Consider the following 139,541-nt stretch of genomic DNA (forward strand, 5'->3'; position numbering starts at 1 on the left):
TGCTTCAATGGTGCTCTATGAAGCTTATAACAATAAATTATATAAAAAGAAAAAGTATGTGATATTTCTGCCTTATTTGAATCTCATGTTCACTTGTGTCCCAAGGTTGAGATTTCAAATCATATCATATCTCAACAAAAATGAATTACATTGTAAACACCACTGAATGTGGAGGTAATAAATATTATGCCAGTATTTGGCACAGACACAGAATACATTTACACAGCCCTGTCATATATACAGAGTACATGTATCATAACCTCGCATAAGTCTACAAATCATACAAGTCGATGTAATAATAAAACCCTGATTTTCTGCTTGTTTCTCATGAAAATCTGTTTGCAAGTTACTATTCACAAGTCAACAATTTTCCTATGTAGACACAATCTCTTGTTCACTACTGGAGAAATCCTGTGTTATTGTCTCTTAAAGAATAACAATGAAATACATGATAAGACTGATTAATCATTAGCAAATTGTGTTTTAAATCTCTGGTGTCAACCTACACCCATGAATGAACATGTTGCATGCAGATACTCCATGTGTGTGATTGTGTCAGTGTGAGTGTGTGTGTGTGTGTGTGTGTGTGTGTGTGTGTGTGTCAGTGTGTGTGTGTGTGTGTGTGTGTGTGTGATTGTGTCAGTGTGTGTGTGTGTGTATGTGTGTGTGTGCGTGTGTGATTGTGTCAGTGTGTGTGTCTCATGCTCCTGGACATGGTCAGAGAAAAGTAAGTCGCACCAAAACTCATTGGTTTCTTTAATACGAGTGTGTTGTCTTTTTTTTTTTTTTTTTTTTTTTTTGACAAGCATGCATGAATTTTCCATGCATTTCCACAATGTACATGTATACTGTATTTCTACCTTATAATGCAAATTTGGTACACGGAATGCATTTTTATCTTGGCATCTCTAAAAACAATTACTGTACCCAAGGTAACCTTGATGCAATCCAAAGAATCTGTTGCCAAATGAGTATCTTTTGGGTAATCGTTCAGTTTAATGAGTCACTAAAATGTAATTTCAATACTCTCACAACACCCTCACACAATACTCTCATAAGAAGGAAAGAATGAAAACACGATAAAATTGCTAAATTCTGAATGTGTCTAATACTTTATCGGGTCTTGACGTTGTCGGTCTGTTTTCCCTCGACGAACAGGAAAAAAGCACAGCAACATTGATGTCAGTTTGAATCCAAGTCAAATAACACACTCCCAGATTGATGTTTTTCCCTTTCTCCAGTTCAACATATTGGTATGACTATGATATTAGAAGAGGATGTCAATGTGGCTGATCATATATTTCAGCCTGTGAATACATGAATTGATTCAAAAGATTTGTGGCTGAACTTGCCCTTCTGTTTATTCCAAGTCGTATCATTCTACTGTCATAATGACTTATGTGTTTATCAATAATAGTAGACTTGCTAAGGGGGTAAACGCTGCATTTTTTAGTACAAATGTCCTACTTGGCACAGATGTTCCCTAGGGCAAATGAAAAATTTTCAGGTAAAGAGACAATCTGTATCTATGCAAATAAGCCTTAATTTGCATAATTTATGCAAAAATACATATAAAAATGATCAAAAAATATATGTGCATTCAGCAGAAATACCTAATTTGGTAGAAGTATTCTGTAGAGTATTTGGGAACATTCCTGCAAAAATTTATTTCATACCTATGTAAATTAACATAAAATTTTGCATAATCATGCAAGTTATTTGAATTTCTAATCTATTAAACACTAGATCTCAAAGTACAAAGTTTGAACCTGGGATGGATGTTCCTTGGGTCAAAAGCAAATGATTCATCAAATGAGACAAACTGTCTCTATGCAAACAACCTGTTATTTGCAAAATATGCATATTAATACCTATACATAGATAATCAGAACGAACAAAAAGCAATCATGTGACAATGTCTTAAATCGGTTGAATTTGATATCCTCAAGGCTAATAGAATAAGACAATATTCTCTCAACAACACTCTTCTGTTGCTTGAATTGTTTCCATATCATTTAATTAACCCAGGCATTTTATGCATAAATTATGTAAATAAGTATACAAGACGTAAAGTTTCGAAACATATTGATCTTTAAAATCATTTTACTATCAATATTCCCTCATTGCATAAATACTTTGCAGGTTGGGAAAAATAGCACTCGATAGTGACACTCTTTAGATATGATTATAACTATAAATATAACAGTAGGTCCTACATAGGAATAGCACTGATGTCATGAAAATCGGAACAATATTGCTTACAAAAGGAACTTTTTTTTTCCTTCAAACAGTACACAACTGAGGTCATGGTCAGAAAATGATTACGAAATAACCCTAGCATAGTGAAAGTGTGAATTCTGATTTCAATTATATTTTGCAGGCAACCCAGCGAATAAGAGGCTTTTTGCATCAAACTGATTATAAACTTGTGCAAACTATGTGGATGCAAGGGTATCTGCACACAAGCTTGAGTTAGAAACAAAGTTTGTTTCTGGAAAAAAAAAAATCCCTCTGGCCTCAGTACACTACGAGCTGCTATGGCATGGAAACTGTTCTAGGAAATTTATCTGTATGCAACAATTGTCATGTGAACAATATAGGAGATGTTATACTTTAAGTCAAATAATCTTAGTCTCTGACTTAAAATCAGTCAATTTCAACAATAAATCAAAGGAAAATAATGATGTTCATAACCATAAAAGAGTATATTAGATGGCCTCTACAATTACTAGGATGTGATTTATCAAGAGATTGTCACATGCTACTGTTTGCAAGGATCGTAAATGTCATATTCTTCCTGGTTGTGATTGTTTCCCCTTGGGATAATGTAACTCCCTGGCGGTCCTACAAATATTATATTCCACCACATACCAGCTAATACCTGTATAGATGATCATGACCTACATGATCTTGAAGCTTTTGAAAAAAAAAATAATTATGTTAACTGGTTTTGTGTTAAGACGTCAGAGATTAAAAAAAAAATACAGTTAAAAGTGTAAAAGGTAAGAATGTCAGAGGTTATTGCGTGCATCAAGATTAACTGTCATGCGACCCATATACTAAATGCAATGACAGTGATGACTAGACTATGTCACTTAATGCCATGTCCTTTCCTACTTATCAAGAGGAAATAAAAACACTTTAGGGGGAGGGCTTAACATTTTTTCGATAATCAACAAGGGAATCACTGTCAGGTAGAACATGCACAAATATGTACTAAGTTTCATGATACCTTGATTCACTAGGAAAAGTGAAATATAGCACTTTCATTAGAGCTTTGAGCTTTTGCCAGGAAAATTCCCTGAGAATCTCCACTAGGTATAGCTAATACATGTATATCAAGTTTCATGAAAAATCCTACAAGCGTTGCATAAATATGAGGGAAATAGTGAAATTTTAAGGGCCCAAATGACCTTGATCTTTGACCCCTGACTTTTGACAAATGACCCCTAAATCCCTAGAATATTCCTGCCAGTACCAAGTTCCAAAGATACCTTGAACCATTTGCGAGATACGGAGAAAAAAAGTGAAATTTTAACATTTTCACCTGACCTTTGACCTTTGATCTCTTGATCTAAAACTCTCTGGAGAATCTTACTTTGGTAGTATGTATGCAGTCACTAAGTTTCAAGAAATTACCTTCAGACATTGCATAGATATGGGGGAAATAATGAAATTTTGAGCATTTACCCTGAACTTTTTGACCTTTGACCTCTTTGCCGATTTTACTTAAAACCTGCTTAATTAATTGCCCCATCATACGTCAGCTTTGGACCAAGTTTGGTGAAATTTGCTTAATCCAGTCTGAGTTATCTCATAAACTGATACAATTTGTTAAGTCGACCTTGACCACTGACATCTGGTACATTCGGGTATTAATATGCGTAATATGCTAATTAGGTGGTATTTGCATAGAGAAATAGCGTTTTGATATTACAAACCATTTCCTTTTGACTAAAGGATATGCATACTACTTTGGTAGTTTTATCATAAAATGCAGTTCTTAGACTGTGAGGAAAAACTTAAAAAAATAATGTTTTTAATTTACTTTCTTTAGTAATTATGTAAATCAGGTGGTAATGATAGTTCAATTATTCAAATTCTTTTCTCATTTTGTATCATAGAGTGTTTACAACGGGTAAGATATATCTATAGGAAGAGATTTAAGGGGGTTTTAATTGTTTACAAATCAATTTGCATCTAACTTGCATAATTATGCAAATCTTATGTTTATTTACATAGGTATGCAATAAATCTTTACAGGAATTGTTTCCACATACTCTATAGAATGCTTCTACCAAATTAGGTATTTCTACTGGATGCACATATATTTCTTAATAATTTTTATATGTGTGTTGCATAAATTATGCAAATTAAGGCTCATTTGCATAGATACAGATTGTCTCTTTAGATGAAAATTTTTCATTTGCCCTAGTGAACATCTGTGCCAAGTAAGACATTTGTACTATAAAATGCAGCGATCGCCCCTTTTTTCGCCCTTAGCAAGCCTACTATAACCAAAGGTAACTGAAGGGTAAGAGCGTATGTGTGAAAGTTGTGCACTATTAGACATTTGTCAGAAGTCAACAGATTCTCTCCAGTCCCATGTACAATATGTATGTCAACTTACACGAGGTTTACTCTATGTGAAAAATAACACTGAAACAGCAAACCATTTTTCTCTCTTCCAAGGTGCATGTACATGTATATGCTTGGGTAGACTTGCCCATAAAAGCACAAGAAATGATCCGGCAAATAATCATAATGGTGATACGTAATTGTGATGATGTTTTAGATGATACTGTAAAACATGATTTATTCGCGGCACAAAATTTTCGTGAATTGGAGCCGACGGCCTCTTTCGTGGCATGAAATTTTCGCGAATTGCCACTGGCGTTCAATGCATATAGTGTAGACAAGAAATTTTGCGTGCATTTTAATGTCGCTAATCTTGGCGTTCGCGAAATTCGCGAAATTAAAATGCATGCGAACATTCCTCGTTTTACAGTACTAAGGGCAATAAGGATGATTAACAATTTGAACTTACTAAGCTACTAAAACAAATATACATCAGTTGAAAAATGTGCACTTGAAATCGAGTTTGTAAAAAACTGTCAGACTAAAACCCAAGTCCATAACAATCACAAATTGACACCATCAATATTTTTCTCTTTTTTTTATTGAACCCATGAAGTGCATTTTCTCTTGTTTATTCTTAGAGTCTACACAGCATCATCATTGAACTCATACATACTTAAGAAAAGAGTTAAAGGAGAAAGAAACAAAAAAGAACAAAATTCGGTTTTTTTTTTCTTTTTGGTTGCACTACAATAAATGGAAAGCATCATAAAAAAATCATTTGAAGATAATATCACACCACACCATAAACACTCATCAGCTCTCTTTTGATTTACTTGATCTTCATGTAATAGATGACAACCAAAAATATTGATATACAATCATACATGTACACATAACTGGATCATTATATATGAATAGTGTACAACCTTGTCAGACATACACAGACAGAGAGATAGTTATGATACACCTGGATTGAGACAGCTCTGGAGACACAGTGTGCGGCACTGCTCACATATTTCATGTCATCACATGCAAATGTCCATCATTCATGAATCAAATGTTTATGCTATCAGGGATATATTTTTAGATCGCTTTCATTTTCATCCTCTATTCACATCTTACTTATTTTCCATTTTAACAAATTGAACTCAGGCACACACAAAATCAAGAAAATAATAAATAGAATAATACAACCAAAACCAAACATGTCCGCTAGCCAAAACTTTAACGTAGTTGCAAATATTCTCAAGTAATTTAGACATGGTCAGTAATTTTTCTGACCATTCTCTCCATTAAGTATTCTTTGTGTCAGAGAGCAATGACATAAGCTGGCACTGTACAGTTAACTTTAATACGTGAGACTGGTCTCCATGAAAACACTGTCATAATGTCTAACTCTTGCACAACCATACACAATACATGTCTACAAGAACTCTGATTCATTGCATGGCATGAGTCTTAATTAATAGGCTACTGTGTGTAGTGTCCGACTGCAATATTGTCTCTATTACGCAGTATACCATAGCTCACTTGCGAACATGCAATAACAACATATGCATGAATATTGGTTAGTTTGGTACTCCATAGATACTGAAACCTACTCAGGAAATTTAGAAAGAAGTTGAGAGCTCATCTGTGATGTGCAAAATAAACGCTCAGAGTTACATACTGTAAAACAAGCTAACAATGCATTAGATGTAAACCAGAGCTAGAATCTCTCCTTATTCAAATCAAAAGACAAGGCAGTACATAGCTCCCACAGAATGGTGCCTGACCTTTAATCACCTTGTTGCTCACAAGAACAATTCTTAGTGACTGAGATTTCTCTCAGATTCTTCATTCGTGTGACATCTTTGCCTTTACTATAAAATCAACTCTACTCATGGACATAGGTGAAGGCCAGTAAATTTGTAGCCAAATTCTACTTAAATCTTGAGTCTTGTCTCAAGACTACAATGTAATTTGACAACTGGAATAAAATGTGGCCATATCAATTCTCCTCCATACAGGAACATGCTTGTTTGTTAATCAAGTATTCAGACTCATATTCACCTCACATCATTAGCACTTCCATGTCAGCAGTGTCCACAACATGTTAGCACAATTTTTTGTCTCTTTTCATCATTACTTTGCCTGAAAATATAAATGTTGGCTCTTGCTATCTATAACCAGCATTGCTCATTTACAATTTGCAGACAATATTCCAATCGAATTCAATGTGAGGAACCAGCCAAGGAGTTAAGCAATAAAGATCATCTTGAACCTTGCAAGATCCTAGCAAACTATGTAAATGTATAATGTCAATATACCTTCGCAATAAAGGCTCCATCTGAGCGCGCTTAAGAAAAGTCATGTCTGTATCAAACACACATGAAAGAAGATACATAGACATGCGTGTGTAAAGCATAGTGAGTTACAACATATGGCACATCAGAGGGTAAACTTATACACACTGTGTAATAATCCAAGCCACTTTGGGCAGGTGTGTATTCTTAAACTGTTCAGAGAGAGAGTGGCATATAGAATTATACTCAAATGAAAATAACATTAAAAGTGAACAGAAGTGAAAAGACTGGTGCATGTCTATAATTTCAAACAATCCAATCTTCATGAATTGTACAAATGGCAACACCTTGACAGTGACCTTTGGAAACGAAAGTCTTTACTTTACCAGAGATTGTGCACACCAGACACCTCTAGGTATTCAAGCTACATCTAATATTATCTGATGCCAGATGAACTGAAACCTGCAATATGCTGACTAAAGTCATTTTCTTCAAAGGATCAAATAAAGTCGCAGAGATGCTGCAATCATGATTGCATTACAGAAAGATCCTCATCAAGCTTCATTTGGGTTTCTACATCAACAAAATATATCTAAAGGATAAAAAGTATTGAAGTGAAACATTTCAAAGGAATGAATTATTGTCACCTTTGCCTTCTATTCCTTACAAACAGGTGCATTTATAAGGTAAAGAAAAGTGGAGAATTTGCTGAATTTTCCTCTCAAAAATATCGAAATAAATCTTAAGTATAACAAGTTTTGCCATCAAATTTACAACTCTAATACCATGAAGGAATTTAATACCATGAACAAAGATACATCTGTAGACCTGAAATGAAACATAACTCATTTGCCACACATAGGATGCACACCTTACTTTCTCTCCAGCAGTGTACAATGATCCTTTGCTCAGTTTCTGTTGACTCCTGATATTCTGAACTATCAACAAACCTGGGAATACATACATCACATTCAAGGTCACAGAAATAGAGTTTACCGGTATTTCACATTCAGAGTAAATCAAAAACCTATCCATGGTGTGCAATGGTCACAAATGGCTTCTGTACTGTATATAGCTTCAACTTGCCTCTTGCTGGAGGCTTTTGACACCACACAGAAAGTGTGACAAAACTCCACACTACACATTAGATAACTTAACATGTGTAGCATATATGGCTTTCACTTGCTTGAGTAGGCATATATTTTCAGTGTAGACTACAATATTTGTGATCAGGTATGCCTGTAGAAAATTCTCTGCAACGTCTGACGAAGACTAAATACACCATGTTTAATGCGAAGTGCAGCTCCAGCCATCAGACTGTAACACTTACCTCTTAGTACAATTTTCTCCAGTTTCAGGACCCCTTTGGCAAAATGAAAATATTCACATGGAGTACACAGACAAGCAACATTACCCAGAGCACATTACTCACCATCCAGAAGGCTTCTTCCTCTACTGACACGTTTTCATCTCTCTCTGGTAGTGAAGGAGTACCTGGATTCAGAATTAGGACCTTCAGAATCCTGACTCTCAGGTTGACACACTCTAGCCATGTCACTTTCATACCTCTTCCAATAGCACTCTAACATGTTCATTTGTTCCTGGTAGGATTATGGAAAGCTGCCGACACCTCTTTGTTTCCAATGTCACATCATCTCTTCTGTATTCCTTCAAATTTTCTGTCATCTGTACAGTCATATTTTTGAGAATATATTTGCACTGTGCTCTAAAAGTATAACATCTTCATCTCAATGAGTGTGCCACCTATTCATACAGTACCTTGAGAAGAGTCAAACCTGGTCCTATCATACACACGGTATCAAATGAGGTCACACAGTGTCCTTTTACACCTATTCCCACTGACTTCCATTGTTATTTTAGATACAGGTAAAGACTTGATACACAGCTGGTATACAACTGTTTTAGCAAGAGTCTCAAGTATGTATCATCCACCAATCAGAAGTGTGTGTATGGACACGCCCACTTGAAGCAGCCAATCACAGTGGGATGGCTTCTGTCACTCCTATCACACACTGCTTGCCATTAACTTCACAAGCCATTCCTGCTCTAGCCCATTTCATCATTCAGTGAGTAATAGTGCATGATTCAATACTTGCTATTTCTGTATACTGTAGCATAACGGGCTTATGCATGGCATATCTGATATTCTGTTCAGTTGTGATATAGCCAGATTTATCTTTATTTGCCATCCAATGCTATTATTACCTTAGCTATAAGACTTTACAATACATACACTACCTATGCGAGAGTCACCACTCAGTAAATATTCTTTGACACAATCAAGGAGTCTATCTTGAACAAGCTTCAGAGTGTACAAACTAGTAAGTTACATGTTTTAAGTTTTACGTACATCTGAAATAGACTCCTGTGTATGGTGCTCAGCTGACAACTGTCAGATTCTACAGTATGCAAAACTTACATCTTTTCACCTTCTCTTTAATACATATCCTATCTATTTTATGAAACATTGTCCTATAAATATATCTTTGAGAATGGGGGTAAAGGATGAGAGAGAGGAGGGTGTAGGTGGGGCCTTTGTTATGATAAATGGAAGGACTGCTGCCCCTCTCTGATGGCTGTCGATAGCTTAGCCATCATCACATCTTTGGTGCTATAGTCAGGGAGCTTCAGGTAATTGACACAGGTCATCACCGACGGCAGAAATTTGTCCGGGTTCTCTGACCCCTCAAACATCTTGCGCACGATGGTCAGCGGAGGGTTTAGGGAGCGGAAACCTTTAAAATCAAGAACACATGGAGGGAAATCTGATTAGAATAAGAATTATCACATTCTAAATAAAATTATAACACTGAGCAGTGCAAAGCTTATATAGACATTCGATATTTAGAGTCTTAAGCAAATGGAATAAAGATGGAATAAAGATGCAAAAGTGATATTCTCATGTTCAACACACTGCTCTTTTATTTGTTCTTTTGTGTGTAGTGGCAATTCCTTTGACTTACTGGGGGACTCTTAGAGATACTATCAAACAGTACTCCAAACTTTTGATTTAAAAATGTAGACTTTTACATAATAAACCTAGAATTAGTGCATGGATAATTGTACCATAATTATTTGAAAGCTTTTAAATGTGTTGCTAGGTATGGACTGACCTCCAACAGGCAGCTTGGGACTTCCTGTCACAAACTGGAGGAATTCTCTCTGCTGGCTGTCGTCATAGGAAGCCATAATCTCAAACAGCAGCTTGACGGCTCGACTGAAAACGTGACAGATGTGTAAGGAGACAAGTTAGAGTAAGCGATCACACATTAACTTACTTTCAACATTTTAAATGTAACATACGGAATACAGTGGACTCCTGTTACCAAAGTCTTCAGGACCGGCAGTTTTCTTTTGTTTTATCGAAATTTTGCTATAACTGGACAAATACACAATAAAAAACATAGCGCAGATATTGTTGCAGCCTGAATTTTCACTTCATTGTAACAGGAATTTCTTTATAATTGGGTTTGTTATAACAGGAGTGCACTGTACAGCTAATGTTTTTATCATCACTTGTAGACATGAGTGGCAATTCAATTAAGAATTGTTTCACAATCTATATGGAAAGCTGGTCACGTTCATGACATTACACACATTTCCCAAATAAGGTTTCCTAATAATGAAGACAGCTCAAACTCATAGCCACCATGGCAGCAGTGAGCTGTTTGAAGTTTTTGCTCAACTGTCATGACCATCTGCAAAAATCATCTTACCGGACCACGCCCAAAAAATTACTTGCGCGAAAATTTGCACTTTTACTGCATTACACAGTGACAGAGAATAGGGTATTACACTTTCTCTGCTTTAAGGAAAGACAAATATTTCTGCTGGCACAGAACAAGGCAAATACAGAGAAAAGGAAAGATAGAGGCGAGACTCACCTGTCGTGTGTGTAGCCATGGTCAGGCCTACAGCACTCCAACAGTGTCTTAATATCCCATGGTTCTATGCTGTTACCACAGAACAGCTGATCCAACTGTGTGGGAGAAAAGGCTTTGTCAGTCACAAGTCTTGAAAGCAATAAGACCCCATGCCGTCAATCCCTCGTTTGAGGCGAGACCCCACTTCAACGAAGCTAACTGGGGTGCTATACCCCCCTAACTATTCTTCGTTTAAGAGTTGGGAGTCGAAGTATTTGTCCATTGCAAATTAACTTTCTGCTCAGGCGTGACAAACCTGGAGGCCAAGCCAGGGTTTAATGACTACAGCAGCTGTCGTATTACGTAAGAGCATGATAAGGATATCTGCCTGTGGCACACCATTCAAAGTGAACTCAATTTTCTCTATCCTTTCTAAAGTTTTCAATTTTATGTTCTATTGAGAAATTCTATGGTCATCCATTTTACATTTCGAACGAAAAAAATTGACCCGTAAATAACGAAAATACAGGAATAAGAAGGAGAGCATTGCCAGTTTGCCGGTGCTGCTCACTGTTGGGGATAAAGTACAAGCCGTGAATGAGTTGGGGAGGTGGGCTGCAGTACAGGCATGCTCTGTCTGCATACGCTGAATGTCTACACTCACACACACACACACGTACACACACACGCACCATGGAGCTACATAGCCCATGCCAAAACCAAACAATCTCCTTCTCTCGTGGTGCCCCCCCCCCCTCCCCCCCTCGTGGCGCAGAGGCGATGACTGATGCTTAGATAAGGCCAGGGTCAAAAAACAGATGTTTTATATCTTTGGTTTTTAAGTCATTGATTGCCAAGATATACACTGGCATTATTTACGGGGGTGTAGCCTCTTCAAACGTGAGATTTGCGTCATGCAACATTCACATGACTCAATAGTGTATGCATTTGTGACATCCCATTGTCAGTGATTAACCCGTTGAAGAAGAGTCCACAGTATACTCAAGCAGGCATCTATGGGAAAAGTGTGTTTGAGCAAAATCAGCCCATCCTCAACTGGTTAAGTAACTCCAGCTGTCTGTCAGAATGTATGGCATGCATCTAAATATACTTCACTTGTCAGAATTATTAGCTGACTGCTTGTCAGGCATTACATACTCCCAGCAATGGTCTATCCATACAATTTAATTTTACATTTCCTAAATTGTACTGCTTTATTCACTTTTGGGCATCTACATTCTTGTTAACTAAAGCACTAGACATTTCTCAACTGCACACAATGGAAGTCATTTCAATTAAAATATACATGAAAGATAAAAGGTGGTGTTATGAAAAAGTGATACTGCAAGGTAATTGGAAACTTTACAATCATATGGAAATATCTGAACAGCATACACAGCACTACTTGATGCATTCATGAGTCCTGTTATAGGGGTATTTTAGTAATACTACTAGTCTTTTAAACACGTAGGGTCATACATTTTCCAGAAAGCTGGAACAGTGGTCTTTGTAACAATGGCTGCTGTCCATACACACATCAGAGCTTTAGGCATATTATTGAAAATGTACTTTCCTCTTGGAACGATGTTGGTGAACTCTCCTGGTTGTAAACTAGACATGAATCTCTGAACACTTACCTCCTCAGCATAGAAGCTTTGTAGATGGGAGAGAGGAAAGACAGACTGGAAACCATCCTTGAGGGCCTCAAACTGACGAGACACACCCTCAACCAAAGTCCAGTGAACTACAAGCTGTTCAGACATAAACGTAACACAAATTTTACAGTCTAATGAATGATGTAGTGGCACTCTATTACAAGCAAATCTCACTTTAAAATGAATTAGCTTCAGGTGGCATACATCACGACAAAGCATTTGAAAAGTATCCAACTGCTGCACAATCCCCACATTTGCATTGGGACTGGTATTTTCCAATTTCATCTTTCTCAGACAGGTACAAGCTATTTTCCAGCTAATCCTTAACCAACATATATCTTTAATCTTTGAAGGTTTGCTTGAGTTGTCTGGACTTTCCACACAATAAAACGCAAACCTATGCTCATGTTTATATACACACACACAACTTCTCAACCTACTAATATGATGTTCTGAATTAAGTGCTGTTTCTGCTTTATCACACAATGGATCAATGAAGCTTTAAATGCTCAATTTCTGTTCAAAGCCCTACAAGTTTTCTATAACGACTAAGGTTGAAGTTTTCAGATGTCTGGTGAACCTATGTGGGTCCAATGTGGACGCAGACAGTCTAATGACTGCCACAAGTTTACTATGAGAAAGAAGCCATTTTCAGACCTCTAAAGGTCAGATGAGAAAGGACACTGACCACAGGGTATGACTGACCACAGGATGTGACTGACCTTGAGATAGTCATCCAGGTTGTGGATGGTGACACTGATGTCCTTGCCTCCTTTCTTGAGTTCAATGTTAGGGTAGCCAGGGAGGGTGAAATCCAGGCCTAGCTCTTCCACAGGGCTACCATCAATACTCAGACTCTCTAGGGCCAGCTGAAGACTAGCTGGAGTCTGGTCACAACAGATTTAATCAAATTTAATAGATCTCAGTCAGTCTATAGAACAATCTTTGCAATCAGACCAAATCAAAGTAGATCTTAGGGGTTTAGGTCAAATACTCTGACTTTTATTTCCATGCCAACATTAGCAATAATTTTTCTAGCTACAGTACAATCATCTAATATTTGTACAGAAATCACGGCCGAGTAATGGGTGGCATGGAAATTTCTCACACACTTTCCAATGGGTTATATTCAGCAAGTTGAAGGTACATATTTTGAAGAAAATCATGTCTCTTGATGGATTCATCTGGAGTCTTAGCAGCACTACACATTGTCATAAAAAAGCACAGAAATTTAGACGTTTCTTTTCATGTACCATTTCTACTGTAATGTGGCAATGATCTATGAGCAAACAAGTGAGAATGGCAATCAATATTTCAGCCTTGAGTAAATCCTTTCTTTCCTCCTCCCTCTTGTCCCTTGGATCTCCCCCTCAAAACCTCCACTTTCATATCCCTTCCATTTACTTCCATTAATACTATCATAACCACTACCACTACCACCAACACTACCCCTACCACCATCACCACTACTACTACCATCACCATCACCATCACCACCCTTCCTACTACCACCACCACCACCACCACCACCACAACTACCACTATCACTACCACCACCACCATCACTACCACTACCACAATCACTACTACCACCACCATCACTACCACTACCACTCCCACAATCACTACTACCACCACCATCACTACCACTACCACTACCATTATCACTACCAGTGCTCCTATTTTTTTCTACCTGTGAGGTGTCCTCTATAAGTCTCTTCTTCTGCTGCCCAAGCTCTTCTAGCTGCTGGAAGGAACGAGCCAGGGTACGGTCAATGAATTGAAGGTCAGATGAGGTCAGACTGGACTCTTGACCAAGGAGCCACTTGTAGAAAGGTAGGCTGAGAGGAATGTCAATCTGGGGAGAAAATGACCGGAGAACTTTGGTAGACAATGAACACGGGACATTACTCACATGTTGGTAAATAAAAACAAAAATTGGCGAAACTTTTACTTGCCCAAATTAATGAAATTCTTACACTGCGTTGTCAAGTTGCAAAAATTTCATTAATTTGAATAGATATGCTGTACCAACTGCATGCTGAGGGGATTGGAACCAGCACTGGCTGTCGGGCTGTAGCTTTGGTGGTCTAGTGAATAAGACGCCTGTCCGCTTATCAGGAGGTCGTAGGCTTGGATCCTACCGAAGTATGCACACCCATGATTTTTTATAAGGGCTACCACTGAACACTGATTAATTTGGCGCTTATTTACATCATTGCAGGGAAATTTGTCAATCAATTGCTATCATTAAATGCATCTAACATTAGATCAGGATCCACAGCTCAATGAAAGTGATTGTAAACAGAATATCTTCAACAATCAGCATCAACTTCCATGCTACATTTGTCTAGAGGCGGGCTTCGTGACAACTTGCATGGCAGATTTATGGAAATAAGAGTAAGACAAATTATACCTAATCGGAAGGTTAAGAGAATAAAGAATTCTATGATGCCAAATTCAATGTTGGCTGACTTAGGAGATTTTCTTGTGACATGTTTCAGTAAAGAAAGAGGAAAATAACTGAAAGCACAAACCATCCTGGAATCCATGAGAGCCTTAGCGATGAAGCGTCCCATGAAAGTGAATTTAGCCTTCACTTTGGCCACCAGTGAGGCTCTGGCATTACGGCCCAGTGGGGATGGGAAGAGACCATGAGGAGAATGGATGTACTTCACACCAGCTTGTTTGCCTGATGGACAAAACACACCAATACAGTCAACAAACAAGTCTTTCTGTTCTTGATCTATCAAAATAGACAAACAAAACATTTATTCAATTGAAAACAAAAGGATGCTGGATCTCCTGATAAGATAAAAGATCTGTACTTCAATGATGTCATTATTTCAGAAGAGCAGCACTTGCAATCAAATTTATCACATAATAAATAACAGTGACTGCCTCACAATAACAGTGGCTGTATCACACTATTCCAACTGCTACAGTGAGTACTTGGGCTACTGTTACTAAGCAGTTGACTTTGAACATGCTTTTCACTTGTTTGCTATCAAGAAACCTTATTAGGTTCAGAAACATGACCATAAAGATGCTCAGGAAAGGATCTTTTGCCTAATTTTTTCTCATATTATACAATTGGTCACCTTTGGGGTCTGGAAGTAAGACTGATTCTCCCCTCCATAGCTCCAGATCAGCTCTCTGAAGTTCTCTGGACACAAGGGCATAGAACTCTAGAGTGGGTCCAAGACCAGTCCCAACCTGTGGTTACAAGAATCAAGTGTCACAAGCAGATAAAACATAAAGACATAATACAGACAACAGCTCTGTAGGGAAAATACATTTTGTGCTTTAATGCAAAGGTGTTCTCATTATATGACTAAATTACACTGTACTACAGTGGCGTGTCTTACTAAGTGTAGGCTTTAAAGAAAATATCAAAGACACAACTCTACCACATAAAATTAACCCAGATTGAAATTAAACCTTTTATCATAATGGGGTAAACTAATCTCTTATTAATCTCTATCATAGCACAGATACAGAAGTATCTGTTTTCAATCACTCCTACACACTGGTATTGTTACATCACCGAACACATACACTGTGTGACAAATCACTGCCATACAGGAGTAGGCAGGAAAGTCAAGACCCCTGCTGTGTCCTAGGGGGACATGATATGACTTACCTCATCCTCATACTGTATTTCTAGCACTGCTCTAGAGTTTGCCAAGTCTTCCATCACTGACTCTGCCTGACGAAGTAGATCTCCTCGAGACACACTTCTCTGCAAAGTCAAGATGAAACACAAGAAATGGTTACAACATTCAGTTCACATGGGAACAACCCTTCTTTGTCATGTGAATATTTTACATATCAATGTACATTTAATATATTCATGCATCATTTTACGTATCAATGTATCCGTGTATTAAACAAACAAGATAAAATCTGGTGTCAAACAGATGATGGCAAATCACAACACGAACATGTCAACTAAAAGAATTCCTTGTCCCTGAATTCTTTACACACTTCCCTTATCAATATATCACAGAAATCATCCATGAATTATATGAGGCAATACATATCAGTTACAATGCAAACATTATAGATACAACTTAGAAAATTGATAAACTTTCTGGGTTTTTATTCCATTTTCCACATAGAGTCATATATCCTTCAAAAATTTACCATAACACATAGTCTGAATTGAGGAAGGACATATTATGAAGACACAAGAAAACCAAAGTATTTTTATCAATCCCTCCGGGAGAACAAATGTTTGAAATGCTTTATCTTGACTGAGGACAGACAGATATTGAAACTGTTTAAGACACATTTTTAAGACAACAACACAGAAGTACATAAAGTACTGTCACCATCAATACTTAGGGAACAATTTTCCTGGTATCGCATCGTAATTTGCTATGCACTTTTACACCACTGCTACACAAATTATCTCTTGTGCTGCAGTTTTCTTCCATAGAAGTGTACAGAATACCATTTGAAATATTGTTCATCAGCTGAAATTGCTAATCAAATTTGAGTTGGAAAATTATTCCCTGAATAGCCATACTTACTTTCCTCCTGTCCAATCTTGGGGCAACTCGCTCACTGTTTTCTGAGGTGGACATCTCAGGGTTATTGTCCTGCAGACGCTGCATAGCTCGGTCCCGGTCAAAGGCCGTGGTGTAGAAGAGCAGCTGACGGGTGTCAAATGGCAACAGGAAAGGGCTGGAAGATGAAGAGAGAATCAAGGTTATTATTACCTCAAGATCACATAGTTTGGGTTTAAACTTACCTCTTCAATACTAACTCAAATACTAACAATACAACTGACCTTTCCAACAACATGCCATAATTCAGATATAAAAACTGGCTCACTGGGTATCAGATGTAATAAAAATACACCCATAATGATTGTTCATAAAAAGCTGTGACTTTTCACCATGATTCTAAGAGGATGGTAATGTTGCGGTGAACTGAGATTCAACTGCATTTGTTTATGTATGATGCCATGCAAAGATCAACCGTGCATTAAAATTCTGGAAATCACACAGAATGTGATAAGTTAGATGTCATTATTCACAACTGTTGCAAAGATGAGCCTGAAGTAATGTTTAGACAGGGCTCGACCTTACCAGTGGCCTGGTGGCCAAGTGGTCCAGGGCTACTAAAAATGAGTGTCGGGTCACCAAATTTATCTTTTGGTGGTCCGATTGGGCAACTACGATTCAAAATTGATTGTTACTTTTGCTTTTATTTTGGGCCACTACATATCTTTTTCGGGCAACGTAAATTTCAGATGTAAAGATTTTAGCGGCCTTAATGGGCCACCAAACAAAAAAGTTAGTGTCGAGCCCTGGTATACATAGTAGATAAATAAAGCAAACAAGTGCAAGTGCACACTGTGCCCTTGATGGCAGAGAGAGTTAAGACTCACCAGGCTTGTGCCACAGCATTAAGCCAGGATGGCAGGTTACCAGTCATGATCACCAGAGGGTCCTGTAGCTGACGGTTTGCCTTAGCTGTCAGCTTACTGTTGACAAACTCACTGCTACTAATGGCTTGCTGTGGGAACACACCCTGTAGATACAATCAAAAGACATCATTAGCTTTATCCCAGGGATGTGTAATCAGTGTCAATCAATCAGCTGTGTTCACACCAATACAACACATTCCTGTAGTCACACCAGCTGTATTAACACCAATGCTAAGTATTCTATTTGAGTGAAATCACTACATCAGGCATACACAACTGTGGACTAACATTCTAGAAAATGTTCACATCACACAAAAACAATACAATCCTCTCATTCATACAAGAGACTGCAAAAAAAGTTCAGATAGTTGCACAGATAAAACTAAAATGATGCTTTGGCAACTTTAGTGTAAAACTGTTCAGTTTATGCTAGCACTTGAAAAAATGTCAAAAGTCAATGAACAACTACTGGAGGGCACAATGACTTATCTGTAAAACTACAATATGTAGGAATGTAGGTATATAGACCTTTGTATGAGGATCAGCGCTGCCAAGATCTTAGGTAAAACAGAACGCCAGTTACAAAGCCAAATACAATCATGAACTGTCAAAGATTCCTCCAAGGGTACAGGTATAGATGATGCAGGATTGAGGTACTCACATCATAGACATTATTCCAGTGTCTGCTGAGTCCATAGAGAACCCTGAGTAAGGTAATGGCCTCACAGGAGGGGTCGTCAATGGGAACGGATCCCGGCAGGTTGCCTTGGAGATACTTTGTTAGCTCCTTCTGGGTAGATGGGCATGTACCATCTGGGTAGAAAGGGAAGAAGTTTGGTTTAGTTTGTACTCATGCAGAAGAGAATGTCATTAATTGTCAATACTGGCACTGGTTAGCATGAAAGATGCTGACAGGATCACCATCAAACATCATGTTGGTATATTCAGGGTGTTTGTTTGTTGGTTTGTTTTTTTTTTTATTTCAATATCAGTCAAACAGACAAATCAAGCTTGAGATGAAGTCCAGTCACCTGACTAAAGTGGGTGCTAGACAGTTAACTGGTTCATGTTAGATGGCTTACTGTCTTCAAACAAAGTCTACAACATTTGAATGTTTCACTCCAATACTTCCTGACATGTCTCTTCTATGCAGCAATGTGAATTCACAGCATCTCACTCTGTGGGACAAACAATCTCCAAGCCATTTTAATTCTTTAGCAGTATATCTGCAGTATGACAATGTGCTGGTCACTGACTGGACACTGGCTAGATCTGGCTTGAGGTGATCCTACTATAAACTGGCTGAACATTGGACTATTGGTTGCTTAACAGGACAGAAGCTTTAAGGGTATGAAAGCACACGGACAGGGACAGACTGTGACATCACATACACCTCACAGCTTCACTCACCAATCCACACTATGACATCATACATACCTCACAGCTTCACTCACCAATCCGCTATGACATCATACACACCTCACAGCCACATTCACCAATCCAGACTATGACATCATACACACCTCACAGCTTCACTCACCAATCCATTATGACATCATACACACTTCACAGCATCATTCACCAATCCACTATGACATCACACACCTCACAGCTTTACTCCCCAATCCACTATGACATCACACACCTCACAGTTTCACTTGCCAATCCATTATGACATGTTTGTGAGGTTAACCTTGATAAGCAACTTTGCTTTTGTTATCCCCATCCACTTTCTTGTATTTATACAGCCTTTTGTGATGATTATACAAGTGTATGTATGTACATATGAGTTGTCATGTAAATGCAGCATTGTATTGTTTGTTTCTATTTTGAATTACAGTCCTATTTTGTTTGTATTTTACCTGATTGTGGAAAATTGAATAAATTGAAACTGAAATCACACACATCTCACAGCTCCATTCACCAATTCACTATGACATCACATAACAAACACCTAACATCTTCACTCACCAATCCCCTATGACATCACACACCTCACAGCTTCACTCGCCAATCCAATATGACATCACACACACTTCACAGCTTCACATGACATCACATACACTTCGCAGCTTCACTCACCAATCCACTATGACATAACACACACTTCACAGCTACACTCACCAATCCACTATGACATCACACACACTTCACAGCTACACTCACCAATCCACTATGACATCACACACACTTCACAGCTACACTCACCAATCCACTATGACATCACACACACTTCACAGCTACACTCACCAATCCACTATGACATCACACACACTTCACAGCTTCACATGACATCACACACACTTCACAGCTACACTCACCAATCCACTATGACATCACACACACTTCACAGCTACACTCACCAATCCACTATGACATCACACACACCTCACAGCTTCACTCACCAATCCACTATGACATCACACACCTCACAGCTTCACTCACCAATCCACAATTCATCATGCTTCCTCCCTTTGGACGATGATTTGGAAGATGAACTTCCTGCTTTGCCTTTCCGAGAGCTGCTGGCTCCACTGCTAGTGCTGCTGGACGTTGCTGCCCGCTGAGTGGACGTTGAACCAGACTCAGGCACTGGCCGATACCTGATACACAGTACATTCACAGCATCAACACTGGTATGAATTCTTCCTTTCTTGAAAATTGTTTTTCTAAACATTTTTCTGCTATCTGGCAGATATAAAAGTCTCATGTGGTACATGAAAAAAAAAAAATGCAAAACCACAACGTATAATTGCTTTGCATTCATGATTCATATGCTTATTAATATGATATTCAACATCAATTGACATTAGATCTCTGCAGATGAAATCAACTGACAGTGACCACAAGGTCTCACTCAGTGTCAAGATAACCACCATGCCTAGAGTCACTCACCAGATGGTATGTGTCTTGATCCAGATCCCAGCCCTCCCCAGTGGATTACTCTCATCGTCCGTATCTCTGTCATCATCGGTGGATCCAGCCGAGTTGCCACCAAACTGCTTGATTGCCTGGTACACAGTCATGCTGTATGGCAGAACCTGTTCCCCTATCAGGAACTGGAGCTTGTGTTTGATGTTGGTGTTGGAACTTGAAAAGGCAGTAGCCTGAAGGCACAGGGTGAGTGAAGGGGAAAGACAGAGAGATGATATATCTGTATCCTTGAATTCTTAGTTGTCTTCATCTTTGTATGTCTATGTCCAGTCAACTCTATTTTGAAACCACCTGTCTACATCAACCACTCTGGAGCAAGTGCTAAATTCTTTGACAAAGGAAGATAATTCATGTAAATGGCTACCGATCCGTCAAAATTACGCTTCTACTGATCACAGAGACCATTAAAACCAGCCTTCCAGGTTTGGCTGTGCGTCATCTCATTGGGTGTCTTGAGTTAGCTCATAGGATAGCTTTTGCATGTTTTTGATTCCGTTGAATCAGGACATTAACTACTGGAACATGTGGCGTGCAAAAATATTCGCATGCTTTTATTTTCATGCTAGCTTCTGGTTGCGCAAATGCGGAAACTTCCTTTTTTACAGTACATCACAACAACAATAAACTTTGAATCAAACTTCTGAAAATATCCTTACAACCTCCAGGAATTCTATATACAATGTGCAACAGCAAACTACAGATCTTGAAAGAGGTTCATCTCATTGGTAACTCTCCATGAGAAGCAAACTTTCTCTGTTCATAAGCAGGTTTTTTGTTTTCTTCTTCATCTTCTTTATTTTTTTTTCTCTTTTTTTTTTGGCTTCGTCAGAGCCTACTGTTTTTTGCAGGCTTTGTCACACTGGCCAGTCTGACAAAGCTTGCAAAGCCAACAGTAGGCAAAAGCTCACAAAGGTAAAACCAACCTCTAATTGCAAACTAAAAAAACTTTGCTTCTTATCTCAAACCATAGGCTGATACCCAGTATATCCATTAAAGTTTTCTTTATTATAAAAATGTCTATCACTTTAATCACTAATCAATTCTCAAGGGACAACTTTATGAAATTCTACTATATGTGCTTTATGAAATTGTACTATAGACAAGTACTGGATAAATACATAGGCACATAAACTCAAAAGAGTTGCGGTGATCAACTTTCATCACAAATCCAGTATTATTCAGATTTAACTGAAATCCAAAAGGGGATTGATAAAAGGAATGTTACTCACCACTGACTCATCAATTTCATCATCAGAGGCATCATCATCACTATCTTCATCATCCTGAAATAAAGAGTAAGAAAAATTCACAGATAATCACACTTATCCACACAGATAATCATTAATACTCCTGTCATCTTCTTCTCACTGTATTAATGAAAGAGTGGTTTCTCTGTTAGTTTAAAATGCATCATGATTAAATCACAAACCATGATAAAGACTTTTGCTTCACAACAATACACCCCATAGTAGCTTAGTAAATTTTTGGTGTTTATTTTTCCTTTTTCTTCTTTTCCTTTCTTTTCATTTTTTTTTTAAAAATAAGACAAACCGCACAAACTTGGAACAGTGGCACACTTGATAGGCAGATGACATGACCTACATCTTGCTATAGCTTCAAAGGAGCTGCGATTGGGATTACTGCAATAATCATCAGTTGAAGTAACAAGTGATAAGGGTAGCTGTAGTGATTGGGAAAGATACCATGGGAGTAGTGGCAGATGAGGTGGTAGTGTTGGTAGAATCAGGAGAGGTTCTATTCTCATTGGCAGTCGAAAGGACTTAATGGATCTGCAGCACAAAGACTGACCTGTCGCACACGGCCATAGTTCCTGACCATCAGATAACGCTCAATGGCTTGGACAAGAGCCAGGGGGTCAATCTTGACTGGACCTCCACGCCACTGGCGCAGGTTGGTGCAGGCAGGGTGGCGCTGAAGCTGGCACTTCAGCTGGTGGGTGTTGAAGAACTTCAGGGCCTGAGAGCCTCGGGTCCCGGATGACCCACTGGCCCCTGGGAGGTCATGAACTTTGACCGGAAACTGCTCCAAGTGGTTGATGCAGCCATTGACCTTGGCAATAAGAGCCTGGAAGGGTGGAGCCTTGGGTATCTCTAGGGTGGTGAAGGGAGGACTGCCAGGTGCCTGGTAACACACAGAAAACCATGGATGAACAATTTTTCATTCCTAACAACATGTCCATGAAACTCAAGTCAACAGACAGATCAAGAATATCAAGGTCCTCTTATAATGTGCAAGACTAACACTTGGTAACATTTAAGCCTACACAGACATTAGAATATGACACAAATCTTATATCATTACAAAATCAAATCTACATAACCACAGTGAATATCTTTTAAATCAGCTTTAAAAACACATGTCACTCAAAGTGAAACATGATACAACATACATGTACAATCACTTAGACTCCCATTAGCTCCATGTGATAAGATTGGGATAACTCTTCAAAATACACAACCAACCACTCTACACTCTACAGCCAACACCTCTCTGGACTGACAACTGGACACAAGTTACCAAACTTAGTTCTACCATTCTTTATTCAGTGGGTGATCAGATTGCTACAGCATTAACTAACATGAAAATAAACGCATAAGTCAGTGACCAAGGGTCATCATGGAAGGTTCAATAAATCATATTAAATAAATCAAATCAAAGTGGACAAAGGTCTAGCAGCCAGTGGCTCTTCAAGGTGGAGAGCAAACTGATTTCCGTCCAGTAAAACTCTACAACACAATTATGGCTTACAGTTTTACTACTCTGCGTCGTAGTAGAGGAAGAAACTTAGTTCTGGATCATTGTTAAAGATCACTACGAGATCTACAATTACAACAATGTATAATACATGCAACTGATTTCTGCTGTAAGTGTTTTTATGTTCCATGAAACAGACCCTGGACCCGGTATCCTGAGAGGCAAGTGACTGTGACTTACAGGACACTCCAGGAACACATGGAGGAACCGCTGGAGCCGGAGATCCCTCAGTAAGGCATTCTGGCTGCCACTGCTGGTCAGGTAGGCAAGGAGTTTGTGCACCAGTCCACTGTGTAGGATCTCAAAGGCTGAGATGTCCGAAGTGGTCAGTATACGAGCGATGCTCTCCAACATGGCCAAGCCTTCATCTCTCTGCAGGGAAAACAGGTCAGGTTGATGGCTTATTGTTAGAGCATATGAGCATTCACTGAGCCAACTTTAGATGCCTTATATTCTACAATTACTCTGATTTTTTAATACTGAAAAGATGGATGGCTATTCACTTTGTGACATTATCATGTAAATTACAGCTACAAATATACAGAACATCAAAATTCCACTTTGTTTCCTTTATTCTAACCAAAGTTTATGAGACAACATTGTATCAAATAATTTACATGGTGGTGTCCTACTGTGATTATAAGAACAGTGGCAAAGCAATTCTAATTTGTACAAGTTAAGTGACTGTTGCTAAGATGGTTAAAATGCCTTACAAGGGTATCAATCGTACTAAAGAGTCTTCATGTCACTCCAAACATGTCTTAAAATGTCTACATATGACAACATTTGAGACCACACCACTTCTATCTGCCTATGAATTAAAACTGTTCTTTTGTTGCGTTATCCAAATTCCTCTGGGCTATGCCACACCTTTACGGTTGATGTAGCATACTATTTTTAATATTGGATTCTGATCATATATTGAATAGTCCCAACATATCCATGATTTTCTAGAGTTGAATTTACACAATGGATAATCCCACAGGAAGTTGCCAAATATACAGAACTTGTGGTGAAAATTTCAGTACAGGAAAACAATGTTGAATAAACAATCATCTGACTGTTTGCTTTACTACAAAATAGAAAGCTACACATATTTCTTTCGATGTAATATATCTTGACATTAGACTACTGAGTCTAAGGATTGTAGTGCTAAACACTTCTGAGAGAGTACCTTCAGTGTGAGGTTGTCAGCATCAGTGCAGAGCTGGTTGAGCAGTGTGAGGGCAGGGTGGGCCTCTCCCTGATTGTCTGTCTGCCCAAAGTACTGACTGATAAACTGAGAGGCTGCAAACCACATAATGAAAAATGGAGTGTTTCTCACTGGTAATGGCAGAAATCAAGAGCATGATTCATGATGCAGAGCACAAGTCATTTCATGCGCAAACATTGATAACACACACACACATGTCACTCCAATCTCATAGGCTAACTCATAAATATCGTATGAAAGATGATGACCTCTAAGAATGGCCATTTTCTTTTCATATTGCTGCTCTATAAAAGAAAAAAAGCACATTCAAAAGGAAATATCCCATTAACACCCAAACTTAAAACTGATTTTGGTGTATTTAGTAACGCTTTTAGTAATACTCAGTAAAGTATATCCTTATGACGTCGGGAATAGCCTAGTCCAAACCAATGACATGCTCTTTTGTGCAAGAGTATGAAGTGTTATACAGCTAACTCATAAAATCACAAGACAGACTAAAACCCTTAGGAATGGTCATTTCATATCATATTGCTTCTCCATAAAAAACAAAAAAACAGAAAGACACATCATGCTAAAACTTCACCTCAATATTGAATTTGGTGCATTTAGTAATGTCTTCAGTAATACTCAGTAAAAGTTAACTTCAACTCAATACTGACTTTGGTGCATTTAGTAATGTTTTCAGTAATACTCAGTAAAGTATGCCCTATGACCTGCAGAGGAGCCTAGTAGTCCAAGCCAATGACAGTGTGTTGAGGAGCCTCACCTTGCTGTTTGATCCATGCTCTGACTTTCTCCTTCTGTGAGCCACTCGTATCCCTCTGGACTCCCATCAAACTCTCACTGTGACCCAGGATGCGATCCGAGGCGTAGGCCATGGCCCCAGCTCCGCCCCTCTGCATCCCCATCTCGCGCCCCGAGGCAGGGTGCAGGTGGTGGTGGTGGTGATGGTGATGGTGGTGGTCGGATCCTAGGGATGTATTGCTGGCAGCCGTGGCGTTGGCTGATGCTCCGGCACTGGATGCCCCCCTGCCCCATCTAGACAGATTTAGGCTCGCTAGGAAGGAGGAACGGGAGGAGGATGTGGCTCCACTCACCATTTTCCCTTCAAGATGAAATTTAAGCCCGCCATGAAACACTTGATGTCTTTACTTAGACACGCCATGTAAATAGTCACAAAACGGCCTTCAATATCAACATGCAAGCTGTAAATAATGCTTCATTGGTATACAGTTATCATATATTACAAAATGATATAAAATAATAAATCATATATTACAAATAAACATTTACAATATTTTACAACATAATCAAATAAACAGTCATCATAAAACAGTCAATGAGAACAATACTATTACTTTTGGAAGGCCTTACATTGCCTAATATAAAAGGCAACATGAATCTCTCTGCGCATCTCTCAACAAAGACTAAATCTATATATGTAGAATTTACTACTTCAGAGAAGTAGAAGAAGGTTACTAACTAACTGAGAACTTTGGTTACAAGAAAGCAGTAGATAGCTAAGCATTATCCTCCACCTTCAATGAATTCACCAAATACCAAACTCACCTGTAGATCCCTTGCCCTTGCTGACACCAGTCCTGCCTCCACCGCTGCCCCCTACGGGTCTGGAGGAGGGAGGCATGGGTACAGACACAGCACTCAGGCGACCTGGAGGGGTGTCCATGACCTCATAGTGGTGACCATGACTCCCTGGAGACGGCACATCATCGCTGCTAGTGTAGCGATTGCTCTTTCTGCCCGCACCACGCTTTGTGGCCCGCTTCAATTTGAGAGCATCACTCAGCCGTCTGCATGTGGAAGAGGGAGTGCTTTAGCTTACGTACAGCTTTTAAGAAGCATTAAGAATACTGCAAAACTTTGCTTTCAATCATAGTTGCACCAACGATGACAAAATGTGATATGTGCGAAAGAAAGGTTTAGACAAGGATGCCTTAGAACACATAGTTCAGACACAAAATTATTAGTAATACACCTAATGATGCTTAAAAAATGGAGATTTACTATTCGTTTTTACAACTGGAATTTTTGAGAATTTAGAAGGAGGACAAATGCACATTAACTTTGTTCTACTTGTAGGATTTCAATTTTAACACAAAGTAAAGTTACAAAAAAAAAGAATTATCTGCAAGTATCTAAGTCAGCTGCCATCACTCTGTGAGCAACAATAATATCTTTTTAAAATAGGACCTCAAAGTCAATACAGAACAATATGTGTTAGCCCTGTTCTGAATCGACAGCTGCTTTTCTCTGTTTATCCCACCATGCATTAAAGGATGGCCGTGGACACCATGTGGAGAGGACATGCCCCTTACCCCTGTGGCACTCCATCGGAGTCAAGCCCCACATTGATGTTGACCGTATCCCGTGGCGATGGTGTGTGGGTGGATGAAGCTGACGACGAAGCTGACGACGCCGATGATGCAGATGAAGCTGACGATGCAGAGGTTGGTGTGGAGGAGGATGGGTCAGAGACAGTCTTGGAGGAGGGAAATTTCTCCTTGGTTGGTGGAGACTGGTCAGCCACAATGGTGGCCTCAGCTAGGTTCTTGACCTGATGCATGACACCTGAGAAGTGGATACACAGACATCACGACAGGCCACATCAAACACTACATCTCAACACTGACTAGCTGGAACACAACATTCAATTCAAATTCAATCATATCGGTATTCTTGTAACTCAAGTTGCTTCTCTGAAATACAAACTCTGGCCAGGCAATTAAACCTAGTCATGCTATTAAACCTGGTAATGCTATTAAATCTAGTCATGCTATTAAACCTGGTAATGCTATTAAACCTAGTCATGCTATGAAAGCTACCATACATGTGTACCTTGATCAAGCTACTTTATTAACACTTGGTTAATACCATAAAAATCTTCAAACAATTATGTATGTCATCAACTCCATTGTAACAAACTGACAGTCTCACACATTGTGAATGAAGTATATCATATTTATTATTGGTCAGAGTCGCGATAATTTTAGCAATCCGTGATCAGAAAGCATGCCAGCAAGTTGGTAGACAGGTGAGCAGTAAGGGTGTATCAATCACATATCAACAAGGGCCATCATGGGCTTAATGCATTTACATGCTTTAAGACATTGTATCAGGCACAATGTAATTTTTATTACTCTGTACTCCATTACAACTAACTCCTTGTCCACCTTACAACAAAGTAAAAATTCAGGTCCAAAAATCATCATCTTTTTATCTTCATATACTGTACTGTTGAGCTATAACTTTTGATATAACAAACAAAATTTGCCAGTCAAAAGGACTTTATTATAACGAGAGTCGCCTGTATTGTTATTTCTATCAAAGATTGGCTGTGAGAGACAGGGTCTCACCTTCCCGGCGGAAGTAGATGTGGAAGATGTCTGGTAGTTTCTGCATGAGAATCTCAGCCATTTGTAGAGCACCAACAACAACCTTCAAGTCCTGTGATGACAGCATCGCAGCTATGTGGCTACAGGTGTCAGTCAAGAGAAAAGCATTCATGATGGTCACTCTTTGTACCTACAAAATGTCAAAGGCCATTTTCTGGATCTCTTATTCAGCAATGATTATGACACTACAATAATTGGTCTTTGACTCAAAGAGTTCAAGCCATTCAACAAAGAAACTCAACTAACTCTTTATTACCTACAATAAGATCAAGGGTCACAGAGCAAACACAAATGGACTTTTCACATTAATACACAAGTTTGCATGATCTTCACTTTTTCCTCTATCAAAATTTTACAAGCAATTCTACAAAAAAGTTTGGACTCGCCTAACAGAAATGAATACATGGTAGAAACTTTCCAAAGCTCTCGGAGACTGAGATTACTCAATTCATTGTATAGCTCAGTGCACCTAGCTGACAATGAATACTTTATTATCTGTCAGCCCTGGGGTGATTAGTCTGTGTCAAATAAATCAAATCTATCAAATCAATTATCACATAAATTCATTCCTGATGAGTTTTGATTATCAAGCCTGTGTCTCTTTCAGAGACTCCAATCCCAAGCACCTTCTGATCTGGAGATTCTCCCGCCTGAAACCCCTAGCAAACGGGAGACTCCAACTTGATGTGAGCGAAGCGCGAAGTTCCTTGCTGCCATGGTCCAACTCTAGGGTTCTACATGTTATCTTGTGCTATCTAAGGCTTATTTTTCTACATAAGATGAAACTAAGTAAAAAATCATTTCAAGCGGGAGAAATTAAATCTCAAGCCAGAGAACAGGAGATTTTGCAAAAATGGGCTTTCAGCGGGAGATTTCCCGTCGAGAGAGGGAGAGTTGGAGTCTCTGCTCTTTTTGTATCAATTACAGCAATGTGCGGTTCTATCACATGTTTACTTGACTTGATGTCATCAAGTAAACAAACACACACAAGGCAAACACTCTAACCCAAACTAATTATTATGCATACAATCCACTTCTTACCTTGAGACAGCGTGATTTTTCAGCATATCCTTCAAGAGGTCTGGGGTCCCAAAGAAAACCATTCTCAGGAGAGCTTTTAGACATTTGTGTCGGACAGCTGGTCCAGCCTAAAGAACATAAACATACATAAAAAGAGCACTTCTGAATATGAGAGAGAAAATTTATGGAGGACTTTGACCTCACAACATTTAAATCTATTCTGAAAACATACTTATTCAAACCTTACTTATCCTTAATTTTCTCTAAATTTTTTGTTTCGTTCCTCTTTTACTGTGAATCATGTCATGTGTAGTTGATTATTTGTATTGATGCACTATGAATGTGGGAAAGCAGACGTGTGTAATATACAAGTAACCTCCATTATTATCATCACTATTATCATTAACATAGGATCCTGCACTCAAGTTTACGTAGGGAGACATCTCTTTGTTTATAATGTGGTCCTTACCGAGGAGCTATAGACTTCATAGAGTACAGCAAAGAGAGCTTTAATGAAGGCTGCTGATTGGTCACCATCTTCCTTCATGAAGACAGCTCGAGGGTCTTCCTTGGGTGCTGCTGATGTGGATGCTGGAGGTATGGGATTAGGAGAGAAGAACAAAAACATTAAATGTTTGCTGTATATAAAGGAGACTACAGCATCTAAAATTACATGTATAGTGTAACTTGAAAGGAAAGTGTTTTCAGATACTGTATACGCCCAATATTTCCACAGCTTTTATTTTCATGAATTTCACAAGGCAGGTGCTATTCGCAAATTTAAAAACACATGAAAATATTGACTCTGATCCCAACATTAATGTAACATGCATAATAATAATAATAATAATAATAATAATAGTCAGTTCTTAGAAACGCATAATACCATACAAATAGTCTCTATGCGTGTACAAAATAATGAAACCAAATCTTATCACATATTTCTCTAATTCAAACATGTAATCAACAATTGTCAAAAAGGTGAGTTTTTAACACAGATTTGAATTTATCAAAATCTGTAATGCATCTAACACTGAGAGGGAGATTATTCCATAATGAGGGTGCCATGCATGCATACATTTCTCTGTTCGGTACCGTACTCTACGATCGTGAATTTAACCACTTGCGAAATCATTGGGTAGTCCTCATTCACTCGCTAAATATATGGCATAGACAGTAATCATCCCACCTCTTGAATCATAAAAAAGTCTTCTTTTTTCTGCATCATAGTTCCTTTCTCTCAATGAGGTTACCATTTGAACACAGGGAAGTGACTATCACACTGAAGTCAATTGTAGTTTGCTTTGTTTTGATTTGTTTTTTTCATCCACTCAAAAAACTGGTAGTATGCATCACACCATTTCAAAGATGAGTTGAATGACATAGCACCTCACACCACAAAGACACACAATCAGAAATAATCTCTCACTTGTTGAGTGGCCAGCACCAGCAGCAGGATTGGGTCGCCTTTGGACGGGTCTGGCGGTGCCCGTGTCTTCATTGATCTGCTGCATGGCGTTGAAGTCGATGGTATAAGTACGCCCCATGGTGGACAGAGTCACCTCGTCCTCACCTGCTTGATGTGCTGCCTGTATCACACAAAACAGTTTATCACAAGTCAAGCAAAAGTTTGATTAAATCTTATGTCTTTCATGTGAATAATCCATTTCATTTGACAAGATTTTCATAATCTGTATATAAAAACATCACATTCTTTTTTATAGAAAGGGAAGCATATCGTCTTAACAGCATTACAATTATACTGGCTCTCCTATCAGGACAAATATGAAAGTTGTTCTGTACTTTTATTTCTTTCTATTGTGTGCTCTGTATAATCTGAACAATCTTTGATTACTGCATATAGTGAACAATTCTTCTCTTTTCACCTTTTCTTAGACTTTTACTTGAACATTCTCGAGTAGAGATATCACAGAACAGATATAACAGATGACAGCCACATTTAAATACTTACCTCTGCATAAGCCATTACTGATACATGTATAACAAGATGAATATGCATGTAATTATTTGCACTAAAGCATTAATTCAATGTCTCCAACTTTTCTCCGTCAGATATTGACAAAATTCTTCCACCAGGTTCCATATGATATATTTCTCATTATCACAGATGGGCCTTAAAGACTGAAGTTATAAGACAAGAGTACAGAGATGGCTTGCCTCTATTATCCTGTTATCAATGCGAGTGTAAGGATGCCACATTCCCCTGTCATCTCTCCACTGCCAGAGGGCAGGCTCCGTCATCTGGCTCGGAGCCTTCTTGAGGAAGGCATCGACAGAGAAGAGACCGTCCCGAGGCAGTCTGGGCAGGAGTTCTCTGTAAGGAGAGCACACAGGGAAAGATATGAGAACAGTTCTGTCTATGGGTGCATCCGAGTGCTCTCTTAACCCATTGAGGATGAGTCCCGAGTATACTCGGGCAGGTGTCTATGGGAAACGCGTGCTGTAGCAAAATCAGCCCATCCTCAACGGGTTAAAGGGAACTGAACCGTACCGTACCCATGCCAGAGGAGTACTGGAATGCTCCTAAAGTGTACCTTACCTTAATGAACTGAGCCAAAAGTGGACCAGTTCCCACTGTGCTCAAAACAGGCACCAAAAGCGTACCAAAAGTTTGGGTGTGAAGAATGCACATATTATGCAGATATGTCATAATGGCAAGAGTTCATTCTCTTTGTTCGGGACAGCTGTAAGTAGTTCAAGCGCGCCAAATGTGTGACCCCCTCTAAAAAAACAAATCATGAGGTACGTTTTCTCAACAGAGCACTCGACCGCTCAAAAGCTGGCACAGTACAGTATGGTATGCTTTGGTTCGCTTTAGAGCATTCCAGCCCACCCTATAGTAGCATTACACAAACTTTCTCAAAGCCTACATTCTTTCAGATCGAAGTAATTGTAATACCTGTAGACATCAATCTTGCTTGTAAACTTCAACAACAGAATCCCCTCTTTCCTAGTAAATAAACCCCAATTAGTCATGCCAAGTCTAGAGAATCTAAAAGTCAGATAATCTAAAGTTCCATTACAGTCATTGTACAAGCATCACCTATGAATGCATCATTTCCTAGAGTAAATGTAGGCATGATGCATACTGTATACGCCATATATTTTGCGAGTCTAAATTTTTGCAAATCGGGAATTCCTGACAATTTCGCGAGTGGTTGAATTCACGATCGTGGAGTCCTGTACTGAACGGAGAAATGTACACGCGTACGTCACATTCACATCGAGATCAGAGTCAACATTTTTGTGTGTCTTTAATTTCGCGAGTGGCACCCAACTCGCGAAATTCGTGAAAATAAAAACCTCACGAAATATTTGGTGTATACAGTAGTTAGCACATTGTAAAGAGGAATAATCAAGGAAGAAAAGTATACGACAAAGGAACGAATAAAATTGCAATCTCAAAATAGGATGAGATGCAAGCAAAAGTGTCCAACATGATCAACCTATATCATAACAAGCTGTAGAGACTAAGGTGAAGCTGAGTATGGTTTTGGTCTTCTGCACTTACCCAATCAAAGATGTAATCTCATAGAGTTCCTGTGGGCTCCTTGGTACAAGCTGTGGAAAACAAGTACCCAACACTTTATTACTGAAGAAGAGTTCTGTACTGGACTACATATATGATCTGTCTAAATTTGTAACCTCCTGAAGGAAATAACCATGTACAGACACATTGTGTCATACCAAAGTAACATGTCATTATGACCAAAAGTAATGAAAAAAAAACCACTTAGCTTTTCCTGTTTGGAGAGATTTTTAGCTAAATCAATACTAACGTTTGGACAAGATCCACTGAAACTTAAGGTTGCCATTAGTTAGGAGTCATGGAGTTGTTTCTCTTCAGACTTGCCACTGATCAAACTTAACCTAAGCAGTTCTACATTACCCTTGGCACTTCATTTGTTGCTGTTTTTTTTCTGAAGAACAGAACACACACACACACACACACACACACACACGCACACATTATTAATTTTTTTTCTTCATTTACAATTCACAGAACTTACCAACTAGAGATATCAATGATATAAGGGAAGTATGTATCATAGCAAGACTCTCTGTCACATGTAATATACTGTAAAAGTGGATATTTTCACGCGACTAATTTTTTGCGCTTGGCCGGGTAAGAGGAGTTTTGCTTGTTTTTAATTCCGTGGAATCAAGACATCAACTACTGGAACATATGGCAAGCAAAAACGTGTGCTTTTATTTTCACATCAGTTTCAGGTTGCGCGAAATGCGCAAAAAAAAATCAACACCGTGAAAATTTCACCTTTTACAGTACTGGAAATCATGTAGGTGACTGTCCTATGCAGGGCAGCTGTCACACTCAGACAATACACAATACTCTCTAATGATGGGTTACCTCGATGTCCTGGGTGGCTGAATCTGATGTTCCAATCAAGAGGTAGCTTATCGTTTCGGCAATATCTGAATGAAACAAAAAAGAGAGAGAAAAATAAATGTATATAATATAGGATATCACACTTCACTCTTGCTGTGATTTCTAGTGAGTTGGTCGACATGTTTTTGTGTGCTATGTGTAAATCTGTACTTGATCTGCTATGTACAAATCTTTTCTTTCGAGCTGTACCAATATGAAAACAAAGAGCTCATGCCACGATGAAATATTATGTAAAATCATATCCTGACTAAACTACTTTGTCTACGGCTTTTGTCAAAATTTAGCAGGCTGTAGTGCAAAAAGAAGTGATTGACCCTTGCTGTGCAATCCTTTCCCTTCCAGAGACTTCAGGAATACAAGTCTTTTAGCTATGATTATCAACATTCATCCAGACATGAGAAACTCTTGTTCGACGGTCTACAATTAAAGGGAGATTTAGCACCATCATCTAGCACCATCAATGAAAATTATGAATGTCATATACACTTATACAGCTTCATATCAAAGCTACGTACTATTATGGTATCTAATAACATCACTGTATCATCTTTCTAGTGGCAGAAAGTGATCACTCTGCTTGGCTAAAGAAACTCACTCTGTTTGAGCAGTCCCACGGCCAGCTCAGGACAGTTCGCACACATGAGGGAGAGCATTCTGATGACCATGATGAACGTTCCTGTGCTGACAACCGGTGGAGTGACCACAAGCTGTGAAGAAATGGTCAAACCAAAACAAAACTTTTGACTTACAGGGTTTTCCAATTACCTACATCCACATATGTCGTAAAATTCTTTCTTATGGTCCCTCGTAAGCCTGTTACCAACATACATCCAGGCTTTTACACACATGACTGACTTACCAAGCAATCAGCATTCTTCAGGACCTAAACAATTTGACACTCTCATCTTGAGATAAATTCATATATCAGCTCTCACACACCATGATGATACTGGTAAGGCAATAAACTAGAATCAGTACATACAAGTACTTCCTATTCATTGGCATTTGTATCCTGCTCATTATCACTCTCCTTGTAAGGGAATCAGCCTCTAAAGGTCTCATATGGCCTTTTCTAATTTCCTCACATGCTATGCATGTATGTTTTTTGTCTCTTTCTTCTGTTTTCCCAGTAAATGTGATGTGCAGTATGTGTATGTGAATATGTGTATTCTTTTGGGCATGTGGAATAAATTGATTAAATTGAATTGAATTGAACTGAATTGAATTGAATTGAATTGAACTGAACTGAAATCACTACCACATGCTTCTAGAAGACAAAGGAAGGCATCACCATTGAAACAATCATACCTTTACCTTTATGGGTGAATACTTTTTGGAGGTAAATCACCAATTTGAGTATTAAAAGGACATAAACTGTGTATACAGTCAATATATCTTGCATCCCAATGCATGTCAACGAGGCTGTTGGCGTGTCCAAAAATATACAGAGAGATTAAGGTCAGAATATTCAAGGTGGAGAATTATCAACATGTACAATAAATCCTGAATACAAGTAATATAACAAATTCTGCGTATTTTGAATGAAAGTGAATAAAGAGTCTCTCCACAGATAACACATTCAAGGCATTTCATGATACAATGTTGTACTGTTTAGTGTCAGTGATCACACTCTACCTACCAGTTGCTGGAGGTTGGTCAGAAGGCCGTGTTCAGCCATCTGTAGCAATAGCTTCTCATCATTCTGATAGTTGTCCACAAGACGGGCAAAGCAGAGGCAGCAGCTCTCAACCGACTTTTTGTCCTACGGATAAAATCAGATGGGAACTTAACCTCAGACACACAATGTACGTCACACAGAACTTTACCTCACATGCAAATTGTACACTAAACAAAACTTTGCATAGGAGAACAATATATATTCATACAAAAAGATGTCAGGGACTTTACTGAAAGGAATCATTTTACAGATGGAAACATGAAATCAGACACACTATGTTTATGAATACAAACTTTCATTCAAAGTTAAAGTTAAAGTTGAAATTTGAGAAGAACATGTCCAAAAGTCTAATTTTGAGAAGTATTTCACACCAGATGGAAACTTGATATCACACCAAACACAAGATACAAAGCATAAGATCAACAACAACAAAAAAGAATGGAAGGCAAAACGACACTTGAAATAAGAGAGAAATTTTGTAACTGAAGGAAAATTGAAATCATACTGAGACGTGACAGCAGACACTAATGACATGAGATAAACTTAAGACAGACCCCAGACTTTAGAATTTGATGTCATGGAGTATAGAAAAACCTGACTTTCTACAGGCGCACAGCCTTAGACAGAAACATGCCATCAGACAGAACTTGAACATTATGCAAAACCTTGATTTTAAACAGTTATAGGTGTGGGCCTGAGGAGATTGGCCTGAAACTTAATGATGAGCAAACACATGATAAGTCTGTCATGTCCCTTTTCAAACTGAAGTTTGAGTGTCTGAACAAAGGCATTGAAGTAATACTCCAAAAGTAAAACTGATGACTTTTTATGCACAAAAATAAGGCAGAGATATGGTTACAGTCTTCTGAAGTCAATTATATATAAAACAAAAAGAAGATATTGCATTATGGTAAAAATTACAAAATTAACAAAGAGGTTAATATGTTGCTTTAAACTGAACATATCACAAAACTCCTAGGTCAGTTTGCCCTGGATTAGGAGAAAGATGAGAGGACTTACTTGGTGCTGCAGTCTGCCAGCCAGGAGGGGTAGGGAGTTTGCCACCAGGTGAAACTCATCAGGCCCAATGCTCTGGCAGCAATTAGCTGCCACTGCCAGAGCATTTCGCTGGGCTGTTATTGAAAAGAACTCTATGTAGAGAAGACATGCTGATAGACCTCCCTACAAAGGTAAGCGAAAAGGAGATAGAGAGAGTGAGAGAGACCAAAAAAGGAGAATAGATAAGAGATATGAGGAGTAACACATCCTTTGTCACTTAGGAAATCATCAAAAATGAGAACAAAAGAAAATTTAGGATTAGTCACAAAAGCTACATGTTAGGATATGTCATGTCACAATTTCATTTGTAGACCTACTACTTGCCTGCTAGAAAGGCAATTTACATTTCAAAAGAATTAAAGCACAGGGAGGCAATAAAAACATTCCACTCTCTAAAATTTACTGTCAGCATTATATTCCTGATGATCTGGTAAGTAGACTTTAAAAAAAATAATGATAGTAATAAATAAATAAAAAACAAGGAAAAGTAGAAATTACGCGGTGCGTAACATATGTCCCCGCCGGAAGTAGCATTTTGTAACAAAATGTGCAATATAGGTCAAAAAATCAAGGTCAAAGGTCAAAGAAGTCAAAGGTCAAAATTCTGTGTAGAAGTTTTGAAGCCCTCACCTAGTGCCATCACATAAAGCAAACGGAATCGAAATCGGGTTAGAAATGGCGAAGGAGTAGCATTTTGTAGCCAATGTACAATATGGGTCAAAAATCAAGGTCAAAGGTCAAAGAAGACAAAGGTCAAAATTCTGTGTAGAAGTTTTGAAGCCCTCACCTAGTGCTATCACATAAAGCAAACGGAATCGAAATCGGGTTAGAAATGGCGAAGGAGTAGCATTCTGTAGCAAAATGCACAATATAGGTCAAAAATCAAGGTCAAAGGTCATAGAAGTCAAAGGTCAAAATTCTGTGTAGAAGTTTTGAAGCCCTCAACTACAACTGTAGTGCCATCATATAAAGCAAACAGAATTGAAATCAGGTTAAAAATGGCGAAGGAGTAGCATTTCGTAGCAAAATGTGCAATATAGGTCAAAAATCAAGGTCAAAGGTCAAAGAAGTCAAAGGTCAAAATTCTGTGTAGAAGTTTTGAAGCCCTCACCTAGTGCCATCACATAAAGCAAACGGAATCGAAATCGGGTTAGAAATGGCGAAGGAGTAGCATTTTGTAGCAAAAATGTACAATATAGGTAAAAAAATCAAGGTCAAAGGTCAAAGAAGTCAAAGGTCAAAATTCTGTGTAGAAGTTTTGAAGCCCTCACCTAGTGCCATCACATAAAGCAAACGGAATCGAAATCGGGTTAGAAATGGCGAAGGAGTAGCATTTTGTAGCAAAATGTACAATATAGGTCAAAGGTCAAGGTCAAAGGTCACGACTGAAATTCTGTGTAGAAGTTTCAAAGCTCCCATGTAGTGCTATCATATAAAGCAAACAGAATCAAAATTGGCTCATAAATGACAGAGAAGTAGCAAATTGAAGATTTTGATCACACACGGACGCACACACGGACACACGGACGGACGGACGGACACACGGACGGACGGACGGACGGACGGACGGACACACGGACACACACACGTACGGAGCCCGTTTCATAGTCCCCTGCTCGAACTCGTTCGGCGGGGACAAAAAAAATATGGATTTATCAATTCATTCAGTGAAGAAGATTTACAGGTTTGGTTTGTTCAGACTAGAACTGGGCCACAATAATCCTTCTCTGTCACCTCATAGAGACATGTTCAGACAAAAAGACAACCAAGTCAGGCTCCAGGCCTTCTTACCGCTTGGAGGATAGCCTTGCTATGTCTGCGGGAAAGCATCTCCAGTGCTGTAAGAGACTGCTCAGCCACATCCATACACTGGATGACTTGTAGCTGTGTGGGAGGGAAGTCATCAAAGTTACTGTCCGTAAGAATAACTCTGCATATAATATCACACTCGGTACAAGAATCAGCTCTATGCATAACTCTAACATATGTCAGTGTAACATTTCATGAGCACATGTGTGAATGTAAAAGAAATGCAGTCTTCATCTTAGCACAGAGAGAGCGTGATATAGAACACAGTGCTCCATCCATCCATCCGTATTCTATTCTATACAATGGACTCTTTTCAAGACATTGAGAAAATTTGTGAGGTGTGCTTGGGTATGATGCTCATAGCATGTTACAAAGCCTAGTGTTACATCTTAATTACATTCCAAAATGTTCCTCTACTGATATGAAATAAGTATACATGCTTGTCACCACGCTTACAATTTGATGCATTCACAATATCACCAGTAAACACAGTGTTAAATCATGCTTATAAATGACTTTATACTTCATTATTTCTAACACAACCAGTATTATGAAAGCTTTCTGCACTATTCTGATTGAGTCCAAGCACCTTTGCAAACCAAGCCTTCAAACTCCTAAAACAATTGATGACTAATATTGAAATTCCTCTCACAAGTCAATTTCCACCCATAAAATAATGAATCTTAGAACTCAAATGGTTACAAACCACAGGCTCTATAATTTGCACAATTCCCGCTGGTTTTGTTATCTCTTTAGATCAAATTGATACCACGTTGCCGTGGTAACTGCTTCAGACTGTCTTCAGGTTCACTTACCTTCTCTAGAAACACTGGGATTGCATCCATGACGACGGAGGATGATCTCGGCAGAGCCTCCATCATGTAAGTCAATGCCCGGCATGCATGGTTCATCTGCAGACAAAAATAGCAAGGTACAGCTGGCTTAGTGGTAAGATAGGGAGATAGCATACTCATTCTGCTTACTAGCTTTCCTACAAAAATCCCGCTTCACTTTTAAAGGTAAGAGCCCTGAGTTCAATACTTTTCATGTGATATTCTGCTGCAACTGGTAGAATCACAGAAAAGTTGAGACTGAAAGTGATATGCCCCTCAGACATGACATTTTCAAACTACTCCTAAGCTGACATTCTTAAATTTCATTTTCAATTTGTATTATGGTCATTAACTCTACATAACTATGATTCCCTAAACACTGAAGGTAAATTACAGTGTGGCCCCAACTGACAATCAGTACCTAACATTGCAAATGAAGCTTACACCTTTAAATCAATCACTGCTGTGGTACTTTATTTTCTTGCCTAAGGCAATCTGGCATGTGCTCAACAAACCACTACATAACAACTTGCTTGAACAGGAAGTAGTCACTCCCTGTCATGCATAACTTAAGATTCAAAGCGACTGCCACATATTACTCACAACGAATGAACAAATAATGCCTTCAGCACTTTTTGAGGTGGAAATACAAATCTCTATCATTGACTGATATTTCAATCTACTGGATGCATGAATTGGGTATACCCTCAGGAGAAAACCATCATTTCATTTAAAGTCAGACACATAATATACAATGAACACAGGGTGATTTTCTGATAAATGTATAGCCACGCATTGATAGAAGTGATATTTTTATAGCACGTCTATAAGGACATTTCTACTGTCTCAGACACATACCCTTCCTCATCCATTGCATTTTTTTTTTTGTCCACATATACAATGACTTTACCTGAAAATCTCTCTCAGTGCCCATTATATATGGCACCATGACATTATCATTCTAATACATGACAGTTGCATAAATGGCAGTTTCTATTTTCCTCAATCTCCATTTTTCTTTCAGCAGGACCCTACCTAAAAAAAAAAAATATATATATATATAAAAAAAAAGGCTGTCTTGACTGAGTCCTCTTAAATGTGTATGTATTTCATGTCACTAAATGTTTCAATTCTCATGTTTTATAACCAAAATCATTGACAAAAACATCATGTTTTGCATTATGTCAGTAAAAGGAATTGAAAATCAGGGCAGGGAGAAAACTGAAGAAAGACTTACAATGTCAAAATTGTGTTCCATGGACAGCAGGTTGATGAGGGCAGGAACCACCTGTTTGACGGGGAATCCCCCCAGAGTGTCCTCATTACCCATGACTAGCAGCTGGCACATCTCAATGACTGCCTGGAGCTGCTGGCTCTCATCTCCACTGGCCTGGAGTCCAGACAGAAGCTGGTGGGCTTTGCTACCTAAAGACATCAGGAGGTAAAGGGAGGGAATTATCCACAAAATTCAATTTTGTTAAATTCTCTTCTTACTAACAAACTATCACTGTAACACACAAATCATTGTAAGTACACATAAAGCACACAAAACCTTGTCTTTGGTAAAATAATGCATTTCATCTCATTAGTATTGAATACATTTTTGCGTACAATTATAACAGAATGGCTTAGGTAAAAGGCAGAAAAAAAATACTGTACATCAGATAGTTCTTTGACTAAAACCCTATCCTTTGTCTATGTTATTAGCATACATTGGAAAAAAACAATATCAATTGTTATTACAAGTTGAGACATGTGCATATTCAACATGAGTAATATTTGATGTTTCTTTGAAGGCAATCTAAGAATCAAATACATCCTTCATATCCAAACTGGAAATTTATACTGCATGAACTGCAGCTTCCAAAATAGATACACAATACATGTAACATTACAATACAGAGGCAAGACTCAAAAGGTGAGTGAAGTTCCACACAAATCAGCATGCCATGGGATTTTAAAAGACTCACTTGCTCCGGTTCCCATGCTGCGTTGAAGAAGTTGGTGCATGCGGGGTCCTAGAGCATTAAAGAGGTGCGGCGGTACACCCCTGGCCTCTAAAAGAGCTGAAATACGTGGAGAAAAGACATACTGAACTAGTTTTGGTTTCATCCACACATGACTACATAAGTTGAGGACATACAATAAGTTCATGATCACAATAGATACAAACTGCTGTGACATATAGCCGCAAAAAAACAACTCATAATCTACTTGAAGTACTCTGCATATTCAATCCAAAAATATGCTACAATAAAGTTACGAAGAAGAAGATAGAAATATCTAATTTTTGAATAGTGCATTTACCCATGGAATAAATGTACTCCTGACCCAACACATTCATTAGGATATGCTGAGTCATGTTAGATGGCTACATGACTAGTTCAGTTTATTTTATTTTAGCACGGAACCTGCTTCAGCCCATGGCTGTTCTTCAGCTGGTCTGTGCCCAGCCAGCTGGTATGCAACTGGTGGCAAAGTGGTGCAAATGCAGTCGGCATCTTATTCCCTGTTTCTCTTAAAGACCCAGTAGCATGGGGAAACATGGGTGGTCCGACTGAATCAATCTTCAATCACTGCCCTCCGGGTACATTTGAAACACCTCAAATAGCACTTAAAGTGTATGTTCACTGGTAGTGGTGGACTCCAGTCAAGATCCTTTGGTGTATACTTATATAGAAATCAGTGATGAAGCTTTACGTAATTCATTACAGGGATTCTGTAACATATGTTAGCCAGGCTAGCCTTCCCACTCCATAAATCCCCACGCTACAGTCTTTGACAATACACAATACTACTGTACATGGTCCCCCCCCCCCCCGTCATATTCTATGTACTGTATACGCTGTTATTTTCGCGAAGGATTTATTTTTTCGTGAATTTCGCGAATTGCAGTCGGATCGCGAATTTAACAGCACGCGAAACTGTCTCCATGCGCTTTGTTAATAGAGCATTAACGTAAGCGTCGGCGTCTATTCGCGAAAACAACATCTCGCGAAAATGTCTACGATCTCGTCATTCGCAAAAATATCTGTACGCGAAAATAACGGCGTATACAGTAATTGTCTGAGGTGATCTACAGAGAAGATATAAATAACATTTAACTGAAGTACAGAGAAAGCTCCAACAAATCTTCCAAAACACATTTTCTCACAGTGCAGCATCTGATGGAATTAAAACAAAACAAAAAAATGGTGCATTTTCCAGGTAAAAATAGTGGGCTTTGTATGCAATATCAAAGTTCTAATCAATCCTGCTGTATTCCTAGGGAAGGCTAATTCCTCACAAAACAAGAGACCCGCGGGTCTAGCGCTCACCTGAGTATCGCAAGTTCACCTTTCACGCAGTCACTAATCTAAATTATTCACAGCTCTACTAAAATTTGACCAGGCATTCTCAAGTAGAAGATGAAAATGTACAATAAGGGCCCAAATTTTTTAAGATTCCTTAATTTGGGGGGATTGGGGCCCCCTGGGGCCCTCTGGGTGTGGCATGGTGCCCATTTTGATAAATTGAGATCCTGACCCCCTAGGGATGCTACCTGCCAAGTTTGACGAAAATCCATCATGAGGTTTTCAGGAAGAAGATGAAAATGTACAATTCAGGCCCCCATTTGGACCTTCCCACCCCCACCCCCCCCCCCCCCCCCCAAGAGGGGCACCCCTGGATCTGCTATGAACAAACTTGAAACTACAGTCATTGATGTACTCACTCATAGTATTATCTTAGCTCTATAACTTCTTATTCTAGAGAAGATTTTTAAAGATTCCTTCATTTTGGGGGGTTTGAGCCCCTCTGAGGGCCCCCTGGGTGGGGCATGGTGCCCATTTTAACAAATTGAGATCCTAACCCCCTAGGGATGCTACCTGCCAAGTTTGGTGAAAATGGGTCAAGGGTTTCTCAAGAAGAAGATGAAAATGTACAATTTAGGCCCCATTAGGACCCCTCCCCACCCCCTCCCCTGGGTCCCAAGGGGGCACCCCTGATTCTGCCATGAACAAACTTGAAACTACAGTCATCAATGTACTAACTCATAGTATTAACTTAGCTCTATCACTTCTGGTTCTAGAGAAGAAGATTTTTGCAGATTCCTTAATTTTGGGGGGTTTGGGCCCCCCTGGGGGCCCCCTGGGTGGGGCATGGTGCCCATTTTAACAAATTGAGTTCCTAACCCCCTACGGAAGCTACCTGCCAAGTTTGATGAAAATCGGTCTTTGGGTTTTCAAGAAGAAGATGAAAATGTAAAAAGTTTACGCACGACGCACGGCGGACGACGCACGACGCACGACGCACGCCGGACAAAGGGCGATCGCAATAGCTCACTTGAGCCTTTGGCTCAGGTGAGCTAAAAATACTGGATGTAGATACTGTCTACACAAGCTTCATTATCTCATATATCACAGAATTCACTACATCATTCATAGAGAGTGTAGTGAGAACCTGAGCCAGTACCTTTGAGGTAAACAACACTATTACCCATTTTATTGAACCTCGGATATCTAACTCTTTCTTCACATCTACACATGAGGCATCTTCAGTTTAACTCTTGCTATAGGAAAAGATGTAGCATATGAACCAACACTTTCAATCTATAAAATATTAATTCATATAAGTTTGAGGCAATCCAGAGCTAATGTACACAGAGTAATGATGCTAGACTGTGCTGTACCGTCATGCTCAACCTGGTCAAATGACCATAAGTGCCATCAAGGAAACTCACCCTGTAGTCTTGTGACTTCAGACTCGTCTGCGTCACCCTTACTGCCAGGCGCAAGGGCTGAGGCCCCGGTACTTGATCCTGCAGCTGCCATGTAGAAAAGAAAAACAAAAAAACAAACATTTGGACAGCGGCAAGTTTGGACATGCTACAATTCTATTTAGAAAAGCTACCATGTGACATCAAAAACTCTTACAGTTTCCAATACCACACACTTTTTATTTGCATAACACAATGTCCAAACAAATGAAACAAACAAACAAGCAAACAAAGAGTTGGCAGGCAGTGATTTCTTGGGTTCTAAAGGTCACATAATGATCATTAATTCATTGTTGGAATAATTCATCTTCAGAATAGTCATAATATTAAACTGTTATATGCCCATAATCCTAGACCCTCACCCAAACACACACATAAACACACAAACACATATACACACAACATAATCTGTTCTTGTGAATGAATTCTCTCACATTTTTTACATCTATGAGCCACATAATATGTATGCTCATTTATGAACTTGCACTATCAAAACACTATGATTGTTCGGCATATGAAAATTAAAGGTTTTTCTGTATATTACAGAAATTTAATTTTGAATGTTTCTCCACTGCTCTGTCCGTCTTGCTCCGTCACAGTACTGCTTGCTCACTCTACTAACCTTACTATAATACTGTACCTATGGGAATTTTTGATGCCAAGTATTCTATACAACAACAATGTCATCCTCTCTACAGTGAGGTCAAACACTGTCCCGCAAACCGGTCAAGGATTAGTGAAAAATGATGCATACAAGTCAGCCCACTTTCTTTATATCATAAGAGCAAACTTTTGAAATTTTTGAGCAACTTACACTAGCTGGTTACAAGGTTTGAAATGTAAGGTCCTTGCGGCTCATCCTAGGTTACTATCAAAGGTCTATAAAAGCATTACATAGGTATACTGCAAACTTGCCAGAGTGCTAAAGCTGGGAAATAAGTCAAGATAAGCTGCCTCTAGCACTCACCGGCGGCTCCTTGTGCTGACTCGTCCGAGGCGGGTGGAGCATTGGTTGGGTTGTTGTCAGTGTTAGGGTCCCGTCCAGTCCTACCCTCCTGTCGGCCAGCCCCCCCTGGCCCTCGCTTACTCATGCCCGAGCTGCGCCGGCTCCTACATACACAAAGCACCACCACACAATCAAAACAGCACACTAGTGTTCACACTTGTTGTCGATTTTTAGTTTAAACATTAAAAATGAAAATCTGCCCATGAAAGTATTCCACTGGGTTTAAATCCTGTGCCTTAAAACAAAAGTTAACTGTTTTGATTGTCCCTCATTTTATTATTTCTTACGTACTTCCCGCAGTAACATATTCAGGATGATGACAGTACTGCACATAAGGAGAATGAAACCTGAATATATTCATATACAGATTGAGAGAATGCAGCAACATTTGTACAACACATCAGCGAAGTTTGAGGAAAATCAGACAATCCGGTCAGAAGTTACGGATTTTTAAAGTTTTGCTGCCATCATCGCTGGATGAGAAGACTACAACCTTTAGTAACTTCATACACGGACAACAATACTTAACATATTTTCACGTTTCTACCATGATGGAAGGGCACTTGACTAACCTCTCTAAAACGCAGGGGAACAATATTACTATTAACCTTTATCACATAAAAAGTACAATGTACTCTAAAAAATGACTTCAAGTATTCTAAAGAGTAATCCTCCCCCCTTCATTGACATACCTAAAAATTTTGACAAGTCTCTGACCGTCACAGGCTCATTTGGATACAGATAGAAAATATACAGCATGTCTAGGAGTCAAACTGTGAATGTAATTAGAACATCTGATTTTCAAGAAATGTTTAAAGGATATCTTTCAGGTTGCATTTAGTATCAGTAACCCATTTATTTTCAGGCCAACTGCTGCAATATATGCTGTGACTAGTCATTGCATTTGTTCATGCATAAGGTGGATCATATACTTGTATGGTGGTGTTAAGTAACATCAACAAACACAGTGCCTCCCAAGTAAGTAAATTACCTATTTCATCCAAGTTGGTGAAAGCAATAATGAAAATTCCCATCCACATTATTGCAGGTTGTTCCAGTAAAACTTTCTACCACTCATCTTTCTGCTCTTTTGATATGTTACTTCCATTGTCTATTTCAGAGCTTTGGGCACACTTCTTTTTATAGCCAACACATCCCAGAGAAATTAGATTGTTGATAAACATTACCACAACTCAAAAGATATGAGACATGTGCTATATCTGCTTTGATCACACTACATGCAAACAATGTTGTCATGTAAAACAGGTGGTGCTGGATGCTACCTTGTGCTTGCACACGTTCCCGTGGTGGAGTCTGTTGACCTCTGGTGGAGAGAATCAGAGCGTGAGGTTGATGACCTTCCTTTGCCTTTTCCTGTGACGTAAGAAACAGCGACAGGCATCAAGTTTCAAATGTTAAAATCTAAAATAAAAACAGCTTTAAGGTCCTGTTTACCTTCGGGAACAGTGATTTAAAAAAAAAAAATCAAGATATGGCATTTAATGCATATGTGTAGGTCTGTTGTACCACATAACACCCTATCATATAAAATTTTAGCAATAAAGCCTAAAATGTAAGAAGATATTTGTATTTTTCTCAATAAACCATAACTGTAGACAGTTTAGGCTGGAAGCATTTTTATCCTATTGTTCACATTTTGAATATTTAACAATATTTAACCTCAATTTTACTCATTCAAATTTTTACAGTGTTTGTTTCTATCCCTAACTCACATTTTAGAACTATTTTAAAGCACTAATGCGGGGTTTCTGTTTCATATGCAAATGGCAAATTATGCCTTTAACAGGAACCACAAGTTTCATGAATTAGTTACATGGTAAATTATATTTTACAATAGGAGTGCCTTAGTATTTCAATTACTCTGTGCTACAGTATGCTTTGTGCTCTTCAGTATTTGCTTTACCTGTTGCAAGTTTCAGTTCTAGTTTGGGGGGAAATACTTTTCAGAGAAACTAGCTGAAGTTTGAGTGCTCATATTTTGACTGGTTTAGACTTAAGCATTATCAAAGATACCACAACACAAGAGCTATAATATATCCACAGTGCAGGAATAAATGAAGCTCCAGGAATACAGAACTAGTCTCACACTTGGAAGAAAGAAAAAAACAACAAGAAAGAAAAAAACAGTCCTAATACCTCATCTTTGTTGTTTCACACAGGTTGTAAAGCACTTTCTGTTACAATCAAACTAAAAAGTTCAGAATTTTACAAAATTCAAATCATTTCAAGCACAGATGAGAGGAAAGTATGTGTTATGGCCATCAACAGATTTCCTGATTCCAACATGTGAACACCTAACAATCTCTAAATGTTGGCACTTAATTGGTCATATTACGCATCCAGAGTGATTACATGTGGATACAAACATTTAAAATCCTTTCATGAAAATTATACTTTCATTTTTGCCAAAATGCATTAAGACAAAAATAATTTACAAACAAAAAACAAATCTTGAATACATCGCAAAATTAAAGTTTTGTGATTGAATGTACAACCTAAATCTACTGCTTGGGACAAATTATCTAATGTTAATTCAACATCCTTTTCTGGGTTCTTCAGTGTGACTGAGGCATTTTCATGTTGATTGTTCATTCTGGTCTCTCACAAGATCAAGGGAATCTTTATCAAATAGTATGTAGCCAAGCCCTCATTCTGTAGATTATGACATGAATGTAATAGTATTGAATACTCAAAACACAACACAGACCACCTGACACTTTAATGAGAATCATACAGCACTCTATTTGTCTTTGTTTGTTTGTTGTTGTTGGGTGTGTTTTTTTTTAGATTTAAACAAAAAAACAACAACAAAGACTGACAACTGATCTTTCCTCTGCACAAATTATCAGTACTTCTATGGATTTCATGTCTATCTCTATTTAATCTGGCTGGCTGTCTGTTCTTTAGTACATGTACATCGGTTTTAATTTCTTTCTCACTTTGCAAATATCAGCTCAGAGAAAATCAAAACACAAATCCCCATCATATCGAAGTGTTTATGACACCACAATCACCTAGCTTCAGATATCCAATTGTAACAATGTGTGATCATCTAAGCAAAACTTTTATCACTTTGCACATTGTGAATTCTTACCCCACCCAAAGACTCACAGGTACACAACACTGCACTCTATCCATACATTTGGCAAGGTGAATGGCTGAATGTAAATTTCTGTCACTGTGTTGTATGAAGGAGATGTGATTACCTTTAGCAGCTCCCTTGACCTTACTGCCCTGTCCTTTGTGCTTGGGAGTAGCAGCAGGGGATGTTACGGTTGCCTGCTTGGTGGCAGTAGAGGGCGCGCTTTTCTTATTGCTTTTCTTTTTGGTCTCTGCTCTTTTTCCAGATGTTTTGTGTTTTGCAGTGTCTGAAAGTTTGGCTCTTTTTGAAGAGCTCCCCTGCTCAGCTGTTGAATAGCTGCTGGATTTGGGAACACCAGCTGACCAGTCTTTGCCTTTCAGCTGAGGAGAATCTGTTACAGCACTGCTTGCTTTGTGGTCCTCCGATTTGATAAAGGATGCAGAAAGAGTTGTGGTAGTCCGAATGCCTGCACGACGAGGTGCGTAATAGTCCAAGGCCTCAAATTGGTAGGGGTGGTACCTGGAGTAGGAACGGAGGGACTGGCTGGTGATGCTCACATTCACAGGCTCACTGTTTTTGCTGCCACTAGGAGCTGAAGCTGAAACACTCGCGTACACTTGATCCAGCTCCTCAGTGGGAGTGGAGCTATTGGAGAAGGAATTGGCTGCAAAGCACACAACACTGCTTGTCGAATCAGAGAGGCTAAATCTGCTGGATGCTGCTGAAAGTGATGACCACGCAGAGGATGCAGAGGAGGTACTTCCTCTGCGACGCTGCTTTGAGTCTCTAGAGGGCGCACTTTCGTTCCCACTGGCACTGTGCTGCACTGTGTCCTCACTCTGCAGCAGGTTTCGCTTTGAGAGCTCCGATAGCTTTTTGTGTCTCTTGGAAGAGCTGTGGCGCTTGCTCTTTAGTGTTGTGACTGGAATGCAAGATTCGTGGCGGTGACGATTGTTCTTAATCACAAGTTGTCCTTCAGAGCTGTCAGGGTCAGATACATTCAACAAGGTGCCTGATGACAGCTTGGAAGGTGGTGCCCCTTGGACCTCTGAAGCAGCCTTACGTTTGCTGGCACTTGAGCTACCTTGCTTCTTTCTGTTGACAGGGCAAGAGTTATAGTAAGAGTGGTCATTAGTCATGCACAAGACATGGGGGATAAGATTTCTACAGCTTACATGAGGCACAAAATGACTTCTTTTATTGTGGTGACAGTCTTACACATTTCTGTGTACAGAACCTCACAGCAAACAGCACACATGTACATCATGTATTCCTCTCAGAGACCTACATCTCTCTTTACACGAAGTGATCCTACATATTAGACTGTTCCAAGCAAAATATTTTTATACCAACAGAGAGTACAGAGAAAGTTCTCTTTGCATTGTGAACATCATGTTTAGCAGAAATGTACCACATTAGGCAAAATCATGACTGATTTTCAGTCTCTTTTCTTCTGACTTCAGTTTACAGTTACTGTTCATACCCTGCTTTGATGCACGCCTCTTGCTTCAGCTGTTTCTGGTGTGTGGACAAATCCTGAATGCCACTTGCAGTGGCTGCCAGTGAGGGCGCTACAGAGGCGCTGGAGGCGGCAGGAGTGGTAGTGGTGCTATTGGCGGCGGCAGCACCTCGCTTTGATCTGCGATGTTTGGACCCCCCTAATTGGTGGCAGCTAGGGCTCTGGTCGGCCATAATAGGCACCTGTCCTAGGACGAGACATTCCCAAAGGCTTACGCAGGTCTCGCAAGTAATATCTGCTCTCTGTGAAAACAGAAATACAAACACATATAAATAGTATCAATTATATGACAATTACACATATTTCACTGAATACTTTTTGGTTCAGCCTTGCTAGACTGCCCAAATTCACTGACCTTCAAGGAAACAGAATGAACATCACGACTTAAAAGATTTTGGCCTGAATAAAAAGTAAACATTAAGATTCAGGAACATAAATCAGCAAGAAAATCTGTATGGCATATCTGCATACAAAACAGATTTGCCTGGTGTTGTAATCACTGCAAACATCTACAATAATCCTGTATTCTTTTCTCCAACTTGGTGCAGAATACTTATCACTGTGTACTGGACATCAGAAAAGTGCATAAAACAATAAATGATGGGCACCTTGCAACCCTTTCCTACAGAAGCAACCAAACCATGCTGGAGATGATCCAATTTTCAGATTTGGATCCTGTTACAATAAGTATTCATCGGGTGTCAGCTAATAGCTGTGAATCATGCCCCGAGCAAATTTCCTTCAGGTGTCTTTAGTCACTTGTTGGCTAGAAAACCAAGAGGAAAGACCTATAGGCACTCCATTCAATCATTCAGTAGTGCATATGTCACAAACAGAAAGACTGCACTAAGAAACTTTTTGCCGAATTTCTGGTTAAATTTGGGGGATCTTTTCTGTTTTCTAAAACAAACAAAGCACAGTATGTAGACAACACAATGTAGAGGTAGTGTGAATTTGATACAAACACCTAAATTCCATCCCTACCCATTATATTACAGTGCACTCCCATAATAACGAACACAATTATAACAAAATTCTGGTTACAACGAAGTAAACATTCAGGTCGCAACATTGTCCACTCCATGTATTTTTATTGTTTATGTGTTCGGTTAGAAATGTTGATATGTAACAAAAGAAAACTGCTGGTTCTGAGGACTTCACTACAACGGGAGTCCACTGTATGATAAAGATTGGAATCTTATATTATTTTGCATCCGACATTTCAGTACACCAATTTCACTTGATCAAGCAATCGTTCCTTTGAAACTATCATCAAAATTGCTATCAATGTCATTTCCAATTTTCAAAATCATATTCCTTATTCCCACATTGTTTCTCAAAAATGTCTTGTTGTTTCTTGCAATCTAATGATTTCTCTCCTCTTATTTATCAAAATTTTGGGAAATAACACACACACACACACAAACACACAGTAAATTGGTTGAATAACATCCACACACCAAAACACATTCAGTAAGCACAATAAACTCTTTGATGATTCTTTTCCAAAACTTCATATGATGGGGAAGAAATATCCATTCAAAGATTTACATTGGAAACATAATCTAATATTACAACCAGTACTCCCATGCAAAGTCACGGTTAAAAGGTCACATGTGTACTGCATGGTAATGAGTGGATACAAAGAGTAGCAAGATTCACACTGTAGTGAGTGTCAAAGCAGTGTATTGCATTTGGCATTTCCCAAAAGAAATGTGCATCAACCTTAATGCATATTGATGAGCGCTACTGTGTGGGTGTGTTTTCCTGAGTTACAGACATGAAGTGGGGAAACAAAAATAAGCTTCAAATATTCATGGCAATAAAATTCACAAGAAATCAGGAGATCATTTCTTCTAATGCTCTTGATGTTCATTGTACGACAAAGAAGTCTGATCCTCTTGTTTATCACAATGTGGAACCCTAGGGGTTTTAAAAGTTAGGTCTTTACAGATATCAACAACAAGCATGTGGATGTATTTTGATTGTGACATTTCTGATGAATTACAATGATTAAAGGCATAATTTACCATTTGCAGATGAAACAAAAACCCAGCATTAGTGCTTTAAAATAGTTCTAAAATGTGAGTTAGGGATAGAAACGACCACTGTCAAAATTTGAATCCGTATAATCGATGTTAAGTGTTGTTTAATACACAAAATGTGAACAATAGTTATAATAAAGATGTTTCCAGACTAAACCGTATACAGTTACGGTTTATGAAGAAAAACCCTGATATCTCCTTATATTTAAGGTTTCATTGCAAATATTTCATATGGTAGGATGTTTTATGATACAGCAGACCTACACATATGCATCAAATGTGATATCTTGAACATTTTTGAAATCACTGCTCCCAAAGGTAAACTGGACCTTTAAGGTCTCACTCCACAGGAGTAAAGAAGGAGTAAAGGTCTCACTCCACAGGAGTAAAGAAGTGACACATGTACCAGTACATGACAATGATATTGGGGCTGTCAACAACAGTAACAAAAATGACTTACTAATAGTTCTCACAAGGAAACCAATTTGGTCAGTCTAATTTACTTCCTAGAAACTACAGTGTACATTTCTGTGGTTTGGTGCTGTGCCACACTGTTATATCTGTTTATCATAATTTTCCTTACTTCAGTTTAGTTTTTCATGTATTTACAAACCTTTCTTTAGTTTCAGCCCAATTTTGGATCATATACTCTTAATCTATACGATTCAATTACAAAATTATGTAGATTCTGTAAAATTGGGACCTTCATAATCATCAGCTCTTATTGGCAAAACAATTTAAGAGATTAAAGCTAATTATTTCTTTCTACATTGGCAAATCTTGTTATATCTCTTCTTATTTCATGCAGATGTACTGATTTTTGTCAAAAGTACCCTGGTAGTCTCTATGCAAAATAGGATACACTGCCAAACTGTTGACAACTCACAATTAATACTATCTAATTCTACAGCAAAATTGCCCCAGGCCCTGATGGATTTTATACAGCCTGGAAACGATTTGCACCCAATCAAACACAGAGAATCCATTTTGAATGAAGACTTGTCCAAAGTCATAATACAGTTGTCGCCACTAGATGATCCCCTGGTTCAATCATGGCATTTATGTGCATGAACACAAATCCAGATTGAAAAGACTTGTTAGTAGTTCACTGCAAATATGTTCATTCCTGTAAGACGGCGTTCACATAGAAGTATACTATTCGGGTATTCGGGCTCGTTTTTCGAGGGCACGCGAATAGCTTGAATCGAATGATAGGATTTCCTCACACCGGTTCACATAGGAGGGCACTATTCGAAAGTACCGAATAGCTGCGAAAAGTATAGCAAAGTGGGAATCGAACTTGTTCGATTTTCTTGCAGCGTATACCGTCTCTCGTTTATGAAATAATGACAATTTTGGTCTGGATTTGCCCTTTAGCAAAAATAAGCATGTAGACTGACATTCTGATGCAGTTTAGAAATTGTTAATAAGATTTGCTAGGATGTAGGAAGAAGAAATCCTCACTGCATGGGATGGCGAGTTGACGGTGCGGGTGATGGTGTATTCGGGGCCCGAATAGCGAATACCGAATAGCGAATACCGAATACCGAATACTTCTATGTGAACGCAGCCTAATGGAGTCACCATCTCAACAAGCAACTGGGGACATGCTAACCATGTATAAAAGATGCCACTCTTTGTGTGACAAAAACAGCTGTGGTAATGGTCCATATGAAGCCATGTCGCATCACTTGGCATTCAAATGGTAAGACAGCATTTTGCTATTGTGATTCGATGAAGGTTTTCAAAAATGTTGCACTTTTTTGTAATCTTTTACTGCAGCTTTGGCCACTGCTATAGATGGATGGCATCTAAATGTAACAAGGAACTTCGATTAGAAACCTGAAACCCTTCACAACTAAATTTCAGTAACCTTTGACCTCAATATTATTAGTTCTTCCACCCATATCATTTCATGTGAATTTTCTGTTTTCTTTCTATCTCTTATACCAAAGAATATCACCACTGGATATTCTTACATTAAGTTATGGCTGGAAAATAATGTTTCTAGTCATACAGTGTACATTTAAATGGGAATCAGTCCCAAATATACATATGGTTTGAGTGAATGCAGCAATCACACCAGTGAAGGTTTGAGGAAAATCAGACAATCCCTTTAAAAGTTGTTTTTGTGGGGGGGGGGGGGGGGTTACGTAAAATTTGGTGTCGAGACCACTGGATCAGAGGACGACTAAAGATCATGACATCACACATGTACTATGATATAAAGAAAATATAAAGAAAATTCCACAAAACATAATTTCATATGAAAAGTACACATTCCCTGATCTTGTTACTGACATATCAATCAATGTCATGGGTAATATTATTCCCCCTGCTTTCTGAAAGAAGTAAGTCCAGTGCTCTTTCACTATGCTAGAAAAGTGAAAAAAGTTTAATTTTCTTTTATATATTTTCTTATATGTATGGTAGTGCATATGTAATGTCATGATCCATAGTAGTCTTCTGATCCAGCAGTCTCATCACCAAGATAACTTCCAAAAAATCATAACGTTTAAATGGATCATCTGATTTTCCTCAAACTTTAAAGGGACTGTACAGTACTGGTTGAAGTGGGGATTCATGTTTTGAACATTCCTAAGTGAGATAATGAAAAGCCTCTTATGAAATATGAAAGAGCATGTAATTTTAAGAAGGATTCAACGTTTATTTGATGAAAATTGGTTTTCAAATGGCTGAGATATCCAAAAAAGTGCTAATATTAAAAGGAGACATGCCACAACTTTATTAGGATCTCTTTGTTTCACCTTGTTTTTGGATATCTCAGCCATTTCAAAACCGATTTTCATCGAATAAACTTTTGATACCTCTTAGAACTGCATGCTCCTTGACATCTCATAGAGTGGTTTCTGAATATCTCGCAAAGTGTTAAAAGCTAAATCATCACCTCGACCAGAACTGTACACACCCTTTAAAGGGTGCGTACAGTTCTGGTCGAGGTGAGGATTTAGCTTTTAACGTTTTGCGAGACATTCAGAAACCACATATCAAAGAGCATGCAATTCTAAAGGGTATCAAAAGTTTATATGATTAAAATCGGTTTTGAAATGGCTGAGATATCCAAAAACAAAGTGAAACAAAGAGATCCTAATAAAGTTGTGGCCTGTCGCCTTATATTATTATCACTTTTTTGGATATCTCAGCCATTTCAAAACCAATTTTCATCAAATAAACATTGAATCCTTCTTAAAATCACATGCTCTTTCAAATTTCATATGAGGTTTCTCATTATCTCACTCAGAAATGTTCAAAACATAAATCCCTTACCTGAACCAGTACTGTACAGTCCCTTGAATAATTGATGTAGTCTACTAATCATTAATATTGCTTCATTCACTCAATAAAAATGTATTTTGGGGTTTCATTCTCCTTTAATCACCTTGACATCCCTTCAATTACTTGCAAATGTACCTTGAATGTCTACTGCTTTATGTTTCATGCAAATCACTGCCCTTGTATTTTTATCTTTCATACCAAATAACACTGACCACTGAACACCCCTGACTGAAATTCAGTTGTACATCGTGTGGCTGGAGAACAACATTCTACCGAAATTACGCTGACCTCTGACTTATCTTCATTATTATATTCATGCAAACAATAATTGTCTAAGGTATTGCTAACCTTCTTACAAAACATCACTACTGAACATTCCTTGCAACAGCTGTTTATCAATTCATCATTGATCTTTGACCCTTAACCTTGAGGAATTTCACCCAAATCTAATCAGTCCTTCCATATCTCACGTAGCAACAAAAGTACAGTGTATGCCTGATACACATCTGTACCAAGAAAATCTTATTTACCAGTACTATTTTTACCTATACCTGTGATATAGCAGATGAAGCTTAGTTGAGTAAGTCTTCTTTTCAGATGGTCAATGTGTACCTTTAGCTTTAATAAAATTGTACATATATGCATGTTGATAGGTTTTCTGACAAAATGTTCTCCTGCATTAGATAATATCCATCAATTTTCAGATTGTAGGCCTATACAATCACTACCACACTACACCCTTGGCTACTACATGAGTCTGTACGTGTGCATGCCTTTCTCGCTGCTGGCTGATTTCTTGCCTAGCACAAGGCATCTCACTCACAATGTACACAGAATCATGTGTACTGTTAGACTTCTCGGAACACCTTGTACCCATGTAACTTGTAATGCATGAATACCCATGGCAAGGAAGGTTTATATGTGCCAGCGTCTTTGTGTAGTATTATGTATGACAATGGCTATGGACACAAAGGCAGTGATCCTATAGGTGGTAGGTTTTCACATCCTGCATAGCCCTGCATAGCCCTGCATGGCCCCAGGCTTGTTATAGACTGCTGTTTCCCCTCCTGTCATAAATATGACTGTAGATTATCTCACACAGTTTTCTTCAATCCCATAGTATACACTGTACACGTTTGAAGACAACTTTTTGAAGTATCATGTCAAAAGATTTATATAACCTTGACAATGTGTGCCTCTTTGGGAAGCATTTCATTTGTTTGAGAAAAAGGAAGTGCTATTTGAGTGACAAATGGTAAGCACTGTATGACATTACAGTACATAGCTAATACCTTGAGGCCCCTATACAGACTTTGAATAAAGACAATAAATACAAGTACATGTAAGCACTGTATCTGGCTAAGAACATCCTGTAATTTGTTCTCACTTTGCTAACATTAAATCCACATAAATACATACGTTGTAAATGTGTGCCACATCTTGTAAGTTTCTACAAGGAATAGCTCACTCAAAACAAAATGGTAACTTCTCATTTTGGGGATTGCACAAGTATTGGTTGAACAGCCTCAATTTTGCGTAAGAATGCTTGCTGTCTTGCTTTTACAGGCCATTATCATTGTGTTGTTCTTGAGAAAAATTTCTTGATTCCAAAGGATTTCAGATGAATAAAATGTATGCCTTGTGAATTTTCCAAAGTTTGATCACATTTCCACAAGGATCTATGACACACATATCCAAGTATATTGAACATCTACAAATTGTTGGGCCTACATGGTCTGGTGATGGTTGTGCCCTACTGATAAGTTTTATGTACTGTGAAGTGTTTCAAATCTACATGTTTGGGCTCTACATTACAGAATCTTGCAATAAAGATACAATTTGTATCAGTATCATGTATAGTGTTTTTATGCAAGCTTTAAGTATGTTGCTTTTCTTTTGTGTTAATAGAGATATATTCTCAGTCTTACCACATGTGTAACAGCACCTTTTCCAATGGCTATATCCCAGTAGTGAGGAGTTCCCATCCATAAATTGAACACACAGCTATCTACTGCATGGTGCAGCATGCAGACCTAATGGAAGCTCTGGCCATGTGTGTCAATGACTGTAGGATCGACCACATGGGACAACTCACATCAATTTTACACAGTGACTGATATTCATTGTACAGCATGACATCAGTGGGGATATGAAGGTTGTTCACCTTTGTGGAGTTTTACATGACATAAGCTATGTCACAAACTGCTTGTATAACTGGCAAGCACACATTCCTTCAGATCAATAATGCCATACAACTCTATGCAACATCTGAACGTCGTTCATAGGAATAATATTTCTTATGTTCTTTTATTTTCTTCATTGATATGTCTGAGCATTTTGAGAGAAATTTTGGCAGTGGGGGCATAGAGGTATTCACATAGCTATGACCATGTAAGAGACAATACCCATGTACATGTACATGTACTACAAAAATCTGTGGAAATATTCAAATCATCTTTGAATTTACTACCATCACCACAATACAATGCATTAGTCACTTCATTGCTGTAATGTATCTACTGTCATTTATCTGCATTTCAACTATTTTCTAGTTTGTTAACGATCGAATGCCATGCTCAATTCTAAACCAATGGGGTCACAGGATATGAGAGAATCAATAAATTCAAAACTGATATTGAATTAACCCGTTTAAAACCACTTCATAATGGTTTCTAAAATGCGTCTCTCGGTGGAAAGGGTTCTATACAGCGACATGCGCTGTTGGTAAATTCTTCAAAAACATTTGCCAAATCATCCTTTCCATTTGAGAAAAAACAACAACAGCACTTAGTAAACTGGAACAGATTATGGTTGGCACAGAAGCATTATGAGCATTTCTTTGAAATATAGATTGCATTTGCATGACTTGCAGCACTGTTGAGGTCTTGTAAGACATTGCATTCACACTGCAGGGCTGCCAACATTGGAAACTAGCTGAGAGTGAGACTCCCATAGGCCAATGCTATAATTTAGGAGTCAAAATGAGTGAGATCAATAGAAGTGCATGCAAATGAAATAAAGTTTCAGAGTGAGAAAGGACCAAAATGAGTGAGTCTCACTCTCAATGAGTGAGTCTCACTCTCAATGAGTGAGAGTTGGCAGCCCTGACACTGGGTAGCAGGATCACAGTTCAGTCAGCTCGCATTTCAATGCAGATACACTTAAGTTGAAAACTTGATAACTTGTATAGAAATAAATGGGTTAAAGTTCTGCTCAAATTACGATAAGGCTTAGTGGAAAGAAATGAAAATGTTACAATATCTTGAACGTGGATGTGCTCTGGGTGTCTAATAAAGGCAGGTTCAAGTACCAGTAAATTTGGGAATTGAGATCAGTATGCTACATTTGCGAAGCTAATAAGTGTATGCCATGGCCTACACATGTTGCTACTGTTTGAAGAAGTTAAGAATTCAATTTCAAGAGCCCTACAACAATTCTCGGTATCGTTATTTCCTAGGTGCCGTGCACAGAGCAGCGTTTGAGATGCATTATGAGATAGCTCAAGGGACAGACTTGCCCCGCTTCTGGCTACATATAATGCACTCAGGTCACATTCCATCTTTATCCAGGGGTATTTTTTGTTGAAGATTTCCTCACTTTCCATCATGTGACCAGCACAATGAAGCCTCGTAGTAGCAAGCCATGGCTCTAATGACCACAAATCAGTAAAATTTAGAAATTTTAAACTCCTTTTCGGTTGAATTCTAACTGAAGAAAAAAGCAGCAACGAAAAACAAAAAAGAAAGCAGACAAAAGTTGCATTGAATTGCATGGGAACTGAGACGCGTCCAAGACAACCGGAAGCGACAATGGCATCAAGGAATCCCACAGTGCATATATGTGACAGGGTTTTCTAGCATGCGCATAAGTTTTTGCACATTGGTGATACTGGGAATTTGCAAGAGAGTGCAAATAACTTACACTGTGTCTTCACTCACGTTATGCGGTCATACTCCAACTGCAACGTTCTACTGCTCCAAACATGACATGAACATTACTCCCACGGGTTACTCCTACTAAAACAAGCAGCCCAGCCTTCCTGCAATACAAAGACACAACATTAGAAGAAAGCTTTTAGTGCGTTATCCCAGCATAAAGCTGACATAAAATAGTATAGGTGGGACAGGCAAAGAATGCACTCACTGAATTTCTTCTCTAAGAAATTCCTATGACCTTGTGAGCTGGATGAAAGTGTGAGGAATCATCATCTCAGCCTTTTTCCATAATTCAATTCAATTCAATTCAATCATAGTTTATTTCCAATCAATCAACGAGAATCAAGAAAAAACATAGTACAAATTTCCAATCAACGAAAATCAAAACATAGTACAAAGTATACATTTAATGAAATGATATTGTTCAAACATTTGCAAAAGATTCATGCATATCCGAGATAAATTATACAACAATGATATATACAGTGTATATATATATATACAATAATTAGGAGGAACAATACATACTTCGTGGACGTGCGGAAAATAGATTCGATTATGGAAAATAGTGATCCACCAAAAAGCAAAGCTTGTGGGACGTGGATCGCTAGATAAGTAATGAGTAAATGATATATTATTCCATATTGGAAGGTAGCATACAAAGATGACTATTAGCCCGTTGAGGACGGACTGATTTTGCTACAACATGTGTTTCCCATAGACACACTTGCCCAAGTATATACTCAGGACTCGTCCTCAACGGGTTAAGCCCTGCTCACATCACATCAAATACCGGTATCATTTGCCATTGAAAATTGTGTAGAGATATGATCTCTAATGATAATGATGACCTTTATCCATCAGTGCAGTCAGCCTACATGTCTGCATACACTTTGTACCTGCCTCTAGCCTTGGGATGTAAATTAACCCATAATGCAATGCAGGCAAACACACTCTTTATTTCCTCCTGGCCTTATAGCAATTTTGGACCTGCATAGTACATATTTGTACTTGTGATGACAACATAATGACACAGTATCAGACAATAAAAGAGAATAAATTGAAGAATATCACAGCTAAGAATAATAGGATATGGAAGCTTACATAGCATTATTAATGATGCAGTCACACACAATGTGTTCAACAAAGCGTGCAATGTGGTCTCGTAATGACATGAAAATCTGCAGTGTCAGCTGTAATATCGCTATGAATAACGGTGGTGCAGGAGCACTCATACATGTGTTTATTTTCAACTGTATTCTCCAGTTGTTTTTCCACAAAACTGCTGAATTACTGCAGATTAGATATATTGTACTATACTGCAAGTACATGTATCTTAACATTTGCACTGTATTAGTACATGTAATTTGACAATAGCATCAAATTGTAGAGCTTCTCTTCTCTACAGACTAACCATGTGACTTTGAACACAATATGATATTCACTGTATTAAAGTGAACATGAGTTTCTGTTTAATCACACTGATCCAGCTTGTAAATATCATGGTAACAGGGTTTATATTTGAATGCATGTCTATACCAAATGATTTTTTGTTTATGTTTAAATCTGACACAAATTAGCCCTTCTAATTCTAATTCCTGATTTCAATCTGTCCCAATTTCAAAGTGAGATAAGATAAGAACTCTTTTAAAAAATCACACTTCTTCCTGTGGACTCATAAATTACATACACCTTTAATATAATAATAAGATAGCTAATAAGATGCCCTGCATTATAGTGAATGTAGGACACTCTGCAGGTTTTACAAGAATTGTAAAAGAAGTTAATTTAATGAAATTACATTAAGATAACTAGAAATAAAGTTAAATGTTATTGAGCACCTTGCACACAATCATGTAGCTGACAAGCCTTTTAATAGCCATCTACTAAAAGAGTGGACATTTGCTGATTTGCACACAGTATTTTCTTCTTCTTTTTTTTGTGCAGGGCCTTACTATGAGGAACTAAAATTAAAATTAATAGTACAGCAAAAAATTAGTGTTTTTATTTTCACTTTAATTTCATGTTGCGCAAAATGTGTGAAAATTTTCACCTCTACAGTACTGACAATATTACCATTACAAACCCTCTAACACTTGAATCATCCCATCCTGCCATTATGAGTGTGTGTGTGTGTATACATGTATGCGTGTGTGTGTGTGTGTGTGTATGTGTGAAAGTCAATGAAATCTATTGATCCCTTCAGTGAGCTTGACACAGCAAAAAATGCACTAAAAGGTTCCAGTCACACTCACACTTTGATGAACTGATGGCTAATAATCACGATTCCATAAAATAAACACTGAAATCAAGTCTACTTTCAAGCTCCCCTACATGCAGACTAAAGGATTAAACAAAAGTGTCATTCATTTCCTACATGCTATCTGAAATTTATCATATGAAGTGAAACTACATGACCATGACTGAAGGGAATGAAATGGACATCAAAGACTATCTCTGAATTTAAGCATTTAAACTTGAGAAAGTCCAAGTGTACGGTGTACATCTTTCTTTTTAAAATCTTCTAGTACTATTAATAAATGTCTAATTTTAGATGCATGTTCAAGTGGCTTCTTTGCCACACGACATTAAGCCATAGGGCTACATCATTTCCTGGTAGATCTCAGGCTTCTTTCTTGAAGCCTGTATGGCAATAATCAAACAAGAAATTGACCTACAAATGTAGAATATGCTTTTTTGGCATGGGAAGAAATGACATTAGTATTTCCTCACTCAAAGTCACACATCTTATTCCCTGTGAAACCACTGAAAGCTGTATAAAAGTCTGTTCTGTTGATCTAGACCTTACTACAATGAAACCCTCTTAATCAGAGAGGGGGTGCTTAAAATGGCCCAGTAGAATAATTTTGCAGCTAAGCAAAATACAGGCTCCTGGTTGAATAAGATCAATGAATTGATAGAGTTGGCAATTACAGTAAGTACCTTAGCCCCATCAGTACCTCATGATTTTCTTTCACCTATCACATACTGTATGTATTACGCCATATATTTTGCAAATCTAAATTTTGCAAATCGACGATTTCGCAAGTGGTTAAATTTGGGATCGTGGAGTCCTGTACTGAACGTACGTGTACATGCATACATCACATTCACATCAGGATCAGAGTCAATATTTTCATGTCTTTAATTTCGCGAACAGCACCGGACTCACGAAATTTGCGAAAATAAAAACCTCGCCAAATATTCAGCGAATACAGTAGATGACTTTTATTACATATCTAGCCCTACATTATCTCAATACTGCATACAGAATATATTTTACTGTGTATCAATGTGATTCTCTCTCACAAAATTGTCTCAGGAGTCCCAATTCACAATATAGTCAAAGTAACCTATTTTATCCTCAATCATAAAATGGTGATATACTGTAAATCCTGATCAAATGATCGGCTGACCAGTCTCTCATTTGGCCTAACAGCCTAAAATTACTTTGCACAGGGCATTAGCATACTAGTGACCAGTAATACTGTAAATGCATTGTTTATGTGTGTGGTTCAGTTAGCTTTGGGGCTTGTGCTGTCCTGTGTCTCTTGCAAAAATGGCTGCAGTGTAATTAAAATCATGTCACTATCTTACAACAAAAAATAATGCCCATTACATGGTCAGGTGGTATATCATCCACCTTCATTAAATCCAAAGCACAGTCAGCTTCATCTCTTGTGTTCCAACTGTTCCAAAGATAATATCAGGTGGATAATTATTTCTTAACACCCTGTGTAATGTGCATTATTTGTATAATAAAGCTAACACTTACTCAGCAGGACCTTAACATTAATTTTCCACTGTTTAAAATTTGCTTTAAATATCAAAGATCTACCAAGAAACTTGTCTGGCTGGCACGATTTGCCTGGATATCAAGTTGTTTTGTAGTATTTTGAGATCAAAGAGTGTGAAATGATAAAAGTTTACTACATACCAACTTTTATTCGGGAAGCACCATGCCCCATTCAGTAGTGAAAGTGTAGGACGCTACTAATATGTGATGATGGAATCATGTCCTGGCAGCAGTATTGAATCCCATGCAGAACAAACGACACATGATTCACTCTCACACGCAATGGATACCGCTATGGCTCGATAATGTAAAAGTGGAAATTTTTGCAGTGCTGAAATTTTCACGCATTTCGCACAAACAGAAACTGGCGCAAAAATAAAAGCACGCAAATATTTTTGCTTGCCATTGTTCCAGGAGTTGATGTCTTGATGCTGCAGAACTAAAATCATGTGAAACTCTCATCTTGCTGAGTACAACAATATAGTTGTGCAAAAATATCCACTTTTACAGTATATTGTAATCAATGTTATCAAATGTAAAACATTCTGCAGCAACCATGACTGGGTAAGCTCTGAAACTGTAGTACTTCCAGTGAACCTTTTTGGTTAGTATTTCACATTTTTGCCTTTACCCAATAGTAATTGTGTTATCATGGCATTTTTTCACACATTTCTTATGCATAAGTGTACGGATTCAAAGCAACATCTGATAGTTCTGCAAGTACACAAGAACTACATTGTGGCTTTAACATTAAGATGCAAACCAAGTTTATCTTTATTACAGCATAATTAGGCAATGTATGCTTCCTAAGTATTGTACATTTGAGAAGCTTTGAGATATTAGAAATTGCTTGACTGGAAATTAACCTCAAAGGAAGTCAATTAAAAGGACAACAGCATATCGCAGTGGCAGATAAATTCTAGTTTATGAGTCAATTTGAACTTCCCTTGTTGAGACAAGTCATGACAGTTTGATGGCAGTAAGCTATCTACCATGGTAATGCATAGGGCACATAAAAGTATCAATTCCCCAAGGGAGTGTAATTATGCTACAATGTAGTATACAGCCAGAAGAGTTGGTATTGGAGTTGAGTGCTGTGAGCCTTGTCTCAGTTCAACAGTCTCCTTTGCAAAGCAAGGAAAGGCATCACATAGGGATACACTATACAGTACAAAAGACTGTTCTTCAAGAAGTGATCACCTACATGTAGCCTATGTGTATACTGTACTGTACAACAGGTCTGAACACAGCCATGCATCCATGTATTCTTACTCTCAGGTATGCAGTAACTACAATCCTGCTCCTCCCACTATCCCCCACCCCCCCCCCCCCCCCACACACACACACAAACACACAGGTCTAAACACAGCCATGCATTCATGTATTCATGCTCTCAGGTATGCAGTATATACAATCCTGTTTGTCCCTCTACCCCCCCCCCCCCCTCCCCACCACAGGCCTGAACACAGCCATGCATCCATGCATTCATACTCTCAGGTATAATGCAGTACCTGATAATGCATTTATGTATTCAAGGTATGCAATAAAAACAATCCTGTTCGTCCCACTACCCCCCCCCCCCCCCAAGTCTGAACACAGCCATACATTCATGTATTCATACTCTCAGGTATGCAGTAAATACAATTCTGCTCCTCCCACTTACCCCCTACCCCCATCCCTTAGCCTTCCTAGCGAGCTTATTAAAGCCTAGTGTGAAAAGAGAGTGCGAGGAAGAAACGGAATACATGATGGGAAGTTCAGCGTAGATGAGGAAGCCTGCATTTAGGCAGGCCTGGCTAGCAACGGGACACAGGGCATGAATCAGCCATTGTGGTGTGGAGGAAGGCACCTACAAGCATCCTATCCACGCACAAAACAGCAGAGGTCTTGGCCAAAGTTCAACTTGCTGAGAATGCCTTTAATCATGACATGAACTCAACCATTTCATATAGTATCAGAACATGAACGGTTGCATCATATGTCTTCAGAGCAACATATTATTTTAACAATGTCTTGAATTTGTCATGTTGTACAGCATCAATCATGTCACTTTTTAGTGCACAACAATAGGAATATGCAGAAGGATCATCATTCACATATTGCACCATGTGTAATGACCATCAATACTATAGACGAGGTTCCGTGACGTCAAATGACGATTTGGTTGAGGGGCAAAAGTAAATTTCATGCGTACTACGCGCATGGCTCAAGCGCAGTGTACGCTTAGCGTATACCCTCCTGCCTATCGTGAGACGTGGTTATGTAACTCTTACGCGCTTGCCCACTCGTATGGGGGTCCCCTTACGCAATTTTTGCCCCTCAGCATGACTTGGTGACGTCATTTGAACCTCGTCTATACATTTACAAGGTTGAAGTTGATAAGCTTTGAGAAGAATTATAATTTACTATGTATGAATACAACACATTTAACATAAAATTTGTACATGTGCTTATGTCTCATGTGCAAAAATGCTTGGCAAACAGCAATTGCATGTACATAATCACGTGGCCAGGAAATATGTACTGTACTTATAAAAGATTTAAAGATACAAGAAAGGGATAAAGAAAAGATGGTATTTCTGATTGATGAAATCAGTGTGGAACAGCTTCTCAAAAAGCCACATAAATTGAAATGAGATGCACATGACATCACTGGTATTAAAAGTAACTTTTTAATCTTTCATGTCCCAATTTCCATTTTATACCATTTTCTCCAATGAATCACATCAAATTATCTCAAAATCAACAAAATTTGTCCTTGACCTTTAATCTTGACTGTCTCTCCCACATATCTAATCAGTCATGTGTAATGTCATTCTGCAACCATCACCTCCTTTACTTGACAGTTATACTTACAGTTGTGATATGTCAGATAAAAAAGAAGAAAACTGAACTTGTCCTTTGACCCTAACCTTGACAGGATTTACAAATTTGTACCAAAAACTCTATTTCTTGACTAGCTAGATCATACCTTTCCTTTGTAACAGTGTATGATGTATACATATAAAATCATAAACACCATTCTCACTCACAAAATATGCGCAGTCCTAGTCAGATCACGTTCAAAGGGGACATCTTACACACTTAGGTTAGGGGAACATGCCCCACACACAAATATACCAGGTAATGTTAATTCAGTGAATGCAGAATATTAGTAGAATATGTCAGTGAATTTGAGGAAAAATTTGACTATCGGTTAAACAGTTACTAATGTTTAAAGTTTTATAAAATCTATCTAACCTTCATCACTAGATGGGAAGATTACAACAGTTTGCTATGTCATATCAGCATGATATATATTCTATCAATAAAATTACTCAAAAAAGAAAATCACAAATACCAGTTTCCAGTATTCTGGCATAATGGACATGATGGAAGAACAATTGACATAAAAACTCCTTTAGATCACAGGAAGAATACTACTCCCTTAACATAATAAATGTCTGTAACAAGTCAAGGGCATGTGCACTTTTCCCGTTTTCTTTAAACATACTTGTCTTATCATGAAATCACATGTTGTCGCCTTCCCATGCAGCGACAACACAGACAAATTGTAGATTAAACCCAAACTTTAAAATGCAAAACTTTAGAATGGCTTCTCAAAATCCAGTGATGTTTTCCTATTACTATTACCCTCTATAGCTAAGACCATGTGTTCAATATATTAGATTATAAAAAGCTAAGTGAAAAGGACAAAACTAGCCTGTATATTTGAACCAGCATCACCTGCTGCTTAGCAAATTCCTTTCAACCACTGATGTAGTCCATTTATCATGCTACATTCATTGACTCCTGAATCCATGAATATGTTTGGCATACACTGTAAATTCCCCTTTTATCTCTAATGCAGGTTTTGGATAAATTCCCCTTTTTATTTTAAATGCAGTGTTTTGGATAAATTCCCCATTTTATTTCTAATGCAGTGTTTTGGATAAATTCCCCTTTTATTCTTAATGCAGGGTTTTTTTTTTTCTGGAGCACTTCCAAAGACCATAGCTGGAAGAAGTCAGGCTACACATGGTAGAACAAAGTGTCTATGGCAGAGTGAAGACACTCAAACACAAAACTCATTGAAACGCCAGAATTCAACTAATGCTGACAAAGAACGAGTCATCTTGGGCTATGCAATGAGGTGTAGGCAGTGTAAAGATAAACAAGGTGCAGTGTTGGAACAACCAATGAACAATCCAAACAGAAGAGTCTTCTTCATAATAGCTGAAGTCATCACAGAGTCATAATTTTGCATGCACGCATAATCATCCTATTAAAAATGAAATCTTCATTCCTTAGAATCTCAGGCTTTTCAATTATCAAAAAGTCTAAAATGTAATGATCAGTCTAGATTCACAATCATACATTATTTCTGGGGGTGTTTGGGTTTTGTTTTGTTTTGTTTTTTCTAAATTCAATCATTCATTCATGGTATGAAACACTGCATCACAAATGTTGGTAAAAGTCCCAGATTGATAGAGTTGTGTCAATGAAAAAATACTACAACACATTTCTACTCAAGATTACACCAGTGAAAAGATAATTGGAATGTGGCTCATTAACTGTTTAATTTCAAAATCATCCTTCAGAAGGAACAGCATGGAGCAGTAGTATTCAGAGATGACTTACACTCTATATAAATGGGATTCACTGCATGGGCTGCTCTAAGACTTTCCATGTGTCAGAGACACATGTTACATACCTATAGTGCATGTGGTGATTGGCAAAAACATGATTGTGTAAAGACTGTGCACACTGGAACAAGTTCAGTATCAAATTGCTTTATATGATGATAGAAATGCCCTGGTCAACCCTATGTATTTATTCCCGGAATACAACTATGTAATTTTGTTATTCAAATATCAAAATGGCAAGTCATCTAATCCTCACATAGAAGTTTCGTGAGGGCAAATGACTAACCCTTTTGCTGCATACGTAAATACCAAATGATGGGCCCCCATACCATTTCTAGGTCAGCATGTCAATCTGACATGCCTTTTGTTTTAGGCTTCCTGTAGACATGTGCTGGCTTGTCATCTTCATTGACCCTGCACTTGACTCCATGCTGCATGCTTCCAAAACATACTTGCACTGAAAAATCATGAAAAATATTGGCCAAAATCTTGCTATGATGTTCCTTTTTTTCAGTATACTTTGCTAGTGTAAGCACAACCTACTGTATGTGTAAGCCTCACACTGCTTCGCACCTCATACTCTGAAACTAGCTGCAGCTGAAGTCTCTCGACTTTGGTGTGAGATCTGACACTTGACCTTAATCAGTTCTGTCCTCCTGCTGACAAGGTTCAAAGGCTAGGCTGATACCAGTCAATCCCACCAAACACACATCATTCCTACAGGAATGTCCATTATCTTGCACCTAAAGTATAGCCTGTGGGTCTAGCTTATGAATACTCACATACAGTACATTATGAAGACCCTATCATGGAATCACATAATTGATGCACTGTAATTATACAGAATTACATGTTGATGGCAACTAAAAACGTTACAATAGCAAAATCCCTGACAAAGCTTCCTCTTAAAACTGGCATAAAACCTAAAAGTGCTTTCCTCATATCTCTACATACTCAATACTGATCTTTTCTTTGACATAAACTACATCTGTTACAAACTCTGCTTGCACACTGTGCCGTATGTACCATTCTTTTTTGATTTCTGCGACAGATTTATGTTCCTTTTCTTGGCTGTTGTATAACATGCTATCATTGAGTAGAAGTACTTTATGGGAAATATTTTGTCTTTCCAAGAACATGTGAAAACTTCTGAAACAAAACGAGGAGGTAGACTGAACTAGTGTTTGACATGTGATATGTGATGGTACAGGCTAACAGCCTTGAAGAAAATTTATCAGAAAAGCTTACAAATGTGAGGTGGCTACTCTGCATAATTATCACAATACAGTCAAACCTGTCTATAGCGACCACCCAAGGGAAACGGAAAAGGTGGCCGCTATAGACGGGTAATCCAACTTTGTGTGCATTGCTTACATGTACATGTATCATCGTTGTATCCTTACATGTACATGTATGTGTGTACGTATGCACACACCGTGTGTTTCATGTCGGTGTATGAAATTGTTGCGTACTAGTATGTGTATTGTGAACACTAGTGCATTATTACGACTGAATGAGGGATGGATGCAGCGGTGGCGATCACTGAACGTTGCCCGTGCCCGCACGGCTACAAAGCAGAAAAACACGCTGAATTATCGGCTCAGCTACGGCACCGTTGGGTTTTTGGCCGCTATAGACAGATTAAAATCTACCGCCGGAAACAAAATTTGTGGCCGCTGGCCGCGTTAGACAGGTAGCCGCTATACACAGGGTCTTTAACAGGGATTTTCTCTCGGGGGGATTTTTCAGTGGCCGCTATAGACAGGTGGTCGCTATAGACAAGTGGCCGCTAAGGCAGGTTTGACTGTATTTCTCCCACAAGCAAAAATGAGTGCACGGACAAGAACACCATAAACCAACAAAACAGCCATTCATTAAGGTGTCAGACATTGAGTATTGCATTGTAGCTGTCTAGGACAAGTGGCCAAAAGTAGATTTTTAGTTCCTTGGACTACATGCCAAGTACAATCCTTTGCAAGTGAAGCAGTCACAGGACTGTCCACCACATGCTGATACTTTGGACTGATTTCTACACCTGAACTACAATGTGATTGCATGCTCAACTATACCAGGTAAATACATTATATTTACTAAAAATCCTTGAAGATTCTCAGTTGACCAAGTGGGGTGATATCACGCAACATGTCTATTATTTTCTATGTTCTTGCTACATTTCTCGTAATAGACAATCTTTGATTTTTTTTCTTTTCTTTTCCTTTTTTTTTAACAACAGACTATGGGTGCGTTTATGCTTCCATTTTGGGGGCCAAAATCAGGCTTTTGAAACGTGATTAGTGCAAAACGCCGTTGCGTTCATGCTCATTTCGATAGAAACGCTGATTCAAAACGGCAATCAAAAACGCACAAAAAGGTGCGTTTACGATCAGCGTTTCTGACTAATCACGTTTAACGGGGAAGCATAAACGCAACAGCGTTTCAATACGCGTTGAGAGTGACATCATCTAAATGCCTTTCCGGTTCACGTGAAAAAGCGCACGCCCGGCCAGCCAGCTACCCTGGCCTGTGCAATTTTCCCATGTACTGTGCATACGCATGTCTTTCCCAGCTGCTCTCCCAGGCCAGGCCACCGATCGCAGCGCGCGCCCCAATTTGACCTGCCTCTGCTGAGGTCAGCGAAGCAATCGCAAACGCTCTTTCCAAGGCTCGAAGAAAGTGAGCATAAACAGTGCTCCCGTGAACGGCGTTTTGAATCAGCGTTTCAAAACGCTGATTCTGCCTTCGCAAATTGAGCATAAACACACCCTAAGTGATGAAGTAGGGCCTACACATGATACATTGGTATCCCTGAGAAAATTGCAAAAATATCCTCAAATTTCCTGATAAACAACAGTAATGCATGTGGACCATATGTACAGAAAAGCATGGTTTGTACACAGGCATGCATACACACACTAACAGTATAACACACAAATATGCAAATTGATACGAAAAAGTATAACTTCCACCACCCTTTAGCATGCAAGGGCTCCTTTAAAAGTACCCGGTACAAAACAAATTTTTACACTAACATCATTTAGCATGATGTGCATTACTGATCATTCAGGAAACCAGTGAGTACAGTATTCTGTACAAATTACACTTCTAGGCATCTACATGTACATCCCCTGTCAATCTGTGACTTAGCCCTACTAAGAAAAAGGACAGTCATGATAGATTATGCATGAGATTCTGTACCTCTACACAACATTCGCAATGCACATATTGTACAGGAAAGCAAGCACAACTACGTCTACACTACATGTGTACATTCTCATATAATGCATGCAACTATAAAACATAGTACCTGTATAATGACTCCAGTCATTAACCAAGTACAGTATACCATTAAATGGTAATCTGCTTGATGAACAGGTGAGAAAAATAATAATAATGCACAATAACTGCTAATTTGGTATACTCGCAAGTCAGATGGTGAAGCTTACATCACACACAAGCTCTACTACGGAAAGTAAAGACATAAATGTGACTGCAATTTCACATACTCTTCTGTATCAAGTCATAAAAGATGCTGAAAATATGTTAATTGCACTTTCATATTTCTGTATAAGTATTTACACTTTATTTATTTATTTATTTTTATCTATTTATTTTTATTTTTTTATTTATTTATCTATTTTATTCTATTTATTTATTTATTTTATTTATTTATTTACTTTTTTTTTTTTTTTTTGGGGGGGGGGGGTTCAATCAGCAGCACTAGTATAAATAGACTTCACCCTAGATATCATGGATAATTCCGGGCCTGGATGATTTATTTGTCATCATCGCGCGCGCTACTACAATAGTGATTTTCTCCGAAATTGCAATACATTAATTCAGCAGATGACTTCATGAGAAATAGGATCTCTAACACTCACTAGGCGTGTCTTCGTCAGCCCGAAGTTTCAAAATAGCGCGCTATCTTGCGGTTACCAAACTAGTCCGATGTCAAAATAGCGCGCTATCTGTGTAGTGAAGACGCAAATAGCCCGCTATTTGATCGGGAAAATTTCCCCAAAAATCTTGGTCTAGTTCGTGAACTAGAGCGCTAATTCGTGAAATAGCGCGCTATTTTGAGTGCGTCTCCATCAGCCCGAAATTTTCTCGATCCCTCCACGCTTCTGGTTAGCCAGTTGGCAATGGAAAGCGCATGTACAAGCTAGTGATTGTGTACAGTACATTACAAGCACGGTGTATTCAAGAATCACATGTGTGTACTATAGGCCTACTGTTGTTGACATCTTTAAAACCAGGGAGGTGATTTCTCTCACCTCCCTATCAAAACTCAGTGCTGTGCATGCTAGCTGTTTTTTTGTAAACTTCTTCTTCTGGTCCACTCTACCTTAGCTGAAGATTCTTGCAGGTTGTGTGTATTTTGGATTTGTTTAAACATTGCAATTCGTTAATTTCATTGTCGCGATGCCTCACTGGACAGAAGAAAGAGTAGCGTTATCAATATCTCTTTGGAGAGAATTTGCTGTACTGCTCACCTCCCTGGTTGTAGTATCATACATACGGTGATATAGGAGATTTTGAGCGGGGAAATCCACTTTGGAACCGCAAGCTAGGCAGAGTAATATTGCAAAGTGCGCATGCGTCAATTTTCGGACTAATTTCCCGAAGCAGGCTTTTCGAGCTGATGAAGACGCACATTCGCTGTATCGAGCTTTTTTCTAAGACCGCAAAATATCCCACTAGTTTGAACTTCGGGCTGATGAAGACACGCCTACTGTGTGACTAGGCAGGTCTTTGACAGATGTGTCGTGCATATACAGACACGTACACTTTACTGGTAAAAAGGTTGTCAGATGCATAAGGAATGCTTTGCAGAAGAAACATACACTGAAGCAAGAAACTTTCATGGCATGAAATTTTTGCAAATTGCCACAGGTATAAAATGCATATAATATAGCATAGACAAAGACAAGAACTTCTGCGTGCATTTTAATTTCACAAATCTTGGCTCTCGCAAAATTTGCAAAATAAACATGAATGCGAACATTTCTGGTTTTAATCAGTCTAGCTAGAAAGGTCATTGCAGGATCTTTGCCCTTTTTTACATTCACCTACAATTTCACCAGGCCTTCAAAGGGAAATTTCAGATCAGTTAAAAGTTAGTCTAAAAAGAAAGAATATTTTACAAGCACAACAGTGAAAATATGATCAAAATCTTATAAAAATTAGAGTAAAATTGTGAAGTTTCTGAAAAATTTGCAAAAAAAAAACCCTTGTCAAACAGATCATACAATTGATATCTATGCAAACAAGTGAGATGATATTATCCTCTCACAATCTTCCATTGACTGTGTAAAAAAAAATAATAATAATAATTCTATGCCATAAAAGTGTAAAATATGTTGTTATTCTTCCCAAAATAAGTTCAAAATAATGATCAGACAGATATATTACGAAATTGAGACTGGGTCTTAACTGCATTAAAAAAAGAATGGAAATTTCAAGAATTTGTGTACCTTACAAAGTATGTGGATATTTATGAGGTGATGACATCATTAATTTATTCAGTTGCTTATAAATGTTCATATTGACTGTTCAAAAAGTGTTTTGTGAAAATGAACAAATCTTCACAATTTCATAACTGCCTTCATTTCTATCCTACTTTGATCCAATTTTCACTATTGTGCTCCTAAAATTGCATCTTTCTTAGTACACTAGATGTTAACTGGTCTGGAATTCCCCTTCAACATGTTGAAATTCAAACAGAGTACAGTATTAAGTACCAGTCCTTCACTACAGTGTATGCACATATGCATGTGTGTGTGTGTCTGTGTGTGAGTGTGTGTGTCTGTGTGTGTGTGTGTGTGTGTCTGTGTGTCTGTGTGTGTGTGTGTGTGTGCATGTGTGTGTGTGTGTATGTGTGTGTGTGAAAAACACATGAGACAGGCACATGTCAATGGGCCGAATGCATAAACGCTAGCAATTGCTTGTGCTAGCCTTTTACTCGAATCCGTATGCATAAAAACAAGCAATTGCTTGCGAGCAGAAGCTTTTGCTAGCAAGCACGAGCAGAAGCTTTTGCTAGCAAGCACAAGCAATTGCTTGCTGCCCTCAAGCAATTGCTTAGAGACCAAGCATTTGCTTAAAGGTAGGGAATCCCATTTGCATGCCTTAAATGAAGAGTTGTATAAATACAGTGGTATGTTGAAGAGAGTATCATTTTAGAAACTCCCATAAAGTATTGAAAGTGGAAGGTAACATTTAGTACATTTTGTTGACCGTTAGGTTTTGAACTGAATTCTTTTTCGGGGCTCACCGTAAATTCCAGTACATTACTAGGCTACCTTTGCAGACCCATGCACTGCATGTGTGTCCATCATGTATATTTTGTGAAGAAAGATCATCAAAACTTACAAACATTTCTATATACATTCTTGCCACACACACTCTATATGTTATTACATCAGCTCTTATACTTTTAGATTTGTGTTTATAGACAAAAAATACAGAAGACTGCAACAAAAAGGCTTAAGTGTGGCTGACACACAGAACTACTGAGTAGTTGAGTTTTGTGCATTATTCAAATTGTAGATAACTGTTGACTTCCAAATTTCTCAGCAGTGGCCTAAACAGGTCCCATGAGGTTCATATTTAACGTTTTGCTGCATTTTGGGAGGTCTGTAAAAGGTATCCCCTACCTTTAAAAACATATGCATAAAATGTACCTTTTGCTAGTTCTTGCTAGCAATTGCTTATGATTTTCCAAGCTCTGTAAAATGAGCTTGAGCTTTTACTTAACCGGAACGTTCTCTTTTTTAATCATTTTCATATTCATGAAAGAAAGACCACACTTGTGAAGGAGTGGTATAAATCTACAAGAAATTACTCTTGAGTAGTGTAAGACACTTTTTCATTTCAACACCGGGAATGTCCAGTGGTTAGCACGCAAAATGTGATGAAAATCAGGATGTCTGACTTCGCTGGAGAGCAAGGAGACCTCTCTCCGCGTGCGATCTGGCAGATCCGGGCTACTATAAGCCGCAGTGATGGAAATCAGCCAGTAATACGTGTGTGTGTATAGATGTGTGTGTATGTCTTTGTATGTGCATTTCATAGCTCTTCTGCTATGTCAGGAAATGTTTCCTCACACACATGCCCTTTCAAATACATGCTGTCATACTCGCCTTTGTTCTTGTGTTCGCACAGGCGTGAAGTCCCTTTTGTTGAAAACGCAAGCAACTGCTTGTGCGGGGCAAGCAAAAGGTAATAGCATAAGCAAAAATTTATGCATATAGATTTAAGCAATTGCTTGAGCTAGACCTTTTGCTAGACGAGCTTGTGCTTTTGCTTGAAGCAATTGCTTACAAGCAATTGCTAGCGTTTATGCATTCGGCCCATTGAAAGTCACAGTTTCATTGACCACACAACCTGTTTGGAAGATGTTATAGCTTGATGTTTCTACAAACATAAACTTATGTTTGATTATGCAATCGTATCACAGGACTGCCTGCAAAATTTGTATTAATCTCTCACACACATTATGATTTGGACAGTACAGCACCTCTTGGTACAAACTTGCAGGTAGGTAACAGCAACAGCTTATAATAGCTACCTAAAGGGTTAAATGTACTTGTGCTTCAGGCCTCCAATAAAAAACCCACATGAGCTGAACAAAAGAAATGTTCAAAGGAAATTCAAGAGTATGACTAATAACATGAGATATCCAAACTGCAGCACGGATTGACTGTTCTCCAGGAGGACTAAGTTCACTGTTAACCTGTTGAGAATGAGTCCTTCAAGAGTATACTCGGGCAAGTGTCTATGAGAACTGCATGTTGTAGCAAAATCAGTCTGTCCTCTATGGGTTAACAGATCTATCAACGGTGTACTTAGTGTGATTCTAGTGACCCAACTGGTAATGCCATGTTGCAAAGGGTTTTACACAGCATCATATGGAGAAAAGGCTCCACATAGGACAGACTTACATGTACTTATCAATTATCGTTGTGATACTGTACCCTATAATCATAAAGCCATCATGCCTGTTATCTATGACAATAAATAACTCACAAGCAGGATTTAGCAAATATCACTACCCTATCATAGTGAATAATTCTGGTAAAGATTAATTAGAACAAAATTATGCACCGACTGTCTGATGAAAAAGATCAATGTGAGTTAATTGAGCAGGAAAAAATGGACCTTAAAAGATGAAATGGTGATGATGTTTTTCATGTTATTACTCACGACCAAATTGCAAATGCCATAAAGTGCACCATTGTCAATCCCACACCATTCCATTTGGTATGCAATATGACAAGTATGAAACATCACATGAAACAATAAACTGTACTTTGCATGCATGCAGAACCCATGGGCACATGCAGGGACAAGCATGCACAGCACAAGAAATATCACATGCCAACTGTATAATAATACTTTTCTCTGAAATAAATCTGCAAATGGGGGGGGGGGGTACAGAGGGGGTCACAGGTCAAATTTTCAAAGGCAAGGCATACTCAGGCCCTTCCAATGAGTTGAAATTGTGTTCAGGCCTTGCATAGCTAGGGATAGCCTCTCATGCCTTTGTAGACTCAGATATTGTGAAGAGCAATGCACAACAGGTCAGCTACTGGAGTGTAACAGTTTGAGTGTAGAAGGGGCTTTGTCCAAGCCCCCTCCTGTCCATTTCATTGTCAAACAACCAAAGCAGGGATGGGTACTCTTCCATATAGCTGTAGGTCAGCACTTCACTGTGGGTGATAGCCAGAGCAATGTGTTTCTGGTATAGTTTGTTGAGATTTGGATTGAACACACTGGGTCTGCATGACATGATGTCTGAATGATAAGCACTTGTTATAACTTTATATCATTTAAATTAGAATAAAAAGACAAAACATTAAGAACTTGGGTCTTTGACAAATCTACAATTGTACATGATTCACTCTGGCTAACAAAACAGACACATATTACAACTAGAATAAAATGATGATATGAAAGGTCTCCAAAAAATTACAAACATGATGATGCACAGATCACCTGATATTCAGGACTCTTGCTTGTCCAAAGAGGAAAAGAACAGTCTACTGCTCACAGCAAGCAGCATGACAAAAATAATTATCAACCTGACTTGATATGGGAATTACATATTGTAGTCTCAGGAATATTAATTTGGTAGCTGTCACTACCCAAAATATATCAAATGAGTTTTGTGTTAAAATTGTCACTAGTAATGTTGTAAAAGGTATCTGGAGTAGTTTTACTTCTACTGCATAAAGCAGGAAATGCTAACACACATATTTTGTGAAAAGAAAATTTGTTCTAAACCAAAAAGATGGTTTTGAATGATAAAGCTAATCACTCAGTAAAAAGCCAACTCCTTGAAAATAAGAATTAGGTTACCCTAGAGTCCCTAGAATGCCAAATATCATGGTTACCGCAGTACATGATTTTGACACTCTTTGTGTGTAATAAAATAACAAAATACTTATTGTCTCAGGCCTCTTTAAAATTTGCTTTCCCTTCTCTCTGCTGATGTGTCAGCAGAAAATTTGCCTCTTGAAAGTATGTGCAATGAGCAACACTCAGTGTACAATCTCTCTTTAATGGGACCAGAGTCTCACAATTTAAGCAAGTCAGATATCGAGACAGATCTTTTACAGCCCCTATTGGACTCTACTTCACAACTTACTGAAATTATGCTTTTCAATTTATTTCTGGTCTCACCTCTTATCAGGCTCACTCCAATGTTATCACTTAAGTTAAGCCAACTTATATTCAAACAACTATTTTATTCAAGCTGTGATAAGAGGATGACTTAAAAAAAAAAAACACACAAATTATTCACCTTAGGGAAAACTTGCAAATTCATCCACTTATCCTACTCCTAGCTACTAGCTGTAAATAGACTAGGGCTGGTACACGTCTACAAATTTTACTATTGAAACAAAGGAAATCAAATGGCTGTTGGGCACATTTCGCTTCCCAGTTACCAAATTTATCGAGTCATTTTCCAAATTATCAGTGTACAAAAACCTTCCTCACTTCCATGTGCAGTTTGTCGCCCTTCTAACAAAGTTGCCACTTACAAGGGGGCTATAGCATGCTTAAAGGGATTGTACAGTACTGGCTGAGGTGAGGATTCAGGTTTATAACTTTTTTTTTTTTTTTTTTTGGTGAGATAATGAGAAGTCTCTTATGAAATTTGAAAGAGCATGTAATTTCAAGAAGGATTCAACATTTATTTGGCGACAATTGGCCTTGAAATGGCTGAGATATCCAAAAGAGCAATCCTAATAAAATTGACAGGCCACAACTTTTATTAGGATCTTTGTATTACCTTTTTTTCTGTGTCTACATCACAGTCATTTCAAAACCGATTTTCATCAAATAAACTTTTGATTCCCCTTAGAATTGTATGCTCTTTAACATTTCAGAGAGTGGTTTCTAAATATTTCGCAAAATGGTACACGCTGAATTATCACCTCAACCAGTACTGTACAGTCAGTCCCTTTATTACTATAACCATGTTTGTTAGATGGCTAGCAAAATAGAATTCAGTAATTGCCTCACCAAACTAGACCACTTTCTACTCAAAGAAAAATAAAAAAGATACCAACTTAAATTCTGTTTCAGGTTAACAGCGTTTGTATCTATTTCTAATTTGATTGGCAATGGTATAATGCTTTGAATTAGAGAGGTCTAGTAGTAGAATTCTAGTCTCTCAGACTAGGGCCCACCCAGGGGTCTAGAACTAACTCGTTAGTAGTACTAGAATAGTAGAGAAGGATATAACAGTTGAAGTTCTATACCCCTTTCAGGTAATCGTGGATGTGGATAATAGGAGCACTAAGTCGTAAAATTTCGATTACATGAACGGGAGAGGAGTAGAAAAGTGCGCATTATTTTGATGCTGCTATTATGCGCATAATTGCAGCATGAGGAGTAGATCGAGAATACATGAACGCGTTTTACGACTTATCCGCACTAACATTCCACAGTTCGGTCAAAGGTCACTCGAATTCCCGCACAACCGCTGATTGCTGAGCTTGAGCGCACGAGAGGTGTGCATACACGTGAGGATATTCACCGGAAACATTACGTCATTATAGAGGCGTGCGCCGTAACCATGACAAATAACTCCGTCCTTCGCACCATTATATGAACGGGTGCTCGTAAAAGTAGTGCGCACTTCATGGGATATATGAACGCGATTTTGACTACTTCATCCGCATTATTTGAATGTGGATAATTGAACCGCGATTACCTGAAAGGGGTATTAGACACATAACCCGTATTAGATCACAGCCAGAGTGCAGAGTAGAGTAAGTTTCAGAATCAGAGATGTAAAATTTACCTTGACATCACTTGGCAAAATGAAAACTCACACAGCTCACAGTATCACTTAGCTTGTGACTTAGGCCTCGAATATTTTCTGGAACAATAGAGGACTTCTATCGTTCGGTCAATCCTCGATTTTTTCTTTCCGTATGCGCCAAAAACGCTCAGGCCAAAAGGAAAGAACACTGTCTATGCCTGTGGAAAGGTTGGTACGTAGTTCCCTTATGCCACAGGCGACCGAGATTCCCGGTGTTCCTCGACGACACACAGCAGTATTTGGCATCTACGCAGCAGGCAGCACACGGCCCTAGCCCTATGACCTCTGCACTGCGCTGCATACGAGCATCCGGCAAATACTTATGATTACAACATGCGCAAACAAAGAAATAACGCTCATATCAGTCATCCGCAAGGAAGATAAGATCATTTGCTTTTTACCTCAGTAATTAATCAACTATTATGACTTAAAACATCAATTCATAGGGGTATAAATGTAAAATATCACAGACAAGTCACTCACCTCAGTACGTCTATTTGGCTAGACGATTTTTCGACAAATGATATGCTGCCCTCTGGAGGCTGTAACTATCGCATTTTATAATGTACCGGAACTTGCCTCGGTCGCAAAACAAAAGAAATGTTCTACCCCCACCCCATATGCACGCATACATAACTGTACAAAAGTACATACATGTACGACACTTTTCCTGTATATAAAGGCTGTTTTGTTTTATATCCATTTCATTCATTTATATACATTCCACATGAACGTCTAAACTTTCAAAACATACAAAACATAACAACAAACTCAAGTCAAAGAATACAATAGACAAACTCACTGTGATAATTAATCTGTTTTACACAAAATATATGTATAGATTGAGAAATGAATTGAAAAGTTCTAACAAAATTTTGGCAAAGAATTATTAACTTATATCTAATATCACAATGAGACGTGTCACTTTTACTTTTGTTTTAATTCTTTTTTTTTTTAACTCTAAATTTGCCAAATGTTTACATGTCATTATACCACACCGATAGAAAATGCAGGCAAAAAAAAAAAAAAAAAAAAAAGCTTAGGTCAATAAGTAAACAAAGATATTAGTTTATTATATATTAGATATTAGATTAGAGCTACGGCACTTCCCCCCCCCCCCCCTCCCCTTTTCCCCACGCGATGGATTTAAAAATGGCCGATCCACTGCACAGCACCACTACGGCTAGTCTAATTTCAAGTCGTTTCCAGTTAATTGTTATGATAAAAAATATGTATAATTTCAGGGAATAAGAAGAGGTTGAAAGAGGGAAAGTGAAGAAGAGGGTGGTAAAGTTTATAAGGAGGGAGAAAATAGAAGATGAAGAAGAAGAAGAAGAAGAAGAAGATGAGTATAGATGGAAAAGATGTTGTTTTTTAGTAAGGTTATTTTACAAACGATAGAGATTATTTATGAAAATGAGATGCCAACTGATTTTTGTTTCCCTATATTGTGTAAGGCCTCACAATTATGATTTTTTTATATCTCTTTGACAGAGAAGAATATAGTCAATGTTTTACTGAAAGTTATAACGCACACGCACTCTGTGTTTCATGATTCAAGTTCAGCCCTTTGCAGGCACGCCGAAACTTTCTGTCTTTGATAAAACACTCATCTGTGCTGAAAACCGAATGTTTATTCATCATTGTCAATGGGTTTCTTTTCTCTCTCTCTCTCTTTGTAGTGATGTGTTTGATAATTGGCCCTGCATTCATTCATTTATTTCTGATTCTATCTCATTTTTTTTCACCTGCCAGAATTTTTTAGTCTTAAACAGACTTTCTGATCTCAGTTTGATTGCCATAACATGTTCCTCTGTTCTGTGTCATGTGAAATATGAAGTTTTGTATTTTGAACTTTATTGATATGAACCGAGTGTTTTGTATAATAATAATAGTATATTTTTGATGAATGTAATATTGATTGATGTTTTGTAATAGAGAGTAAATGATCAAGTTTAATTGTGTGATGATGAAAAATATGGTGATTATGATAATGCCTGGAATAAGAAGAGGTTGAAGGAGGGAAAGTGAAGAAGAGGATGATAAAGTTTATAAGGAGGGACAAAAGAGAAGATGAAGAAGAAGAAGAAGAAGAAGAGTAGATGAAAAAGAAGTTGATTTTTTGTAAGGTTATTTGTATAAACAATAGAGATTATTATGAAAATAAGAACAGAGGTTTTAATAATTGTAATTGTATTGTTTTTTGTTTTGTTAATGGTAAAGGTTAACTCTATTGTGCAATAGTTTTTTAATGTATGTTTGTATATTCATGCTAATCCTTGTAAGATGTCCGCAATTCAGCCTGCGGGCTACAAGGGATGTTATTCAATAAATACATTTAAGTACGAAAAGTCGGTTGTGTATATATGCGAGATTCAACGACTAAAACAGCGAAAATAATCGAAATTTCTTCTTTTTATCGTTAAAAACTTTTTTTGATTAGGCTGCATAAACAAGCAAACAAACAAACAAAGCGGGCAGAAACGGGAAAACACTTTTTATTTTTCTTATTTGTCATCATTATTCAGTTTTTACTTGGCCCAAAAAAAAACATTCAGAATCTGATTTCAATCATCATCGTTCTGTGATTCACCCGCGACTATCTATGTAGTAATCCTGCGTGGGCCGCGGGCAGGCTATAATCCAATAATATTCTATATATTCATAGGAAAATGATAAATGTTACTATAATGGCGACATATCGCATCATAATTATTTTATATAAGATCTATCTATATTGATAATGTGAGACGACGGTTTTGTATATTATTGACAAGAAATCTGAATGACATGATTGAAAGTTTGATGGCATAATAATCCCAAAACGTTGCGAGGTTAAATAAATTTCTTAAACCAGGTCTCATTAGACCTTTGACTTTTGACCTTTGACCCCATAACCAACAACTTTCTTCAATAATCACTACTGATGGTTATAGCATGAACCAATTCTTATGACAATATTCGATCCATTTTCAAAATGTTGATTTTTTAACTTTTCAACTTTGACCACATTGCCCTCAAAATATGGTCCTTCCCGCAGAAGGACAGTGCGGTGATGTATTTTTTGATCAATTGTATTGAGTCATTTGGAGGCATGGAGATAAAGCGTGAATTAAGTATAGGACATGTTATATTCAGATATTATCAGCATTTTGACATGACCTTTGAACCTTGACCTTTGCCCTGGTAACCAAAAACTTCCCAAGAGAATCATTGTCAGGCTTTATGTATTCGTAGGAATATCAAAGCTTCGAGTTACTTTTAGCCATCATCAGAGATAATGGAGAGAAAAAAGAAGTTACAGTGAATAGCATTTTCACTTGAACTTTGAACTCTTATCCAAGGTCGAAAACTTTTCCTTGAGAATCTTTGCCAACATACGCTTATATCTTCAGGCATTGTACAGAAATGATTGCAATGAATCATAAGAGTAGGGGCCTATACTTAGTAAGTTGATCTTGATCCCTCCCTCCCTCCCCCCCCCCCCCCCCATCGTTAACTTCGAAAGTTGATAAAATAGGCACAGTTTCGTCAATTCATGGTATTATTGGCATAATTATGCCAAGTTTCATTTGAAAACATCAAATGTGACCCTGCACCACAAAACCAACAAAAAGTCGCCAGACATCATAGATTTTTAGTTTAGGACAGATTTTCAAAGAGCAGACTTTGAAGCTTTAAAATGATATATAAATCAATTCAAATGGACTCTCCTAGAAACACATGCTCTGGAAAGTGCTTGCTGAGAAAAGAGGCTCTGAAGTATTATTCGACCGTTTAACAACACGTGCTATTAGCTGTGCAATGAAGGGACAAAAAATTAACAGGATCTAAAACTCTGAGCGTAAAAAATGAAGGGATTACCAGAGTAAACTGAAATACGCTCTATTTACACATTATATCCATGACCACTATCAACTTTCAAAGCAGTTAAGAGTGTCATCCTTAATTCAAAAGTTATTAGAGTTGAAAATGAAGAGTGTGTAAAGGGTTTTTAAGAAATAAGAAGGGGACTCTGATAGGCACAACTATTAATGACACCTTTCTCCCCCAAAAGTTTTCGAGAAAAAAGTGCTAAAAACACACAATTTCCCATTCTTTTATGACCCCAAACTTTACCATGATTTAGAGGAAGTCTTGCTCTCTTATAAAAAATAATGAAAAACTCAAGATTGACAAGGTTGATCTATACCTATTTTGAGTCCTGACACAAAATCAGTAGGTCCTACATGACTATTGTGTGCGACGTTTTGTTGGTTTTGTGATGCACGGTCACAAATGGATCGACGAATCAATTACGAACGGAAGGACGGACGGACGGACTGACGGACAACCCCAAGACATTAGCTCTAGATCTGTGACGCGAACGCTAAGACGACGCTAAATAGGCAAAAAAAAAAAAAAAAAATGTGTTCTGCACACGCGCGAGACAGCTGTTTTCGTCCAGCACGGGAGGCTGCGTCGTCTTATAGCGTTCCCGTCCTCGATCAAAGGCTGGCTATTACTGCATCCGGTGACACTTTGTGGCGGAGGCAAGTTTACAAAAGCAAGGTATACATGCATGTATTAGCACAGAAATATAGACTTCCGTATAGGTATTATCTGCCCAGTGATAAAGATGATGACGCTCGTGTTTTATAGGCCCTATATAGCAGGGAGGTGGGAATTAAAAGAGAAATAATATCTCTCATGCTCTTTACGTTTGTGTCAAAGATGAGATTAGATACTTTTACCTTAAAGGGATGGTACAGTATTGGTGGAGATGAGAATTGGGTTTTAACTTTTTATACCATTTTTAGAGGAATTCAAAATTTATTTGATGAAAATCGGGTTTGGAATGACTGAAACATCCAAAACAAAGTAAAACAAAGCGATCGTAATAAAGTGTGGGTCCCACACTTTATTAGAATCGCTCTTTTTTTTTGATATCTCAGCCATTTCAAAACCAATTTTCATCAAATAAACGTTGAATTCCTCATAAAATTACATGCTCTTTCATATTTCATAAGAGTTTTCTCATTATCTCACCAAATAATATTAGAAACCTGATATTAGCTCTCAACCAAAACTATACGATCCCTTTGATATCTGCTTCACTCTCAACGCAGAAGAAGAAGAAGAAGAAGAAGAAGAAGAAGAAGAAGAAACCTGGAAGAAAGAGAAGGCGGAAACTAATCTCAGCTGATCAAAATGTTGAGTCTCCGGTGTTGAAGAAAAAAAAAAGAAACTTATTCTACCATGTGTTAGAGGAACATGCAACGTTTTATGTAGCGTGACAGGGTGCGCCTTGCAATAAACTCTAAAAACTTTGTTTGTTTGTTTGTTTTTTATCTTTCAATTTTTATTAAACAACATCAAACAAAATTGTATTATAGTGAACTATAATCTGCTACGCCACCTACATGCTTTGTGGAATATTCGTATGTCATATTGATATTTTTTTAATAAGTATACGATTTATATATTCAAATTCATGAAATTCTTCCGTCGAGGTGTTTTCATTGCAACTGATTGACAAATTGCCCCACATCGACGTAAACAAACACTGAATTGATCAGTGTTTTAGTAGTAGCCATGATAAAAAAATCATGGGCGTACATACTCGAATCTACGCAGTATTATACCCACGCTGCATGCTCTATACTCAGGATTAGAATCAACGCTTGCCGTATAGGGCGAAAGCTCGGTGTGGTCTATAGTAGAGATGACGCCTGTCCGGTGATCAGGAGGTCGTAGGTTCGAATCCTGCTCGAGTATGTGCGCCCATGATTTTTTTTTTTTTTTTTTTTTTTTTTGTCATTGCTGCTACTGAAATACTGATCAATTTAGTGCTTGTTTACGTCGATGTGGGGCAATTTGTCAATCAGTTGCAATGATTTATATAATCTTCAACAAAGGTGTTTGCATTCCACCTGGCCAATTGGGGACATGCCAACGGTGTAACGTATACATTAGGTGTTCCATGAATTGGTGGCCATGCTGGGTCAAATTAATTTTGCTTTACTTACATGGTTCATCCTTTGAAGCCTAATTATCATGCGTTCTTGAAAAGGAGGGCCCGGAAATATATCTAGTATTTTCCATGTAAATTCACCAAATTGGGTCACACGGTATTAGGCCTATAGGCCTATGTAACTTTTACACCAACTCATCCAAAAACTCCAAAAAACGGGCCATGTACTGCCCCAGTGGAAATGATATTGTCCTTCGTTGGTGTTTTGTCAACTGCTTGTGTGTGTTTGTGTGTGGGTGGATGTATGTTTGTGTGGACAGATTTTAATTTCTCTCTTTTTTAAGACTAGAACATGATTTCTTCAAAATGTTAGTTCTTGGATGACGTAGGGCCTTGTCAGAAATACAAACTTCACGAATGGGTGTTCTGTTATGGCAGCACTGTGTACTTCGTAGTATTTGGAGATGTCTTTGATTGATATCACTAAGTTTTTGTTTGTTAAGTATCCCGACGTACCGTTACCGGTTTCTAACGACATTAATGTGCATGACGATACCTTTCAACCATGGAATAACAATACGCCTATCAACCGCGCCGTGAAGGTTTCAGTGATAACATGAATTACTCTAGACGTAAACCTGTCCGATTCCAGCAGCATGAGCAAGCAGGATCCCTGGTTCCACAGAGGGAGGAGGATCAGCGGTCTCTCCGCAAGGCTTATTGATGGCAGAATATCTGTGCCCTCACTGGAGAGTATGTTGCAATCTACTTAATTATGTATAAGAACCTCCTAAAAACAAAAACAAAAATCCAATACCACTTATTTTTTTTTTACAAATTTAATTAGTTAATTCTCCTGTTTCATCACTGTGTAGGTATTTGCCTTTTCCAGCTTTCAACCGTCAATTGCAGGAAAGACATAATATAGTCAGATACTTTTTCATAATTATAGCAAGAATTGTAAGTAGATATTGATATAATTGAAACTAACCGTAATTGCATGATTATTAATATCACTTTTGTCATTCTGTCGATGCCCTTTATAGTTAATTCATTACTTTCATGCCCGCGTTCGTTACTAAACTGTTGGAAACTTAATACTCAATACAATATGTACTCTAAACGCAAGACTACTTGTATGATGTATTTCATCAGTTCATGTACTGTTTTGTCTACACACAAAATCCTACCTTGCTGCAGTACGTGTGGTACACACTCGGTCAGCCAGCAAGTGTTATTTTTAGCGTATTCTGTTATGGTAATGAGATGCAAACTAACTGCCCGCTGTTGGCCAATCAGCAAATAATGGCGAAGGTGTCACGTGACTTAGATATGTGGCTGCTGGCTGGCTGCTGCATCGGAGAGAGCGCAGGCAAGGCAGTAAAATACGGCTGCCTGGTTGTTCCATTATTTTTGCGCGACGAAGATCAGCGCTGCTGAATTCGGGCAGCTCGTGCGAGGCTGCCGGAAAAGAGGAGAGAGGATACAAAGAGCTGTTTTGGGCCTTGTAGGCCGTATTTGGATGTAATTTTTCGTTTGTGTGTAAATATACCAACGAGGATCAAGATGCCGGTGCTAGTTTTTCTGATTGATACCAGTGCTTCGATGAATCAGCGCACACATTTGGGCACTTCATTACTCGACATTGCGAAGGGAGCCGTGGAGACGTTCATGAAGGTACAGATAAAAAGCAATGCATTATGGGAGGCTATCGAGCCTCACAAAATTTATTTGGCTATTCCGGTTACCTCAATACCATGTGGAATTGCGTGCATTTTGAAATTTGTCACCTATTTTGTGGCCGATAATGCAATTTCATGAGATCTTATGATTTGATTATAGGGTACTAACTTCAGAAATAAATCCTTGTCTTTGTATTTTTAGTTCCGACTCCGAGATCAGGCAAGTCGGACAGATCGATACATGTTGGTCACTTGCGACGAGACGCCAGCAACAATAAAGGTAGGCTAAACTTCGCAATTTATTTCACACTACACGATTATCAATCCTCAGGAAGTCAAATTTCTTATTGCTGAAGTCGTATTCTACACTAAATATGCAGTCACTCTACTGTTCTCGCGGCCCTTACCGCACCATTTTTAATAAAACAAGGAGGAGACTCCGTCTTATCCTTGCAGTCGACCATCTTGTGCCACCACAAACCTTTATTTTTTTAGGCTGTTTAGTTTGATTTGTGTGTACGTACGTCGTGTGTGGACGTGTGTGTGTGCGCTGCTGTTGCGCCAACATAATGCACGTAGTGCGTGAGTGCGTGCATGCAAGGGTCGATCGCGATCGCCAGTGCAGTCGAGTCGTCAGCAGCGCGCAGCACTACGACAATCGATACGCAGCGGATCTGCGCGATACGAACCGCCGTGCGGTACCGCGTAATGAATATTCACAACTTTGTGTTGTGGCGCACTTGTCAGACACTTGTGGATTAATTTGAAATTTTTGTTATCGTGATTTTTCTTGTTTTTCGGCCGCTTGTCGTTCTTTATTTCTGTATGTGTGTATTTTCCTTTTCAAAATGTCTAGAAACAAAAATCACACACGTGGTTATGTTGCTGATTTTTTTTTCTTTTTTTTTTCTTTTTTTTTCTTTTAGGGGGGGGGGGGGGGTACTTCCAAAGCGAAAGGGGGTACTTAGGGTTGGAACAGAGAAGGTCAAGGGAGGGAATGGAGCAGAGGATCCGGGGGGGGGGGGGGGGGGAATCCCCTCTCCCACATGAGGGAACTTCTTTTGAAATTCTATGATCTGGGGCACACTTTTGGTAGAATACAATGTATGTGAGAAACTGTCGATCATCAGAAAAATAATAAATATTCAGACACAATGGCCTGAAATCACAAAGGTGGTACTTTAAACCTGCGGTACTTTAAACCTGCCACCTGGTTTAAAGCTTATTTTTTACCTTGATGCAACATTACACCATGGTCTAAAATAAGCGTGAAATAGGCATTAGAACCTATGCGCATATCAATGCACATTTGTTACTGGACGTCTGTTGCAGAGCTACCAAGTCTCACGCATTCTGCGTGAGACTCAAGCATTTAGGGGCCGTCTCACGATCTCACGCATGGTACCAATTTTTCTCACGCATCGGGCGAAGTCTGCAACTTGGGCCTATACTAATGAGCATACCTCAAAAAATTAAAGTGACATTTGCAATTGAAGCTATATTTTCCTTTTTGTCTTTCAAAATAAGTAGAAAATAGTCACTTAAAATGCATTTGATCGCACCATTATGAGCTAAAAATTGAAAAAGCTCCCTACTGTGGGAGGCCACAGGGGGAAAAACCCCTCCCACACCCTCGCTCGCGCGCACACTCGCTCGCTGAGATGCCGAGTCATGAAAATCTCACTCATAAAAAAATTTTGAACTTGGCATCCCTGCTGTTGGCTTACGCAATCTGTCAGTTGTATTTTAGTACCTTTACACAGAAGAAATTTGTGTAAACCATGGTTTAAATTTGTACCACCTTCGTGAATTCGGGGCTAATTATCTTCTGTTTCAGGTGTGTGTACGTCTTCACTGTAGGTAGACATACGGTACCGTACTAATAATGTATAGACCACATAGAATGTCTAAGCCTATGATGTAGAGAGATCTAGACCAAGAAGTTGATGGCCAGGTTGTATCTCCCTTGCACACAAGGGAGCTTTTGCATTTATAATTGCAATTCAGCAATCTGAGACACATTTTTGGTAGAATATTTTTACAGTTTTCTTCTTCTTCTTCTTCTTCTTGGAAAATACAGTCCACCACTGGGTGTATATAGTTGTACTATTTGGCAGGTCTGGTGTGGTGTATGTACAGTACCGGTAACTATATACACTGTACCATGTGCGGCTGAAAACAGGAATTAAATGCTCCCTATTTTACAAAGTGGGATGCTCAACACCACCTGCTTGGAAAAGGTTTGCAGAGGTGGTAGTGACTACGTGTAGGAACAGAAGAGCATATAGCCCTACAAAGTTGATATTGTAACCTTTCTGCTTGTTAGCCGAGGGCTGAGGCTGTGTTTCATAATCCGATATATATTATGCACTGGTTTGTATCCTATGCAGGTTGGCTGGAAAGAAAACCTGGCAGTGTTCATGAGTGAGCTGAAGAATCTCCAGGCAACTGGACTGACAACGATGGGTCACGCCCTCAAACAAACCTTTGATCTCCTCAATGTCAACAGACTCTATTCAGGCATAGACAACTATGGACAGGTAGGTTAGCAACAGCAGAGTGAAGGTCCGGTACCTCTGCTCATGTTGTGAGTACAGGAGATAGAATACAGACAATTCAAGCATCCAAACATGACAGGTGGGACTAAGAGCACAGGAGACTATCATTCCAGTGTTGTCTGTCTTCCTGTCAGCATCTATTGGTTGAGACCTTCACTTTTTTTTTTCAAGGCAGTGTGACACAAATTTGGTATCATACATATTTCTACACAGACCCAGAGCTATACATACAAGTATACATGATGCCTAAGTATTCTGCTTATTTGTAGAGTACCGCTACTCATTATTGAATCTACTTTCATCCCAGTGTTATCATTATATCATTATCATACTTGTCTAGGGTCGGAATCCGTTCTATCTAGAGCCTGCAATCATCATTACTATCACTGATGGACACAAGTTGACAAGTAATGGAGGAGTTCAAAACGAGGTGAGTCTGTTCTTTCATATGATAATACTGTCATTCCCATCATTAACATTATTCATCAAAGAATTTTTCAGTTCCTTTAAATTGAAGGTTTTATGCTTGAGCTGAAACTTGTTTTTGCCACAAAGTAAAGCATTATAGGCAGATGTGTTTTGCCATAATAATAATAATAATACATACAATTTCTATAGCGCCGTTCTCCACTTTGATTAAATGCTCAAGGCGCTTTACAATAGGTACATCAAAGCAAACAGATTGAAAAGTTGCAGACATTTTTTTTTTCAAAGAAATGTTGAGGTAAGGTAGGCATGTGTGTGTAAATGTTGAGTACTCAACTGATTAAAAGTGTATTGTTGGCTAGAGATTACATTTAATGTCAGTACACTGGTATGAAGCAAGATACTATTGGGTGAAATAAGAAAAGGAACTTCTTTTTTTATTTGCGGAGGGACTTTCCTGTACAATGTATTAGAATTTTGAAAGACCTAATTGCCACTGATTCCAAATCTTGAATTTTTCAACCAGTTGTTAAAGCCTGTCGGCATTATTGGGTCATTGGTTATCTTTTGCGTATTTTTTTTCTACTTTCTATAGGAAGAAAATGAGAACTTATGTGAGTTAGAAAACTTTGAAATTTTACTCTCGAATGAAGGCAGCCATTATTGTCAAGGCAAGGTTAGGTGAATGCCATGGTAAAGAGTAATGCCATGAATAGTGCTGTGAGAGTGTTTGTGTCTAAGTTTTCCTTGTGACCATTTACTATTTTATGTCTGTCCATCCAGCTGTCACTACCAATGAGTCTGCCACTACCAGGCAGTGAACTGACCAGAGAACCCTTCAGGTGGGATCAGCGTCTCTTTGCTCTGGTCCTACGGTTGCCGGGCGTGGCCGGTGAGAAGGAGCGTATGGGGCCAACAAGCAGCCTGGTGAATGTGGACGATTCTCCCATCAGCAGCATGTGTGATGTCACAGGAGGTGTGTATTCGCATTTTTTCCATCAACTTTATACATTTTTTTACACCTGTGGGCATTGCAGTGAGGAAAAAATATGCTAGTGCTTGAATGTCCTTTCTACTCTTGGCCCAGTTTTAACACAGCCTTTCAAACTAGAGTTACTGTGACAACGTCTGGGTAGTGTCCAGGTAATATTTTTTGCCCTACCTGTTAAAACAGTCCCTGCAAAATGTTGCTTGGACGTTGTCGATGTAACTTCTGCCAAATTCTACCCTTGTCAGCTTGGATAATTGCCACGACATTACCCTGACATTACTGCGACATTACCCCATCAACCCCTCTGTTAGAGTGCAATCGCAGTAACATTCCTTTGATACACTCAACACACATGTATACACAACATTGCAGACAGAGAATGATTGACAAGCCGTGCGCTGATTATGTGCGTGGATTGTAACCACTGATCTCCATGTAGTTGAGTTCTGTATCAGAGATTGTAACCACATTTTGTTAACTAACACGACTGCCTACCTAGTTATGTGAACAATCTTGAACGCTTAAACGTGGCGCTGGCTAGTGGGCAGGGCAGTCGCATCAGTGGACACACCCCCTTCATGGAAACCTACCCAGAGAAAGCTTTTGGTTTGTGTCTATAAAAATGGTACCCCTTGCTCTCTCCTGCGGTTTTATTGACTGAGGCGAGGAAGTTTGTTCTCTGGGCATTGTCGCAACATCGCAGTTTGAAGCCCTGTTTACACAGGGTTTCAGAAACCATGAAGCACTTTGAGCATCCTTGTATCAGCGGGATCAAATTAAAGTTGGAAATGCTTACGGTTGGAATAAAACATTGTGATATGTTCATAGCATTTAAAGCATAGGTTCCCCTTTGGAACCTACCAGGCAAATCACAGATTACATTATTTATGTTTTCATAATTGCACAATATGTTAGAATCTTTACACAGTTCTAAGTCATTTTTCTGCATTTGTTACTGATATTTTTGATATGATAGACTCCAACAACCCCATGCAAGAGTCACTAGTTGATAGTCATAATGCATGTTTTATATTGTACCTGTAGCAGTAAATTTGCTGCCTTGTTGTAGTTTACAGAAATAGAATGCACCAGTTTCAGACTGTTATATAAAAATTCTGTTTTTCCGTTCTGTCTGATGGGTTGTAGGTCGGTCATACACAGTCACATCAATGAAGACACTCAATCAGTGCCTTGAGTCTCTGGTCCAGAAAGTCCAGAGCGGAGTTGTCGTCCATTTCGAAAAAGTTGGTCCAGACCCAGTTCTTCCTAATGGAGAGCGTAAGTAGCACCTCATTTTGATCTTGTCCTCTGTGTCCACACCAACCCACACAGCAGACTCAGAGAAAAAAAAAACATGTTGAGTGTAAAGTATACCAGGTAAATGTGACAGTTATTAAGGTAAATCTCAGTTCTGAAATGCCTGTAATAGGGTAATCTGACCATTTTTTGCTAAATACTCATGTTCATCCTCTGGGGGACAGTTGCTCAATGATTCAACACTACGGTCAAAGAATCCACAAAATTACTCAAAAGTAGTCAGTAGTCCCGTATAGTATGATAATGGTTTTCATTTATTCCCCTAACTTCAGTCACCTATTAACATTTGTGCCAAAGAGGTAACTGTCTTTGGAGGATTAAATCCACACTGTAGATACTGGACACAGAGAAACATTCCAGGTAATGGTAAGGGACGGTAGACCTGATAACATCATCTTCCATGTGACATTGTGCAACAAATCTGAATGATCTCAAGACAGCATACAAATGACCTCTACAAAGCTTGCAGCAGAGATGTGTATGAAATATAATTACCTATTCTATGGGACAAGCAGATTTCTCTCTAAACAAGGAAAAAGGAACAGCAACAACATCAGAACCATGAAGCCTCCTAGCCTCTAGAGGCAAGAACAAAGCTGTAATTTGTGATGTCTCAGAAATGTATGAGCCACAGTAGTAAAACAGGGAAAATTGTAATAGTTTTATTTGAATCCTGATGAGATGAGAAATTAATAGAGGAAGAGATTACATCATGGGGAAAAGAACATATCAACATTTTGTCAGTACAAAAAGCCAAAACAGAAAGGACTTTTTTGATTGAATAAATGGAATTGCATTGGTCTTCTTGGAGTGGACATGTTAATCAAGGTGGGATACTCTTGGAAAGTACTTTGAGTCTTATTTATTGAAGTTTATGAAGTCAGTGAATGTTTAGATGGTAATTGTTTAGACACAAAAAACAAGAACATTTTTCAGATTTAGTTCATTTAGCAGTCCACTGTGTTGACGATGCAAATCAATCGTGTGCATTTAATGTAAGCAGGTAGGAACGAGAAATGAAAGTTTGGAAACTAAGGGCTCTCATCGGTAACCATGGAAACATATCAAGGATAAACGCGCAATTTAGGCAAGCTTGATATGAGGTTGTTTGTATGTTGTGTTCTCCCTGTAATGATATATGGCACAATGATATAGTGTTCCTCTGCTACTTCAAGCCTGTGGAGGTGTGGGACCAAGGTTTGCCAAGCCACAGCTTGGACACTGCAGTCTAAACCTCCCTGGTTTTCTGTCTTTCAGTGAGGTCAGTTGGACACCAGTCCCCGCTGCCACCAGAGGTGGACCGGGTGGACGGGAACACGCCACTGCTGGGTAAGATCTAGCCTAGGCAACTAGGTCAAGACTTACGAATGCTGTGACCTATGTCCCCTCCCACCAGAAATCCTCTCTTTGACTGTGTGAGATTGATATTACAAGACAGCAATTGATAACTTCTGGTCTGTACAGGTTATTTAACAAGCAAATCTTGGGAGACTCTGCCAATTATTAAGAATAATATTGCAGTCTCCTTTCGTGTGCAATATTGGAGGTTCACAGACTCATGCAAGGTTGACCATGAGAGCGGCCATTGTGTAACATCTGTGTGTAAAGCCACAAAGTACCTGATACAGCCTGCTTAGGGCCATCTAAAGTAAGGTTTTTAACTGTTTTTTGTTTAGGATTTCAGTCCCCCCGTTAGTCTACCCAACTCACAGTATGTTTGCTTTCATGCACACATACACATTTACACAAACATATCACTATAAGGGCCTTCAAATGTGCATCCATCCATGGGCATATACATGTTTGACACAGACACATATATTAGGGAGCTTTAGATTTTAGACGCGCGGACGTTCAGAAGGAAAAAACATGTTCTGAGCGTGCGCAGAAGCGCGCGTCAAGTCAATCTATTTTTAGCTTGCGTTGCCTGAGTTTTTCACTACGCCTACTGGGCTATTTTTATGTCCGCACAGTTTGCAACGTAGAGAACTACTTCATGCACTGATCATATGGGGGCGCGATTCTATTTTTCATACGTTGCGTCCCAGCGTAATCTAAAGCTGCTTTTCAGCACGACGCAGGGAAGAGGAGAACGTCCAGCGCACTCGTCGTCTCAAACGTCCGCGCGTCAAAATCTAAAGCTCCCTATTATGTTTGCCTAAACACCATGAACTTTATTAGGTTATTTTCATTTTTTTTTTCATGTGTATATGAAGCATTCCATCGCAAAATGGGCTAAGTGCCATTTTTAAACACTTTAGAGTAAATCCATCATCAGATAGAGCAAAATAAAACCTTTCCAGTGAAACCTCACTTTTAACACGACAAGGAATATTTAAGGTATGATTAAAAATATCCCATATTTTTATGTAGTCGTCTTTTTTTTTCTTTTATCAGCTTTCATCGCAAATATCTCAATTTCACAAGAATGGAGTTAGCTCATTTTGCGGTCAAACTCTTCATATGTTTGTAATCTTGTAATCTTATATTTGTGTAGAGCCTCTGAGAAAAACAGTGCTTTTGGCCACTGACAAAGCTACCCTACTGAAACAAAACCAATAAAATAAAATAGATTTAACTTTGTGTGCTGTTTGTCACACTTATTTCCACCACTCCTGTGGGCATGATTTATCTTGTACTTCAATCTCTATGAGGTATGAAGTGGTCTATTAGATCCATTTAATGTTATAGATGCTCTATGATGGATGTAAACAATGGCTTGTCTGTTCAAATTGATGAATTCCTGCATCAAGTTGTTTTTAGTGCAAGTGATTGACAAATTGCCCTTCATAGATGTAGTTAAAAACATTGAATAATCACTGCTTATTTACATGTGCTTCAATGAAGGGTAATTTATTATTCAGTGTCAATGGTTTGTGTGTATTCTTGCCTGGTTTGGGGTTGTTGTTTGTGTGTATGTGTGTATAACCACACAATCAATATGTGGGCACCGTCACACACACTCTTATACACACGTCACTCATCCTCTGAACAGTATTCAGTCGATGAAGAAGGCAGACATCGTGACGTCTGCTGAGTTTGGTGTTTCAGGAGATCAAGAGTAAGAGAAGGAAAACAAAAAACGGAAAACCAGAGTAATATGTAAATCTGGTATTGATTTTGTGAAATGTTGCTGTGTTGTTAGAATGTACATTTTTATCTGAAGATGGGTTTGATGTGCATGTGCCTGAGAAAGTGTGTGTGTGTGTGTGTGTGTGTGTGTGTGGCTGTGTGTTTACAGAGCACAATGCAGTGGAATAATCTATCTCTGCATCTGATTGACTTGGACTCTGAAACAATTTTGTTTGTATATGGTGGTCAGACAACATGACTTTTCCACAGGTTGAAAATGTAATTTTCAGTGTATGGGAATATACTGTACATGTATGTCACTCATTATGTATCGTCCATTTTCCTATGGAGAAGTGCCCTTATGGCTCTCGAAACATGCTACAATAAATTAAATCATTTGTGTAAATTTCCAAAATAAACTTATTGATAATATAGCAAGTATAACCCTTCCCAACTAAAAAACAAAACAAAACAAAACAGTATTGCCAGGTTAATGCAGTTTTGTTATGGAAAAAAAAATGATGGCATATTTTTAAAAGAAATGAAATTTAGTGAATAGATTAGATAGGTTAAGTGATCATCGGCATTGGTTTCTGTGTTTGCAAAATAACCCAAAAAGTTGTGAACGAATTTGAATGAAACTTGCAGGAAAACTTGATAATGACACAAGGAAGAGATGATTCAATTTTTGGAAGAGATGATTCAATTTTTGTAGTTATCTGGGAATTTTTATGGATTTTTTAAAGGATTTTACAAAAATTTTTGTTATTGCAGATAGTGTCCATGAACTAAGGAGTTCAAGGGGTACATATTTTAAGCACGTGCTGTGCTGGGGCGAGGTGCCGCGTAGCTGGAAGCTGATGACGTAAACAAAAGGCTTTTATATTGGGAAATTGGACGATTTTCAGCATGCGTGTATAACATTGCAAGTTGGTTGCTGTATTAGTTTCTCAGTGAAAAGTCTGTCAATTTTTATTTCTTCTTCCAATTCCAGTAAGATAAGAGACAAAGTGTACACGTAATCGAGTGGAGATGTATTTCTTAGGTATGCAGTATCATTAGTACCTGATGATCTGTTTAGAATGACCGTTTGCAGAAATACACCTTCGATTGTTGTCTTGATAAGTACAGGGTATTTGAAATGTTCTTTTTGAATTTCTTGTTTTCTTGGAGTGACCAAATTTTTGTGAAGTGGGATTCTGTAGTATCTTTATGATCAAAGCAGTTAACAGTGTAATAAACTTGGGGCAAGTATTACACCAGGGGCAATATTCATATTGTTTAACTGGTTTGCAAGAGATGTTCAAGTGAAAGCTGTGGTACAAAGGAATGAAAGACATTGTGAGCAGTGTAAGGCTTATTCCACCTCATATTGTTGTATACAATGAGTGGTCACTTCACTGGTTGTAGAGATTTATAGTAACATGCTGAGGCTGTCTTTTCAGTGTGAAAGGAGTCTTCAGACTGATCACAACAAAATGAAACATTTTAAGAAGTCACCACAAGTCGTCACTTATCTCTGATTTAGGGGAGATCAAACATCAAAAACAGAAGCCCTCTACGGCACACAAGCTACAACCAATAGAAATGTGGTGTTTTGCTGTGTTGTGATGTTTGAATTATCAAGCAATGTAATTTGTAGGATATGAAATGATATCCTGACCTGTTCAGTATTTCATACTTTATCAGTGTATTTTTCTCCTGACTGATAAATGTGATGAGCCAGTAGGAGGCATGTAAGTGTGTATCTATTTCAAGACAAAGTCTGCACAAGGAGTATCTGTTGATGAATATGGGACTATTTATCATCATCAGATTTTGGTTGGTGGTCCACATCTGTTTTATGTAATTGAACCTAATTTGTATATTTTCTTTCTGTCTTTCCTTCTCTCCCTTTGTGTTCTTTGCTTCACTCTGCTCACTCACAGATGCTTCATCCAATCTCAGTGTGCCCCCAACTAGCAGACAGAACGCCTCTTCGCCAATCCCTCAGGATACAACATGGCACAGCTGCCGCCGCTTGATCCATGTACGACCCAACCCCAAGAGTGGTGTGCCAATGGGCCACTGGCCCATCCCAGAGACTTTCTGGCCAGACCCTCAGGCCCCTGCTCTGGTAGGTCCTACACCATGGTCCTGATCATGTACATGTGGTCTTAGTAAAGTTTTTGTGTGACATGGAATATGTCTTGCTTACATTATCCAGAAAGCCATGTATGTTTTGAATTGTACCGATTTATAAGTACTTGTGTGTTGGATGCTCACTTTCAAACAAGAGATATTTACTTGTGAATTTTATAGCCTTCTCTGCTGTAAATGTATGTACATTAATCTACACATTTTAAAGTTAATATGACAATGACACCCTTTTCTTCAATCTCTGAATACAGCCCCAGCGCAACTCCCATCCAGTAGTCAAATTCACATGCCAAAACTGTGAGCCAATGATTCTCGACCAGCTTCCCTTTGACAAGTATGAGCTGGAACCCTCACCCCTAACCCAGTACATCCTGGAGAGACGGAACCCAAACTCATGTTGGCAGGTGAGATCAATGTAGAAAGTTTTTTTCATCAGTATAAATTTATATGTATGGGACTTGTAGTAAATCAAATGATTAATGCAACAAATTTCTTTTGAAAATTTTATATAGTGGTTAACATTCATTTGTGTTTATGAGTAATGAATCATTTGTTAATCAAGCTTTTTGCCTGACTTATTTTTATTGGGTCACATTGAGCAGCATGAGCTTGAATAGTTTGCTGTATTTGTAGTGTATATTTGGGGTGTAGAAATTAGCAAATAGTTAAATGATTTTCCCTCTTTATTTGTGTAGATCCAGATATGATAGCACTGAATTTGTCGTGTAAATAGTTCTGTAGGCGAACTTTTAAGGGGACAGTAGAGGATTTTGTGAATTTCTCTTTAAGTACATGTCTCATTTTATGGCTGGACAAAACTAACACTCATTAAAGTGTTATTCTGAATTGCTAACTTTTTGAGAAAACAAGCTTGCAAACATGCTTATGTGAGTACTGGCTCAACCTTGTCCTGACAACTACTTATCCTTCCCTTTTGTCAGGTGTTTGTGCCAAACAGCAGCAAGAAGGGCGACCTTGGATATCCCTTCGGCTTCCTCAAGGCTAGCTCTAACCTGTCCTGTGTCAATCTGATCGTCATGCCCTACAACTACCCCACCCTCATCCCACTGCTGGATGACCTCTGCAAAGTTCACAAGCTGAAGCCTTCCCCCAAGTGGAAGCAAGCCTTTGACAACTACCTGGATGATGTCCCAAGATATTACGCTGGGGTAGGTGTCTTGTTAAGCCTCAGGGGAGAATACAGTTTTGCATTGCAGCTCACTCCCGTTATATCAAACACAGTTATAACGAAATTTCAGTTAAAACAAAGTAAAGATTCAGGCCACAACATTATCCACTCTATGTATGTGTATTGTTTATTTGTTCGGTTGTAATTAAATTTCAATATAACGAAAGAAAACTGCCGGTTCTCAGGACTTTGTTATAATGGGAGTCCACTGTAATACTAGTCTAACAAATCAGCAACAAATGATGAAAAATATGAAAGAAATTCATTTCAGTACTCAATCTGTGCTGAATCAGACTAGTCTAGTTTAATACAGAAAATAAAAACCCAGACATTTTCATTAAAGTTTAAAGTGGTGACCCAGTTTTGCGATCATTGACACAGGATACCATGAAAGCACAGATGAACAAAGCAGGGCTGCCAACAATGGCTATAACTGTACATTATAGAATATTTACATTTGCACAAGACCCCAGGTTCTTTGAAGCTTTTCAGACACCAAAGCCGATAAAAGAGAGTATTTCCATGTGTTTCTTACTTCAAATACCGGTGTGTTATTTTCTTCCACAGCCCTTGAAGGTTGCACTGAGGCGCATGGGCGCCCCCAACCTAATCCAAGACGGCCTAGAGAACTGCCTCAGCTACAGTGTGGTGACTTATCTCAAGAAGTTGAAGCAGCAGAGTAAGATGGAGGCAGAGAAACTGGCCAGTCTCATCGCCAGCAGGCCCCGCATCCAGGAGCTTGGTATCAAGGTACAGCCCAGGTAGGTATCCTTTCAGCTGCTGTCAGATATACAGGCAGATGATGAAAGATAGAGAGAGATAGTCACCACCAAACCAGTAATCATCAAACTTAGCTTAGTTCATTTTCTGGCAAAACATTCAAACCTTAAGGACAAGTCCACCTTCATAGACATGTGGATTGAGTGAATGCAGCAATATTAGTAGAACACATCAGGGAGAGTTCGAGAAAAATCAGACAATCCATTCAAAAGTTATGAATTGAATTTTCGAAATTTCTGCTCAGTCCGATTGTACGATTTCCCCCAAACTTTCACTAATTTGTTCTACTAATATTGCTGCATTCACTCATTCCACATGTATATGAAGGTGGACTTGTCCTTTAAGGTTTGAATGTTTTGCCAGAAAGTGAACTAAGCTAAGTTTGATGGTTACTGGTTTGGGCAAGTCTGACAGCAAAATGCTGAATTGTCAGATATGTTTTTCAATTCATGAAAGTCTCATACATGTAATATAATTGAACGTTTTCTTTCCCCCTAAGATTCTGATTTGGACCCTGAACCCTAATGCATAGTTGACAATATGTCTGTATCATCCTCTAAAGGTCACCGTTGAGGTCATTGGCAGCCCGCCGAGACTTTCAGCAGCTTGTACAGAGCATTACGGGGGAGACCATCACGGTTCGAGCCGACAACAGTGTGTCAGAGTTCCCGGGATACATGCTACGGGTCAGCGACCGAGATGTACGTCCACAGACATACCGCAATGCCTTCGACATACCTCGCAAGGAGGTCCTGGACCAGGTTGTCCGAATGAGAGCCAACTTCCTCCAGATCACCACCAACCGCACTGTCCGCTTCATGAATGAAGGTCAGTTGGGTAATAATCAGTGTATTCCTAATGTTAAAGCTAATATCAAAGCCATGCTTAAGCAAATATATGACATGTGTGCATGTAGCTGAATATGGTTTGTCTTTTCTTGCGTTTTTTTTTTTTTTTTCTTTGACAAAGAAAAAGAATTGGGGGAAAAATAGTTTCACCCCAACAAGTGACATTTTCCTCCTTTTTTGCTGTCACAGACAAATTCCACAATATTCCCATCGCTGAGATGGGTAACTACCAGGAGTACCTGAAGAGAATGCCAAGTCCACTGCGAGAGGCTGATCCTGCCCCGGCCAGACTGCACACGTTTGGAAACCCCTTCAAGTTGGCAACAGAGAAAGATAAGGTATGTTGTTGAAATGGTCTTTTCTTGTACATTTTCAGTAACAATGCCAACAAAATTAATGAGGAAGAGAGGTTTGCGGTAACACCATGTGTACGTAGTCCTTGCAGGAACCATTGTTTGGCAGAAGATGAGCCTAGAAAGAGGAGAGTTGAGGAGGGAAGGAAGATAGAGTGTTAGAAAGGCAAATTGAGTGACAGCCGAGGGGCAGCAGTGAGCTGGTAGTTTAAGTTGCAGTATTAATGGAGACGGGAGAAAGAGAATAAAGTGAAAATAAGGTAAAACGTTCAGAAATCATTGAAAGAAGAAAGATGAAATAGAAAGGAGGCGAGAGAGGTAGAAGTTGAAGGTTGAAAAATCATGGAGATAGAGAGCAGTGAAGAATGAATACACATAACAAAGTTGATATTAGCAAATGGTGTCTGATTCAGGAGCGTGTCGTTTTACACCACAACTGCTCTATAGTCTTTGAAGGGACTACCCTTTTCTCATCATGCGAATAGTATGTTCACGTCTTGATGAACCTTCCTCACTAGTTGCACTGCTGTAGGCTGCTTATACTTGTCCTGCTTGTGTGTGCTTTAGGTGGCAGTAAGCATTAATGTTAGATCCACAAGACAGCTATGGTGCACCATCAGTATGTGCTGGAGCCAACCCACAATGTCTGGATAACAAGTCAACTGAACCCATAGTTCTCTTTCTTTCTTCATTATGTTTCTTATGTTACATAAAGAGTTTGTGCTTTTGAAAGTACTGATAAAGGAAATCTGTATCCCAAAAGCATGTCGCTTATGACAACATTAGGAAAAAGAAAAGAAGCATGTAGCATTTGTATTCATTTTCCTTATCTTTACCATTTGTACTGGCTTGTGGTTTGAATATGCGCACATCCATATCTGTGTATGTCCAAAGTTTGGAGAAATACAGATGGTCGAGTCTTGGCGCTTGAAGGGGAATCAGTGTCAATCTCACCTATTTGGTTTCTTGAATTTTGTCATGTTTTAATCAGAAAATGATGGTGGATGAAGCAGATATCAATGAGCACATGGCAGGTCTGCCTCAGAAGCGGCGTGCCTCAGACAGCAACCTTTCCCTGAAGAAACTCAAGGGGGCCTCACCACCAAGCAGACGGCCAAACTCCCCCGCAGCCCAGGGAGCCCTCCTCAAACAACCACTTCACCAGCTGGTTCAGAGGAGAGCACAGAGCCCCAACACAACAAACAGTACAGAAGGAAACAAAAATTCCAGTAAGAAATACAATACACCAGCAGCAAGGGTATTGGCTGCCATGTCCATACTGATATTTACACTTCAAGTGTAGTAAATCGAGAAATATTTAGCAGGTCTTCAGACATACTAGAATGTAATGTAAAAGTGCAGTCAAGTGATGTGATTCTTGGTAATTGATGGGTTCATGGTCAAAATATCTATGCCAACACTACAGGTTTTCAGTATTAAAGTATTAAAGATTGCCCTGCTCTCACTTTGGGTTATTTGGATGATTTTCAATGGAATTCACAAAGTATTCTTACTATAGCTTGGAAAAATACACCATGACACCTTAGCAGTTGAGGCTCACATTGAATGTTATGCTGTCTACAGTGTGTTTCATTCAGTCATAGTTACAAATAAAACTGATTTTGTCACCTGTTTATCTTCACACAGCCCCATCACCATCTGATAGACTACCTCCTCCTGATGGCAAACCACCAGACCCCGCCCTGCCATCAGATGACTCCTCGGATGAACTCATCATTATGGACAATATGGATGATGTTGTTGCTATGGAAACCAGTAGCCCCACATCTTCTGAAGAGGATGCACCTGTGTCACCGTCAACAAACCATGTGGACTCCAAGCAATCAAACAATGTGAGCAAAAAGAAAAAGATGGTGACTTCAAAGAACAACAATAGCGTGCTTCCGTGGGAGCAGTCTGGTGCTGGGAGGAACCATGGCCACAGTGGTGGGCTGGAAAGAATGGACTCGGTGAACTCTGACCTGGATGTGAATGCACACAATGCACAGTTACGGACAAGTGTGATCAAGGAAGTCAGGAAACCTGGCAAGAGTGAGTATGGGTCCCTTCTCACTGGATCCAGGAACCAATCAATCCTGGAAGGCTTTAGGAATGTTGTGGTGTGTGTGCTGTGGGAAATACCAGGTGACCCTGTGAATGAAGCTGAATATCTCCAAGCTAGGACAGGCGGATATTCTGTAGAATTCTTGTTTTGCGGTCCATAGGGGCTTGGATACCTATTTCTGACATTGTTCTTTTTCCTGATGCCAAGATTTTCATGTTATATACTCGCACTTCTGCCGAGTCGAGCGTAGAGTAAATTGACTTGGAACAGGTAGTCTCTTTTCTTAATTTGCTTTCTTGTCCCTCAATGAGGAAAATGTAGAAAATTGTTTCACAATATGTGAGAATAAAACGAAACACACCAAACACTTGCTACATACTTCTTGTAATCCATTTTGGCATCTTTGAAGTGTACACGATCAGGATCATGGAGATAAATTCAGCACAAGAAGAGACAACAGCCAGGTTTCTGGTTTTTCACTATTTCACTTTTAGCAAACATAGTTTCAACTCATGTATATTCATTTTCATTTTCAGGGAGCCAACTTTGCCAAAGACCACTCATTTGTCTGTAGATGATGAAGCAAATTTCCAAAATATCAAAGCCTTGGAATGTTTGAGATGACACATCATGATTGAAGAACATGTTATCCATTACCAGTATTCATCATCAAGGTATTGTCTTTCCCCTGCAAACCAAAATGTCTGTTTACAGAGTGTAAAATTGTTGTGAATGTTTCATATAGGTGCTCAATGTTTAAGACAAGGCACATTATCTGTTTGCAAACATCCTATGTGTGATACAAGTGGCTTTTCTTTATCCTTCCCATCCACAGATTTCAGGAGGCTGTTCGAGGAGCTGAACAGGGTGCAAGGCAGCATGGACACAAAGTACCTCTTCATCGAGAGCATCATTCACGAGGCAAAACGCTTCCGCCGCAAGACCCTCATAGACATGCTGCAGACATACCGCAACTCTCTTGTCAAGTACGAAAAGAACCATGTAAACCGGTCCAACCACGTCAGATAGCATTGTCTCGCTGGATGTCAGATAGCCTTGTGCACTCACTGTGAACTGATAGAGACAGAATCGTTATTCCCTCCAAGAAAAAATCAGAAAGAGAGGGAGCTCATACTTGGGAAGAACAGGAATTGGGGGGGGGGGATGGCAAATGCTGTAAAACCTGAAATTTCTGTGTGCACCTTAATTTTTTGAATTTTGCGAGAGCCAAGATTCACAAAGTTAAAATGCATGCAAAAGTTCTTGTCTACACTATATGCATTGAATGCCAGTGGCAATTTGCAAAAATTTCATGCCGCAAAAAAAGCCATCGACTGGCGAAAATTTCTTGCTTTACAGTAGTGGTATGTGTTGTGATCCAGTATGAGAGGAGAGGAGGAGTTCATTGTTTGTGGATCTGTCCTAAAGTTGATGATATGCAGACCATCATCTGGTCGTCACTTCATCGTTTGTCAACAGTGCCCTCTGTCATTGGTTCTCCTCAGATGTGGAAGGAGAACCATCCAGCTCTTTTAGGAAGTCAATCTCCGACTCGCGGCAAAAGAACACCTGTCAGCTAATCTTGAGGGAGGAAGAGAAATCGTGTTGGCAGTTTGAAAATACCTTGTCACATTTTGAGTCATCATTACATTTCAGGGTGATTGTTTCTCTTTTCCTTCTCATTGAAGAAGGTCAGAGTTTACAACACGTGATTCATCCATGTTACTACAGGAATCAATTTAAACCTTAAGAGTGGGAGACCAAAATCAATGCCAAAACAATGCAACGTCCTATTAGTAGATTCTGCTTACAAAATTGTTTCAATGTCACTATTTGCTGATGGAATCTTTGCATCTGAGAAGTAATCTACTCTTCTCTTGCAAGGACATTTTCATGAAGAGTACTTTATATGCCATGTATTTAGCGGGACTGATTTTGGGGGAATGAGAACTTCCAGACAATTTTGCAACGGGGAAAATTTGCAAATTTTGGAGTACAGTAATGAAAGGAGAAATATGTGTGTGCACATCACCTTCATGTCGGGATCAAAGTTAATGTTTTCGCATGTTAAATTCAGGAATATCATCCAACTCGCAAAATTCTTGAAAATAGAAACGTGCAAAATACATGGCGTATACAGTATGCGTAGCTTTATCCTGCTAGCAGTCTTCATATTCCTGCAATGTGAAAATCCTTTTTAGAAATACTGGAGATTGTCTGCGTATATATCAGGTCATGTCCTTCATCTCTTCTTGTCATTTTTTTTTTATCAGAATTCATGGAACTCAGTGAAGGTATTGAATAACAGTGTTTTGTTCAGAACAAATCTATTCCATGAAATGGACTGTACATTGATGGATTGAATATTAGATGATGCCACCTCAAGACATAGGTTTCTTTTGCAGATTTTTTGTTTGTCCTGTAACAATGGCACCAGAACCTGTGGGCAATATTGCATGTGTGAAAATTTATGATTCTGAAATATTCCATTGATTTGCCATTCCAGCAAGCATGGAGACCCCGAATCTTTCATGAATGTTTGTTCTGTGTTCTCTTCCTTTCTCTTTCTTCTGCTGTCTTCACTACTTCAAGTATTGTGCACCATACAGTGATCTCTTGACTGCTGTTTTCTCCTTGGTCTAGCCCCTGGTTTGTAGCAGACTGTGGCTTCTTTTTTTTTGTTTTGTTTTTTTTTTTTCAGTTAACAGATTGGCTTCATGTTTTAAGCTCCTGGTCCTGGCTTCTTGGCATCAGATGTAATTTCTAGAGCTACTTTATAATTTTACCTGCTTGAGTTTTCTTCCGGTCCTAACAACAATGTTAACTCCTGATATTTATCATGTAATGTTAAAGGGATGGTATAGTACTGGTGGAGATGAGGCTTGGGTTCTTAATTTTTTGTGAGATACCAAGAAACCATGTATGAAATGAAACAGAGCATACCATTCTAAGAGGAATTCAAAGTTTATTTGATGAAAATCGGTTTTGAAATGGCCAAGATGTCAAAAAAACAAAGTAAAACAAAGTGATCATAATAAAAGGTTAGTCCTGCCTAGATCGCTCTGTCTTGGATATCTCAGCAATTTCAAAATCAATTTTCATCAACTAAACGTTGAATTCCTCTTGTAATTACATACTCCTTCATATTTCATAGGAGGTTTCTTATTATCTCATTCAAATACATTGTATGTTAGAAACCTGAAGTTAAGTCTCAACCAAAACTATACTATCCCTTTAACCTTTCAATCGGACAGGTTTGCCACCAAGTGTAACAAAACTGCTTAAATTTTGGAGTGAGACAGCCATGATGTGCAGACATTAACTGCCTATCTTGGACCTGTCCTTGTGCTCTGTGGCCTCCAGTGACACTGAAATAGTAAAATGTTCCTTCCCAAACAAAGATGGACTTTCCTTACTTGAACCTGGCATCTGTTCAAATAAGCCAGTTCGGAGTTAGCTCATGGGCACATTGGTCCGAATGACCTTTCTTTTTTCTCAGTCGGTTAGGGGCATTTCACTCGTTTTAGAGCAACATAATGTGTAAGCTTTACATAAGAATTTATGGAATTTGTTGATCCTGTTCAAACAAAGAATGAACTTGCGTAGACCAGATGACCAGAATGATCCGTCAGATAACACTTGGGAAAGCATCTTTCATTATTTTGCACTGAATGTATTAACAATCTCTTTCTATTGATATTGCCAAATACCACTTTTGCTGCCAGGTGGATGTGCTGGCAATCAGCATTTATAAGTATTTCATGAATAATCATTACATTACAGATATGCTTATCCCAGTGAAATTAAAAACCAACATGCCTGTTGGTCCGAATGACCTTGTTTCTGCTCATGCGCAAAGTGGAACTCCGAACTGGCTTATTGGTACCATTGACATCTAATAGCAAACTTTTGACTGAACAAATGTAATAAAGATCATGTTTTCTTTCTCCCTGTTCATATCTATTTTCTCAAGACCTAACAGCCCATAAGATGTGATGGTTTGAACACTGAATTAAAATCTTAAAAGCACATTCATTAAATCACTATTGTTTACAAAGCATTTGCCTACACAATTGTTTTGCAATGCTCAGCACATTTTCACCATGTCCTTAATACATTAATGCCTGTACATGTACAGTGTACTTTGCCATGTGTTTATTACAAGATTTGCCAAAAACATTATTTTAGAGAAACAAAAAACAGTTCTGTTCAAAATTCTCAGGATGATATTTTTGTTTCTTTCTGTTTCAGACGCCTAAAGGTATCTTGTTTGTGAACATGTTTCTAATCATGTTTAGAGTTGTGGAGTATTCAGACCTGCTCAGATTGTTCTTGACATGTGAATTTAAGTGGCAACTGTCCAACATGCATGTATGGGAGAGTAAATGCATAGGTGAGCAAACTATACCCATATATCTCAAGTGAGCAGTTGATGATGGATGTGTGTGACATTACGCCACCCTCCATCTAAAACCGGTCAAAATGCCCGGCCAGAAAGTAACAAAATTCAATTCAGACACACAATTGGACCAAGATCGTTTGAACGGCATGATTCTAGCGTACTGTGAAAGTGGATATGTTGTGGTGTGGATTTTTTAATGCATTTTACGCTACTAGAAACTAATGCCAAAAATAAATTACACAAATATTTTTGTTTTTCATATGTGGCAATATTTGATGTTTTGATTCCACAGAATTCAAAACGTGCTAAATTTATCTTACCCCGCCAAGCGCAAAATATTACCTGCACAAGAATGTCCGCTTTTACAGTACAGTACTCCTATACGCAAACTTAGCTCTACAACCATGAAATGTGTCTTAAATGTAAACATGTTTACAAACAAGTCTTTTGAACTGTTTAAAAAGGACTGTGTACCTGGTGCCACAGGATGATAAGGGAAGCAGAACTTCAGACTGAGAGAATGACATACAGTGTATTGGATGCTACTCTCATTCCAGCCACACAAATTACCAAGTAATGTACTGGGTTGGGGGGGGGGGGGGGGAGGGGGGGGGAGGGGGGGGGATGGACAATGATACTGAGTATCAACTTTGGACTGCAGGTTGGAATAAATCAATTTATATTGAAGTGACACTTTTCTATTCGTTCATTGGTTTGTCGGGTGTTTCTATTTGCCTTGTGTATGAGTGTGTATACATGCTGATGTAGGTCCATATACAGTAATTTCTCATTTCCTTGAAATCTAAAGATAGACAGCACTAGTGGATGAAAACTCTCCAAGGAGGCCTTCAGGAGATATTCAGACGTTTACATTTGAACAACTATAAGTAATTGTACTGGGCACAGAGTTTCAACATTTATAGTGATTGGGATGAGGAATAAGAATGCTTTCAAAATTCGTAACAAATCATAATGAACAAGGATGATGACATGGCAGCCTCACCATAAGAATGCATGAGTGGGGCTCAAGGAAGCAGAATCAAAGGAGAAAGCATGCATAGATTCTATGCAGGTTAATTGTTAAGCAAGTGGCATTGTAATGGATTACATTGCTACATTTCTGAAATATGCGAGTCTCCTATAGCATCATCCTTGTTCAATGTCATTTGTTTTGGGTTTTTCAGAGTACATGTGTTAGTTTCTTGCTCAAGGACCACAATGAGTTCCTCAAATCTGTACATGGAGGTGTTGATTTATTTATTCCATGATTTGAAAATATGAAAATTGTCTGGACTTCCCCTTTAAAGCTTGTTGGCTGTTTTACATTGTTAACATTTTGAACGAGTGTCCTTAAAGTGGAATTGCCAATTTAACATATTTCCCGGCCATGTTTCCAGCTGTATACATGTACAATATATATCACAAACGCCCAGATCAGAGAGTAGCATGGAATGAAATTTTGTGATGTGCTAGCGCCACCCAAGGGAATGAAGTGACGGAGTGGTGGGGGGGGGGGGGTGGAGGGTGGAGGATTGTGTCCCTCTCTCGTGATAAAAAGTGTTTTTACAGTTGTAAACTATAAATCATGCAATCTGATGCATACTGAATATGATAAAGGGGAACCATGTGATAACCACCTGCTTGGCACAAATAAGATGTTCTCATTATACATGTACAAATATCGGTCATCTCATTTCATTGGGGATAAAAGCATGAACATGCAGATAAAGAAAGTGGAACATGCAAAATCATGTGTCAATGGAATTGTAGGTGGAAATTGGGTACATAATTCCAAGGTGAGAAAAATTGAGAATTTCTACAGACATCTGCATTATTAATTTGCTGTACTGATTTTCATTTCAGCACTTTTTTTTTCTGACCATTTTAACAAGGAACCAGGGCAATGTTGCATTAAAAAAATGCAGTGACACATACGTCAGAAAATTACAGGCAATGCTGGTGTCAGCCAATCAGAATAGAGTATTCAGAGACATCTGATTTTCTGGATGTTTGATTTCAACTTTTATCCAACAGGGCCCAAAAGCAGAGAAAGAAACACAATGGAAGACTGATAGGATTGTTCCTCAAAATTCTGCCAAAACTCGAGGAATTATTACAAAAATGTCCTTTGACATTTTGTAATTATGAACAGGGGTGGATCCAGGAATTCTGTAAAGAGGGAGGGAGCAAAAAAAAACAACAACCCAAAACTATATATATATATATATATATATATATATATATATATATATATATATATATATATATATATATATAATCTTTTTATTTCTTTTGTTTTAACAAAAAATAGAGGGGGATGGCGCATCTGGGATACACCCCTGGATCCGCCACTGATGAAAGAGCTCCAAAATAACACGTAAAGACTGACTTGAAGCAGAGGAGAATAATGAAGAAGCTCGAGCTGAGTCAGATAAGTTCAGGGGCTAGAAAACAATGATCAGGAAGTCGATAAAAGTTGGTGAGAATTTTTCTTTTCTAAATCCCTGAAGTTTATATGAAGACTGACATGAAAGTAATCATCCCACACTGTTCACCCTCATTTATTTGAATTGTCAAATTCCAGGATTTGACTGCCAGGGTACAGCTATACATATGTAATTTGCATATTCTCCAACCGTGACATCAAATATCTAGAGCCACGCCCACAATTTAGTTTGTTTGTCCGGAGTTTGTTTTTGTTTGTTGGGTTTTTTTTTTTTGGGGGGGGGGGGGGGCGTGGGGTGGGGAGGCAAGCATAAAATGCTGGAAACCTAGGGCCATGTTGAATAAAATTTGAGATCAAACAGAAGTTAGAAAATCAAACCTGTAAATATCTGAATGCTCCATGCTGATTAGCTGATTGGGTGCCTACCTGATTTATGTTTCATTTTTTGACTTATTCTTGATTGAATGCTCTTATGCAATAGGGTTCTGACACCTATTTTTCATAATTTGCTCAAACCAAAGATTTCCTGAAAAGAAATTAAAGGATCTATTATATTCAGTTAATTACAGCCTTGTATTTGAGCGCTTTGAATGGGCGATTTAGTCAGAGTGCAGGAACCCATTCAGCATTTCTGCTTACTTTTATCAGGGAGGTGGAAAGAGAATTTCCACCTCCCTGCTTTTATATTCAACTCCCCCTCTGATAGAGCTAAAGTCAAGTACAATGTAAATTCAATGTTCATCCTTCCTGGGTTCCGTTTCATGAACGTTGTCAGCGCTGAAAGCTTGTCAGTCACTGACAATTACCATGGTAACAGTCGGTGACAAGAGCGTCTCAACCAATCAAAACCAAGGATTTTACTGAAATTGTCAGCGCTGACAACTTGTCAGCCCTGACTAAATTGATAAAACATCCCCCAGGATTGTCGGCCAAAAACGGTTAGATTCTGATTGGTACATTGTACGAAGTAAAATATCGAGCGTGATATGTAGACACTCTTTCACGAAAGTTGTCAGCCCTGATAAATTGTCGGTTTCTGACAATCACTATAGTAACAGTCAGTGACTGGAGCTTCTCAGCCAATCAAAACCAAGGATTTTACCGAAATTGTCAGAGACTGAAAACTTGTCAGGGCTGATAACGTTCATGAAACGTTGCCAAGTACTAGCCCCGAGTTTGAGAGGAATGCTTCATACGGAGTGCAGTTCAGAGTAACATCACGCCCTCTAGTGACATACTGCTGTAACCTCAAATTCCCATTCACTTGGCGCCATGATTTGTTTCCATACAGCCAATATAAGTGGATACCTGAAGAGAATCACCATCAATATAGATGTCACCGACCTCGTAATCACCGGTGACGGGTGCCTGTTGTAGATATAAGTGGGAATATTTTGTTTTTTGTCCTCGTCGCTATTATGCAACTCCAACTGTAAACCTACAATAGAATTCTACTCATAAAGCTAGTAGGCTGACAAGCAACTACACAAAGCTTTCTGATTGTACTCTCACTTAATTGCGAGCCATAGGTATACCCCTGTTCATTCAGGAATATTATTGCACAAGTATTCAAGATTCGTTGCTACCAGTTTTATACTGGACTCCGCTTCCCAGCTCATTCTCACACGCTTTAATCAATATTGTTATATTTATCTCCATACCGAGTCATGTTGTATACTGCTTGTATAAAAGTAATCTTACATATCGTGGCAAGTTTCATACACTGCAAACATTTTTTGTTATACTTTATTCGAATGTCGTTCACTTTCATATCACAAAATTCACTTTCACAGAAACAAAAATAAAACATCATACAAAGATAAACTGCATTCTACACAACAATGTACAAAATAATGTCAATCTTACACAATAAAAAGACAAAATGCAGTGACACACAGTGACATAAACATTGTGCAAAATAATGCCAAACTTAGGTTGTAACTCTTGTAACCAAAGAAACGAAATCCGCTTTTTGTTTTTTAAACACACAAAACAATGTCAAACTTACATTGTATATTACTAGTAAATGACAAATTATCACACACACACACACACACACACACAAACACACACAAACAAACACTAACAAACTCATCAACAAATGTATACAAGGTACAACTTCCCGACCGACCCACACAAACACACACACGCACACACACACATACACACACACACACACACACACACGCACACACATTATGATACTTAGACAAAGTAACTATAACAAATTATGTAGAAGCACCCACAGACTGTGCACCAATTTTGGAAACATGGTGCATGAATAAATTTTCAATCGGGTCAAACTTTCAGTTCCGGACCAGTTGAAAGCAAGTATGACAAGGAAGAGTAATTTTTGACATGAGAGAAAAAAAAAAAGCATGGTGAAATTTGAACAAATTTAATGGATAAAAATTAGATGAATTATAAAATTGTAAATAATGCCAAACTTACGTTGTAACTCTTGTAACCAAAGAAACGAAATCCGCTTTTTGTTTTTTAAACACACGAAACAATGTCAAACTTACATTGTACATTACTAGTAAATGACAAATTATCACACACACACACACACACACTCACACACACACAAAAACCAAACAAACAAAAAAACACTAACAAACTCATCAACAAATGTATACAAGGTACAACTTCCCGACCGACCGACACACACTCACAAACTGCGCACCAACTTTGGAAACATGGTGCATGAATAAATTTTCAATCGGGTCAAACTTTCAGTTCCGGACCAGTTAAAAGCAAGTATGACAAGGAAGAGTAATTTTTGAAATGAGAGAAAAAAAAGTATGGTGAAATTTGAACAAATTTAATGGATAAAAATTAGATGAATTATGAAATTTTGCTAATTTTCATAAAAGCTCTTTATCAGCAAGTCAATATGAATATGCAAATACACGAGTTGCTATGTCATTGTATCACAACTTGCCGCATTGTTTATACACAAAATCTTGACATTTCCCACTTTTTTCTGCTTTGTTTTGTTCAAATGCAATTATAACCCACTCTCAGATTCTAATGTATCCGATTTATCATTATTTTTGCTATTTCTGAAGTTATTCAGCCAGGAATAACACGTTATACTAGTATACATTTGTAGCAGAATTAAATTTTTGTCATTTTTTTTGGTACACTGTCAATGGAAAATTGTGAGGTGATGACGTCATAAACTCATTCATTTGCATTTTCAGATTTACTGTTCGAGGACGGTTTTGCCAAAATTAGTGAATCTTTTAAATCCTGAGATTTCGATCACACTTTTTTTAAGGTTGTGCTTGTAAGCTTTTGATATTTCTTTTAAGATTATAACTTTCATCTGGTCGGGAATTTCCCTTTACGAATACTAGTAGATGAGTGAATTAGGACATTGTGCATGGTTGTTTTTGTTTTTGTTTTTTGTTTTGTTTGTTTGTTTGTTTTTTTGTTTCATTTTCCATCTGAGAAGACGGCTCGATAGCCCGTATTCATCTGCATTAGCTGGTCTTCCATGGGGTCCAGTTGGATGTGAGGTGGGTCTACATCACTGTGTTATGCACTCTGCTTTTTGCGATGAATGAATCGAGCGGGATCTTTTATGACGTGCAAGCAGGGAGGTAAGAGTTGTGACTCTCTCATACACGGGACCTCCATTTACCTCTTACAAGAGGGGACGGTCTGACAACAGATACAACATTGCTCAGTTATACTCGGGAATCGAAATCGCAGTCTTTTGATCTGGAGGCGACGGCGCTACCGACTGAGCCAAATCACCGTCCATGTTGCTCATAATTTTCTAAAGTCAGCCTATAATCTTGATGTTTCCAAACGAACTTTCCCCGGTTCACTCTCAATGTGATTTATATAGCCATTGCCTTCGGCGCACATCCTTTGTTTCCGTCACGAGCAAAATTAATTGCGGTAGTGAGTCATCTCTGTATTCGTGATGAGACAAAAAAAAAAAAAAGAATGTAAATTAGGCCTATATAACATTATAATAAAACATCCGTGATTTTGAGGGATGTCGTTTCATGTCAATCAAGATTATGTAAGTGCTATGATATCACAACATTATGGTCATGATATCATAACATTGTTATCAATAGTTTGCCTGCGTTTTCAAGTGCCAATATGAACAACCTGTATACACTGTGGTCTTGATATTTATGATAACCGACACTTCAATCACAGATCCAACTTTCTAGTAATGCAGTTTGTATAGTTGCCATTTAATTGCGAAGTAGAGTAAAGGAAGATTATCGTTGATTAGTAAAGGCTAATGCTCAACAAGAACAATATGCCAACGATATAATGTCCAATTCCAGTTTTATGTGACTGATATAATTATATAGGCGACCTACGTATATCTTGCGAACATTGTTATTTTCTTTTTGTCTGCAGGTCAATGGGATACTCACTCAGTATGATGTTTTGACGTACTCTCCCCGAGAAATTGATATGTATAGCTAGGTTATTCACATTATCACTGTTTTCTAAATAGATTTGAAATTTTCTTAATTTTTCAAGTTTGATTTGGATGGAGCTAGTGCATTTCTGTTCCTGTTATTACATTTTCTCGAAAAAGTTAACTTCAACATTAGCTGGAATTACACTCAAAGGAAAGAACCGAGCGTTTATCGAAGTTGGGTTCAACTTGTGCACTCTGAAAATATGAGCGTTATATCATGTACCTGACAGGGACTTATTAAACATACAATGAAATATATAACAAGATAATTTATAAAGTAAGCCGGAAGAATGGATCTGCTATTCTGAAATACATAATGTATTATTATTACTATTCTCTCACGCGGAACACGCAGTCCCGGCCCCATTCTAAACACTGGTGACTATATACAAACGGAAAATGTGATACAATTGGCTACAAAAATGGAAGGGATGGTACATTTACACTCAATAAAGACAATACAACACACACACACACACACACACACACAGATAAACAAATATCACAAACTCACTAAAACCAACGATTTCTGGGAATTCTTCGAGGGGCTAGTTGTGGCGCCACAAATTCAACGTATTCCCTCTCCCCCTCGCCTTCCCCTACCCTCCCTCCTCCCCTCCCTCATCCCCAGCACAAAATTCCTGCTGTCCCTGCATACTTCCAGTCTAACGATAAATCTTGTTATAAAGGATATGTGACCTCTTGTCAAGCTCTTCATACGTAGTCTCGTTTCGTCATTACTTTCACATCCTAGAGTGTCTCATTGAATGACAGCTCTTAACGAGATATCGGTCAAGAGGTTGTCTTTGTTGCAACTTCGAACAAAGTGTCACGCGCTCTTTAGATTCCCCCTCTCGCTACTTCAACATCTATAATTATAATGTATCTTCGTGTGTATGTTCACATATCAAATTCATGTATGTGCATTTACATGTATGTGTATATATATATATATATATATATATATATATATATATATATATATATACACACAACTTGTATATATATATATATATATATATATATTCATATATATATATATATATATATATATATATATATATATACATATACATATACATGTACAATATGTATCATGGAATATATATACATGACTATACGTATAAGTATTTATGTATATATATATATAGTGTGGTATGCGCATTTTTGTGTGTATGTGTTCGTGTTCGAACTTACAGTATTGCAATGTTGAGAGAGGAAGAGAGATATTCATGTATTACTGTTCATTTTCAGAAATGAGCAAACCTAAACGAGATAAGGCGTTTTTCTTTTCATCCTTTATTTAGCAAAAGCAGTATGGACATACACAGATAGCTTCTCTGTGATCTCTGACAGTTCAAATACACAATAGTACTGATTTATCATTTGAAATAAATAACAAGCACAAGCAAAGAAGCATACTGATCTTTTTGGTTATTCTTTTCTGCTCATCACATTCAGGAATTTCTGAATATTTCTTCTTCTTTTCAGCTTAATACTCAAAGTTTAAATGACCACATCTATACACATTTATTCACAATAATCTCTCTGTACATTATGATACATCGCAGTCTCTTTTGTTTAGACAGAAAATTGGAATATATGAAATATTGCGTTGTCTGACAGCAAAGAAAGTTTAGTAACAATGAATCTTTCGCCATTCCATTCTTCATTACCCTTTTATAGCGATCAACCATCACAACATGCATACATGACATGGCAGTGTAGTTTGTTGGCAAGAGCAAGACCAAGATTTCTGTCATTAGAAACATATTATAGAAACGCGACAAACTCTATTGCATACACTCATCATATCACATCTTAATCACGACCATGTCTTCATTGATGTTACAGGTATAACTACTCTACGAACAAGACGGAGGTATGCATCTATACTACACACTGCCTGAAATTTTAAAACGAGTACTAAGTTCACCACTTCAGATACCTGGAAAGCAAAATATTGTTTTTCTGTATATCTTTCCCGACAAATAAACATAACAGCAAAAAACAAACAAACAAACAAACGAACAAACAACCTTCAAAAAAATAAACACAAAAGGTTACTCCACTACATCACTTAATTTTGAGGGTGGTACTTGAGAGAAAATGATGGTACTTCCTGTACACAAGTTAGGAGGCAACGATTCACAGACCTCGCGATCATGAGCAATTCAAAATATCACAATTTCCTTTTAAAGAATTAACTCAACTGTTCAGATACTGCTAAATTATCGGAGCTTGGATTAAATACGAGCACATGGTGAAATTGTTAAATAATGTATATGTTGGACAAAACACGACTTAAATTCGTCAAAATACTGTCTATTTTACATCAACTTGCTCACAAGAGCATACAAGAACTGTAAGATTTACCATCAGGATAAAGAAAAATATGATGCAAACGTTTTTAATCCCACAACAAAAATGAATAAAATTCGTTCTTGATGGATGTAAAATACCTCTGTAAAAATCCTTTTCCTGACATATCAAAGTCATAATATGTGACGCAAATACCGTCGTCCACTCTCTCGCCAATCAGATATTGTGCTTCATACAGGGCCTTATACAACGAAGACCACTACAAGCACGAAAGACATCTGAACATAGCCATAATTCGACATGTTTATCCTTTATACGGATCCGACAACTATGTTACCATTGTACACAAATCAACCTACTTTCAGGGCCATCTATCTGTTAAATATGTCTGGGCCATAGACATAATCTCTCTTAGAGAAAAAAAAAGTTTACAACTCTATATCAAAGCGAAGTTTATTACAAGCATAATAGGCTGATGCAAATACAGTCATTATAATCTATCACCATTTTATATGATTAGAAAGTATTTTCTGTCACTGGACTGGTACGTCATCAGTATCAAACCCAACGTCCATTGTCGTTTAGTCGATGGCTCCGTCTTTTTCCCATCGTTCAAAGCAGCATTGCGAAGAAGAGAGATGTGAATAGATCAGCCCTCTCAAAGGTATCTGGAGTTCAAAAGTTTCACTATCTCTTTCGATGCATTGAATTAAACAATGGCTCATTCCGGCGTGACTTCCGGGTAGAGTTCAAGCGGCATACAGAGGGTGCCATGACAGTTACGATGCGATGGGGCTCAACATGAACACACCAAAGAAGGAATTTTCTGGCAGCGTGTTGATCCTAAGGTGTGTGTTTCTCACATTAACCTCGATGGTATCGCCATCATCTAGCCTGAAGACTCCGCCATGGTACTTGGTGGAGAACCGCCCGAAAGGAACCACGCTTCGCATCAGATTCTCGCCATTCAACATCGTGCTAAAAGTCTGTAACAACCGAAGAAAAAGGACAATGATGTTTTAATGGAAGATCAAAAAAACAAAACAAAACAAAACAAAATAAAAACAAATCACGTGACAGTCAATTAGCTTTGTCTGTTTGTTGTTGTGTTTTGACATGTAGCTCACGACGGAGCAATATATTTTGGCGCTTAAGGAGTTCACGCAAAGATACAGGCAAGGTTCTTAATTTTCATCACAATGCTTACACACATCAGGGGCGGATCCAGGAATTTCGTAAAGAGGGGGCGTGTTTACAAAAATAAAGGGGGGGGGGCGCACGCACCCCTCCCCCCATTTTTTTCTTTTTATTTCTTTTGTTTCAACAAAAAATAAAGGGGGGGGCGTGCGCCGGTTGTGGTCCTCCCTGGATCCGCCCCTGCACATTATAAAGCCTTGCTTTAAGCTTATCAATAATGAGTATTTCAAAAGCAGTCTCATTAATTTAGTAAGGTTACCATAAGACAATATGTCACTATGCTGTTAATCAAATTTGATATAAAGTCTACTCACCATTGGTGACACATTGTCGTCACTATCTGTCTCCCGCGCACTATCTGGACTGTCGCTAAAGTAGATTTGGCTGTAGACGTAATACAAGCCGGGCTTTTGGATTCTCAGTACTCCTCTGCTCTGACTGAATTCAACGTTGTGGCTGGCTTTTTCTTTCCAGATCAGGAGGCGACCTGTGATTGGATGAAAGAAATCGAGATCGATAATCAAAAGAGGAACATTTGTAATACGCAGCTAGGTAGGATAATAGATAGGTGAAAGTATGGAGACGGATATACCGGGCTAGGATGATAAAAAAAAAACAAAAAAAAAAAAAAAAAACGTGGTATATAAAGTTATTACAATACACTACTTTGGCTCCTTTTATGATATAAGCGAGCAAATTTGGGCAGGGTTTCATCGATTAGGCTACAGGCATACGACGCATTGCATTTGAAGCGGCCCTGGTGATATTGGCGGAAATATTACTTTTTCGAAGTTTTTGACAAGGAAGAGAGGATGAAAGAGAAGAAAAAGAAGAAAACCTAACAGATTATATCAGTAGTTGCCCTAGAAGAAATAATAACGAAAGTTATCGTCACAGCTGCAAAGATTAAGTTTGAAGAAAAGAAAAGGAGGGAGCGAGATCACACTTTACCTTGCAAATCGTCGTCACTCATTCTTTCTTGTTGATTGAAGCCAACCAAGTGGGCGTAGGCTTGGCATCCCTCGGGGGCCATGGTAGGAGGAGTCAATGTCGAGAGACTGTTAGACTCATCTCCAGTCATCTGAACAAAAATAAAACCAAAGAAACCGGTGCGCACACAATGTTACTTAATGTTGAATGTTGGATATGATGTATCTAGTAATAGTTGGATTGCGTTTCCCAGAAACAGGGAAATTATTCCAAAAAAAAAAAACACAAGGAAAAAGAAAACAGAAGTATTAATCTTGATGCTTCACTAACACTGAAGAAATTTGATGCCAATGTTAGGAACCTGTGCCGGACTGCATGAAGTATATTGTCGATTGCCTGCTCAGTCTGCTTACTCCATGGTCACCTTGGAGTTTTGGTAAAAATCCCCCCAAAAGTTGTACCCATGTTGCAATCTCTGTATACATTTGTCTCCCTGGAGTGATTTACGCACATCTCACAACAGAGAGGTTTGGGTGGGTACAATGCCTCGACATCCGGGCATAATCTCTGTTCAACGTGGTCACGCTCGAGTGCACAAGTACGATGGCCATCCCCCTTAAAGGGAAGATAAACCCCAAGAGCAATGTGGATTGAGTGAAAGCAGCAACATTAGTAGAACACATCAGTGAAAGTTTGAAGAAAATCGGAAAATCGATGCAAAAGTTATGAATTTTTAAAGTTTTGGTGTTGGAACCGCTGGATGAGGAGACTACTAGAGGTTATGACGTATGAGTGGACAACAATACCAAGAAAATATAAAGAAAATTCTACAAAAATCAATTTTTCATGAAAATAACAAATTCCATCAACTTGATATTGACATATGTTAAGGGTAGCAATTATTCCCCCTGCTTTTTGAAAGAGGTTGGTCCATGGCTCTTTCATGATTCTAGAAAAGTGAATTTTTGTTGAATTTCCTTTATATTTTCTTTGTATTGTTGTCCACTCATACGTCATATCCTCTAGTAGTCTCCTCATCCAGCGGTTCCAACACCAAAACTTTAAAAATTCATAACTTTTACATCGATTGTCCGATTTTCCTCAAACTTTCACTGATGTGTTCTACTAATGTTGCTGCTTTCACTCAATCCACATTGCTCTTGGGGTTTATCTTCCCTTTAAAGAAACCAAAAATCTATTTTCTCATGCAGGCAAACACAACTTATAGGCATTGGGTGATGCTATTTAAAGAGATTTAATCTATTTTGAGAATTGGCTTTATAAATTCGTGCTTCCAGTGCACAACTTGCGTCAATTCCCGAGAACAATGGATACACTGTTTCATGTTATCACTTAAATAGTGTGGGGAATTGTTGGAAGAGCTCAGTTGTCCCATCATCTTCTAAAAAAGAAACTTTCAAAATGTGATTAAGATATTATAAAGTCAGCATTGACAATGCTACCATGTGTTTATCATCACATCATAGTTATTGGGTATTCTGAATTCAATTCTCTTTAATTTCATACCAGTAACTTAACTTGGATGGCTTTCTAAGTAGAACCACAGCCTCTTTGCTTGCCATTCACTCCCCCTGTCTTTTTTCTTCTTTTTTAGCGTTCCGTCTATTGCCAAATATACATCATAATGAAATACTTGTTTATGTTTTTTCTACAAACAAAAATGATGGGAATAACCTGAAACCGACGGTGGATATTTAGACATAAAAAACAATTTCAACTGAGTGGCAATTATTGACCCACCTGTGCGGAGTCTCCTTCCGTGTTCGGCTCCGTTCTGCCCTCCCCGTTGGGGCGCGCCATAGATGGGGCTGGCTTGGGGAAAAGCGCACCGTGGCCATGAAACGTTGAGTAGAAGTTTAACAGCGACAGGCTCAAAGCCATGATGGAGAGGACGAAACATACTCCGATGATGCAAGCTGTCATGTTGCACGGAGATGCTGACTGGATGATCTTTGCGCGTTTGCTGAGACTACGCGAAAGTTGCCTCCGTACACTCAGCTGGCGGGTTGGGCGCTGCTGAGCGTTGTAGTATTGGTGGGTCTGATGGGGAGGATGGGGGATGTTGTGTAAAAGATGGGTGTTGCTGTGAGAAAAGTCTGGCTTTGATTCGTCAAAGATGGTTACAGCCGTTGAAGAAGCCATTTTATCTTTGTTATCAAGTTCTGATATGGTTGGTATATTGATTAGTTGAGTACGTTAAAACGAAGGAACACTAGAAACCTGATTTTATCTCTTTCACTCTGGAACTAACTGAAACCTTTCTTCAGTAGTATTTATATTGGAAAACAGTTGAAGTGTCCCGTCAACAGAACGATAGTAGAACAGATCTGGGATATATTGTCCCCCTCTCTCTTGTCGATAGCGATAATGTGTAGATGTCCACTCCAATCGCAAACAAGCAAATCTCCATGAACACAGATACCACGCTTATGGAAATCCCAGTGCTCAGAGCTCTATTATTGCGAAAGATACGCTAATATTTCAGGCAATGGGGAATACCAGATAGTTAAAACACGAGGAATGTCACAAGGCTTTGTGCCTAATCTGCACTAAACTCCGTAGCACAATGTACACGTTGATCAAATTCAGCAAATCGCTGAACAGTGAAAAGAAAGAGCAGTTACCACGACGATCTGGAAGAAAATAGAACCGTTACTATTGTGCAGTCGAAATAAACTGTAAGAAGCAGTTTGATACGGTTTTCCTCAAAGCTCTCTGAGTTATAAGAGAGTGTTTCTTCTTGTCTTCTCAGCTTTAGACTGTCCTGGCACTGCAGATCACACCAGTATTTATACTCAGTAACCAAGACTGGTTTTCCCCACTCAGAGTTTGTATCTTGAATGTGGAAAATGCCTGCCCTGTACTTGTACAGGCACAGGCACAGTACAAGGGAATTCCCCACACGCGGCTCGATCTCTGCGCATTAATGACGCACGTCACAGCTAGTCTCGCGTTCCCAGGTTCTCCACCTTGTCTCCGCCCACTTTTTTATCTCACCGTTGTGTACGTACCGGGGGGGGGGGGGGGGGGGTCATCAGGCGTTTTGTCAAACGTTTTTATTTTCCGTCAGATGTAAAAATTTCAGTAACTTTAAAACAGTTTTTCAGGAAAAAAAATGCAGGACAAAACGCTTGATGAAATGCCCCGCCCCTTGTGTCAAACGCGCTTGAATGTAGCATACTAGTACCTTAATTGTTAGTTATGTTTTATTCAAAAGCTTTAATATGACCCTCAGAAGATTTTCTCTCCATTTATTTTCTTGATTATGTTATGATAATGCATCAAATCATAACTTTAAAATATTAATTTCAATTTGTTCTTTTATTGTATTTTCACTAGAATGGTCACAGAAATTGATGATATATCACTAAGGAAAATGTTGGGAGAAAATATAAAAAGTTTCTTAAATCATACCTAATGATACCTTGTATGATTTACTTAGAAGCATCCAGTCAATGTAAAAGAAATGGGTATCATTCTTTCATTGTTGGATATTTCAAGTTATTAATTCCATGAAATATCATTGAAAACGGCCTTGTCAATCTTTTAACTTACTTTGATATTTCCTGTTCAAATCGCAGAGATCACCATACTTGACAAGAGTTTCGTTTAGATACTCTATATTTGGAATCCGGAAGGAAGCGATAGAAAACGCGCGAGGACATAATACTGAACTGACAGTCGATGGTCACTCAGCCTCTCTCCAGCCAATCACTGGTCAGATACCAAAATGACGAGTTTTACGTCACTGCTTTGTCGTTTCACATGAAGGCGTGAAGCACGCAATGAAAGAGGATGGTAAAATCTCTTAACTCCTTTCACAAATCGGCTACTAGTATACTTGTTTAAAGTTAGAGAGACAGACACAACGACAGACAGACAGACAGACAGACAGACAGACAGAGGGAGAGAGGTGAAGAGAGAGAAGAAACGCACACACATATAGACACACACACACACACATACACACACACACACACACACACACACATTATACTCTACACCAAAGAATAGAAGGAAAGCGGGACAGAAAAGGAGAAATGACTCTCGCAATAATACATAACTCTGTAAACCTATTTGTGAATCCCTCTTTATCGGTATAATAGTGTCCTTGTTATAATGGTTTGTAGAATTTTTATACGACAAAATTACAAAGAATTCATCCGCTTCTGTCAGCTTAATTTCGCCCCAGGAATTTTCCCAGAGCAAATTGGCATCAGGTCAAAATCCTGTTAAAACGAAGCTAGTCATGTGCACGTGTAATTTCTTCTTTTTCTTTTTCTTCTTCTCCCCCTCCTCTTCCTCCTCCTCCTCCTCTTCCTCCTACGATCTCCTTTTCCTTCCAAGATTATTCTACTTCTCCTGCTTGTTCTATTTGTTCCTTCTTATTTCTCTTATATTTTCTTTTAGGGATGTTTGTAAGCTCGGCTTAGTCTCGCACGTCGAACATCATCACAGTTTAATTGAACACTGTATTATTCTATGGACGACTCTCAATTTTGCAAGTAATCATTTTGTGACCATAAGATATCATTTATACGACTAAATATAAAAGATAATGTTAACGATAGTGATAATACTGATGATGATGATGATGATGATGATGATAATAATAATAATAGAAATAATATAAACATTAATAATGCTAATGCTAATAATGCTAATAACAATAATAATAATAATAATAATAATAATAATAATAATAATAATAATAATAATAATAATAATAATGATAATAATAATGGTAAAAATAATACTAATAGACTGACACTTAAAACAACGATAATGCTAATTAAAATTACAATGACAAAAGTAGCAATATAGCAGCAATGCGGATAATTACAATAACAATGATGATCAGGATAAGACGAAAAGAAGGAAGAATTCTTTGCATGTATACATAAAACGTTTACATTGAAAAAAAAATGGTTATAAGCATAGCAAATATTTACAAATGTCTTTTTTAAAATTGACTTTCAGATGGTCATTAATTGCTAAAATTTCCTGGTGTACATCAGGCTATAGTGGGAAACTCAGATCTAGTATCAGTTTTTTTCCACACGCTCTAAATATCCTTTGGTCTTGGATTCAACGCAAACTGAAGGCGAGTCTGGCCGGAGTAAAGAACTCATCAAAGATTTTTTGGAAAGCCTATTAAGTTTTAAAGGGTGTGTACAGTTCTGGTCGAGGTGAAGATTTAGCTTTTAACATTTTGTGAGATATTCAGAAACCACTCTATGAGATGCAAAAGAGCATGCAGTTCTAAGGGGTATCAAAAGTTTATTCGATGAAAGTCGGTTTTGAAATGGCTGAGATATCCGAAAACAAGGTGAAACAAAGAGATACTAATAAAGTTGGGGCATGTCGCCTTTTATTATTAGCACTATTTTGGATATCTCAGCCATTTCAAAACCAATTTTCATCAAATAAACGTTGAATCCTTCTTAAAATTACATGCTCTTTCATATTTCATAGGAAGCTTTTCATTATCTCACTTAGGAATGTTCAAAACATGAATCCCTACCTCAACCAGTACTGTACAGTCCCTTTAAGTGCGTGGAGCCATCAATTTGATCTGGGCCCTGTTGCATAGAACCCTTACCGCTGGACTTACCGCTCCTTTCTAGCGGTAAGTCTTGAAATTAGCGGTAAATTTTATAATCCTTGATGCTGATTGGCTGTGACGCCTAATTTTGACGGTAGTTACCATTGAAATTCAACGGTAAGTTTTATGCAACGGGCCCCTGGTTTGAGAATGTGCTGCGGATAAACCACTATACACACAGAGCGACCAACATCCTGCAGAAACGCAAACAAAATATATTAAAAGCGATGTATATAAGAAACCACATGAATAAAAAGAAAAAATGACGTGTGACCAGATGAGGCCTAATACTATATGTTTGCAAAATGGGTGATATTACTATAACATACCGGTAAAGAGCGGTGGCCCGGTGGCCCTGGACCGCTAAAATTGAATATCGGGCCACCAAACTTCCATAACGAAATCTTTTGGTGGTCCGATCAGGCAGCTAATATTCCAAATTATTAATATAAACAATATATATATACTCGAGGGGTTCGAGGTACGAGTATTAGCATCATCGCACTATAATATAATATATTATATATATATATATATATATATATATATATATATATATATATATATATTATATTTATATGTATATATAAAATATTCATAATTGAAACAAAGAAAGAAATCTGACCAGAAACAAATATAAGGATAAATAGTGAAAACTTTGAGCAAAGAAAATGGGTTTTATAATATGTTAATACATAGGCCTACTTATTTGCGATACAGAATATAGCCTCGTGTGTATAAGAAATGAAAACAAAAATGAATATCTAAATATATAGCGTAACCAGATCTGCGCTCTACTCAGATATTCGTTTTTGTCTTTGGAAAAGCCCCTCGTATCCGTATAGTGTGTGACTCATGATCGGCCATGCTGACCACAGATCCACGGACTGTGTCTTTCACAAACTCGTAACGTTGATTTATTCTTGATAATTTTATAGGTATTAATTCTCAGCCTGTCAAGGTGCTGCTGAATGGCTGTTTACGAATTTTGCTCGCACGAACCACAAGCTGATGTCAATAAATCGATGTCCACTCCATAGAGAACCAAAGAATAAAAATGTCACGCAAGAATACACATTCATACACATCACTGTATTGTCCGACAAACTTAACAAACTACAGAATTGTATAAGGAAGCTCAGTGTACGTCACTGCCGGTCTATTGTCCCACTTGAGCGCACTCGCGCGCTTTCGCTTCACTTTACAACGTTTTGCATCGTTTGGATAATTTATTTTTCTGGGATTTTCTTAACAGGCCAAGGATCCGTGCATCTTTAGTCGTGCTAAAAATAAAACCGAAAGTTGCTGCGTGTAAATTGCCTTCAGTATGACCCGGAATATAGGCTGACCTTGTAAATGCATTAATCAAAATCCGCCGGAAATGAATATAGACTCTTTATCGCTCACAAGTGCACATTTAAATCATTCTATACCAATGTACATTTCGATTAATTCAGCCCATTATTGCCCGAAAACAGAACTAAGTGGACTCATAGAAGAACAAACAAAATAAAACGAAGTGAAACCTCATTTTACCATTACAGTTTGTGTCACCCTTTTTGGCTTAAAGAGAAACGTATATATCACTCGATGGAAGTTGAGAAAAGCAAAGCTGATTCTTTCAAATGTTATAAATTTCACAAGTTTGAGTTGAGTTCCACGAACGCTCACTCTGAATGGGAGCTCTTAAACAATTATTTGGTGTCATCTAGAAAGGGTAGCACGTGAAATTAATCCAAAAAAAAATTCGCAAAATTGATTACTTTCGATTCAAAGGATTTTCAAATCAAACTTTAAAGGGGAATTTATCTCATAAAAACACTCACTGAATGTATAATAAAACAACAACAACAACTGAATAATCTATTAACAAATTCCGATTTTTGGTCAAGTTTTGATTTAATCCAAGAGCTGTTATCTCTGGATAAGAACACACTAACAATGATGTGACAATGAAACAACGTCATTAAGAAAAGATCGAAATTCCACAAAATGTTACTTCAATGGAAAGTAAACATTACTTCGACTTAACATTAACATTGTGTTAATGGCATAATCCTTCAACCTGTCTTTTTAGTGTGATAAAGCAAACACTTTTTATAACTTAAAAAAAATCCGATTTTCATCAAATTGCAGTAATGTCTGTATACTACATGTAATGATTATGTATGCATTCACTAAACCTACACAAAAGAATAATTTGGAGTAAATTCCATTTAGATTGCGTACTTCACGTATCTGACTGTAATTTAAGGAAACCATTAAGCAGAAACTTGGCTCTTTGAATAAATGACATAAACAAAACTAAAGATCCATTGAGAGGCAATTTCCACCAGACTTTCGATTTTGAAAGTATATGATTTCCTATTGCTACACGAATCTATTGGTGTTATGAAATACGATATGGAAATATGATTTGACATTGATGGGTAATAAATGAATTGACATATATTTCTTGATGTAATAATTCTCCAAATATTATCTCCATTTCTCATTCCACCTGTCTCAATTTGGCTTGGCATCACTGCACGCTTCACTAAATCCCATCCATTTATTAAAAAGAAATACTTCAGGGCGAAACCAATTATGATTTATATATACGTATAGGCCTATACTACATAAGCATAAGAAATTAGACGCAGCTCCTTTATCTTCTTTAATTAATTCAAGCTTTCGGTCCTATAGGCCTCATCAGGATGTATTATTATATGACACAGAACTCAAACATAGTTACTAGCAAAATAATATGTGCATTATACATAACGTCGATCCTGATGAAGACCAACATAGGATATTTAAAGCTCGAGTATAAAGGAAGATTATATGACGAAGTTACGGTTAGGTGGAATATCATTTCATATACGCATATTAGACACTGTCTTGTATGTTTGTGTCTGCGTGGGTTTTATTATTAGTTTGTTGTTGTTGCGATATATACTCGTATATAGTTTTATTATAGTCAAACGGAAATGAGCCCAAAGATTGAACTGCGTGCATTGGTTTACTGTTACAATTTGCTATTGCGAAGGTTCGTTCGTTATACACACCCTTTCTCATCAATGATATTTAATATTTTCAAATATTGTTAATATATGAATATATGATATGCCTTTGCAATTTTTATAGCACATTCTTTATATGTGACATCAATAATTTACTTAATGAGAGCATGGTATGCTTCACACTTAACTTATTCACAATGTTACTTTCTTATCAAACTAATCAAGATAATGTTTACTGCACGAATATATCCCGTTTGATATATTTTCTAATTCCAAAGTTGACTTGTGCTGATGAACTTCATTGTTCAAGTTTGTTAGTTCCTTTTGACGATGAGATGCAGTATTTTTTCTTAAAATAACTTAACCCGGGGAGATTACGGGAAATGCATTCCCTCAAAGACGTACTAGCCGTCTCGCGTTATAAAAGCAAGAATAAATAAATGATAGAAAAGATAAAAGATAAAAATGATTTAAAAACGAAAGTTGTTCCAGCCCTGGAAGAGACAACGTGATAAACTAAAACGCGGAAATTCGGACTTCCGATATTTTGGGTTTCTCCGGCGTAGTGATTCCCCTCATGTTCAGGCACATGATATTGATTCTCTCTTGTATATAGGGCTGTATAGTGTTATAACTATGATGATTCCATACAGGCAGGCAAAATGATTGGAAAAAGATTTAGAGATCACACAAAGGTTGAAATGAGGTAAATTATGCAATGTAAATGAAAAGAGAGGAAAAAAAGTGAAGTTGTAGTTGAAGAAAAAAATATGATGGGAAATGGATTGTTAGGTATTCAACAATTTTGTTTTGACATTCAATTCAATGTACACAAATACATCCGTTTGTGACAAGCGTAGTATCAGGCATAAATGCACGCATGAATGCATGTGAATATCGCGGTTAGCGGCTGACCGCATAAATAATATACGACAGACAAAACAGATCACTGTGGTCACTATGCAGTTGAGTTAAAGTTCGTGCGAATATTTTAGTAGCCCTACTACACCTTGAAGAGTTATGGATTTCGGGAGATGGTGAATGGTGTGTATTTGGTGTTTTTAGGACTATGACGTCATAATACCAATCAAGTAAATTCAAGATGATCACGATCTATATCATTATGTACTCTGGTAGTGATATCTTTACGTATCAATTACATGGTACGCCTAAATCACTGAACATCGCTTGCCCGAACATAAGGTTATACATTGTATTTTGTTTTGTGTGACATGTACACGTGTATGTACACATCCTGGCAGCAAAGTTTTTACAGCCTGCTTTTAGGCATTAATTATGTATGGTTTCATCCAAGGCAAGAATAGCAAGAGCCTTTTGTTGATTAATCATCTAATCCAGACTTATAACATATAGGCCTATCAGTCATGCTTAAAAAGTTTCTGGACGTTGTTGTTTTGTTTATGTGTTTGTGTGTTTGTTTGTTTGTTTGTTTGTTTGTTTGTTTGTTTTTTAAACACAGAAAATTAAGAGAACAGTTAACACAGCGTTGAATATCTTGTCGTGCCCCTCCGGAAAGAAGACGTTTCTTCCTTTCTTCCTTCCTGACAGCTTTCCTGTTCAGGTCATGAACGGGACAAATACATAAATAAATAGAACATCGTGTGTGTGTGTGTGTGTGTGTGTGTGTGTGTGTGTGTGTGTGTTGTGTGTTTTACACAGTCTCGTCTTGAGATTAACTCAAAGCCTGTCTTTATTCAAAGGGAAGCAAACAACACTTCCATCATTCGCTAAAACTGTTGAACCGTAATATCTACCCATTGTAATACCGTCAGCTAGTAACTATGCGGCAAACAAACCGCCCCGCGCATTTCTGTACACTTTGTGCGATTTCATTGATAAAAAGTTAAACTGGGAGTGTAAATAGAGCTATTTAGGGAATTACCGTGCGATGACGTAGCTCTGTTGTTGAACAGAAGCTCTACTGCAGTTTTCCTTTGTAAGTTTATGGATCCACAGACAACACTCTGAATACACATGAAATTAGGGAATTTTCGTCCCAAGAGAAAGGGGGGGGGGGAGTTGATTTAGATCTGTATACATCGGTGTTATCACCATTGTGTAATTCTTCTTCATTTTGCACAGTGTGAATATGACTTCTTTTTATTATTGCTATTATTATTATTATTATTGTCATTATTATCACAATGCAGTGTATCAGTACACATACAATACAAAACAAAACAATATATAGTGTATAACACGTAAGAATATTAACACGTGCAGGTGTGGGCTGCTAAAAGAATGAATTAATGTTATTTCGAACCATGCCAGCCCATCAAAAGTTAAAACTTTAAATTATTCGATAACGAACTTGACTGAAGATTACTATACAAAGTGCACTGTACTGCCAATGATTGGTCATATATATAGCTTCTTGTCGCCTCCTATAGAAATATCTACATAATTTCTTTCATTTTATTCATGTCAATGAGTAGTTTACATGCTTGGAACAGTATAAAAAGCAGTGCCACCATAACACTCAATACTAGTGTTTTAAAGATTTTTGCGTTGAAAGTATAATTTCTTAGATTTAGCAAACCTCAGAATCCGTGTTCTTTTTTTTTCTGCTGCCGCACACTATACGAGTATGCCTACATACTCGCGCGTGAGCACAATGCGGGCCTGATACATGTATACTGTATATGTGAAGCCGTCCGCTCTACAGAAACAACGCGAAATGTGGTCGTTTTAACAGGTGGATGTTATAGTTTCTTTACTTAGTAATTAACTTATATGCGCGTTACGTCTTAACCCATTTCATACAGAATTCTGAAATGCCAACAGATTCGGGTTAATGTGAACGGGTTAATTTCCATGCAGAACTATTGCAAAAGAATATGTACAAACCTTGATTGTTTGGCAACCGATAATGAATATCATTCATACGATAACAAAAAACAAAGAAGAGGGTCCAACATGATGCTCGTGGAATAAAGGGGTAGGGAAAGAGAGAGGGTGGGAAGTAAGAGAGGAATGACAGAAACATCCTGACACTCGTCTTGCCAAGACAACTCATCATACATACATACATACATACATACATACATACATACATACATACATACATAGGACCTACATACAAACATATTGTGTACAAAATTACACTCTCACAGATCACAGTGATGCATTCACATTAGTATTATGACATTCAGTGTTGTTATCGTCATGTAAAAAGTGCCATTGAAGTAACATTCAAAGAAAATATCATTTAAGAAGCATCTAGCATTATATTCTTCTTCTGCCCTTTGTACCTTGCTATCTTAGCTTTCATAGTTTTGTCATTAGTATATAGGCCCTGCTTTGTGTCCTATCTCCATTGCAAAACCAATTTGCGTTGATACTTTCTTCCTGGAACACGCGGTCACATGCTTTGCTTTTGCGATTCCTTCTTATTTCACATGTTATAGAGAATTGTCTTTTATGTACATATGCTGACACACTTTCTTGTCAAGACCAACTTTATATCATATTTTGTATCTTGTTAATTGCTTATTTGTATTTTCTTCTTTTTTTTTTCTCTCTCTCTCTTTATTTTAGTACTGTCACGTGCAGATGTAAAGTGAAATAATTTATGATAATAAACGTGCTGGAACTGTTAACTGTGTCTCGAGTGTAAGACCAGTGCAGTTTCAACAATTCAATATAAAGATCGACTATTCAGGGCGTAGAGGAGCATGGTTTGCCCGACATGGCATGAATAATAAACAACAGAGATAGAATCCTATAATAAGAGTGCAGCATGCAGCAGGTGTATCCGCACGTGCAAAGACTCAGAAACTATCAAGCACAATAGATACAGCGAAAAATGAAGAATGAATGCTAGGGTTTTTACAAAGAATATCACTGGTACTGTGTGATCAAGATTTTTTTGACTGCTTTCTTGAATGTTATGAATTGAGAGATGTACCTGTCTACTCATGCAGCACATTTCAATTGACCTCCAGTATGATAAAAATGCACCTATTATAATTTACCTCATTCACCAATGTGCACACTTAGCTTCTCACTTTGCGTCTCTTCTTTCTTCCCTACTACTACAATAGCTTCTCTTTGTTGATATATACTCTACGTTCGCACTAAATAACATCCATTTGAAAATTGCGAAGTTCTTTTTTTTTATGAGGCCGCCATCAACCATCAAGCACCTGCTAAAGATGACAAACTCCTGCATTTTTTTCAATAAGTATGTCATTGACTTCTTTGATTTCTTCGTATTTGTTCAAGTACTTTAAGAAATTTCCATGGTCATTAATTTTTACTGTGACTCCATTATGTACATTTTTTGTTCAAATACAATAACATGATGTTAATCCATGTATGATGTTCATGGAAAATGCAGAATAAAGTAATACTGAACAGAAACTAAAGTGAACTAGAGATTGTAATTTGTCATCACTGACAAATTAAGGTGATCCGATTTTTTTTTTATCAATGATTCGAGTCCTGATCGCAATAGGCATGACCATACAAGTTTCATCTGTGTTTAGAGACATTGGCCGTGTGATGTTTGCATTCTCATTTAGCAAAGGGAGTCGTATCTGCCATCATTGGTACCAAATTCTGTATACACTGAATAACGAAGATACAGCAACGAATACATAAGACCTTTGACCCACCTTTACACTCCCAAGATGGCATCTGAGGAAAAAGTGGTTATTTTGTGAAATGATTCTTGCGACATCGTCTATATACGTGTGCAAAATATGGCAAAGATAGGACAGGTATTCACCAAGATACAAAATGCAACATTTATGACCTTTGACCCTTATTTACATACCCAAGATATTGTCCAATCAAGTAATCGTTATTTCATGAAATAATGTACGTGACATGAACTAAACATGTGCAAAATATGGGGGTGATAGGGCGTGTTTTTCTTGAGTTATTACAAAGAAAGTTGCAGAAAGAAAGAACTATCTAAATACATCGAAGATAAGATTTATTTTTTATCAAGATTTTTAATGTGATTCTGACATCGTATGAATAAACGAAGGGCATATAACGATAGTGCAAAGTCTCAGTTACAACATATTAAAATCTGGGAGAAATTCACCGAAGGGTAAGTGAGCTAGTGCTCGATAAAGACGATCATGTCAATTTTCACATAAAAAAAAATTCCGTCCCATAGAGATAACACGTCATAACGAAGATACAGAAAGAAGTACATATGACATTTGACCCCAATTTGCACAGACAAGATGGCATCTGAGCAAAAAGTGGTTATTTTGTGATATGATCCTTGTAACATCGTTTTCACGTGTGCAAAATATGGGAAAGATAGGACATGTATTCACCAAGATACAGGATGAAACATGTATGACCTTTGACCCTAATTTACATACCCAAGATGGTGTCTGATCAAGTAGTTGTTATTTTATGAAATAATGTACGTGACATGAACTAAACATGTGCAAAATATGGGATCAATAGCCAATGTTGTTGTTCATCTATCGCACAGAAAGTAGTAGAAAGAAAGAAAAATAAAGAAAAAAATATGTTATTTTATAGAAATTTGAAGGAGAAGCATAAATAAATCAGAAAAAGATAAAGTTATGAAGGGAGATTAAGACTAACTAAAGAAAAAGAAGAAAAAAGTGTTTAAAAAAATTAAAAAAAAATATTGGCAGGGGTGAGGCTCGAACCAGGGACCTTAGGATTACGAGTCGGATGCGCTATGCAATGACCTATTTCATGCTCCATAGGCCCTGTGTATTAAGCAAAATGACGCTGCATCGAAGCCACGTGCCATTTTTCAACCAAGTTTATCGACGTGATGCCGACATTGTATGAAAAAATGGAGGGCACACTCACGATAGCCCAAAGTCTCAGCTACAACATACTAAAATCTGGGAGAAATTCACCGAAGCATAAGTGAGCTAGTGCTCGAAAAAGAGAGTCATGTCAATTTTCACTGCCAGAAAAACTGCTCTCCCATAGAGATAACACGTAAACTGGTCAAATTTGACAATATTACATTCAATCCATTTTTACGAGGTGATGCCGTCCTCCGATCAAAATGTTGTAATTATATTAATGAAAGATCATTTAATAAGCTACAATATACTGAAATTTGGGTGTAAATTGGCAAAGGATAAGTGAGATACGCTCGAGTGAACTTGAAATTTGATGACGTCATTTTGAAAATTTACTTTTTTTACTTTATTAAGAAATTTGATATCTTTTAATCATTTTGCCAGCATCGCCAACCCATGAAATGACATGTACAACTCATCAGCTTTCAGAATATGTGAAGAAAATGGGAGGTTACCGTCCATCCTGACGAGTAAAATCGAATTTAAAATTGGCGTTTTTTTGGCATCGTTGCACTGTATATCGCCATTGACGCGCGCGCGGAATTTCAACTTTGACGGGCCCGTATGACATCATATTGAGTCGGATTGACTTGAAACTTGGTAGAAATATTCCTTGACATTTTAGGCATCCGATAAATGTAAAAAAACGGGAAATTTCCATTGCAAATGAGCTGTGTGTGCGAATATGTGCGCGCGCGTACGCGTCCGTCCAATTTTTTCAATTTTTCAAAAAATGCTCCAAATGCTCTGAAACGTGTGCAAAAAAAATTTGAGCTCGATTTGAGCATACAAATATTTCAACGCGCGCGTACGCGCACGTTTGAAGAGAAAATATGAATTTTGATAATATGAGTAAAATGCGCATAACTTGAAATGTATGTGACGTAAATTTCATTGCAAAATTCTATTCCATTAATGAGATATGAATGAAAATGTGTTTTCATATAATGACGTCATAGTGACGTCACGGTCGACTGATCACTATGATTTTACTTGATCTGCCGTCTTTGGGACATGATACATATATGGTATAAGTTTGACATTGAAAGGCAATGCACTTTCTGAGCTAACCGCTGCACAAATTTTGGTTAGAAATAAAGAAGAACTAGAGATTGTAATTTGTCATCACTGACAAATTAAGGTGATCCGATTTTTTTTTAATCAATGATTCAAATCCTGATCGCAATAGCCATGACCATGCAGGTTTCATCTGTGTTCAGAGACATTGGCCGTGTGATGTTTGGATTCTCATTTAGAAAAGGGAGTCATATCTACCATCTTTGGTACCAAATCTGTATACACTATAACGAAGATACAGCAACAAGTACATATGACCTTTGACCCCACTTTGCACAACCTAGATGGCATCTGAGCAAAAAGTGGTTATTTTGTGAAATGATTCTTGTAACATGATCTTTCCGTGTACAAAATATGGAAAAGATAAGACATGTATTCACCAAGAGACAGGATGAAACATTTGTGACCTTTGACCCTAATTTACATACCCAAGATGGCGTCTGATCAAGTAGTTGTTATTTTATGAAATAATGTACGTGACATGAACTAAACATGTGTAAAATATGGGGGTGATAGGGGCTGTTTTTCTTGAGTTATTGCAAAGAAAGTTGCAGAAACATAGAAATATCTCAATACATCGAAGATAAGCTTTAATTTCAACCAAGTATTATAACATGATCCCGACATCATATGAAAAAACAAAAAACAAAGAGCACGTAACGATAGCGCAAAGTCTCAGTTACAACATGTTAAGATCTTAGAAAAATTCACCGAAGGGTAAGTGAGCTAGTGCTCGACAAAGACAATCATGTCAATTTTCACATCTAGAAAAATTCCCTCCCATAGAGATAACACGTCATAACGAAGAAACAGAAAGAAGTACATATGACCTTTTGACCCCACTTTGCACAGACAAGATGGCATCTGAGCAAAGAGTGGTTATTTTGTGAAATGATTCTTGTAACATGATCTTTCCGTGTGCAAAATATGGGAAAGATAGGACATGCATTCACCAAGATACAGGATAAAACATTTATGACCTTTGACCCTAATTTACATACCCAAGATGGCGTCTGATCAAGTAGTTGTTATTTTATCAAATAATGTACGTAACATGAACTAAACATGGGCAAAATACGGGGGTGATAGGATATGTTTTTCTTGAGTTATTGCACGGAAAGTTGCAGAAAGAAAGAAATATTTCAATACATCGAAAATAAGTTTTAATTTCAACCAAGTTTTTTTACGTGATGCAGACATCGTATGAAAAAGCAAAGGGCACACTTACGATAGCACAAAGTCTCAGCTACAACATATTAAAATCTTAGAGAAATTCACCAAAGCATATGTGAGCTAGTGCTCGATAAAGATAGTCATGTCAATTTTCATTTCCAGAAAAATTGCACTCCCATAGAGATAACACGTAAACTGGTCAAATTTGACAAGATTACTTTCAATCCATTTTTACGAGGTGATGCCGTCATCTAATCAAAATATTGTTATAACATTAATGAAAGAGCATTTAATAAGCTACAACATACTGAAATCTGGATGGAAATTGACAAAGGATTAGTGAGATATGCCCGAATAAACTTGAAATTTGATGACGTCATTTTGAAAATTTACTTTTTTTACTTTATTAAGAAATTTCATATCTTTTAATCATTTTGCCAGCATTGCCACCCCATGAAATGACATGTACAACTCATCAGCTTTCAAAATATGTAAAGAAAATGGGGGGTCACCGTCCATCCTGACGAGTAAAATCGGATTTAAAATTGGCGGTTTTTTGGCATAGTTGCACTGTATATCGCCATTGACGCGCGCGCGGAATTTCAACTTTGACGGGCCCGTATGACGTCATATTGAGTCGGATTGACTTGAAACTTGGTATAAATATTTCTTGACATTTCAGACATCCGATCAAAGTGAAAAAACTTGAAATTTCAATTGCAAATGAGCTGTGCGTGCGTATATGCGCGCGCGCGTACGCGTCCGTCCGATTTTTTCAATTTTTCAAAAAATGCTCCACATGAACTGAAACGTGTGCAAAAAAATTTGGAGCTCGATTGGAGCATACAAATATTTCAACGCGCGCGTACGCGCACGTTTTAAGAGAATATATGAATTTTGAGAACATGAGTAAAATGCGCATAACTTGAAATATATGTGACGTAAATTTCATTGAAAAATTCTATTCCATTAATGAGATATGATTGAGAATGTGTTTTCATATAATGACGTCATAGTGACGTCACGGTCGATTGATCACAATGATACATTAGATTTGTCGTCTTTGGGATATGATGCATACATGGTATAATTTTGAAATTGATAGGCAGCGGACTTTCTGAGCTAACCTCTGCACAACTTTTGGGGAGAAATAAAGAAATAAAGAAGAAGAAAGAATCCGTACAGATACAGAAGGTGATCCGAGAGGATACTCGGATCACCTAATAAAAAGAAGAACAAAGAATCAGTACAGATACAGAAGGTGATCCGAGAGGATACTCGGATCACCTAATGACATGTATTCTCCTATATAAAGTAATATGTGATAGCTAATCGCTCTGCCCCTTTCAGTGGTCACCGAGTGTCTGAAAGCTACGTGACAAGTTTCAGCTTAGCGATATTTAGGTGATCCGAGTATCCTCTCGGATCACCTTCTGTATCTGTACGGATTCTTTCTTCTTCTTTATTTCTTTATTTCTCCCCAAAAGTTGTGCAGAGGTTACCTCAGAAAGTCCGCTGCCTATCAATTTCAAAATTATACCATGTATGCATCATGTCCCAAAGACGACAAATCTAATGTATCATTGTGATCAATCGACCGTGACGTCACTATGACGTCATTATATGAAAACACATTCTCAATCATATCTCATTAATGGAATAGAATTTTTCAATGAAATTTACGTCACATATATTTCAAGTTATGCGCATATTACTCATGTTCTCAAAATTCATATATTCTCTTAAAACGTGCGCGTACGCGCGCGTTGAAATATTTGTATGCTCCAATCGAGCTCAAAATTTTTTTGCACACGTTTCAGTTCATTTGGAGCATTTTTTGAAAAATTGAAAAAATCGGACGGACGCGTACGCGCGCGCGCATATACGCACGCACAGCTCATTTGCAATTGAAATTTCAAGTTTTTTCACTTTGATCGGATGTCTGAAATGTCAAGAAATATTTATACCAAGTTTCAAGTCAATCCGACTCAATATGACGTCATACGGGCCCGTCAAAGTTGAAATTCCGCGCGCGCGTCAATGGCGATATACAGTGCAACTATGCCAAAAAACCGCCAATTTTAAATCCGATTTTACTCGTCAGGATGGACGGTGACCCCCCATTTTCTTTACATATTTTGAAAGCTGATGAGTTGTACATGTCATTTCATGGGGTGGCAATGCTGGCAAAATGATTAAAAGATATGAAATTTCTTAATAAAGTAAAAAAAGTAAATTTTCAAAATGACGTCATCAAATTTCAAGTTTATTCGGGCATATCTCACTAATCCTTTGTCAATTTCCATCCAGATTTCAGTATGTTGTAGCTTATTAAATGCTCTTTCATTAATGTATAACAATATTTTGATTAGATGACGGCATCACCTCGTAAAAGTGGATTGAAAGTAATCTTGTCAAATTTGACCAGTTTCCGTGTTATCTCTATGGGAGTGCAATTTTTCTGGAAATGAAAATTGACATGACTACCTTTATCGAGCACTAGCTCACATATGCTTTGGTGAATTTCTCTAAGATTTTAATATGTTGTAGCTGAGACTTTGTGCTATCGTGAGTGTGCCCTTTGCTTTTTCATACGATGTCTGCATCACGTAAAAAAAACTTGGTTGAAATTAAAGCTTATTTTCGATGTATTGAAATATTTCTTTCTTTCTGCAACTTTCCGTGCAATAACTCAAGAAAAACATATCCTATCACCCCCGTATTTTGCCCATGTTTAGTTCATGTCACGTACATTATTTGATAAAATAACAACTACTTGATCAGACGCCATCTTGGGTATGTAAATTAGGGTCAAAGGTCATAAATGTTTTATCCTGTATCTTGGTGAATGCATGTCCTATCTTTCCCATATTTTGCACACGGAAAGATCATGTTACAAGAATCATTTCACAAAATAACCACTCTTTGCTCAGATGCCATCTTGTCTGTGCAAAGTGGGGTCAAAAGGTCATATGTACTTCTTTCTGTTTCTTCGTTATGACGTGTTATCTCTATGGGAGGGAATTTTTCTAGATGTGAAAATTGACATGATTGTCTTTGTCGAGCACTAGCTCACTTACCCTTCGGTGAATTTTTCTAAGATCTTAACATGTTGTAACTGAGACTTTGCGCTATCGTTACGTGCTCTTTGTTTTTTTTTTCATATGATGTCGGGATCATGTTATAATACTTGGTTGAAATTAAAGCTTATCTTCGATGTATTGAGATATTTCTATGTTTCTGCAACTTTCTTTGCAATAACTCAAGAAAAACAGCCCCTATCACCCCATATTTTACACATGTTTAGTTCATGTCACGTACATTATTTCATAAAATAACAACTACTTGATCAGACTCCATCTTGGGTATGTAAATTAGGGTCAAAGGTCACAAATGTTTCATCCTGTCTCTTGGTGAATACATGTCTTATCTTTTCCATATTTTGTACACGGAAAGATCATGTTACAAGAATCATTTCACAAAATAACCACTTTTTGCTCAGATGCCATCTAGGTTGTGCAAAGTGGGGTCAAAGGTCATATGTACTTGTTGCTGTATCTTCGTTATAGTGTATACAGATTTGGTACCAAAGATGGTAGATATGACTCCCTTTTCTAAATGAGAATCCAAACATCACACGGCCAATGTCTCTGAACACAAATGAAACCTGCATGGTCATGCCTATTGCGATCAGGATTTGAATCATTGATTAAAAAAAAAAATCGGATCACCTTAATTTGTCAGTGATGACAAATTACAATCTCTAGTTATTTAATGCAGTGGTATGGCCAACAAAGCTATACGTAAACCGGGAGGTCTACAGCCGCTGCCGTTGAGCTGTTGCATGTTACGAGCGCGTTCGGCCGTCCAGACTGCCATTAGTGCCAAAAGAAACCGAACCTGTTGTTGCTGGTCAGAGTATTATATTTATACGCTTTACTTGAAATCTAGAATTCCGAAGCTGACTCACTTTTCATTTTTGATGAAACGTTCAACGTTCAGCTTGTCAGATTTTTCTTTGTATGTGTGACTTGATTCTCTTTCTTCAACTTGAAACTGGAGATGAGTTCTCTTTGAGAAGGGATCCATCAATCCAGCAGGATACTCATTGTGACGACACGGTAGAGGAACGAACTTTCTGGTATGGGGATTACCAATGCTGTATTAACCAATGGGGGGTTATCAAAATGCTTGCTCCGGGTGTTCTATAGAATTCACTTAGCAACGGAGCGTTCGGTAGGAGAGATTACGTCCATAATAAGTCATTGTTGAGGTAATCTCAGTAAATTGGGCATCCTTTAGGTTTATCACTTTTAAACCCCGGAAAAACTCTGGTCGCGTTCTTTCGTAGTGCAATGAGTAAGTCATCAACATGAGAGCGGTGAAAGGTATTCGTGTGCTTATACTGTACATTTCTGTCACTTTCATTTTCATCAAACAATGTGGACAGACATCTCCCGAGTTCATGGATTCTAAAGGTCAACGGTCATCTTCGATTACACCGTATATCCATAAATTTCATTTATCATATTTTGTAATGTTGACATATATATATATATATATATATATATATATATATATATATATGGACTTATATCTTATGTAAAAAAAATGTATTTACAAGTTTTGTTGGAGATGGAAAGAATGAATGAATGAATGAGTGAGTGAATGAGTGAGTGAGTGAGTGAATGACAAACCGTCTCTAATGTCCAAATATTAGTCCCATTCACACATACCTGAGTTATAGGTAGTTATACATTTTTTTTTTGTATATTTTTGCAACGAAATGCAAAATCAGATAACTCTTGTGTGTGAACACAAAGAAATCAATATTAACTGACCTGCTGTCATCGCGATGCAACTATAAGTCCATCTTGATGTAATACATGATGATTATTTATTTCAATTTGGTTCGCATCACAGTGTGTGTGAACAGCACCCCCCAAAAAAGAAGAAACATACAACTCGTGTTCCTCTAATCTCACGACTTTCTTCCCCTCTATATAGGTCTTACACCTTTAAATAAATCTCCACAGACACATGCGTTAACAAGAAAAGAGAATGTAACTTTTTTCCATGCCTGAACGAAGGTGAATAAGATTGACGTCGGAATCGCTATCCAAAACCTATAATTCGGTTCTCATACAACCGACGAAGCAACCGATGGCATACTTAAAATTCTCAGAAGCGAATAAGGAAAGGAAAAAAAAAGACTGAGGAGAAGAGCAAATAAATGACACAAAGGAAACGAAAGTAAAAGAGAATGAGACTGACGAGAAAT

The 139,541-nt window shown here is 38.1% G+C and overlaps 3 protein-coding genes across 3 annotated transcripts; 1 reads left to right on the top strand and 2 right to left on the bottom strand.

Moving 5' to 3' along the window:
- Window positions 1–5,168: 5,168 nt before the first annotated feature.
- Window positions 5,169–75,580, bottom strand: LOC140244146 (E3 ubiquitin-protein ligase TRIP12-like). The gene is made up of 42 exons (XM_072323775.1): window positions 75,562–75,580; window positions 58,653–58,770; window positions 49,354–49,631; window positions 47,995–48,965; window positions 46,051–46,141; window positions 44,729–44,871; window positions 43,726–43,809; window positions 40,976–41,071; window positions 40,243–40,430; window positions 38,988–39,083; window positions 38,155–38,247; window positions 36,325–36,486; window positions 35,266–35,388; window positions 34,222–34,333; window positions 33,588–33,652; window positions 32,730–32,779; window positions 31,376–31,532; window positions 30,627–30,786; window positions 29,667–29,788; window positions 29,219–29,325; window positions 28,139–28,257; window positions 27,101–27,353; window positions 26,334–26,575; window positions 25,531–25,869; window positions 24,726–24,838; window positions 23,732–23,923; window positions 22,586–22,918; window positions 22,006–22,059; window positions 20,738–20,949; window positions 20,288–20,445; window positions 18,504–18,655; window positions 17,804–17,946; window positions 16,941–17,094; window positions 16,049–16,147; window positions 15,507–15,621; window positions 14,943–15,097; window positions 14,099–14,263; window positions 13,128–13,292; window positions 12,388–12,501; window positions 10,772–10,866; window positions 10,001–10,104; window positions 5,169–9,622 (listed from the first exon to the last, which is right to left on the bottom strand). Exons 3-42 carry the CDS (start codon window positions 49,560–49,562, stop codon window positions 9,426–9,428), a joined length of 6,702 nt encoding a protein of 2,233 aa, XP_072179876.1. The 5' UTR covers window positions 49,563–49,631; window positions 58,653–58,770; window positions 75,562–75,580; the 3' UTR covers window positions 5,169–9,425.
- A 10,220-nt stretch (window positions 75,581–85,800) lies between these two features.
- On the top strand, window positions 85,801–106,782 carry LOC140244759 (integrator complex subunit 6-like). The gene is made up of 16 exons (XM_072324378.1): window positions 85,801–86,049; window positions 86,257–86,334; window positions 88,445–88,594; window positions 88,953–89,042; window positions 89,822–90,014; window positions 91,176–91,307; window positions 92,604–92,675; window positions 96,347–96,534; window positions 96,809–96,961; window positions 97,499–97,726; window positions 98,314–98,507; window positions 99,089–99,354; window positions 99,564–99,712; window positions 100,719–100,956; window positions 101,375–101,779; window positions 102,628–106,782. Exons 1-16 carry the CDS (start codon window positions 85,939–85,941, stop codon window positions 102,819–102,821), a joined length of 2,841 nt encoding a protein of 946 aa, XP_072180479.1. The 5' UTR covers window positions 85,801–85,938; the 3' UTR covers window positions 102,822–106,782.
- Window positions 106,783–114,506: 7,724 nt separating this feature from the next.
- On the bottom strand, window positions 114,507–120,306 carry LOC140244578 (uncharacterized). The gene is made up of 4 exons (XM_072324203.1): window positions 119,310–120,306; window positions 117,570–117,699; window positions 116,933–117,105; window positions 114,507–116,407 (listed from the first exon to the last, which is right to left on the bottom strand). The coding sequence occupies exons 1-4, from the start codon at window positions 119,709–119,711 to the stop codon at window positions 116,201–116,203; spliced, it is 912 nt and encodes a 303-aa protein (XP_072180304.1). The 5' UTR covers window positions 119,712–120,306; the 3' UTR covers window positions 114,507–116,200.
- Between the last annotated feature and the right edge of the window lie 19,235 nt (window positions 120,307–139,541).

Source organism: Diadema setosum, chromosome 21, assembly GCF_964275005.1.
Source record: "Diadema setosum chromosome 21, eeDiaSeto1, whole genome shotgun sequence".
NCBI lineage: Eukaryota > Metazoa > Echinodermata > Echinoidea > Diadematoida > Diadematidae > Diadema > Diadema setosum.

Excerpts from the sequence above, each read along its gene's own strand:
- LOC140244578 (XM_072324203.1), bottom strand. The coding sequence starts at position 119,711 with ATGGCTTCTTCAACGGCTGTAACCATCTTTGACGAATCAAAGCCAGAC. Across the intron at positions 117,700-119,309 it reads CGGAAGGAGACTCCGCACAG|ATGACTGGAGATGAGTCTAA; the intron begins GTGGGTCAATAA and ends ATTTTTGTTCAG. Across the intron at positions 116,408-116,932 it reads ACGACAATGTGTCACCAATG|ACTTTTAGCACGATGTTGAA; the intron begins GTGAGTAGACTT and ends CGGTTGTTACAG.
- LOC140244146 (XM_072323775.1), bottom strand. The coding sequence starts at position 49,562 with ATGGCCGACCAGAGCCCTAGCTGCCACCAATTAGGGGGGTCCAAACAT. Across the intron at positions 41,072-43,725 it reads TGAAGTCACAAGACTACAGG|CTCTTTTAGAGGCCAGGGGT; the intron begins GTGAGTTTCCTT and ends CACGTATTTCAG. Across the intron at positions 34,334-35,265 it reads TGACCAACCTCCAGCAACTG|CTTGTGGTCACTCCACCGGT; the intron begins GTAGGTAGAGTG and ends ATTTCTTCACAG.
- LOC140244759 (XM_072324378.1), top strand. The coding sequence starts at position 85,939 with ATGCCGGTGCTAGTTTTTCTGATTGATACCAGTGCTTCGATGAATCAG. Across the intron at positions 89,043-89,821 it reads ATGGAGGAGTTCAAAACGAG|CTGTCACTACCAATGAGTCT; the intron begins GTGAGTCTGTTC and ends CTGTCCATCCAG. Across the intron at positions 100,957-101,374 it reads AGAAGGAAACAAAAATTCCA|CCCCATCACCATCTGATAGA; the intron begins GTAAGAAATACA and ends ATCTTCACACAG.